Raw genomic sequence first — 121896 nt, 5'->3', positions numbered from 1 at the left:
TGAAATAAGATAAACCGTATTGTTATTCTGTGGGACCGGCTTCTTTTTCGATCACGAATGCCCCTGTGAAGAGAAGTTGAGGAAAGGGTCTCTGTGCTGATCTAGGTTAATTTCCACCATATGTATATATAAAATCTTCAGTGTTATGCTCCTAAAAGTAAAACAGATCCTGGATCAGCAGACAGATCTTTTATGAATACGCAGTGCAGAACTGGCACTATGGCACCTGGAAAACTGGGTTACAGCTCTGGTGTTATGGTGCCATCTTGTGGTAAGAGGCAATATGGCACAACAAATGAACTAAACCACAAAGAACCAAAAAAAAAGATATTGCACAAAATAGAAACCCTTTATTAATTCACAGTTACACAATGAAAGATAAAATAGGCCGTCATTCCGGCCTAATTACAGGCATTGAGCCAAAGAGTGTTTGCACGTATTCCCGTGTAGACGCCACATTTTCTACAAATTTGGCCATCTTCAGGTTGATCGTCTTCCTCTATAAAACAAGACAGACATGCTGTATAAACTCCAGGTAATGCATAGGGTAGTCCTACAGTAGGAAATGCAAATAACTCAACTCTGAAGTGTTAATCTAAGCATTTGGTTTTGGGGCATCTGACTAGTGATGTTCTATGTCAGGTCTTTGTCCCTGAACAACAGTTAACCATCTTTACTCTACATTGTGTAATTCGTTGAGAACATGGTGGTGTCAGATGCGTCGATACATAACGTCCCAGAGGTTCTTAATTGGATTCAGGTCTGGGGCAACGTGAGGGCCAGTCAATGGCATCAATGCCTTCGTCATCCAGGAACTGCCTACACACTCTGGCCACATGAGGCCCGCCATTGTCCTGCACCAGGAGGAACCCAGGGGCCACTGCAGCAGTTTGACGATGGGTCGGAGGATTTCATCACGGTTCCTAACAGCAGTCAGGGTGCCGTTGTCTAGCACGTGGAGGTCTGTGACCCTCAAAGTATGCGCCTCGCCAGACCATCCCTGACCCACCGCCAAACCGGTCATGTTGGATGATGTTGCAGGCAGCATAACATTCAACACAACATTTCAAGAATCATTCACATCGGTCACGTGCTCAGTGTGACCCTGCTCTCATCTGTGAAGAGAACAGGGCACCCATGGCGGAGCTGCCAATTCAGGTGTTCTTTGGCGAATGCCAATCAACCTGCACAGTGCTCGGTTGTGAGCACAGGTCCCACTAGAGCAGTGGTTCCCAACTACGGTCCTCAAGTAACCCCAACAGTACACATTCATTGTAGCCCCAGCCAAGCACAGCTGATTCAACTTGTCAACTAATTATCAGGCTCTCACTGAGTTGAATTGGGTGTGCTTGTCCAGGGCTACAACAAAAATGTGTGCTGTTGGGGGTTCTTGAGGACCGGAGCTGGGAACCACTGCACTAGAGGACATCGGGCCCTCCTCTCTCTCATGGAGTCTGTTTCTGACAATTTGGTCAGCAACATGCACACCAGTAGCCCGCTGGAGGTCATTTTGTAGGGCTCTAGCAGTGCTCCTCCTGTTCTTCCTTGCACAAAGGAGCAGATCTAAATTTGAGACTGTACTGGGAGACAACAAACCATGCGATGGCACATATGATGCGCCCTCCTGGAGGAGCCAGACTGCCTGTGCAAACTGAATGGGCTGCAGGTTCCTGACTGGACAGATTGATATCCCTGAAGTTTAATTGACTTGGTGTTATACTGATGGTGTGTTCCCCTCATTTTTTGAACAGGGAGAAAAATAGGGAATATTCTTGTTAAAGAAGATCAAAGACATTTTCCATAGGCATCAAATACATTTCTTAAATTGGAAACTGTTTTAAATAAACATGCAGAATATGGTTGGTGACTTACAATGTAGATACATAGTCTCTGCTGCTCTAAATGATAGAACTCAGCCACAGTCAGCTCACAAAAATCTTTCTTCATGGCCAGGAAGCCACAGTTAGGAGAGCGTTTGATATGCTCAGACCTGCAAGAAAACAGCACAAAGCCATTGTAGTCATTAAAGGCTCATGTCCTCAAAGACTTTGCTGCTTATTAGAAAAGGAAATGCAAAATCTGCAATTTCTAATGAAAAATGTATCCAATGGGATCTCTCATGATACTATAAACAAATGGTGGCGTAGAGCAGTCATGAAATCAGGTTCATCGGATAACTACCAGCAACAAACTGTACAGGACTACTGGTGGTTTTGTCATGACTCGTGAGTTAGCAGGGTTGAGCAGCTTTCAAATTTCTAGGGAGACATTGTGTCTATAGTCTTGTTAATGAACCGTGCAAAGAGAGTAGTGCTCTACGTAACAGTTCGGGTCCTGGTTCTCTTTGAACATGTATGGACCCCAAACATATTCCAGATCTTACGTTAGTGATTATTCAGTTCAAGACAACTTGTGACTTGGCAATACAGCCATAACCTGAAGCATGAGACCTCTGAGTAGGGAGGAATGCAATCTACCATTCAAGGCCAAACAAGAGGAAAGTCTTTGTCTTTGTTTTTGTTTTTGCTCAAGCACTCACACACCTGATCCAAATTAAAGACTTCGTGAAAGGTTGATTACATCACTCAAGTGTGTAAGTGATAGGGCAACATTTTAATCAGGTGCTTGGGTAAAAATATGCACCCCTTTGGGACCCGAGGACCAGGATTGGGAAACACTGGCCTAGTGGATGGATCAAGCTTACCAGGGGTTGTCCTCTGGCTCCCAGCCCTCCAGCTCTCTGAGGCAGAAGAAACAACAAGCCACATCAGGTTCGTTCTCACTAGGGCAGTGGACAAACCCAGTCTTGGCCATCTGTAGAGAGACCAGAAACATGTTCAACCTACACACTGTCAAGACACTCGCTAGGGGGCAAATGCTGCCTTGCATATGCATTATGATCTATTATTGTGCATTTCAGGCAGGGTAACAGGGCTAAACACCAAAGGGGTTTTTCTTGGTCCAGAAAGACTCTTGACTGAGGAAAAAAAAGGCCTGATGGATCCAAAAGGATGATTTCGTCTGGCTGTAAGAGATGCAAGGTTAATGGCACAGCCAGTAAACCTATAGGAGACCTTAACCAATCAAGTACAACTGGTCATTCTAGTTGTAGTATATCATTCTAGTAGTTTTAGTACTGGTTGCAGTTAAGGATATATTGAGGATGATAAAAAAAAAGGTAGTACTAAGGCCATGAGGCCTTTATGTTGGGCTGTTCTACAAAAGTGGAAAGGTTGTTTTTCAGGCGAGGAACATGGTCAGCCTGCTACGGACGGTGGTATTCAAGCATTTAGTCTGGGTGTTAGTGGGTTAAGTGACATGGAAGGGGTCTACACAGTATGAGTTATGTTGGAGCGTCCAGGGAACTGTCAACACACCATCAATCACTGCTAATGTGGGGAGGGGTCAGGGAAGGGCTGAAGAAAAAAAGATGCACCAGACAAAATGAAACAAAATCTAGCACCTGTTTAGCAGTAAATCACCACACACTGTCACAGAGGACAACATTCATCCATACCCTGGACAGCTGGGAGGAGCTTGGCTCAAAGGCAATGGCAGTGATTATATGTAATGTAACGGTAACAAATTAAATAAACCCCACCAGTAAAATAGTATCATCTCCAACTCCCACGGGGGAGTAGTTCTAGGGCCTATAAGCCGGTTACAGCAAATATGGGAGCTTAACAGGAGCTCTGGAAGGTTACTAGGTCCTGAGCAGTTCTGTGTGTGAGACAGAATTGCAAGAGACAAAGCCTACAATTCAGAGTTATGGTCTTGATTCAACAGGCTCCTCACAATCAAAATGTCAAACCCAGGTTTCTCTGGAGGTCAGGGTGTTATTTGGAGTATTCAGAGAGTAGTCATTATCCTGCCCTAAAACAAACACCATTCTTTTGCTCCTGGTAGATGGAACAGTTTATCCCAGACATTCAGTTCCAACAACCCAGCTCAATTCTATCTGCGAAGAGCTATCTGCGAAGTAGGTCCTCTCCAACCGCTGTTATGACCAACTTGACTTAGCTTTTCATCCTGCTCAATGTTAGAATTAGGTGTGCCCAAGTTGGGTTGGAGGGACAACCTACAACACGGTAGCTCTTCATGGACAGGATCGAGTACTCCGGCACTTACATAACTGACCTTCTCTCCAGGTCAGACTTTAAAAGTACTGGGTCTTGTGAACATAAACACAGTTGTGTCAACGTGATATTGTAATTGGTGGTCTTTTCCACTTACCATTTCAGGGGTACATTGACATTCTTCACGAAAAGGCCAGTCAGCAAAGCTCTGGAGTCGCTTGTCATAGATGTACATGTCACTGTAGGAGTGAAACCGAAGGCTCATTTCATTCGGAACATCCATGAATGCTAACAGGTCTGTTATTTCGTTAGGCTGAAAACAAACACAGAGCAGGCTAATAAAGACATGCTAATTCCGGTTTAAGCTGCTTTTATTTAGGCAAATACATTTAAGGGTGCGTTCAGCAGGGTGGAATGTTTTGGAATGTTCACATAGGTATACGACATATAGATCAAACAAGCTTCACTGGCATGTTCTGTAAGACGTCACGTTATGTCTATTTATAGCATTTCTATCTGCAACCTTTGAGTATGTTTGACAGTTGAACGCATCTAGATATTCTTCTATAGAAGTGGTTACTATGGACATCGCCATTGAAGTCAGACACAATTAAATGTAATCAACTGTGTGGGACTTCAATCATTACTGGCTGATCCTTCCTGATTCCCTGCTTGATCCTTTTGGTCTTTTCCCCACAAATTTGTATTTTGACCAATCACATTAGATATTTCCACATTAACTAATAACAAGCCTATCTCCAACATCTCACTGAGACAAACAGATGTTTATTGCAACCCTGAACTAGCTCACCGGATGAATCTATTCAAGGGGCTTGATGATTAGGGGCAAGTTGAATCAGGTGTGCTAGCTCTGGAATACATCCCATACATGGGGATCACAGAGGTGAGGTTTGAGAACCACTAAGCTGTTTTCGGAGCTGATCTGATTAAATACATCTAATTAGTTGTCTCAGTCAAGCTGTTAAAACATTGGAAAAGTGATGGTAGCTTCAATATATTCTTAAGTTTTAAGGTACTTTCATCTGAGAATATTTACAGTGAACCTAGAATAACATGACCAAAATTGCATGGTATTTAGTAAGAGTACAAGCTGGATGATACACAAGGGAAATCATGCAGGTGGAAGCAAGTGTCTAGTGAAGGGCTATGGCACTGGATGGTTGTGCTAATCGGAAAGCTGTAGGAGTTTTGTTTGGTGTGATTTGGAAAATCCAGGTGAGTGTGAAAGAGAATAGATAGAAGCAAAACCAAAGCGTTTTTGCCCTTTAGGAACTTTATCAAATGTTTTGATTGGCTGTAACGGAGTAGGTTACTCAAATGTTTTGATGGTCCTTTTGCACCACAGCCAAACATGCACCAATGCTGACTGCTCAATATACAAATCCACTCATGATGCATTTCAGATTTTACTGTCAAAACACACCTAGAGTGTACTACCATACACCTTTCACATATTTTCGTCATTTTACCCTGAATGCATTTAGGTATACACCAACTCTTTAGTCAGTTGAAGATATGGCCGTCCCTCAAAAATAGTTTTTGTATGATATTTAACACTGAAGGAAGTAAAGCTAGAAATAAATGCCCCCAAAAAGATCAGGAATACTTGTGTATGATCAATCTTATGAAAAGAACATCAGTATTGATTATGTTCATTCCCCTTTGTCTGATTTACTGGCTGAACCTGACTCCTGGTTTTTAGTGGTGTAAGGTAAAGGGCATCATGATTCATTTCTTTTTTTCTTTTTTACTGTTACACAGGTTTTCCCCCCAGTTTCCAATTTGTGATCAAGGCCTCGCTCCAGCGCATGCAGCTCTCTGCAGATGTCACGATGCGTTCATGTGTCCTCTGAAGCACATCCGATACCGCTCTGCAGAGACCACTCCGGTTCTTATTACGCTCAGCCAGGACGTTTAGACAGGGATTCTTACGCGCCGGAGGGAACACACTCTCCTGGCCTTCTACCTCCACTGAACTCGCAGATATCCAAGCTGCCACAAGGAGTAGCCAGAGAGTGAGGAGGCACGGAAGAAACGTTTGATTACTAGCCCTCTCAACCCGACGGTGCTGGGTGATTACAGGCTCGTCTGCAGGACCCCTGGGCTAATTCTCAAGCAGGCTTCAAACCTGGAAGAGCATTGCTGCTGCAAACTGCAAGGCAGTGACTTTTCTGCTGCACCTGGCTTCACCTGGTTGACCTTAGTGCTGTCTTCAGTACCACTGATCGCCACATTCTTTTGGAAGAGGTCCCTGACTCAAATGTGTCTGTTTTCATCAGATGTGCTGCTTTTTTTAAATGTAATTTCTGTACATTTTCATTGTAATGCCGATGACCATCAACTGTATATTTCAATGAATCATGGCAAAGGCCCTTAACTTCCATGTTTCAGACAAGGGAGTGGATTTTCTTTAGAACTTTTCTTATAAACTTGGGTTAAAGAGAAAATGTATGCTAGGTCTTGGTCACGGCACAAAGAGATCTGCTGACAATGACTTTCAAGGGTTGTCCAGTCTCCATGTCAACCCAAACATTACGGGACCTTTTCTCTAGATCCTGATCTCTCTTGACAAACATATAAACAAATATTTCATTGCATTTTTACACCCAACCGGACATGTTTAATCACAGAAACATGCAAAATAGCTCACCCATATAAAAAAAACCAACATTTTAAATGTTTTGACCAATGAGATCATATTATTCCAGTGCTAACCTCTCTACACTGGCTGCCTCTTAAGGCTTGGGCTGATTTAACAGGTTTAGTGTAAACCTACAAAGCTGAACACGGACTGCCTCCATATTATCTTTCTAAACTGGTCCTGCCGTACGTACCTATATGTACGGCATGGTCCAAAGACAAAGGCCTCATTACTGACTCTGGAACTGTTTAACTGGCAGGGCCCTCTCAGTTAGCAGAGCTACATTTATCTGGAATGATCTGCCAATTCATGTTAGAGGCAGACTCGGTTTGAAGTCGTTAGTGTAGCAGGATTAAGTGTAGTCTGGCCCAGGGGCGTGAATCTGAACACCAAGGCAATGGTTTGGTTTGACAAACCACCTTGCTGTCTCTGCGTGACGGGCTCTCCTTTCTCCACCGGGATACTGTGCTGCTCACCCTCTTGTGTGGGACCGGGTCTCATGTACTCACAGCAAAAAGAGCACCCTACCAGCACGGCTCCTTGCTAGTTTGTTACTTTTCAAGGGTATTTTTGATATAAGCCCTTTTGTGACTGATTAGAAAAGGGCTTTTTCTTAAAAAATAAATAAAAATACACTTGATTGAGTGAAACTTCACTTTTCATAGAGGCGTATTATAAAATACACTTCAGTCAACTTCAGTATTCAAGCCAATGTAACGGTGTAGGTTGCCCTCCTGCTCAGAGCCGCGACACAAGATGTGTACTATCTTCCTAGTCAGTTTAATGGTGTTGGTGATATGTGTCTGGGAAATGGCACGCGACTTTAACACCGTGTGTTGTGGACTTAACCAACCTGTTTATTACCGAGAGCTAGAGAAAGTCGTCGCCCCCGTGTCCCTACGGTAACCCAACCCCCCCCCCCCCCCTCGGCTGGTGAAATGTGCTTACTGCTTTGAACTGTCTCCCCCCTCTGCCCTTCTCATCCAGGACGATATCCTGGGTCCAGGAGTAAAAGACCGGTGATAATGTGCATTCATTTAACTATTCGTTATGGGGCACAGCTAAAAGGGATGTTGATGGCTCTGTAAATCATTGTGAGCAGCGACGGGGCTGTGGTTAAACGTTTAGGGTGAGTAATGGGTGAATAGTTTGACAGAAGTTATGAATTTTTTTTAAATGTTGCGTGTAGCATGACTCTCTGTAGGATATAATAATTTTTTACTCCAGTTATTGTTCGTGAAGAGGTCCAACAGCAATATTAGCTGGTTGATGTAGATTTTATGGCTTTTGATATTTTCATTTTACGGGCTCTCTGCTGGTTGGGTTGGGTGCCATCTTGTGTGACGAAACATTTCCTAAAGCACATCACACTGGCTCCCCTTCTATGGAGTTTCGGACAACCTCACCGCTTTGTTTCCTGGCTATAGTGCTGTTTTCTAGCCCGCACTGTGACAAACACACAGACACAAGTTGACAAGAGAACACAGACTGATCTAGGACCAGGCTATCCTGGCCTTGTCTGGCTCCTTCACAAGGCTGGGTGACACATTGTCAACCCCCAGATTATTCATAGACTATCAACATACCGCAGATTAACATTTCTCTCCGCGAAGCACACGGTTCCTCTCCATTGCTCCTCATGCCTTCACTGACACTTGACTCCCCTCTCCCCCTCTTGCCTCCTTCCCTCCTCCCTTTCTTAACACAGTTGTCCTTACATATTATGGTCCGGGTGCGATTAACTGCGGGAATCTGTCGCACTCGTTTCATTTTGCCACCGGGGTGAGAGAGAGACGAGGGGGGGAGGCGAGGGGCGAGGAGAGGGATGGAGCGAAAAAGGCTGGAGGTGAGGGAAAGAGGAGGAAAAAAGGGTTTTGAAAGAGAAGATATGTTTGTGGTCTCTTCTCCACAAGTCCCACTGCGCCTCTATTCTGTAGGGAGGTAGTACTTGTTTTGCATCCATCTCTCTTCGTTGACTCTTGGAAGTGTGGCGATATTTATTCTACTTGCATACTCTTTTTTTTTTCTTTTTTTTTTATCGTTTAAATCCGGTGGCCAGCGCTGACATATCTTAAACTACTGAACTGTTTCTGTGCCTGAAGGGATTTCACGCAGGAAATAGTTGCATTCTAGTGGCGGCGTCGACCCGTTGAGCTGTGACTGAACTGTGTTGGTGTCACTCAGCAAAAGGGAAAGACTCAGACGTGGTGAAGGAAAGAGAGAGAGCTTCCAATGTGGGCTTCAGGTAAGATTGGGTTAATCTGTTAATTATGTATTGAGGCCAACATGTTGTGGGGCTTTAATCAAAGGTATAATATTAAAGTATACGTTCAGAAAATGGGGGTATTATTCCCATTTGACCAGTGATACATACAGCCCAGGTCTATTCCTGTCAGCAGTCTTCAGAGGTTTTCACATATTTCCCAAATAAAGTTGGTCTGACAACCCGGGGGAGGATCTCAGTTGTATATGTCCTTGTCTGTTTCAAAACCCATTGGAAGACAAGGTCTACAGTTGTGGTCAAAAACATTGGGACCCTTGAAAAAAATGTCTAGATTGTTGTGTGTGTGTGTGTGTTTGTGTATGTGTGTGTGTCTGTGTGTGTGTGTATATGTCTGTGTGTGCGTGTGTGTGCAGGAGTGTGCTGCAACATGGATGTTTATGTAAATACATATGACTTGTAATGTTTACCATGTGACAGCATCAGTGAGAACTTGTCACTGCAGAGGCCTTCAGCTAACCGTTGACCCTTCAAGAGACATATTACCCGCCTGGCTTTCCTTATTTTAACCCCTGGAATGTCTCCACAAGGTTGTGAAATGGAATCCAAAGAGTTCCACCGAAAAAAGTTAATTGCAGAAAATGACAGTTATTTTAAAATGCACTCGTGGGCCTTTCCCTGAGGTATGTGTGTTTGTTTTTAGCATCTGGCAGTGGTCAGAGTACTGTGTTTGGACGGTATTGGGGAGGGCTGGTGGTTGGGTGGTTCCTGTAGTGAGACGTGGTTGAGGGGGACGAGCCAGTTTAGTGGGACGTGTGGGAGGGCAAGGCGCCCAGGGGACACACCCTGTTCCACGGAGACAGAGAATGTTGATGTTGACCGTTATTCTCTCACACGGCCCTGTGACTTTTACACATGGCCTCGAGCACAGAATCACGCACTCACTCGCATTTATTCTGACCTTGTGAAACATTACATAAGCAAAGAATAGGAATTGATTCATTAATAGCACTCCAAATGTTATGCATTATATTAATTGTTACTATGTGTACACACACAGGAGAACTTAACATTGTATCACTGATCTAAATAAGGTTACAAATCAAGTACGTAATAAAAGAAAAAACAAAGCAGTCAAAGCAGCGAGGTCATCAGCTCCCTGGCTTCATGGAGAAGTGCTTTCTGTAGCCATATATATATATAATAAGACACCCCCATCTTTACAATCGATACAATTCACAACCCAATATCATTCACTCATGTCTTATCTGGTATGCAAACCTTAGCACAAAACATGTTCAAGCTTCATGGAGTTATGCTTTGTCTTAGTTCATAGAGTTGTGGTTAGCTGAAACATAAAACATCTACCCAGGCATTGTTAGGCCACCTGGGCAGAGTAAATTACTCTCAGGCTTAAATCAGATGAGCTAGTTTAAAAAGGGGGATGGCTCCCTGTGGAGGGGTAAAAGAATGCAGGTACAGTTTTGTGGTTCTGTTGTGCTGTGGTCCTCATTTATCATGCTGTGGTTCTGTTGTTGTTCCCAGGTACATTGTTGTGGTTCTGTTGTGGTTCTCAAAAAGGGTTGTGGTTCTGTTTTTGTTATCAGGTGCAGTGTTGTGGTCCCCAGTTACAGTGTTGTGGTTCGGTTATGGTTCTGAGGTACAACGATGTGGTTGAATTGTGGTTTTCAAGATCTGGGATGTGGGGGGCGGGGTTAAGGTCCCATCCTCTAGCTGCAATGTTACCAGTGGGGAGATAACCTCCGTCTTTAGTGAGTAGTCTCAACATTTACAAAATTCAACACCACAGTGCCATCAGAAACCTCTGGCATGACAAATGGTCATACGTTCAGATGAAATGCATTAAAAGAAATGCCTTTCTGTTAGAGGGAGCCAACAGTTACTGAAAAGCGTTTGTGTTTTTTCAAAATGTTTATGTTTTGACACGATATTTGAGGGGCAGTATGAAATGAAGTTAGTGATCAGGAGAGAAAGTGATGATTGTTGTTTCCGTTACACCTCTAAATGGGTGGTTTAATATGGCACCGCCACCGATCGGGAACAACGTGCCTCTCTGACATGAAGAGGAATTACAAATATCTATTCCTGGCATTCCCTAAAGTTTCCCTTTGGTCTGGTAAAATATCAGGCGAGACAGATTATCCCAGTGGTTAGAGCCCCTGACCAGTAGCTAGGTTGAATCGCCCCAAGATGGCAAGATGGTGCTGTCCCAGAGCAAGGCAGTTAAACCCAAACTGACCCCAGGTTGGTGCCTCAACCGGGAATGTGTTCTCAATCGTACTCACCCTGAGAAACAAGTTCATGCTGCATTGACTGTGTCCTACCGCTAGGGGGAGCTGATTGCCATAACAACTCGTCTATATTGGCAGGCCACTTGCAGAGACTAAAATAATGGAGGATCTGTCTTCATGTCGATGGGCAGCATCCTAATACATTAATCAGATCATCTTTTAAATCTATGTTAGAGTTGCTGTAGATTAGGGTCCCATCTCTCTGGTTGACTTATACCTTAAGTGTTGCTTTGTAAACCTAGCTGTTTTCTTCTTGGGGTTTAAAGTTTGCGGCTGCTTAAGTTCCCAGTGGCTAGGCCCATTCACCACTACTGCTTTAGCTGCTCTGTCTAGGTCTGTGACTGATATATCGGTTAACTGCCTTGGAGGCACATTGAGGCCCATTGAGGCAGGGACACCACAGGTGGTTAACCCTAACACAGCTGTGGAAGGATGGGACAAGGTCCATGGGCGTCTGTACTGGAGGCTATACTCAGGTATGGGGTCAGAGTTAGTCGGACGTGCCTCTGTGTGTGTCTCTCTCACCATAGATCCCTCCAGCTGGTGACAGAGGCTACAGCGGATTAGAGGGCTCACACAACCCCACGTGACTTTATCACTCCCAGGACATCCGCCTCAGATTACCTAGCTGTCCATAACTGACAATCACATAACCAGACCTAGATCCAGATAGGATTGCTTCACCTTCAAATTCCAATTGCTTGCTTGGAGCGCGTCGGCAAATGGGGTTCGCCCTTTCGGTACTTTTACTTTGGCTTTAGCAGTTGAAAGAATACAAATACTTTTGGACCCAGTCCTGTCGGAGTAATAAACACCCCCAAAATTAGATCAATTTGGGTAATTACTGCAGCCTTCCTTCTGTAAATGCTGGCTGAGGGTGCACGTGATCGTGACTCGCATGTTATTCTTTGCATTTTAAGGCAGTGGACCAAATGTAGAACTCGTTACAAGGAATTGTAGTTTACGGCGATGCGGCGACTCAGCCTAATGTCTGCAGGTTACAAACTGTCAGCTTAAAGGGAGAGTTCCTGATTTTGTCGATAAACCACTTTCGAGTCCTGTGGATGACATTTGTGTTTGAGTTTGAAGAAAATGTAGAGGTTGTTCTTCAAACCAGTGGCGAGTCTCTATGTTGTTATGATAGCTGAAACGGGAAGGAAACACTTTACTGAACTCCACAAGATAACTTTTTTTTATTGTATTAGTACTTCCAATGAACCTTGTGATATCAGTGTTTTTATTTGCTTTTACGTGTATGGATTTTGGTGAGTAATGGTGGGGAAAGGAGGAGGGAAAGGGTTGAGGGGCTGACAGTTGAGCAGTGTTTTGCAGGCAGTAGCCTAAACTGCTAGACCACCCCAGTCCACCCTTTGACTTTTATCGACGTTTAGAGAGGTTTTGATCTGTGTAACAGAGCTCTTAAAGGGATAGATCATGTTTTTTTCCCCCAGAGACAGACTAACTCTTAGATACCATTTGAATGTTGGAAACCATCCAGTATGAACAAAGTTATGAGTCACTTTTGTGAGAAAATGTAAACTTGCTTTGGACAAAGTGTGGAATTACGCAGGAGCTTGCAAACTCTAAATTCCGACTCCCTTTAAAGTTTGACTCAATGAAACTCGATGAAGAGCTTTCCAAATGATCCCTTTGAGAGATTTAAACTTCTTATTCGAGTTCCATGATTATGTGGTTGTTTCAGTTCAGCACAGGAATGAATACTGTATTGTGTTGAATTATGTTTTCCTTAAGGCTATTATCTGCTGAGTTAACCCCAAGAGAGTGTAGAACATCTCCCATTCAAACCAAAGAATAACAAATGACGAGGTGAAACCGGCTGTTTCCTTTCACCGTATTTCATCCACCGGTCCGTTCCTCTTGGAGCTATGAATGGAAGTGCAGACTCTCACCTATCAGGGCTGTGCCCCTCAACCCCCCCCGTCCCCCGCCCCCCCCCACCCCGCCCTCCTCCCCTGGACGCCTCGGTGGGTGAGGGGACACAGGATCCCCATACTCTTATTTCACCCTCTCATCATGACATCCATTAAAGCTGTGCTCTTGGCCCGGCGTACACGCACCCGCCCACACACACACACACACACACACAGTGGCCCCCGTGGCCCCGACAGCACATTAGCGTTCGGACCATTGAGCCCAACAAGACCTGGGGTTGAATTATTGATACCTCAAGTACTAATGAGGAAACGTTATCCCGCCCCTCCTCTGCTGATGGAGCCAGTGTCACCAACAGCACCCTGTTCTCTTCACGGTGCACTTCTCTTAGACCTCGGCCAACTGGGATCTGGTGTGGAGGAGTGCACCGTTTAGGGATCTGGGTAGCCGATGTCCTGGGAACCCCGGTGAGGGACGGTCACACAGAGGGACCTCGTGGTGGTACCAGCTGTTTGCCAGACTGGCGGCTCAGGCCCAACCTGGTCATGCCTAACTCCCCTATTAGGGAGTTTCAGACAACTGCTGATGTAGAAAACGGCTTTATAAATAAAATGTGATTGACTTATTGAGTCTGACCTGGCCCCTTGTCCCCCGGGCCCCTAACATGTCCACCCGTAGTAGCTGGCATGAAATTCCATCTCCAATCCGCCCACGTGTCCCCATGACCCAAATTCAAACTTTTGGGGTATTTTCCCGCGCAGTACTTTCACATAGCCGTTTGACTCAAACAGAGCCCCCTTCTGATGTTTTTGTTGCTACTCCGATAATTGTCTGAGTATGTCCTTACTATTGCATTCTGGATGTTTGCGTTCTGGACTCTTGACCTCACTGCGGTAGGCTGTACATTCTACGTGGTGTTGGCGTTTCCTTGGGATATTTATATACACTATATGTTAGTCATATGTTACAGATGCTGTTGAGGGTGAGTGTTTGCCTTGGGGCAGAGTCTGCGCAGTGCGTGTGTCAAACGTGTGGCTCTTAATCGCCGTGTTTATGTACAAATCCGGGTGTGTTGCTGCTGTGTGTGTTTTTGCTGTGTAGCGCAGCAGTGAGGTATTCAAAGCATCAAGCAGACTCTTTAGTATTCACTCCATCACCCACTGACTCACACGCACGCACACGCGCGCACACACACACAGACACACAGCTCCAGCCTGAGACAAGGAGAGAGGGAGAGGAAATGCGAGGGAGTAGGGAATAGAGCTCCCGCAACACGAAGAGGAAGCGAGCGAGGAGGTGGGGGAAGATGGAGTGGGAGAAGAAAAGAAGGGGTGGAGCAGAGGGGGTGAAGCAGAGGGGTGAAACAGGGAGACATGGAGAGGGTCCCTCAGAAAGCCGTAATACACACGGGCTGCGGTGATCCTCTAGCTAGCCTGGGGCCACGTGTTTCCCTGTGTGCCTGGGTACTTGCCACCGTGTGCTCTGTCCCCAAGGGGATCCGTCCTTGACAGTTTTGTTAAGCCTTTCTTTTAGCCGCCTATATGCTTCTCAGTGGTGTCGGGGAATCTTTGCTCCGCAAATGACCTCGCTCTCTCCCTCGCTGCCCTTGACATGTGGCTCTTTCAGGGCTGCTGTTGAGTAAAGGAGCGATCTCAGCCAGGGCTGCTTCGCCTGACACCCTGTTACGCAGTGACACGGTGGTGGTTTGGTTATGTGCACGGGGAGCATGTTTCTCATCTCTGCTGTTAACTACTGCATCATCATTGACTGCAGGCTGGAGCTCAACTGAACAGTCTGTCTGTCTCTCTCTGTGTCTCTGCTTCTTTCCTCCACATCTTCGCTTCTCCTCTGTCACTCTGTCTCTTCATCCTTCTGTCAGTTTGCATTTAGTCTAATCTCTGCCCCTCCTCCTGCTTCCTCCGCTCTGTCTCTTTCTGTTCCATCTCTTATTCCCGTCCTAACCCTCCCTCCCTCCTTACCTCCATCCAAATCCTGTCCTTTGCGGGGCAATCAAAACGAGGGACAGAACGCGTAACCTTGCTCAGATGGGTCAGAGGGTGAGACAGGTCCGAGGGTGAGAGGAGGATGGGAAAACAGGGGAAAAAAAGAAAACACTTAATCCTATCTCAAGTCCATGGTCACATGGAGTCAAAAAGCAGAGGGACGAGGGGGGGGGGGGGCTTATGAAAGATGACAGAAAGCAGCGGACGCAAGCCGAACAAACACCCTGTCCGTTTGACCGGACCGAGGGGTGAGGAGAGAAGTGTGAGGGCGGGAGAACACAGACATTATTAGTCCAGCGCTGTCTCCTTCATGACTTACACTCTGCATGATGACAAGTGCCTGCCGACACTCCCATTGGTCGAGGTTGCCACCAATCAGAGCTCAGTCAGCACAGACATATAAGGTGCCTTTAGGTTATTCCCAATTCCAAAAACAAGAAGCAGAAAGAGAGGGGGAGCAGGCGATACATCGAGACAGAGAGAGATAGAGACACAGGGGGAGAGAGTGGGAGAGACAGGGGGAGGGAGAAACACAGGAAGAGACAGTGTGCATGATGGTGAAACTGACTCCAGCTTGACAGTGAATCAAAGGCATTTGCATTTTAGAAATCTTCCCGGTGAGCCGAAATTGCTGGTCTGCTGTTCGGTTTGTGTTGGAGACATTACATCCTCTGGAAAAGATCTAAATCCAGCCACGGCAGCTCCTTCTCAGTCTGTGATTGGCCAGTTAGACTTTGGGCTCCCCCTCCCTCTGATACCCCATTGCCCGACCCACAAACCCTCCCCCCCACCTCGCCAGACTGTCCCTAAGCTTACCTGAGACAGGCAGACAGGCAGACAGGCAGACAGGCAGACAGCACAACTGCAGCCGGGTTCCTCCTCCTCCACACGGCCAGTCACCTGGTGAGGGCGGAAGGCAAAGAGAGAGAGAGAGAGGCAGCATGGACAGAAACAGCGACAACAGCAAGCTGCACTCATATGTAGTTCTAACGCTTCTCTGACTTGCCCGCCTCTTTTAGGGGGAGACAGAGAGAGAGAGGGAGAGAGAGAGAGAGAGAGAGAGAGAGAGAGAGAGAGGGAGAGAGTACAGAAGAGCGCTGAGAGAGTAAGAAAAAAAAAGGGGGGGGGGATTTGGAGCCATTGTCCCCTTGGAGAAAAGGAGAGACTGGGTGAAACGAGGAGGCACTTTTAAAGGAGAGGAGCAGTCAGAAGGAGAAGTCAGAGGATGATTTTGGGTGAGTGTTTTATTTCTGTTCATTTTGGTAAGATGCTTTTGATAGATGGTCAGGCAGCCACCAGAACAGGATAATGCTTCGAATCGACTTTGTCTCTAACAATCTTTTAATCTCCTATTGAACTCCTGCAAAAATGCAGCCTCTGGAAAATGACTTACTTGTACTCATCCTAACCATACATTAGCCATGTCAGACGGATGAGAGGGGAGGTCAGAGTGTGTTGCGTTGGCAGCATATCATTAAGATCTGTTTGGTCACATGACGAGACCACGCTTCAGTGCTCTCCCGCCTATCCTGCCGACAGTGGTTGAGGTGAGAGACGCTGCGGACAGCAACCTCCGGCGCGGAATGCGGGTACGCGCTCTGCACCTCGTCCACGCGGACAGTTGTCGGAGAAACACGTGAAGGTTACATGTGAAGGTTGTTGGGTGTAAAACACGTTTTGACAGTCCCCCATGGCGGTGTGGGGTTCGCAAACTGATCAACTCGGCCGTTCTGCCCGGTGCATTTTCTCGACATAATACTAATATGTGTGTAAATGAGGCAGTGCCATGCCATACACGTTTCTGACGCCAGACACACCAGGAGGCATGCCAATGCAACTGTAGCAAACATGCCACCTAGAATAAACCACAGCAGGATCTGGTTTAGTATTCCGGTCTCATAGTCCTCACATGGGTGCAGGGAACAGAGCAGCCTTCCTCCAGTCTCTGTGTGTCTGGCCAGACTACTGCTGCACAGAGACTGCCGCTCCGCTACTGCAACGCTGTAAGTCACCATGCTACAGCCCCCTGCCGGTGTGTGTGTTTGTGTGTGCGTGTTGCGGGGATTTTTTGTGTGGTGTAAAGACTGCACAAGGTGTTTCAGTTTTTAAGTTGTGCTGTGTGTGTGTGCGTGCGTGCGTGTGTGTCTGTGTGTGCGCGCACCCACTCCAGCTCAGGAGAGGCCACATTGTTTAACGCATGCCTGGACTGATTCAAAGATCAGCTAACGCTCCTGTGCTCCCCGCTCCTCCTGTGCTCCCCTCTCTCCTCCTGCGCTCCCGCCAGGCTTGCTTTTTAAGGAGACAGGAAAGATTATGGAGTTATGTTGTCTGAAGTGTGTCCTCACAAGGATAGTAACCCAGGGAAAGTCATGACCAGGAGATTTTGCCAGTCATCACTTTTACAAATGACTTTTTAGGCTTGGGATTAAGGTTAGGTTTAAAGATTCTAAATTATTTGGGGTTAGGGTTAAGGTTAGGCATTAAGGTTTAGGTTTAGGAATTAGGGTTAGGTTTTGATTTTGGAGTGTTAGGGGTTGGAGAAAGTTTGATTTTGGGAGGAAAAACATTAGGGTACCTAGAAAAGTGTGTGTGTGTGTTTCTGTGCGTGTGTTAGAGCTGTTCTGTGGTTAGTGCGCTCTGATTAAAGCAAACAGAGAATAGTGACAGAGACTGATTGACTTCAGAGTATTTAAATGGTCGGACAAGCAGATACACGCTCTCTCTCTCTCACTCTCTCTCTCTCTCTGTGTGTAGGCTTGCTTGCCTGTATATGTGGACCATTTAAGGCCCAGTTGAATGATGTTGAGACAATAGATAATGATGCACGAGGTCTGAGGTCAGAGAAATTGCCCCAAAGTGGAAATTCATCAATATTTATTAATTGTAATAGCCATTCAAGTGTAATATTGACATGGCTGTGGGAAGTTATTTTGATCAGGGGGTGCGGATAATAGTTAAGCAAGTGGTGAAATTGAATGGATGCGCACAGGTGACATATGTTCTTAACAAAGCATGGCCGTCCCCGTAACAACGCGCGCCCATCAGCTTTGAGCATCAAAACAATGCTCGTCTAGAAAACTGCCAGATAGACCACACTCTGTCACTCAGTCGAGTAGTTGCCAACATTTTTGACCATTGGTGCAATAGAATGACAGAATTTGCTCATGGCATATACAGTATCTCACAAAAGTGAGCAACACCCCTCATATTTTTGTAAATATTTGACTATATCTTTTCATGTGACAACACTGAAGAAATGACACTTTGCTACAATGTAAAGTAGTGAGTGTACAGCTTGTATAGCAGTGTACATTTTCTGTCCCCTCAAAATAACTCAACACACAGCCATTAATGGGTTCAAAAACCCCTTAATGATGATAAATAATTTGTGTCCTGTGACGTCGCCCGGCATGGCGCAGCCGGGGCCCCACCCTGGAGCCAGGCCCGGGGTTGGGGCTCGTTCGCGAGCGCCTGGTGGCCGGGCCTTTCACCATGGGGCCCGGCCGGGCCCAGCCCGAACGAGCGACATGGGGCCGCCCTCCCGTGGGCTCACCACCCACAGGAGGGACCATAAGGGGCCGGTGCAGAGAGGATCGGGTGGCAGTCGAAGGCGGGGGCCTAGACAACCCGATCCCCGGACACGGAAACTAGCTCTAGGGACGTGGAATGTCACCTCGCTGGCGGGGAAGGAGCCTGAGATGGTGCGTGAGGTTGAGAGGTTCCGACTAGAGGTAGTCGGGATCACCTCTACGCACGGCTTGGGCTCTGGAACCACACTCCTTGAGAGAGGATGGACTCTTCACCACTCTGGAGTTGCCCATGGTGAGAGGCGGCGGGCTGGTGTGGGTTTGCTTATAGCTCCCCAGCTCTGCCGCCATGTGTTGGAGTTTACCCCGGTGAACGAGAGGGTCGTTTCCCTGCGCCTACGGGTCGGGGATAGGTCTCTCACTGTTGTTTGTGCCTACGGGCCGAACGGCAGTGCAGAGTACCCGACCTTCTTGGAGTCTCTGGGAGGGGTGCTGGAAAGTGCTCTGACTGGGGACTCTATCGTTCTACTGGGGGACTTCAACGCCCACGTGGGCAACGACAGTGACACCTGGAGGGGCGTGATTGGGAGGAACGGCCCCCCTGATCTGAACCCGAGCGGTGTTCAGTTATTGGACTTCTGTGCTAGTCACAGTTTGTCCATAACGAACACCATGTTCAAGCATAAGGGTGTCCATCAGTGCACGTGGCACCAGGACACCCTAGGCCGCAGGTCGATGATCGACTTTGTTGTCGTTTCATCTGACTTGCGGCCACATGTCTTGGACACTCGGGTGAAGAGAGGGGCGGAGCTGTCAACTGATCACCACCTGGTTGTGAGTTGGATCCGATGGCGGGGGAGGAAGCTGGACAGACTCGGCAGGCCCAAGCGTACTGTAAGGGTCTGCTGGGAACGTCTGGCCGAGTCTCCTGTCAGAGAGATCTTTAACTCCCACCTCCGGCAGAGCTTTGACTGGATCCCGAGGGAGGTTGGAGATATTGAGTCCGAGTGGACCATGTTCTCCACCGCCATTGTCGAAGCGGCCGCTCGGAGCTGTGGCCGTAAGGTCTCCGGTGCCTGTCGAGGCGGCAATCCCCGAACCCGGTGGTGGACACCGGAAGTAAGGGATGCTGTCAAGCTGAAGAAGGAGTCCTATCAGGCCTGGTTGGCTTGTGGGACTCCAGAGGCAGCTGACGGGTACCGACAGGCCAAGCGGACTGCAGCCCGGGTGGTTGTGGAGGCAAAAACTCGGGCCTGGGAGGAGTTCGGTGAGGCCATGGAGAAGGACTATCGGCTGGCCTCGAAGAGATTCTGGCAAACCATCCGGCGCCTCAGGAGAGGGAAACAGTGCCCTACCAACGCTGTTTACAGTAGAGGTGGGCAGCTGTTGACCTCAACTGGGGATGTCGTCGGGCGGTGGAAGGAGTACTTCGAGGATCTCCTCAATCCCGCCGTCACGTCTTCCATTGAGGAAGCAGAGGATGAGGGCTCAGAGGTGGACTCGTCCATCACCCGGGCTGAAGTCACCGAGGTGGTTAAGAAACTCCTCGGTGGCAAGGCACCGGGGGTGGATGAGATCCGCCCTGAGTACCTCAAGTCTCTGGATGTTGTGGGGCTGTCTTGGTTGACACGCCTGTGCAACATCGCGTGGCAGTTGGGGACAGTGCCTCTGGGATGGCAGACCGGGGTGGTGGTCCCTCTTTATAAGAAGGGGGACCGGAGGGTGTGTTCCAACTATAGGGGGATCACACTTCTCAGCCTCCCCGGGAAAGTCTATGCCAGGGTTCTGGAGAGGAGAATACGGCCGATAGTAGAACCTCGGATTCAGGAGGAACAGTGTGGTTTTCGTCCAGGCCGTGGAACACTGGACCAACTCTATACCCTCTACGGGGTGATGGAGGGTTCATGGGAGTTTGCCCAACCAGTCCACATGTGTTTTGTGGATTTGGAGAAGGCATTCGACTGTGTCCCTCGCGGCATCCTGTGGAGAGTGCTTCGGGAATATGGGGTCCTGGGTCCTTTGCTAAGGGCTGTCAGGTCCCTGTACTACCGAAGCAGGAGCTTGGTCCGCATTGCCGGCAGTAAGTCAGACTTGTTCCCTGTGCATGTTGGACTCCGGCAGGGCTGCCCTTTGTCACCGGTTCTGTTCGTAATTTTTATGGACAGAATTTCTAGGCGCAGCCAGGGGCCGGAGGGTGTCAGGTTTGGGGACCACACGATTTCGTCTCTGCTCTTTGCGGATGATGTTGTCGTGTTGGCCCCTTCAAGCCAGGACCTTCAGCATGCACTTGGACGGTTTGCAGCCGAGTGTGAAGCGGTGGGGATGAAAATCAGTACCTCCAAATCCGAGGCCATGGTCCTCAGTCGGAAAAGGGTGGCTTGCCCACTTCAGGTTGGTGGAGAGTGCCTACCTCAAGTGGAGGAGTTTAAGTATCTAGGGGTCCTGTTCACGAGTGAGGGAAGGATGGAACGGGAGATTGACAGACGGATCGGTGCAGCTTCTGCAGTAATGCGGTCGATGTATCGGTCTGTCGTGGTGAAGAAAGAGCTGAGCCGCAAGGCGAAGCTCTCGATTTACCGGTCAATCTACGTTCCTACTCTCACCTATGGTCATGAGCTTTGGGTCATGACCGAAAGGACAAGATCCCGGATACAGGCGGCCGAAATGAGCTTTCTCCGCAGGGTGGCTGGGCGATCCCTTAGAGATAGGGTGAGAAGCTCGGTCACCCGGGAGGAGCTCAGAGTAGAGCCGCTGCTCCTCCACATCGAGAGGGGTCAGCTGAGGTGGCTTGGGCATCTGTTTCGGATGCCTCCGCAACGCCTTCCTGGGAAGGTGTTCCGGTCCCGTCCCACCGGGAAGAGACCCCGGGGAAGACCTAGGACACGCTGGAGGGACTATGTCTCCCGGCTGGCCTGGGAACGCCTCGGTGTCCCCCCAGAAGAGCTGGAGGAAGTGTCTGGGGAGAGGGAAGTCTGGGCATCCCTGCTTAGACTGCTGCCCCCGCGACCCGGCCCCGGATAAGCGGAAGATGATGCGATGCGATGCGACAGCCATTAATGTCTAAACCGCTGGCAACAAAAGTGAGTAGACCCCTAAGTGAAAATGTCCAGATTGGGCCCAATTAGCCATTTTCCCTCCCCGGTGTCACTTGATTTGTTAGTCTTACAAGGTCTCAGGTGTGAATGGGGAGCAGGTGTGTTAAATTTGGTGTTATCGCTCTCACACTCCCTCATACTGGTCACTGGAAGTTCAACATGGCACCTCAAAGCAAAGAACTCTCTGAGGATCTGAAAAAAAGAATTGTTGCTCTATATAAAGATGGCCTAGGCTATAAGAAGATTGCCAAGACCCTGAAACTGAGCTGCAGCACAGTGGCCAAGACCATACAGCGGTTTAACAGGACAGGTTGCACTCAGAACAGGCCTCACCATGGTTGACCAAAGAAGTTGAGTGCACATGCTCAGCGTCATATCCAGAGGTTGTCTTTGGGAAATAGACGTATGAGTGCTGCCAGCATTGCTGCAGATGTTGAAGTGGTGGGGGTCAGCCTGTCAGTGCTCAGACCATACGCCGCACACTGCATCAAATAGGCTGTCAGCATATCAGATGTCGGCATATCATTTTCCGGTTTACTTAAGACGATCACCCGCGTCGCCCAGAATTTCAGTTTTTAGTAGGTGTCTCCAAGACCTGCCTAAAATAAGCGTTAGTGATGTCCATTGAATTGTTGATGCCTGGTCCCCTGCTCCAACAAGCAAGCGGAACAAGGGATTCAAACTCTACGTATCGAGTTATCTGCACAACTACGAGGGTAAGTAGTTTACTGTGGTGTGCCGGCCGGCTATCGGCTAAGCTAGTTAGTGACGTGTTCCTTTTTAGTGTAGTATTAGGCAGGACAATAGAACGCATACAAATTCACCCTAGCCTCAAAAACGGCAAAAGAACGCTGGCTGAGCTGGAACACTAGCGCGTTCCCAGAGCAAGTGAATTGAAACAAACCTTCGTTCAGCCTCTTCTAACCTGAATGAAGCTTAAAATTCCATAGCCTCAAAAAAGCACCAAAACAGGTCTCCTCTTTTATTTTACTACTGTAACCTCATTTCACAACAAAACTGAAAAATAACAACTGGCATAGGAAGTAAGCATCTGGTCCTATATGGTATTAATTGTGCTTAAACCTGCGTTATGTGGAAGTATATAAAAAAATCGCCTTTTCTGACTATTTCTAGTCTAGCGTTTGAAGTAATTGAATGGCGCAAGCCATATTTTATTAAAAAGAGGACATTCTCCTGATTAAAATGATGCCCCACTTTGGTTCAGATGATGTCAAGCGTGTGTGGCTGCAACCAGGTGAGGAGTACAAAGACAAGTGTGTCTTGCCTACAGTCAAGCATGGTGGTGGGAGTGTCATGGTCTGGGGCTGCATGAGTGCTGCTGGCACTGAGGAGCTACAGTTCATTGAGGGAACCATGAATGCTAACATGTATTGTGACATACTGAAGCAGAGCACGATCCCCTCCCTTCGGAGACTGGGCCGAAGGGCAGTATTCCAACATGATAACAACCCCGAACTCACCTGCAAGATGACCACTGCCTTGCTAAAGAAGCTGAGGGTAAAGGTGATGGACTGGCCAAGCATGTCTCCAGACCTAAACCCTATTGAGCATCTGTGGGGCATCCTTAAACGGAAGGTGGAGGAGCGCAAGGTCTCTATCATCCACCAGCTCTGTGATGTCGTCATGGGGGAGTGGAAGAGGACTCCAGTGGCAACCTGTGAAGCTCTGGTGAACTCCATGCCCAAGAGAGTTAAGTTGGACATTTTCACTTAGGGGTGTACTCACTTTTGTTGCCAGCGGTTTAGACATTAATGGCTGTGTGTTGTGTTATTTTGAGGGGACAGCAAATGTACACTGTTATACAAGCTGTACACTCATTACTTTATATTGTAGCACAGTGTCATTTCTTCAGTGTTATCACATGAAAACATATACTCAAGTATTTACAAAAATGTGAGGGGTGTACTCACTTTTGTGAGATTCTGTATGTGTGTGTGTATACACTCACCTAAAGGATTATTAGGAACACCTGCTCAATTTCTCATTTATGCAATTATCTAATCAACCAATCACATGGCAGTTGCTTCAATGCATTTAGGGGTGTGGTCCTGGTCAAGACAATCTCCTGAACTCCAAACTGAATGTCAGAATTGGAAAGAAAGGTGATTTAAGCAATTTTGAGCGTGGCATGGTTGTTGGTGCCAGACGGGCCATTCTGAGTATTTCACAATCTCCTCAGTTACTGGGATCTTCACGCACAACCATTTCTAGGGTTTACAAAGGATGGTGTGAAAAGGAAAAAACATCCAGTATGCGGCAGTCCTGTGGGCGAAAATGCCTTGTTGATGCCAGAGGTCAGAGGAGAATGGGCCGACTGATTCAAGCTGATAGAAGAGCAACTTTGACTGAAATAACCACTCGTTACAACCGAGGTATGCAGCAAAGCATTTGTGAAGCCACAACACGCACAACCTTGAGGCGGATGGGCTACAACAGCAGAAGACCCCACCGGGTACCACTCATCTCCACTACAAATAGGAAAAAGAGGCTACAATTTGCATGAGCTCACCAAAATTGGACAGTTGAAGACTGGAAGAATGTTGCCTGGTCTGATGAGTCTCGATTTCTGTTGAGACATTCAGATGGTAGAGTCAGAATTTGGTGTAAACAGAATGAGAACATGGATCCATCATGCCTTGTTACCACTGTGCAGGCTGGTGGTGGTGGTGTAATGGTGTGGTGGATGTTTTCTTGGCACACTTTAGGCCCCTTAGTGCCAATTGGGCATCGTTTAAATGCCACGGCATTTTTTCTGACCATGTCCATCCCTTTATGACCACCATGTACCCATCCTCTGATGGCTACTTCCAGCAGGATAATGCACCATGTCACAAAGCTCAAATCATTTCAAATTGGTTTCTTGAACATGACAATGAGTTCACTGTACTGAAATGGCCCCCACAGTCACCAGATCTCAACCCAATAGAGCATCTTTGGGATGTGGTGGAACGGGAGCTTCGTGCCCTGGATGTGCATCCCACAAATTTCCATCAACTGCAAGATCCTATCCTATCAATATGGGCCAACATTTCTAAAGAATGCTTTTAGCACCTTGTTGAATCATTGCCACGTAAAATTAAGGCAGTTCTGAAGGCGAAAGGGGGTCAAACACAGTATTAGTATGGTGTTCCTAATAATCCTTTAGGTGAGTGTCTATATACTGTTGTACCTAATAATGGTGGACAGTAATCTGTATGGGTGACCTGTGGTTTTGTGTTCATTTCTTTGTTAGCATGATATTATCACAGTAACACAACAACAACAGTGTATAATCAATATGGAATGGTTGTGATTGGCCTGTAATAGCATGCTGCTTGCTGTGCGTGTGTGAGGTTCTGTGAGCAAATCAATCAGTACGGTGTCATGTCACGCGAATGGTCCCGGCTGAATCCCAAATTGCACCCTATTCAGAAGTAGTGTCCGATATTGGAAGTGTTTGGGATACCAGTGAAGGATAAGATGGGTTGAAAATGTACCTTTTGAGGTACTTGACTTGGTGGGTTTGTAACGTGTTTATCCATATCCCCCAAAAAAGGTAAACGAAATCATGTATCACCCAGTCTCCCTAATTTTCCAATTGATTGTGTCCAAATTGGTTTTCTCGTGAATGTTATAATGTTTCTTAAAATTTAGTGTCTGCATTTTATTGTGCTGAGTAAAATTCGCACTTGTGAAAATGATCAGAGGTGATTTGACTTTTGAGCATTTCGACGTTCCTTTTGTTGAGGTTGTGAAAAAGCGAATTTAATTGCTAATGTCATTGCATTGTCATTGTTTTGACTGGGTCCGCTTATCAGGCCTCATTCTGTACAACCCTAATAACATCTATAACACGGGGCGAAACATTTATTATAACACAGCATATTATAGTGGTGTAGATTGGCGCACTCGAACAATTTCTCTTGTTTGTTTCCATATTTGACCTTGAGCTCACCTCCCCCATCAATACGCCCTGCCAGGGCTATGCCTTTTACATTCTGCTACACATACGGTATATCTGTGCCCGCGATGCTCTACTACATATATATCTATGCCCTCGTTGTTCTACATGCTGTATTTCTATCATATGTCTCTTTGTTATATGTCAGGTTTAAAAGCATAGAGCTTGTTGGCCTTTGTGATGTTGATGAAGATGATAATAGCAATGACTCTCGGGACACAACAAAATGGTCGCTGATGCAAAAAGTTTCTGCAAAAGTAGTTGGTTTCTCACACTGATGAAGACATCCACTGATGACCATGTAGTTAGCCCCAAGACTCCTGGACGTAACAAAGGCAGCAAGAATAATATTCGAGACTAGTAACCCAAAAACTTGACCAATAATTTGCCTGCTCTTTTTGACACATTGTTTATGTTTAGCAATCTGTATATGGTCTGTAATTTCAGCGGAGGTGTTTATCAAGTCCATTGTGTGACCGGGTGTTGAAGTCGTGCTCAGGAAGCTGTATCTAAATTTGCACAGGAGGACAAAAAAAGAGATGCGTCCAAAACCACATCCCCAACCACATTGTCAGCATGAGGACAGAAAGCATCGTCCTAACAGCGGTTATAAATAAATCATTAAGTTAGACAAAACAAACATTATGTAACGGTGGGGGGCATTTTTTATTGAACGAGGACAGGCAACCCCACCCGTGAACGCATCCGAAGCCTGACAGCCTAACGTACATGTCACCCCATGCACCAAGCCTTTCCGTTGACTGCTGTGTGCTGTCCCTGCTGTACCGCGCCAGGCTACCAGCGGACCTGGGTAACTGCTGCCGTCCTGCTGTCAGCTGCACAGAGACAATGGGCGGGGAGGGGCATTGCTGCCTCAAATGGGGGGGGTAACATGATCCACATTCCTGGTGCAAAGGAGACACCCGGCCCATTCATTGTTCCCCTAGATCTCAGGCCGTCACCTGACTTCCATCCCCCACCTGTATGCCAGGATGCAGCCTCGTAGGCAGCCTCGTAGGCAGCCTTGTATACAGCCATGAGGTCGTTCCATAGGCGATTTTCCGGTGCTGTAAGAAATGACGCGTGTGCCTAAAACCACAGAGGGTTCTTTCAGGGTTCTCCCGTGAATGAAAAGAATGGACCTATATAACGCAGAACATACAGTCATCCCACTCATACAGCCAAACAACCCTCAATAGCTCTGCGTATCTCCTAGACTGCGGTCCAGTCTGTGACTCAGACAGATGCGTTATGCTGCAGTGCATTCTGGTTGGTTCTTTCGGTGACTCTGGTGGAGTCAGAGCTTGGCTTGGGCTCAAGGCTGTGCGCTGTGCTACATCTCCATGTACTCTGTCTGTCTGTCTCTTTGCGTTTGTCTCAATGTGCATTACAGGCGGGCGTCTGTCTTTAGGGCACGTCAGTCTCATGGACCAACCTGTCTGAATTAGTGTCGGTCACTACCTAGCGTCTGTACACACGCACAGACACAAATGCACACAAACGCGAACCCACAATCACACACACACACACACACAGATGTGGACTGGAGGTCAACTCTAGGAGGGACACATGCACAGTCACAGAGCAGTGTCTCTGTCTTTCTGGTGTCTCGTCACAATGACACAGCAATTATTATCCGTCTCCACTGACAGGGCTAGGACCCGAGCCAAGGGCTTGCTCTGGCTTGGGCACAGTTTGTCGCCTGAGGCATCCCATAGACAACACATAATTCAAGCTATGAGGAAAAAAAAGCAGCCCTGGGGAAATCAGAAAGTCTATATCTGAATGCAACATAGCCCACATAGTGCAAAAATACCCAACAGAATGCAAAAATACCTCACAATGTGGGGTGGCAGGGTGCAATTCATTTCTTAAAGCTTTTGTCAAACTGTGTCAGACTTTACATAATCCATTAGCTCCTTGAAGTGTTGCGTTGTTGAGCCTCTACCTCTGCCAAATGTCTTATCGTGAGTCTGGGCCTAACTGTCAAGTGGTACAAAATTCCAGGAACCTTAAAATAAATTCAGTTTTTCCAGAAATCCTGTATGATAATTATTGGTATTTTGCAGCCCCAGCAGATCCGTAGCTTTTTCAAAATGCATGTTCTATTATGCAAAGACTCTGTAATGTCACTGTTTTCTAAACAGAGCTTTAAGAATATGTTTGCTGGTTGATAGGGCCATGGTCCATTCTTAATGTTGCTCCCTGTGTTCTGGTACTATTTGATTCTTTCTGGCCTTAATTCCATATTTAAGACTAAACATAAGTAAACTATATTTTATAAAATAATCGGTAGATTGTCGGTAAGTCGCCAGAAACCTGGCCGAACTATATGTAACTGTGTATACTTTGATTCATTGTATTGTAATAGTTTACATATCGTATTGTTATCATTTTTACAAAATTTTATTTTATGGTTTTCACAACCGCTGACAACAAGTAAAATTGTTTTTAAATACTGTCTGTGCGTGCGTGTTAGTACCTGTTTTTACTACATCAGGGAATGGGAACAGTGGTGTCATCTCTCTGGCCCGCAAGTAAACCCAATATGTATCAATGCTCTCCTCCAGACAATGGAAGGCCTTTAGGATCAATTCAATACATTGCTCACATCTGACTAATGACAATGTGTCAGAGGTACGTGTGTGTGTGTGTGTTTAACTGCTTCCAGGGATCCCTTTTTATCAGCTTTAGTTCACTTTGTTCGGTCTCACATCACCCTGGTCTGTTTGCTCTTCACTCTCTCCTCTCCTCTGACTCTCCCATCCTCCTTGATGTTGCCTGCTGATGTCACGTACCAGGGAGCGGGGCAGCCGAGTTGAAGGGGACATGGCCCCATGGCTGCTCTCTCTACCACTGAACCCATGCCACCATGTAACTAATGGCTGTCAAAGACCACTGACATGGTTGAAGATGGGCATATGACATGATTGAAGCTTCAACAGGCCGTAATTGAATCTCGGCATATGACATGGTTGAAGCTTCAACAGTCCATAATTGAAGCTTGGCATATGACATGGTTGAAGCTTGGCATATGCCATGGTTGAAGCTTGGCATATGCCATGGTCCTTTGAGTTGCCTTGACGTGAGGCTTGACATCTGTGTGTGTGTGTGTTTGTATCAGTGTGTGTTAGCGGGACTGTTGAAGCGTACAGACATAGCAGCTCTCTAGACAGTAATTCCCAGGTGTCTTTTAGCTCCACATTCCCTGCAGCCATCAGCCTGTTTGTGTGTGCGTATGTGTGTGTTCACCATCGCATTTAGCCTGCCCCAATGGATGCACTAATGTGCGCCACCATCATTAGCGACAGGTGCAGCTGTAAAATGCTCCACAGAACAGCACCGTGAGGCTGGAGATAGACCTCTGTGACACCACCATGAGGCTGGAGACAGAACTCTGTGACACCACCATGAGGCTGGAGGCAGACCTCTGTGACGCCACCAGGAGGCTGGAGGCAGACCTCTGTGACACCACCAGGAGGCTGGAGGCAGACGCCACCATGAGCAGTCCACCGTGACCCCAGCGCTCTAGGGGCTGGAGGCAATCCTCAGTGACGCCACCATGAGGCTGGAGGCAGTCCAGATGTACAGCTGTCGGTCGGCCTGTCTGTCTGTGTTTGTGTACTTCTTGTATAATATTGATCCCATAACAAGTCAGTTCCAGCTTTCTGGGTGATGGCAGCCTGTAGTCCTCATTTTGGCTCTTGTGTCTGTGCTTCTCTTGGTGTTTGTGCTCATTGGCATCAACTTTGACATCCCAGTACAATTGTCATGAAAAGACCAACTTTGGAGGACGCCGTCATGAACACGGCTTTGCTAGTTGAACAGTTTGTGCACATTGGCTATGAAATTGGCATCATCGTTGATACAGTTTGTAACAAGAAATAGAAAAACTCATACTCATATTCTACTGGAAAATGACTCATGTCTTTCCAACAATGCTGGGTACTCAATTAACACTGGTAACTAGGATAAGTGTAGAATAACACCTTAACCAACCTGCATCAACCAAGCATTCTTAAACTGGAATGAAGGAATGTTTCCCTTCAAATACTGGGTGCTTCAAATCCTGAATGCCGATTGGCTATTGTGTATGAGAGGTTATACCACGAGTATGACATCACAGCACCTTTAACCGCGATCATTCCCTTTGTAACCGGCTTATAAATGAAACGAGGCATCTCAGGGGTTTCGGCGTATGACCGACATATCCTGGCTAATTGCTGGTGTCTCACTGCGTCATTGGAATCCACTATGAACCGTAGGAGTGTAAACACTGACCTGCAGTATCCTAAACTGGATGGATGAAACCGTGACCTATAGCAAGTGTGTGTGTGTGTGTGTGTGCACCTTCAGTTTTGTTTCCGATTTCCTCCCATCTCCACAACCCATTTGAAAGTCTCCACATTTCTCAATCCATCATCTCATTACGGCTGTGTGGAAATGTGCTGTAAGGTGAATAATGATGAATACCATCGCTCAGACATCTGCGCTTTATTAAAAGGTTGAGGTTGAGCTAAAAGCAAAGTCCTTCCTCCCTATCGAAGCTGCATTAACCATGACAGCTCCTCTGTTTAATAAAAACATGTGTTCAGAGGTACTGTGAGGGAAAGAAGGGTAGCGACAGATGAAACAGAAGAGAAAACGATCTTTCCCCGAAAGAGAATTACCTCAGAAATGGAAATTCCTCTGAGTGTTGTTCAGATATCGAAAATCGATTCACCCTGAGACACTGGCAAGGTCAGTGCATCTGGGTATGAAGGGGCGGTCGAGGGAGGTGAGGAGGGGGAGTGGGGTTGGAGAAGCGACAGCAGGAGAGACTGAGAGGGGGCCGATGTAGGGAGTGGAGAGAGATTGAGAGGAGAAGGAATGTAAAAGCTCAACCACCCTGAAGAGATATTGGTGATTTAATAAAACAAGGATTTCAATTGTGCTAATCGTTCCTGTCGATTGCCAAATATAAATCTCAGTAACAATATAATATTTTATTTAGGAGGTCCATACATTTTTACGTGTGTCAAGTCTCAACACCAGACAAACACATTTGTTATTTATTGGGCAGACCTCTTCATTCTTTTGTGTTGAACTCAAAAACAACTTGGTCCCTTCTAGGGGGTTGCAATGAAAAATATTAGTGGAACTTGCTTTGAGGGGGCAGGTTTGAATTGCAGTGGTGTAAGGTTAGGGATTGATCTGGGATTGGGACATCACGTAATATTGGTGTAGGGTTAGGGATTGATCTGGGATTGGGACATCATGTGATATTGGTGTAGGGTTAGGGATTGATCTGGGATTGGGACATCACGTAATATTGGTGTAGGGTTAGGGATTGATCTGGGATTGGGACATCACGTAATATTGGTGTAGGGTTAGGGATTGATCTGGGATTGGGACATCATGTGATATTGGTGTAGGGTTAGGGATTGATCTGGGATTGGGACATCACGTAATATTGGTGTAGGGTTAGGGATTGATCTGGGATTGTAACATCAGGTGTCTTCATGTGCAGCTTCATGGATGATGGTGATGTGAACACTTCCACAACGACACGTTTCTGAATTGAGAAGACTGTCATCAGACTCTCTGACAAACACACACACACACACACATGTTCTGACTCATTGCTGTTACGAGCCGTACAGTTTTCTTGCAATCTGACCTTTTCTTAGGGCTGTGGGGGATTTTCTTTAGTGTTGCTCTATCCATCATCCAGCAATCCATCCCCCCTCTCACGCTCTCTGACACACACTCTTTCTCACACACACTTTAACACACTTTAAGTCTCTCACACATACTCTCTCACTCTCACACACACTTTCAGTCTTACTCTCTCACACTCACACTTTCATTCTCTTTCTCTCACAAACACACACACACACACACACACACACACACTCTTACAGTCTCTTACTCTCTTACACACTCTATCACTCACAAACACAAGCCTTATCTGTGACAGTCTCACACACCAACATACACACACTCACTCTGTCTCACACATGCACATTAAACACTAATTCTCTCACTCTCTCACTCATAAACACCGTCACACACTAACACACACACTAACACAAATACCAATGTTTCCCTCTTATTATAATAATAATATATGATGCGCCAACACAGAGAAACAAAATATTTATATGAAAAACACTTTTTTTCCAAAGCTGAGCGCAGTTTACCATCACGCATAGTTTGATGATGCACCAGCATCAGAGCAGAGCAACAATGTCCTGCCCCCGACGTTCAGAGTATCAAACTAGTGTAAGGTCAGAGAAACGTAACTGGCTGGGTTTGTGCACGTGCATGTTTGTGTTGAACTCTCAGTAATTGCCTGTGACATTGATATAAAGAAGCTGTGGTTACATTACAGTAGTCTTTAGCCATTGCTAGTCTCCTTCCCGTTTGTCTCCCGAGACCACACCTCCAATCTCGTCTGGATACGTTGTTAATGTGAAATGAAACTCACTCACCTTGAATTCTTTAAATAAATCTGCATGTCTATCTTTGAGGCGCTACGCTGGAAAAGTTTGAAGGATGTCGAAAGCTCGAAGGCACCGTTGGCATACTGTTGTTAACGAATGTATCACTACCTGATCATCCAATTCGAATGCAAAGTTTGCAACTCTTTCTGTTTTTCTTTTCGACGAGTCAAGACGGAGCTGCATTTGGGCATCGACTTGGTACCGAAGCATTGGTTCTCGTGACATCTATACTCTCTCCTACACACTCACACACACACACACACACACACCGTCACACACTAACACACCATACACTCTCTAACACACTACAGTTACTCTTTCACACACTCTCACTCAGTGGTGGTTTTAGCTTGTATGGCTCCCTGGGTGAACCGCTCGTTCTGCTCCCCCCCATGTAATAATATGAGCAAAAATAAGTCTCATAAATATCAGACACCCTAAATACATTTGTTGCGCAATTAAGAAAACATGTCATTATGCGCAATTTATTGAAACTTAATAAAAACCAAATCAATCTATACAACCTTCATTGGCTAATTCTTGAGGTGTCTTGGCATAAGACGCCCCAAAAGAGTCAATATATCACAAAAGATACAAAATATCAGCATAATATAGACGTCTTCTAAGTAAGCCTACAGCATTGGAAATTCCCCTTACTGAGCACAGGACCCAGTCAATGAAAGTTAACCAAGTCAATAATGTGCTTAGTTAGGCTGTAAACAAACATTAGTGTTATACTAGCCTATTTCATTATATCTTATACTCATAAAGAGATGACATAGCTGCATACCTTTCTTTTACTCACTTCTCCTCTTCTTTCCTCTTTTTCCTAAACTGGGGACCTGATGGCTTAAACTTATTCTTATCCATTTGTGTTAATTTGGCACTCAAGCATCAATACATTATCCATCCCTCAGCACTTACAACCTAGCTTCAAGATTACACCAATTTACCTTGGTGATGTGTAGACTGGTTTTATATGATTCTTAACAATTTTGCACAAATCAAGAAAGAAAATGCAACACAAGGTTTGTGAAATTATGTAGTCGCTGTATTATGAAAGAATTGTGGTTTATTTGGTAGCATTTCATAGTGTGACTGATTTAGCTCATTACGGTAGTACTGTACAAAGTTGTGGGTGCGCTATTTGATAGATTCCCCTGTTCCCCCTACATCAGAACTCCAGCGTGTGGACCTTCTCAGGCAGTTATCTGCCTAGCTCACAAACTAGAATCAGGGCGCCTATTCCGACAAGGTTAACTGACCTACAGTCCCACACAGTGACATATCCTTTACTTGACGTGCAAACGGGCGATAGAAAAACGATACCGCAAATGTCACCTTTACGACTTCTTTGTGAGGGCACCTTGTGCCGTGCCCGCCAAGATGCTGCCCTGGGCTGGTGCCCCATGTCGCCGACAGCTAAAACCGCTGCTGCCCTCACTCTCAGTCGGGCAGGGGGGAGCGAGGGTTGGGAATATACTGTCTCTGTTTAGTTAACAGGACCAGTGAGCAGCATTTGAGTGTTAACCACAGTGCACTGCCTCTCTGCCTCACTGCCTATGCCCAGAATGCTTCATGAAAATGTTAAGACAATTATAGCTTAACATGTCTTTTCTTGATAACCTTTAAAACAAGGAAGTTAGTGTTGGGACTGGGACTAATGGGACTTGGTTTAGGACTGGGACTAGTCCTAAAAGTGTTTGGACTAGCATTGGACCATGACTAGTCTTAAGACTAGTAATTAATCTAGTGTTGGGACTGGGACTAGTTTTGGGACTTGTGCTCAGGCTGAGACTAATGTTGGGTCTTGGTCTAGTGCTGGGACTTGGATTAGGGATGGGAGTAGTGTTGGGACTGGGACTAGTGTTGGGACTGGGACTAGTGTCAGACTGGGACTAGTGTTGGGATTGGGACTAGTGTTGGGACTGGGACTAGTGTTGGGATTGGGACTAGTGTTGGGACTGGGACTGGTGTTGGGATTGGGACTAGTGTTGGGAATGGGACTAGTGTTGGGAATGGGACTAGTGTTGGGACTGGGACTGGTGTTGGGATTGGGACTAGTGTTGGGAATGGGACTAGTGTTGGGAATGGGACTAGTGTTGGGATTGGGACTAGTGTTGGGATTGGGACTAGTGTTGGGAATGGGTTTAGGACTAGTGTCAGCATCTGTACTAGTGTTGGGACAGGTATTAGTGCTGGGACTAGTGTTGGGACTAGGACTAGGCTCAGCTCGGCCCGGTGTGGTGACGTTCCTGGTACGTGAACAGCGTCTGTATCTGTATCTCAACGGCGTCTGGTCTGTCAGTCCCTCTCGACACTCCAGCATCCCTGTCCTTAGCTGTGGGCCTGGAGAGGTGAATGGCTGGCGTCCGGTACAGACCGCTCTGGTCACGTTCTGTAGAGGTTGGTAGGTCGGTAGAACAAGCCTTCTCAGCAGTAGAGGGTTACACAGACGCACGCACACAGACACACACACACACAGATGCACACACACACACACACAGATGCACACACAGACACACATAGCGCTGGCCTATAGTGTTGCTTGGCTGTTCCTGCTGTGACCTTCATTTGTTCGGTCTTGAGTCCTGAGGCCTGCTGATGCTCCCCTCAGGGAACACAATAACACACAGCAGGTGTGTGTGTGCGTACGTGCGTGTTTGTGTTTGTTAGCCACATGTGTCTGGTAAGCAGGTACTATTGCCAGGGTCAAGTTTAAGTAAAGACGACAGGAGGAGACGGGAGGGAGACACACACACACACACACACACACACAAGCAGGTCCACAAATAAAGGAAAAAGAACACAAGCTGTCTCCTCACTAATCGGCTAATGAAGATTTGTGGCGCTGGCCGCGTGGTGATTATTGGCCGTCCACTGCCTCAGACACAATGAGCTCTCGGAACACACCAAGTAAATACCATCTCTCACATTCACATGGCAGGTGGGATCGGGGCTGAGAAAACAGAAAACAGCATGCTGATGTTATCAAAGTGGTTCGGGGACTCTGCCCAGCACTGCGATGCCGTAACGCGTCTCTGTGGTTCTGTCCACTGTGGAATACATACAGAAAGGTGATACCTGAGTAATTCTCCGCTTCTACCTCCGTTGAAACGCACGGTTCTGACTGCTAACTACCCTACAACATCGCAGAACGTTACTGGAATCAGAATAACGGGATTTGTAGTGGAGTGTTTATTATGTTACGTCTGACTCATTGGACTTATTAGCTGATCCAACCTCCATCTCTGCAGCAATGATATGGTAATGATATGGTAATGATATGATAACGGCTGTTCGCTCAACTTTATCCATAACATTAGTGAAAGCTGAGGAACGCAGCTTAAGAAATTGGCCCGAGGCGCTGCTTCACTACTCCCTTCTTACGAAAGTTCTAAAAAATAAAAGTTTAAAAAAAAACTCTGTCTGTGATCAACACAACTGAACAATTAAGTGCCTCTTATATCAAGTGCTCTTCGTTGTTAACAAAGGACGCAGGCCTTTGCACTAAGCACTCTAAAACGGTGAGAAAATCAACAGCGGTAGATCACAATAACACGCTAAAACAAATCTAATGACGGTGATTGTGTGTTTTACTTTTCTCGGGGTGAGCCAGCAGCCATTCTTTCAAACGTTCACTGTTTTCACAATGCAACAGTCATCCTGATGGAGGAAAAACATGACCAAACGGGGAAATGCCTTTACAAGCAGGCTTACCTGAGCTACCACTGCACCCAGGTGCCCCGTGCAGCCTCCTGATCCCCCACGCCTTTCTAAAACACCGCCCCCTCCGCTTTCCTTCCCCCTCGGGCAGAGGCACGGCTTTAGTGCAGGCCCCAGCAGACTCCCCTACCTCCCCCGCCGGCCCACCTGTGGAGACAGGTGTGCATTCCAGACACTAGTATAGAGCCCACTGCAGCCAACAGAAGCAGCTCCGTATTACATTATGGACGTGTTCCAAATCGCATGCCATCCCCCTGCAGCGCACCCTGCGCGCCCTGGTTAAAAGTAGTGCACTACCTAGTGAATAGGGAGCCTGTGGGCCAAACGTCTCCCCTCATAGGGCTTTTACATAGGATAGGGCACCTTTGGGGACACAGGGCTCCACCCTCCATCCGGTCTCAGTCAAAGGGAAAGCTGAGCCTTGTGCCGCCTCGCTGTTGAAACGAATGAAAGGTGTCACTGCCTTTGAGTCCAAGGGGCTAAATGGGCCGTCACCCGAAAGCTCTTTGGGACGACTGTCCTTTGTCAGGTGGTGACCCCAGCACAGGGAAGAAGTTGTCCGGGGTCAGCCTCCACAGAGCGAGCACAGTGGGCCACCTGGGCTTCGTTTCAGATCACCTGGATGTGCCCAGGATGCAGGATATTAACATAACGAAGAAAAGCCCCCCAAAACGGAGCCTTTTTATACACTGTTAGACAATAAACCACATTCGGCATCTTGCTGTGTCCTTTTAATGTCACAGTACACTCTTCCTCCTCCTCCGCCCCCACTCAGTGCTTAACGCAGGTGTCCTCTCTGTCTAGGACTCCTGTCTTCCTGGTCCTGTCTGTTTCTTCCCCAGACAGCCCTTAGGGGTGGTTTCCAATTCTGCTTGTGTGTGCTGTGTGTGTTTCTGTGCATACGTGTGTGTGTGTGTGTGTGTGTTTGTAATCCATCACTACAAGGCTGCAGCAAGATGACCTTCACAGCAAAGAATCTCACTTCCTATTGCTGTGTGTGTGTGTGTGTGTGTGTGTGTGCCTTACAATCCCTACTAATCAAACAAATATGTCCCTCGAATAAAAGCTAAAAGTAGCAATAAAAGCAAAAACAAGAAGCAATAAAAAAAAACAATTCTGGGGAGACAATAATGGGCTGTGCAAGGAAGGTCGCCAGAAGACTTGCTAATTGGGTCGTAATAGATGCCCACCACGAGTGCCCAGTAAACTTACCCTAGAAAATCTAAATAAACCCACCTCATCTATTTAGCATAGGAAGTTAAATAAAAAATGATATCATAAAAACGAACAGTAAGAAACAAAAGGTTCAGATTTCTTGAAAACTTTGCAGAAAGTGAAAGAGAGCATTGGAAGACGTTTCTCTGGTCTCTGAAACAGATAATGAAAGAGGTCTTTGAGTGAACTAGATGAGGAATAATGTCTTCGAGTGAACTAGATGAGGAATAATGTCTTCGAGTGAACTAGATGAGGAAAAATCTCTTCGAGTGAACTAGATGAGGAATAATGTCTTCGAGTGAACTAGATGAGGAATAATGTCTTCGAGTGAACTAGATAAAGAATAATGTCTTTGAGTGAACTAGATAAAGAATAGATGTCTTCAAGTGATCTTGATAAGGAATAATGCTTTTCATGCAATATAGCCTGTAACACTTTGCCCCATAAGATGCCAAATATATGCCATGCATTTTTCTTGACCAAATTGCCCACAGCCAACATATTGTGAAATAATAATAAATTTATAACAGCTATTTATAACAGCTATTTTTGCTGTACACTCAAGGCATATGAAAATACCATTAGAATGTGATTAGAATGTGATTATGAGGCAAAAATACAGATTGTCACCTTTCATTTCTCATTGTTTCAACACGTGTTTACTGTAAATGTGTTTATGGTTTGGGCTAGGCCCCTTAGTTCCAGTGAAGGGTGTTCTTGAATGCTACAGAATATGAAAATATTTTAGACAGTTAGGTGCTTCCAACTTTGTGGCAGAAGTTTGGGGAAGGCCCTTTCCTGTTCCAGCATAACTTTGCCCCTGTGCACAAAGTGGGGTCCATAAAGACGAGGTTTGTCGAGGTTGGTGTGGAAGAACTCGAGTGGCTTTCACAGAGCCTTCACCTAAACTCAGTTGAATTGGAATGGTGATTGCATGCCAAGCCTTTTTTGTCCAACATCAGTGGGTGACCTCACAAATGCTCTTTTGGCTGAATGGGGACAAATTCCCACAGAGAATCTCCAAAATCTTCTGGAAAGCCTTTTCAGAAAATTGGCGGCTGTTATAGGTGAAAGAGGAATGGCCAACTCCTTTTTAATTCAATGGTTTTGGAATTGGATGTCCAACAAGCTCATATAGGTGTGATGGTTGGGTGTCCACATACTTTTGGGCACATAATGTATGTATATATGTATGTATGTATGTCAAAACACCTCCAAAGTTTTCCTAAGTATGTTAATCTATACACTTAATACTTGGTCGGGGGTCATCTTGCACAAATTCTGCATTAATGCGGCGTGGCATGGAGGCAGTCAGCCACTGCTGAGGTGTTATGGAAGCCCAGGTTGCTTTGATAGCGGCCTTCAGCTAGTCTGTGTTGTTGGGTCTGATGTATTTCATTTTCCTCTTGACAATATTCAATAGATTCTCCATGGGGTTCACATCAGGGAAGTTGGCTGGCCAATCAAGCACAGTAATACCACGGGCAGCAAACCAGTTACCAGTCATTTTGAGACTGTGGGCAGGTGCCAAGTCCTGCTGGAAAAGTAAATCAGCATCTCCATAAAGCTTGTCAGCCGATGGAAGCATGAAGTGTTCTAAAATCCCTTGGTGGATGGCTGCATTGACTCTGGACTTGATAAAACACAATGGACCAACACCAGCAGATGACATGGCATCCCAAAACATCACTGTGGAAACTTTAAACTGGACTTCAAGCAACTTGGATTCTGTGCCTCTCCACTCTTCCTCCAGACTCTGGGACCTTGATTTCCAAATGAAATGCAAAATATACTTTCATCTGAAGAGAGGACTTTAGGCCATTGAGCAACGGTCCAGTTCTTTTTCTCCTTCAACCAGGTAAGAAGCTTCTGACCATGTCTCTGGTTCAGGAATGGCTTGACACTAGGAATGTGACAGTTGTAGCCCATTTCCTAGACACATCTGTGCGTGGTGGCACTTGATGCACTGACTCACTACTTGTGAAGCTCCCCCAAGTTCTTGAATCGACTTTGCTTGACAATCTTCTCAAGGCTGAGGTCATCCCTGTTGATTGTGCACCTTTTCCTACCACACTTTTCCCTGCCAGTCAACTTTCCATGAATATGCTTTGATACAGCCCTCTCAACAATGATCTTCTGTGGGTTACCCTCCTCGTGGAGGGTACAACTGTCTTCTGGACAACTGTCAAGTCAGCAGTCTTCCCCATGATTGTGGTTGTGTTTATTGAACCAGACTGAGAGATTGAAGGCTCAGGGAGTTAATTAGCTGATTAGAGTTCTTCTCGACATTTCTGTATTGTATATTTTTCATTCTAATATTTTGAGAAACTTGATTTTTGATTTCCATGAGGTGTAAGCCATGATCATCAAGACTGAAACAAAAAAGGCTTGAAATGTTTCACTTTGTGTGTAATGAATCTGGAATAAATGAAGGTGTCACTTTTTTTTAAAATTTGAATTACGGAAGAAAATGATATTCTAATGTTTTGAGATGCACCTGTATACTTTCAGAAAAAAGGGCTCCTGGAGCACACACATCCTGGGGACCTTGGCCCGCATTTACTCCCCTTTTCCCCCTTTGCTCTCAAAGTCACACAATGACATTTCATGTCAGTCTGTCTGCACCCCTATCTCCCTCTCCCCCTCTCTCCATGTCTATCTCTCTCCCCTACCCCCTCTCCCTCCTTTCCTCTCTCTCCCCTACCCCCTCTCCCTCCTTTCCTCTCTGTCTTCCATTTTCATTGCTGCGTTTACCTGTTCTCTAATCCTCCCTCTTTTTCTCTCCATTTATTTTTGGTCTCAGTGTCTCTCTCTATTTTTGTCAGAAACAATCAGTGGGTTTTTCCGTCTCACTGCCCAGCATTGCCGCAGTCTGAAACATGGCACTGAGGAGGAGGGAGAGTGGAAGAGGGAATGAGGTAGGGAGAGAGAGAAACGGGGAGTAGAGGAGAAAGTGGGAGGGTTTAGGGGAGAGGCAGATAGATAGTGTGTGCGTGGGGAGGTGAAAAGCGGTTAGCGTCATCTTTGTCCTGGAATGAAAGATAGACACACACCCAGAGTCTGCATCTTTCATACACTGCATCGCCGTGCCACCTTCCACAAACACTGGTGTGTGGGATTCTGTCTATATGCCCGTGGATGTGTTGAAACCTGTCAGCTGAACTTACAATCGCAACTCAATGATACGCGCAAGAAATTGGCTACAAGCTGTAAATAGCAACACGCACATTAGTAGAAACACCAGGAAAGTAACAATTAGTAGAAATACAGACACAGTAACATTAGACGAAACGCCAACACAGTAACATCAGTAGAAATAGCAACACAAACATTTGTAGAAACACCAGCACGGTAACATTAGTAGAAATGCCAACAAAGTAACATTAGATGAAACGCCAAAAGAGTAACATTAGTAGAAACCCCAACACATTAACATTAGTAGAAATGCCAACACAGTAACATTAGTAGAAATAACAGCACACATTAGTAGAAACACCAGCACAGTAACATTAGTAGAAATAGCAACACAAACATTAGTAGAAACACCAGCAAAGTAATATTAGTTGAAATAGCAACACACATATTTGTAGAAACACCAGCACAGTAACATTAGTAGAAATACCAACACAGTAACATTAGTAGAAATGCTAACACAGTAACATTAGTAGAAATGCCAGCACAGTAACATTAGTAGAAATACCAACACAGTAACATTAGTAGAAATGCCAACTCAGTAACATTAGTGGAAACACCAACACAGTAACATTAGTAGGAATACCAACACAGTAATATTAGTGGAAACGCCAACACAGTAACATTAGTAGAAATGAATTTGTTAAACGTAAAATGGTTCTCCTTAATTTATTTATTGGTTATGGGTACAGTGAATATGGCTGACCTTTCCACCCATTATCACTCATGACCTTCAATGGGGAATGCCATTCTAGTATGGAATTCTAGTATGGTATAGCACAGTGCAGAAAGATGACTATGCTGGTGGCCAGAGGGTGCAGGACAACATCAATATCCATTGGATTAGAAACTATCCAATTGGTCCCCAGCACCCAGACCGAGACTTCATCCCAGATATTCCCTCTATATAGTGCAATTATTTAGGCCAGAGCTTGTGGGCGATTCCTGTGTTATTTGCACACAAAATCATAACTTTGATGTCTCACAGAATGGACAAATGAAGTATCAGTGGAACTTTTGATGTCTGTGTCTGTAGAAGCCCTTGGGGTGAGTGAATACTCAAAACATGGAGTTCTAAGTGTCGGCATGTTAGAGAAATGAAGCTAATTAGAAGCACTATCAATGTTTCACATAATCTGAGTCTAAAATCAAAAGAATATAATAATTCTGCCTATATTGTATTTTTCCAATATAGTTGACTATTATAGAAAATAAAAAGACTATATTGGTTATTTCATTGAAAGCTCTCTGCTCTTTACATATTAAACAAAATACACATTAACAAAATAGTCTGCACAACAAGGAACATGGTTTCATTTGGAGATGGTAAATGTTATGTTTGAATGCTCATGTTGACCTTTGCGTGGGTCTGCCCATAGGGAAAAGGGATGTTTGGGGGCTCATGTTGCTGTAACTTACTTGCACGGTCATTACTGGTGAGAAACTAGCTCTTCAGATGGCACAATATATTCAGTCAATTAACATGTTGATGGATCTCCGTAAGCCAAGGATGTGTCCCGAATCGCACACTATTGTCCATAACGGGCCTTTATTCCTGATAGGCAGGGAATAGGGTGAGATGGGACTTTTTTAAGGGAAGGATGAAGTGACAGATCTGAACACTTATCGCTAACGCGAGGCCACTTGACTGTCACATGGCGGAGGAACGAGATGACGGTCGGAGACTCATTAGAGTAGAAGCCGATGCTGGTGTAGTCTGAGGAGGGTTCAGAGAAGTCCCAGCACTCACAGAGACGTCCTCTGGAGGAGCTGTGTCTACCCTCATCGATGTCTCTAACTACATGCCTTTGATGTCTCGTCATTAGCATTTCAGTCCTACATACGGACCTGACGAGAAGGACTTGAGGGGACAAGAGGGGAGCGAGAGAGGGGAGGTTGCCCCGACTGGGGGAGGAGACACGAGGGAGGAAGGGAATGTTGCCTGGCCAGGGGGAAGAGAGGAGCGGCTGACCGCAGGTTTTCTGGCTATGGGAGGAGAGGGGAGGGACTGAGGGAAGATGGCCTGGCCAGGGGGAAGGACAAGAGGGAGTGGAAAGCGAGAAACGTGTGGAGAAATGTGTGGAGAATTGATAGGGCTGAGGGTGAGTCAGGAGTCACTGCCGGGAGAGGAGAGATAGACGGCTGATAACAGGGTTGACAGGAAGGGTGAGAGGAGGGCTGAGAGAGTGAGACAGGAGTCACTGCTGGGAGAGGAGAGATAGACGGCTGATAACAGGGTTGACAGGAAGGGTGAGAGGAGGGCTGAGAGAGTGAGACAGGAGTCACTGCTGGGAGAGGAGAGATAGACGGCTAATAACAGGGTTGACAGGAAGGGTGAGAGGAGGGCTGAGAGAGTGAGACAGGAGTCACTGCTGGGAGAGGAGAGATAGACGGCTGATAACAGGGTTGACAGGAAGGGTGAGAGGAGGGCTGAGAGAGTGAGACAGGACATGATGCTCTGATAGTCAGCAGTTTCAGCAGAAACTGGGCCCATTCAAGGACAGGAAAACAAGGGGAAAGAGGAGGATGGACGCGCCTCCTTACTCTCTGTATCATATGTTCATCCTCCTCTGATCCAGGCCAAGTGGGATCTATATGTCGAGTTCCCACTGAATTCTTTATCGAAGTGCAGGGTCCCTACAGTGATGTGAAGAGCCTAAGGACAGAATGCCCAGAAAACGATGTGCTTGTGTTTTCCTCAGTCCCATGTACTGTTGTGTTTTTTGTGTGTTTTTTTTACATTGTCCCTGCTGGTGAACTATACTTTCCAGAGGTCACAACCTCACATGATGTCATATGATTACAAAACTGGGTTGCGAGAGAAACTGGGAAACACGGCGCCTGGCATGCTGAACCAGGGCTACATGAGTGAACTCGGGTTGCTGAGTTTACCTAAGGGAGCAGTTTCTACAAATGTGGCTGTAACCTTTGAACTGTTCAGAATATTATCTTATTTTGTACTCTGGAGATAACACACAATTGACGGATCTTGACTGATGCCTTCCAAACCTCTCTTCCTTATATTGAAATAATAATAACAATAAGTCTATTAACAGTAAACAAGTCAATAAGTCCATAACTATTTTTTGACAGAACTGTCAGAGTTGCTGTATAATTATTTATGTTTTATTAACAGTTGTAAATCCTTTATTTTTTTAATGGTGTCGACAGCAAGAATCCCCCAAAAATCCCCCCTTGTCCGTTCAGTGGATAGCATAGATATACCGAGTGGTGATTTTGGACACATGTCCAACCCATCTGTTGGTCAGTTCTTCTCCTCAGCCCTCACATGCACACTTGGAATGTGTCTTGTTATGCAACATATTGTTCGCATCTATCTGGGACGTCTCATGGAGTCATCGTTCGCTTCTTCTCAGGGTTGTGAACGTGGCCTGTACTCCAGAAACCCACAGCACTGCACCTCTCCAGGGGTTCGCTGTCCCAGTCTGACAAACACACAGCCTCATGCTCTTTCCCCCGATCTCTCACATCTTCTCGCCGCACGTCTTTTTCTTTTTAAATTCATTGGAGAAGGTCAGAGGGAAGTCTTGATTTTAAATTTGGTTTTTGAATGGGATGTAGAGGGACTGGGGGCTCTCCTGTTCCAATGTGCTTTAATAGCCAGACAGTCACTTTACTATGGTGCATCATGTCATAGGAGAGGAGAGAGAGAGGGGAAGGGATGACAGAGGAGTGAGAGAGTGGAAGGGATGACAGAGGAGAGAGAGAGGGGAAGGGATGACAGAGGAGAGAGAGAGTGGAAGGGATGACAGAGGAGAGAGAGAGTGGAAGGGATGACAGAGGAGAGAGAGAGTGGAAGGGATGACAGAGGAGAGAGTAGAGGAGCAGATGGGTAGGGCAAGGTGAGAGGAAGGGAAGACAGAGGGGGACAAGACCAGATGATGGAGAACGTGAGAAGATATGAAAGAAGAGAAGCTTGAGCATGGGAAGACAGTCGAGCAGGTAGGAAGGAACGGCGACAAGACAGGAGAAGATGGGAAGGCGGGGAGAGACGAAGAAGAAGCGGGGAGCGTGGAGGGGAGGGAATGTTTTAGGATGCCTGGCACGTGGAGTCAGGATAACCATCTTCTGTACAGACTTCCTCCTCTGGCACTGGCTCACTCTATCACCATTTACTGCAGAGGGAGAGGGGGTGAGGGGGGAGTGGTTGATGGAGAGAAAGGAGAAGGAAGAATGCGAGGGGGAGGGGAGACGGAAGAGGGAAAGGGAGAGAGGAAGAGCTAGAAGAGCAACCAATGTTAATGGAGGTAGAGTGAGGGCGATGAAGTGAGGGTGAAAGAGCAGGGGAGGGAGGTGTGTTTAGTGACGCATGGAATGAGGATGGGGGAGATTGGAGAGTAAAAGGGAATGCAGGAGGAGAGAGGGTAATCACTGTAGGTACAAAGAAAAGTGGGCAGAGCAGAGGAATATCAAGAGGTGCTGCAATGCTGATGTAGAGGAACATGCACGCATACACACGGGTACACCACCCACACACTGTCACACAATCTCCTAACGTAACTAGTGCCTGCATTCAGAGCATCTTATCGGTTGCAAAAGTCTATTCGTTTAGGACTTCAATAGTCTACTGATTCAGGACTTCACTAGTCTATTGGTTCAGGAATTTATTAGTTTACTGATTCAGGACTTTACTAGTCTACCCCTTCAGGACTTCAATAGTCTACTGATTCAGGACTTCACTAGTCTATTGGTTCAGGAATTTATTAGTTTACTGATTCAGGACTTTACTAGTCTACCCCTTCAGGACTTCAATAGTCTATTGGTTCAGGACGTCACTAGTCAACTGCTTCAGGACTTCACTAATCTACTGGTTCAGGACTTCACTAGTCAACTGCTTCAGGACTTCACTAATCTACTGGTTCAGGACTTCACTGGTCAACTGCTTCAGGACTTCACTAATCTACTGGTTCAGAACCAGTCTACAGCTTCAGGGCATCGCTGGCTGTGATTCACATGAAACGTGTTCACCGTTTCTCTCAGTCTGCTGTAGATATCCCATAATATTCTATCAATTTCTGTGCATGCTGCTTCAAATGCTTGACAGCTGGGAAACCTCAGAGAAGACTACTTCAGTGATCAGCACTGGGACCTTACCGTACTCAAACTGAGTAAAACAAGACTCCGTGTTTTCTCCTTCAACCAGCACCGCCCTCTTACTTCACCCTCTCAGTCTCGTTCTCTCTGTCACCCTCTCTGTCTCCCTATCTCCCGCCCTCTCCCTCTTTCCAATCTGAATCCCTTTCCCTCCTCCTTTCTACCTCCCCATAAAGTGTCTACAGACTGTATGAACGCTTTCTCCCGCTGCAGTTCCTTCTCTGCCTCTCTCTCGCTAAGCCTACCCCGTCCCCAACCCCGCAATCCTCCCGTCTCGCTCCCGTCCTGCCCCCTCTCCCTGGCCGTCACTGGCTTGCAGTATGGAGCAATTACAGAGATGATATCGGCTGTCAGTCAGTGGTTCAGAGATGAAGCCTGGGCTCTTTTACATGCTAATGTGACGCCACATTGAATCAGGCCTTTGTGTTGCGGAGGGGCAGCGCCAGACCACTCATTAAAAACCACTACGGCATCAGGCAGGACCAGGACACAGCACCTCAGTCTGGGTGTCAGGCTGCCGGAACAGAGTTTACAGACACACAGGCATTTTCTCTTCCTCTGCCTTTCTTTCGTCCTCTCACACTTTGCCTCTGAAGGGGGGGGGGGGTCCTCGTTCTTTTAATCTCTGTCTCTTCCCTATCGTGGTATATTGTGACATCAGGGTCCATTTGAAAGTTGTGCTCCCCAAGCAATGAGTTAAGGCTGTATATTCACGCACAGTGTTTGTATATGTGTGTGATCATGTTTTTAATGAGTGCATACATAAGATACACAAGGAGAACTAAACGACAACATTCTTAATTACATGTCCCTGCTCGACAATCCTAGAGAAATCATAACCTAAATAAAAAATAATAAGGGAAGAAACAAATACTCCTATAGCAACTGTAATACTAATAATAGAAACAAATACTCCTATAGCAACTGTAATACTAATAATAGAAACAAATACTCCTATAGCAACTGTAATACTAATAATAGCAGCGGAAAACCTTAGTCAGCACTCACAATTACAGTATTTACATAATCATTAACACGTAATCATTAACACAATCATTAACACATAGTCATTAACACAGAGTTAGTGTGTCTGTCTGTCTGCCTGTCTGTCTTTCTTGGTGAGTGTGCCTGTCTGTCTCTCTTGGTGAGTGTATCTGTCTTTCTGTCTTGGTGAGTGTGTCTTCCTGTCTGTCTGTCTGTCTTGGTGAGTGTGTCTTCCTGTCTGTCTGTCTGTCTGTCTGTCTTGGTGAGTGTGTCTTCCTGTCTGTCTGTCTGTCTGCTTTGTGAGTGTGCCTGTCTGTTTGAATGTGTGTGTAAGGAATCTGTGCCCAGTTGAGTCGATCAACAGTTCGAGTGTTCAGCAGTTTAAGGACTTGTCGATAGTTAGTCTTTACGCGTCTTAACGAGAGACCCAACGCTTCGAATGCGTACACGTCTGCCCGACTGACAGCAGACAAATGAAGGCGGTGCGGCCGTGGCGAAGAGGTTCCTTGATAAGGCTACCGGCTTTGGTCTGGCTTTGTTTCAGGTGTGTGAGTGAGCACTGCGCATTCCTGCGACCAAGCCTACATTTCAAGCCCAAGGTCGACGAATGAGGACCAGGACGAGCAGTGCGTATCTACTTTTACAGATATTTAGTTTTACACAATATAAACAGTACAGCGCTAAAGCTACGTTCACCCCCCCGCCACGGGGTGACACTCTATTTTTGACAGCTGTGGGAAATGCCTTCATTAGTCGTGACTTGCCGGGTACAAAACAAGTCTAAAAGTGTCCCCTGCCCTCATCTCTTGTCGTCTACTTAGACTCTGTGATATAGCAATTCAGAGGGGGTGGGGGGGGGCGGCGGGGGGGGGGGGGCGGTGTTGTCGCAGTAGCTCCCATCATCAGCCAAGCAGAGCAGAGACAACCATTTTGTTCATTGGGAATAAACATCCTCAAAATACTAGGTTGACTGTTGCTGGCGTCGACCGAATAATTATCATCCTCCCAAACGGCACCCTATCCCCTACATGCTTACCGTGGCCCGGGCCAGGAGCAGGGCACTATCCAGGGAGCCGGGGGGGGGGGGGGCAGTTGTGACACGGCCCAAAAAGAAGCACATCCACTGAATAATGCATCAGCTAGCTTCTAGCGCGCAGGGAAAGAGCTGAGTTAGCTCCGGTGTTCTCCCGTCTCTGAAACGATGGTGCGCTCCTGTTTCTCCGCTGTGTCTATGTGTGTTTCCCAAATGGCACCCCCCCCTCCCCCCCTAAGTACAGCACTTTGTTCAGGGCCCTTGGGTGAAAGTAGGGCACTTAATTTGGAATATGGTGCTGTGTGTGGGACTCAGACTTTATGCAGGAAACATAGGGATATGAGAGAAAGACAGACGTAGCATGCTGTGTGTTTTTGACGACTGAGCTCCTGTGGTTCGGAGCGGGTTGACAGTCAGAGATTAGGGAGCATTAGGGGATTTCAGGCTGTGCCGGGAAAGTTAGCCGCTGCGTTGTTACATTTACATAACACCGCAGTAGGTATCCGATGAGTTAGGAACCGTCGACACGGTGTGTTTTGAGCGGTGGAGAACCTGGTTATAAATCTTTTCTCCAAGGGTGTCACTGGGATATTCACTTTCGCACACTTAACATGGGGCAAACCGTGTCAAATCGTATTTTTGATTGTTGCTCGGGTCTGTTCACGCAAACCCACGTCCTACTTTGTTGTGTACAACATATGTAACATGATCGCACAATGTCAATGCCAAAACTGACCTTGAAGCAAATGACCCAAAGGAGGTTGCGTCAATATGTAGAGGTGGGCCGTTAGGAAGGAGTTCAGGAATGAAGTGAATAGCATTGATATGGAGGATTAGAACAATGTGTTTAAAACATGAAGGCACCCCACTTTTACGCTTTCATGGTGTTACTTCTAGTTTGTTGATGGCTACAAGTGTCACTCAAAATAGTAAACAGATGAAATTTAAAACGTTGTATTTCTCGAACATAGGCTATTATAAAAAGTGGTCGGCACGGTTGGTTTGGATAATTTACAGTTTTCTTTTATGGTCTCTGCTCTTTAGCGAAATTTCCTATAACCTCTTCAAATGCAGTGTCCTGTACATGCCATTGTCTATGCTCTGGATGAAAATGAGGACATACTCTCAAAGTGTTTTCCCTGGAAAAATATAGGTAAATAAATAAACATCTAAAAGTACATGCCCTCAGTACAGCCGCCCTTATTCCTTTATGCCAAGACATGATGGACAGTGTTTTAAACAAGGGTGTCATCTGTGGTCACAGCAATGACAAGTGACATTAAAATGGCCACAGGCTCTCTAAGAGATTGGACTGGGACGGGTCGGTTAATATAATGTCTGATGGAGTGGCTGTGTCGTGGCTGTCCAGTGATGGAGGACGCTGTCGCCTGGCAACTGAGTCCATATTCACATAATGTGAATTGTCCACGTATAGTCCAAAAGCTATGGTGCTTCTCAGACTGTATATAGTTCCGAATTAGAACACTAGAATGGACATGAGCGTTCTCACCGATAACAGATCTGACATTTTGACCGGTTTGGATTTCTTCTTGAACAAAATGGATGCCATTTTGTCCCGTTCTGGAACTTTCATTTGTGTAATAGCTTCTCTATGGTTGGGAACACAATCGTTGGTTCACTGCCCTGTAATGCTGAACGGCAGCTGTTGTTGTTGTGTTGTTGTGTCTCTGTCCAGTGTTGTTGTGTGATTGACTGAGATTGACTGTTGTTGTTGTTGTGTTGTTGTATCTCTGTCCGGTGTTGTCGTGTGGTTGAAATACAGTGACTGTTGTTGTTGTTGTGTTGTTGTGTCTCTGTCCAGTGTTGTCGTGTGGCTGACTGACAGTGACTGTTGTTGTTGTTGTTGTTGTGTTGTTGTGTCTCTGTCCAGTGTTGTCGTGTGGTTGACTGACAGTGACTGTTGTTGTTGTTGTGTGGTTGACTGACAGTGGCCGTTGTTGTAGGACTGTGCATTTCTTTTTAAAATACCAGTTTTCCCAGTAGATAATCTTTCCTCTCCCATCTCTCTCTGTAGGTTAGTCTGTGAAGGAATCTGCTGTCTTTGTGTGGGTCTGTAAGCCTCTCCTCTGCAGTGGGTTAATGTGCTATTTAAGCCCAGAGGGTTGAGACATGGTACAAGGTAGCACGGGAAAGAGAAGATGTCTGTTTTGTTGATGGTTGGATCAGTGCAGCTGTGACAACGTGCAAGGACATAAAAGGCTTGTTATTATTGTACCTGGGTGTGTGTTAATTCATTACATTCAACAAGAGGGATATGGGGGGTTGTTCTATATGTATCTCTGTCTGTCTGTCAGTGGGTCCGACAGACGTTTACAGCAGTGTTGTTATCTTCAGCCTCTGTAGTCGAGACCAAACCACGGTTTTCTCACAGCCACCCTGGTTTTCCCTTCGTGTCTATCTGGTCAAATGCTGGCCCTCATGTCCTTCAGAACCATCCATCTCGGCACCGGCTGGTCTTCTTGTCGTTTTCTAGAACCACATCCATATCTGAGTGATCAAGGCACCCCCTGCAGCCTGTAACATGCACACAGTAACACTGAGACTGAACCTGAATGGATTGTCTTACAAGAAAAGAATGGCCTTCAGCCAAACTGGAATAATTTATTACAAAAGCAAAAAAAAAAAAAAAGATGAAAACAGAAGGGAACCTGAGAAGATCTGTGGACAGAGGGAAAGAGGAAGGATGGCAGAAAAATAAAGAGTGGAATCTGCTGCTTTGTCTTGTAATTTGAGGGCAATAATGAGGTATGTGTGTGTGTGTTTCTGCCAGGCTGTCCCTTCCGATTAGAAGTAACAGCTTTTTGTCTGTCATTACTGACCTCAAAACAGCACAAACACTCTTCATCACCACACACATTCTGTGTCCAGACAGTCAGACAGAGAGACATACAGACAGCTAGACAGACAAACAGAAAGACAGGCAAAAATGTTTTCCAGGCATCAGTGTTCATAACCTTGATGCGCATTATATACATGAGGTCTCCGTCTGCCAATTGTAACAGTTTATTTGTTTTGCGAGGAGGGAACTACAAGCTGCAACACGCCTGCTGTCCAGCGCCACATGAATCATCACGCAGACTTCATTGCCCTGCTTTGAGCAGACCAGCGCCAGAACAGCAGCTGGCCACATGAATAATGCTGCGTCGCTAGCCAGGCCACCTTCATGGACAACGTACAGAGCAAACGGCGCTAGGGGAGGGCCTTGAACTCAACCCCCCCCCCCCCCGCGAGACCTCAGAGAGCAGGAACAGGCTAATGCCGCACTGTAGGCTACCTTCCTGTCAGGGAATCTCTGGTGTTACGGCCAGCTCCGAAGACATCCTACCTGGGAGAGGCTGAGGAGAGCGAGAGAGTGTGAGTGTCCCCTGAGGACGCGTTCTCTCTCTCGGTCTCCTTCGATGCTTATTAAAGCCTTGTTCTGCCTAAGACCAGTGTGGTGTGTGCCGTGCTCCCAAGCTAAAGCAACACAAGCCAGTGTAGCTGCACATTTTGTTGTTGTTGTTGGTGTGTGTGTGGGAGCCAAGAGGAGATTTATCTAAGGATTAGGTTGTGCATCTGCTTCCGTGCTTGGAACATGTGCGTAGGGGGGTCGGGTTTGTGGGGGTGGGGGATGGGGAGGGGGGATGGGGGCTTACTAGGGCTCAATGAACTTCCACACTCTTTTAAAAAATGTACCGATCTCTCATACCCCCAATCTCTCTCCCTCTCCCGTTCTTCAGTCGATCAGCCAACAGGCATCTCAATACTACACTATCGGAACACCCAACCTGTCTCCCTCCCACCGCTGACCTCTACCTTACCATGGCCAACCCTTCCCGCTCTTCCCTCTCCCTCCCACCGCTGACCTCTACCTTACCATGGCCAACCCTTCCCGCTCTTCCCTCTCCCTCCCACCGCTGACCTCTACCTTACCATGGCAAACCCTTCCCGCTCTTCCCTTTCCCTCCCACCGCTGACCTCTACCTTACCATGGCAAACCCTTCCCGCTCTTCCCTCTCCCTCCCACCGCTGACCTCTACCTTACCATGGCAAACCCTTCCCGCTCTTCCCTCTCCCTCCCACCGCTGACCTCTACCTTACCATGGCAAACCCTTCCCGCTCTTCCCTCTCCCTCCCACCGCTGGTCTACCTTAGGAGACCTAAGCAGGCAACAGTACATCTTTACCAGAGACACAGGCTGCTAATTAAGCTTCAGAGCCTTCATTCACCTACTTATCACATCAAGGTTTAGTCGGTTCTTTTCGGGGATTTTCTTCTCTGGCTCATTATCTCACTGGGGCGTCATTACGTACTCAGACAGAGACGTGCACACACACACACACACACACACACACAGACATAGACTACAGACAAACTATAGACGCATACACTATTGACACATTATACACACACACTCACACACACACAGACACATACTAAGGATACACTATAGATGCATACACTTTTGACACATTATACACACACACTCACACACTTACTAAAGACACATTATAAACATAAATACATTAAGTTGTTGTGTTGGTTTAAATGGGCTCCATCTAGGTTGTGTGTCTATACTGTTGAACCAGACAGTACATGATAATCACTTGGAGGGGTACATCTCCTGGTGATGGAACCTGATCTGATGTCTTCCATGATCCGGTTCCATCCAGGGGCAACCCTGTTGTTCAGTAGGAAGGATGGCTGGAGTGGTCTGTGGGCACTTCATTTCTGTTGTCTTGTTGAGACAGTAATGAGCAATGAGCCCTGCCCCCCAATGACTATCTGATGGGGAGATACGCATCATTGTCCCCCAGCCATGTCCCCCATCTTCCCACAGCCATGTCCCCAATTGTCCCCCAGCCATGTCCCCAATCTTCCCACAGCCATGTCCCCCATCTTCCCCTAGGCCATGTCCCCCATCTTCCCCAAGGCCATGTCCCCCAACTTCCCCCAGCCATGTCCCCAATTGTCCCCCAGCCATGTCCCCCATCTTCCCACAGCCATGTCCCCCAACATCCCCCAGCCATGTCCCCAATTGTCCCCCAGCCATGTCCCCCATCTTCCCACAGCCATGTCCCCCATCTTCCCCAAGCCATGTCCCCCATCTTCCCCCAGCCTTGTCCCCCAACTTCCCCCAGCCACATCCTCCATCATCCCCCAGCCATGTCCCCCAACATCCCCCAGCCATGTCCCCCATCTTCCCCCAGCCACGTCCCCCATCTTCCCCCAGCCATGGCTTTGGTAATACAGTTCAACTGCCTTAGGTTATAACATGAATGGGAAAAGAAGTTTGGGATTCTTTATGTTGTGAGTCGTCCTGTGGGGAATGCACTTATTGCAGGACTTTTTGCATTTTTGTCCTTTCATGTGATGTTTTCTTGCTCATCCAATGTCTTTTATCTCCATAATGGTTATCAGGAATGTCGTAGTGCTGACCGCAGTTTCACCAATGACTGTTCATGCCGTGCTGACATTTAAGTAATTGTTATGCTGTTGTGCTTATACACAGGCCTATAATTACAGGTGACAGTTTAAAAAGCTCTCTCTCTCATTCACACACACACACACACACAAACACACATACCCCAGCACTACGCCCTTCAGTTAACTCATTACGTGTCTCTGTGAACAGTGACTTCGTGGCTTGCTTGCCCCGGTGAGTGTGTGTGTTCTCAGGTCCTGACTGCAGTGAGTGTTTTGGGATTAGACTGGGACGTGTCTTGACTGAGACACTCAGTTGGGGGGGGGGGGGGGGGGGGGGGACAACTTAGCACCCCACGTCTCTGTCACAGATTCAGATCAGCGCCTGTGCAATGCACACACACACACACACACACACAGTTATGACTAAAAGGCTGCATTTAGCATTCCTTTCCTTTCTGCATAATGGTTCCAATTTGAGCATACAGCACCGTGAATGAAGCAGTGGCTTCAGGCTCCGCATCAAAGAGATCCTGATCGTACTACCTTTAACACATATGAACAGAATTATAACCATCACGCCACGCTTAAAAATCAGCGATTACAATCAAATTTTTGCACCTGCTGTTGGTGAGCAGTCTCTAAAAGAGCAGTCTCTTTTATGCTGTCTGTAAAGAATTTTGAATCAATGTTCTCTGATGTCTCAACAGTATTTTGAATCGATGTTTGCTGCTGTCTAACCAGTATTTTGAATCAATCTTCTCTGTTGTCTTAACAGTATTTTGAGGCAATCTTCTCTGTTGCCTAAACAGTATTTTGAATAAATGTTCACTGCTGCATTTGTGGCGGAATATTTACCTCCTGAAGAGCATCGCCGTGTCTGAAATGCCAGACTACGTCCTATATATGCAGTGTTGCCTGGGGCATTTCATCAGAGAAAGGGGGTTATTCGGTCCCATGTTTCTGAAGATGTGAGGACGCGGCAGTGCCCCCTAGTGGACAGGCTCAGCCACTGCTGCTGTGTTTTGTCTCGTCTGCCCATTGCGTGTGAATTCTGGTTGACCCTGTGTGCACGGAGTTCATCCGCTAAAACCTTCTCACACAGCCACGCCAAGGCGGGTTGTTGCCGACTGCGCCAGCTTGGATCAGCGTCCACTGGGAACAGCCATATGGAAGAGACATCAGAGGGTAGAGTGTAAAAGGGAAGGGGCGTGAGTCTATATCACAGTGATTAAACAAACAAAAAAACATGTCCATCCACGCTGCTTGATGACATTGAACGTAATCCCTTTTAGTATCTGGGAGCTTTGTTGTATACTCAATTAGTCATAGCCCTAAGAGCAAATGGCACTGAAAAGATGTATTTCCAACTGGGGGAAAAACACATAATTTTTTTTTTTGGATGTTCTGTGTCCGCGCTCCCTGGGAAGTTGCCAGCGAGGTGTATAATTAATTCACCCGGATGAGACAGCCATCTAGGGAAGTCTAACATGACTAACATACTTAGAGAGTGTCAGTCACGACAGGAGATGAGCCAGAGCGCGGTGAGATCAAGGAAATGATGTGGCCTCTTGCTAATGCTAATGCTGTGTGATAGCTATAGGGACTGCTTTGGGTCGTGAAGGGGGGGTCACATTAGATCCGATTCAACTTTATTGCCATTGAACTAGTGCAAGCACAGTACAACGAAATGCGGTTAGCATCTAACCCTGAAGTGGGAAGTATTGGTGTGCGAAGAAGGCAAATGCAGGACAGACGGAAATGTGCAATTAAGGTACATAGCGGAGGGCAGGAAATGACATGTAGTACGAATAGTGTATGTTACCAGTGGGATACATAGTTGTGCGGGGTGGCTGTCTCCCAGCCTCACCTCCGGAGCGCTGGTTGGAATCCCGTCCGCTGCCATTCTAGTGCGCCCTCTCCCGTCTTCAACCACTCCTCACTGTCCTGTACAGTGAAAACATACAAAATGTACTGAATGATACAGATCTGCCTGCGCCCTCGAACGCGCTGTCATTGTCCTAATTCAGTGACATTCAGACACAGTTGCCACGCAGTTATGAGAACTTGAGATAAATTTCTTAATAAAAAAGATATCACCCTTGTATCTATCGCTGTCTCTCACACTTTCAATTTCACTTCAATTAGCGTTTAATTTAACTGAAGAATGTGTCTACGTCCATGTTTATAATATTGTTTCTGCTTCACTGGTTGCCCTCTTCTGACCGAGTGTCTCGATTCTTGCTGATGTGATTGCACATTGCAGCATTTAGCCTAAACAATACCGGAGTTTATGAGTGTTTGATTTGATTTCGAATTCAATGTGTCTCTGTATGATTTGAGGGCGATATGCAATCTGCTGGTCATCTGAACATGCACAACATTAATGTGGCCCAAAAAAGGTATGCTGCACTCTTAACCATCCCATGACATATTAGAAGAGGACTGACCTCCCCTCAGTCTGGCTCCTCTCTATGTTTCCTCCTAGGCTCCAACCCTAATAGGGTGTTTTTCTATTTCTTTTTGTTGGTTGGTTCTTCAAGGTTTAAGGCTAGGTGTCCGTATGAACATCTGACAACTACTTATGCAAAAAGTGTTTCATAAACAAAGTTTGATTGATTGATGCCTCTAATGTGGTAATTGATTTTGCTGGAGGTAATGAAGTGCAGCGCCTTTTATAGGCTGTGCGAACATATCGTAGTGTGTCTTCTGCCAGGTCAGTCTAAGCTAGCTTCTCTTGATAGCAAGACCATTCTTCTTGAGTCTGTACATTGACTAGGTGTTTCTATTTTGGGTCTGTCACAAATTACAGTTAAGTTATTCTGCCACTGTGTAGTCCCTGTTTGGGGCAAGGCAGCATTCCAGTTGGATCAGTTTTCATGTTGATTGTTTCCAGTGTGTCAAATAGTTCTCTTCAGGTTTCTGCTGATTTGGTTTGGTCTGTGCTGCTCTCCTGGGGCTCTGTGGGGTCTGATTTAGCTGGTTTAGCCGGATCTCTTGAGGGCTTTGTTAGGCAAGGTCTGAGAAATGCTTTATTTTAAGTAGATGTGAAATTGAACAGCTCTTCTCTGGATTTTGTTAATTAGTCGGCAAAGTCCTACTTTAGCTCTGCATGCATTATTTTGAGTTTTGCATTGTACTCTGGGAATACTTTTGCAAAATTCTTTCTCTTTCTTGTCTCTCTATCTCACTGCTCTGTTTCTTTCACTGCACTGATTGGACATGAGCCGTTTTCCTTTTCTTATACTTGTATAGCTTGTGAACACAATATGGAGACCAGTCCCTCAGTATGTTATGATACATCTCTGTGTCTGCACATTCATAGTGGGTAGACACCTTCAGCACATTGACAGAATGGAAACATCTCCAACACATTGACAGTATGGAAACATCTCCAACACATTGACAGTATGGAAACATCTCCAACACATTGACACTATGGAAACATCTCCAACATATTGACAGTATGGAAACATCTCCAACACATTGACAGTATGGAAACATCTCCAACACATCGCCATCATACAGACTACATATGGAGACATCTTCAGCCCATGAAGGATATGAAGGATGCACGTGTCGGTTAGGTCATTTCATGGCTAAACCGACACGTGTATCCTTTCATCTGTTGACACGTGTACTCCTTTCGAGTGTTGCAGTACATATAGGAGGACAATTTCTGTCCACCTTCCTAAATGTGTACTGTTATATTTTTGTTATCGGCAGTAATTTATTCCAGTAAGCATATAGTCTAGGTAGATTATCTACAGGGAGAGATGGAAATCCAGTTTCACACAAGTGCGCAAACACACACACACACACACACACACACATACACACAATACATACACATTCAGTCACAGTGCTGACCATTAAATGTATTTGTTACACCTCCCAGTTTATACAGCACATTAGCCATTATTCATTGGGTGCTTCGAATCCAGAATGCTGTTTGGCCGACAGGCGGGCCATATAAGACCTTATACGACAGGAATGACAGCATTTTCCACTGCTCAAAATACGTTGGTGACTGGTTTATAATAGCAATAAGGCATCACTCTTAGCCGTGGTATATTGGCAGTACGACATGTTGTTGCTCATGTGTCGATGAACTACCTCAGTTAATCCACCTACCGCTATGTGTTGTTTTGTCCTCCAGGAACCGCACACATGTAGGTAAGAGTTTGGGCTCTGCCGCAGATCCGGCCTGTTGAGAGCGAAGGTTGTTGAGGATTCTGTGTGAAGCGAGGGGCGGGGGGGGGAGTTGATGGAATATTTAACAAACAGATTGGCCAATTAATCAGTGTGCCCGAGAACCCTCCTCTAGCCTTGGATGTTCCCCTGTTCCCCTTCAGGCTATTTTTAACTGGACCTCCTCAACTCTATACCCCTTTACCCTGTTCCTCCTCTCTTCCACTCCCCTCTCCCCCCTCTCCATTCTCCCCTGTCCTCCTCTCCCCTGTCCTCCTCTCCCCCTCGCTCTCCATCCAGCCATTACAATCGGTGTGCTTGATCAGGGTTAGCGGGATGACCTCCGCGACGGTGTCTCTCCAGGAACAGGGGTTGGGCAGACCTCAAAAACTCCAGCATGGCTCCTTCAGCGCCAAGCCCTCCTTCTCCGGGTCACACCGCCCTCGTCCTGTCTGCAGCGCTTCTGTCATGGTTTTAGCAAAGGCTGTACGTGTGGGTGCTCCTTGTGCGGGCTTGTGTTGGCGTGTGTTTTCCAACCAGTGCAGATGGTTTGAAGTGGATGGTGTGCGTGTGTGTGTGTGCGCGCGTGCGCGCTCGGACCATAGTGTAGTGTTACAGGTTGTTGAAGCATGCCCGTTGGCAGTGTGTCAGCTCTTCAGAGGGCTGGTTACAGACGATGCGCGTGGGATGGACGCGTCGCAGAATTTAACAACATCCAAATGGATGCCCCGGCCCTCCCCCTCATACACCCCCTTGGCTACACTCCTGTGTGTACATGATTAACTCAGACACACACACACACACACACACACACACACGGAACAGATTGTAAGCAGCAGAATGGGTCTTTACTGTAATGCCACAGGGGGATAAAACAACCCCAGCGCTACTTGAAAGTGTGTGAACCCTGCAGGAATGGTCATTACTTTATTGTATGAAATATGAAAATAAACTCATTAAATCCTTATCTTAATGTGTATGTGTAATAAATACATAAATACACAATCACTCCCTGGCATCTTTTTCAAAGGGGATTTTATTGTTTTTTTGAAAAATATATGCCCACTTTGAATTTGATGCCAGCACCACGTTTCAAAAAAGTTGTGACAGAGGCAACAAAAGACTGGAAAAGTTGTATAATGCTAAAAAACTAAACCTGGTGGAATATCACATAACTAATCAGGTCAATTGGCAACAGGTCAGTATCTTGATTGGGTATAAAAAGATCATTCCAGAGAGGATGGGTCTGTCAGAAGTGAGGATGGGGAGGGGTTCACCAATCTGTGAAAGACTACATGGGAAAATAGTGCAACCATATAAGAATAACGTTTCTCAACGTAAATTTGCAAAGAGTTTGGGGATCTCATCTACAGTACATACATATCATTAAAAGATTAAGAGAACCCGGAGAAATACCAACTTTGACGGATGCAAATTTGACCTATATCGACAGATAAAATGACACTTAAAATCTAAATGACACAAGATATTCAAAAAAGTCTCTGTACAAGTCTTTCTATGAGGTCTAAGTGTGTGGAATATTGTGAATGCACCTCCTTTGAAGGCTGAGAAAACTACAATGGCACATGGTAAACGTCATTTTGAGAAAATGGCCGATAAAGAAAGGGCCATGAAATTATAATGTACTTTCCAGAAATATGAGTAATTAAGTAATATGAGTAATTTTTCAACACAAAACACAACATCTACAGAGGATATAGACGTGTATGGAATAGCTAATGATATGCTCCAGAAAACAAGCTTTTGAATGATGTATGATTCAACAGGGAAGGTTTTAAAGATAGTGGTGGAATGTCTACTTGAAGCATGTTAACAATAACAACATTTATGCTGGGTCTCTTTGATGGAGTTGGGATAAAATGTTATAAATCAAGTATTTAAATCGATTATTCTTAAAATATTATCGCATTTTATGAAAGTTTGGAAGTTGTAGTTGCAAAATATTCCCAAATCAGAAATTTGACAGACGCCAAATAATTATTTTTAACAGTGGTGCCTGGCCTTAAACCAACATATGGAATTGGTAATTATACATATTTTATGTCAGATAAAAAATGACTGGTTGGAATAAAAAAAATACATACTTTCAAGCAGTGTACATTCTGTGTGTGAGTGTGTGTGCGTGTTTGTGTGTGTGTGTGTGTGGGTGTGTGTGTGTGTGTGTGCGTGTGTGCGTGTGTGCGTGTGTGTGTGTGTGTGTGCGTGCGTGTGTGTGTGTGTGTGTCATCTGCGTCTGTGAGTTCATGTGGGAACCCAAAGTTGCCACAAAGAACAAGAAAAGGTTACAGGAATATGTATCATTGGTGTGTAACAGGAATATGTATCATTGGTGTGTAACAGAAACATTCATCCTGGGGTTGTAAGTGGAATATGTCTTCCTGCCACATGACAAAAATTCTAACAACTTTTGCAGAACTGATGTAGTCTGAGAAGTAGTGTCTAGCTAATATTCTAGTCCTTATTGTTATTTCCAGAGAGACTAGCCTTTTCGCAATCTGTGTTGAATATACAGCTGTATTTAAGAAAGTTGCATATTGGTGCCACCATTTGGAGTCTCCAGTAGAATTCCATTTATTTACTTAATGTTTTTTTTAAATGTTTTATTATCATGTTGGATCCTAACCCAAACTGCAGCAGTGCATACAGTACATATTCATGGGAGGACACGGCGTAGAACACAGCCTAGACTGCTGGAACTCCCTAGCCCGCAGAATGACAAGTCATTCAAAAACTCATGGCAAATTGCATTTCGAAGCTTGAAAATAAGAGCTGTGTGGTTTTGTGGTTGAAACTGCTGTTTGCTTAGAGAAGTTGGATGCAAGCTAGCGAGTTCTATAAATGAACCTGAAACAATTCCGCAAAGACTGACAACCTGGCAGGCGGTTACACACTGTGACGGGAAGGACTTCGGAAACAGAGTTACCGGAGGGTTGGTTGGGTTGAGCAAGGCAGAAGAGGAGCTGGCAGCACCAGTCATGCGCCGACACAGACCACGTCTCCTCTTCTGACCTGATGTACCGCAGAACACAAAATGGATGACCTAGGTCTCGGGCTTGGCGTTCGAGAACATGTGGAGTCACTTCAGAGTCATTAGGGAGAACACACACGTGCAGCTGCCGTGGCGGTGTTCGTTTCTCAAGGACGATAGAGTGGTGCCTGGACGCCGTGTTCAGTTTCCATGTTTCACCGAGAGACTCTGTGAAGCGGTGGATGGTGGGAACGCCAGTGGTGACAACCACCAGCCGGAGGCCGCGATCGGGCCTCCGACATCAACACACAAACACCAACACTGTGTTCAAATGCACCAACAGTCCGCGTCCGAATGCACGGGATTGAGTGATTTTAGGCATGCTTTTAGGCATGCTCCTGTGCGTGCGGGTGTGTTTCATAACGGGAGGTAGGCCTCAGCAGATCAGCTCAGCCCCGGGGCTCACAGATGCAGAAAACATCCGGGCGCATAGGGAGGAGAGGGCGAGCAGCTGGGCTTTGGCTGAGACAGCACACTCACGGTCTCACCAAGTTGCTTTCAACTGAATCCTAACTCCCTCTCAGTTTTAATATCTCTCTCTCCCTCCTGCTCTGCCACTTTTCTCGCCCTCTGTCTCACCCAGTCCTCTTAACTGGGAGACAGCTGCTGTGGAGATGTCGGGTCTTCACGTCTCGTTGAATCACATTCCTCTCAGACAGAAGGACACAACTTTGGGCTGCTCTCTCCGTGCAGTTGAATCTAGATTTTCAGCCCACCGCTTCGTGAGAACAGAGGTGTTTTGGGCTGAAAGCCCTCCAGTAAATGAGCATGAGTTAGAGTTAAAGTGGGTAGATAGGAGGAACTGGGTGAGTGAGTGGCAGGTAGTGAGAAAGAGTGACAGAGAGAGCAGGCTGGGAAAGCTATAAGTCTTGGGGGAATATTAAAGCCGGCATAAATCCGGTTGCAGATATTAAGAAGCTTAATCTGAGAGCTGACTTGCTGAGGTTGAGGTTTGATGCTCATTGCAGAGCGCCCTCGGTATCATCTTCCTTGACAGAGGGTACAGAGGAGGAGGGGGTAAGGACGGCGTAGTGTGACGAGAGAGAAAGAGAGAGAGAGGTGAAATGGAGGTGGTGGATTTAGAGGCACTGTAAGAGAATTGGGACGATGAAGGTGCCGGCAGGAAAACTAGAGCATTTTCTCCCACTTTTTCTACTGGAAAACTGTCAGAGGTAAATAACACCTCAAAATCAATAATATGAAATATGTTAAATGTTCTGCCGATATTCTAGTATACCGATGAACATTGTTAACCACTCCTTTCATTCATTCTGGGACAGTGGTATCACTTTGAAGAGCGTACCTTTGGCTGTTCTCGAGTCAGTGGATGTTTTTGAACCATCTCCCTTTCTCTCTCTCTCTCTCTCTCTCTAGGAGGTATAAACCGTGCGGGGGCGGTGCCTGCATTTCTGCGGACCCCCACTATCATTCAGCCCCACCTGGATATGAAACCCTTCCTCCAGTTCCCCATGGACACAGCTCCACCACAACACAACCTGAGCCTGTTTCACAACTTCAACACTGTGAGTAGTATAAACAACACTGACAACACACATGATTCAAACCTGTGAGTAGTGTGTACAACACTAACAACAAACATGATTCAACACAGTGAGTAGAGTATACAACACTGACCACGCACATGTTTCAACACTGTGAGTAGTATATACAACAATGACAACACACAATTCAACACTGAGTAGTGTATACAACACTGACAACACACCTGATTCAACACTGTGAGTAGTGTATACAACACTGACAACAAACATGATTCAACACTGAGTAGTGTATACAACACTGACAACACACATTATTCAACACTGTGAGTAGTGTATACAACACTGACAACAAACATGATTCAACACTGAGTAGTGTATACAACACTGACAACACACATGATTCAACACAGTGAGTAGTGTATACAACATTGACAACATACATGATTCAACACTTTGAGTAGTGTATACAACATTGACAACACACCTGATTCAACACTGTGAGTAGTGTATACAACACTGACAACACACAATTCAACACTGAGTAGTGTATACAACACTGACAACACACATGATTCAACACTGTGAGTAGTGTATACAACATTGACAACATACATGATTCAACACTTTGAGTAGTGTATACAACATTGACAACACACCTGATTCAACACTGTGAGTAGTGTATACAACACTGACAACACACAATTCAACACTGAGTAGTGTATACAACACTGACAACACACATGATTCAACACTGTGAGTAGTGTATACAACACTGACAACACACATGATTCAACACTGTGAGTAGTGTATACAACATTGACAACATACATGATTCAACACTTTGAGTAGTGTATACAACATTGACAACACACCTGATTCAACACTGTGAGTAGTGTATACAACACTGACAACACACATGATTCAACACTGTGAGTAGTGTATACAACACTGACAACACACATGATTCAACACTGTGAGTAGTGTATACCACACTGACAACACCAACCCACTATCTTCCTTTGGTGTACATATAACACGGATTCACACTTTACAAGTTTGTGCTATGCATACGCCAAAGTCATTTTCTGTGTGCGCTTCAGACGTGATTTCCTCCCAATAATAATTATGGTGAACAAATTTGTTTCGTTGATACGCACCAACTTAAACCTATTTGACGTCACCATCATCGAGGCTCGGATTTCCCGAAGATTGACAATTTGTTTAAAAGCTGAAGATTAACTTTTTTCTTGAAAGAACGTTAACGGGTAAGTGTAAAACTTAAATTTCCAACAGTGTGGATGCATTTTGTTCATTTATATGGAAATATTTTGATACTTGTATATAGATGGAAATTTATCCTGTGGGAATTGTTTAATATCTACACTTGACTACATTAGTTGCAGTATTTTCTTTTTTAGTAAAATAGCATAGCGGTTAGCGAACCCTACTAAGCTAGTTTGCAAGTACATGCTACATTTTCAAAATTCATTGAGATGTGCTTGAAAATGTATTATTAGTAGATTAACCAGTTAATCTACTAATTGTAGCCAATGTTTTTATTTGTAATTAAATGCATTGTTCCCAATGATATCCTGCTTTTACCATTACAGTACTTATTCACATTTATTCACATTTTAACTGCTCACTACAATTCACCAAGATTGCTCATCGGATTAAATCAATATTTTGATCAAGATTTAGTAAAGATAAAGGCTAAAATGCCACAGTAAGAGTATAATCTAGGATGTATAGGCTTTGTACCAGATGTACCAGTTACCAACAATAAAAAGTATTGTGATGTCATATCAGTTGTCATACTATCAGCCAGACAATCAGGATTCAAAGCATTCAGTTTATAATTACAATAAAGATTTGTTTCTCAACTTCACATGCTTTTTTAAAACATCTAAATATCCTTAGCTTTGTCATACCTCCCATGAAATTTTAATAATTGTAATTATTAATAAATGTTAATAATTGTATTTGTTTTTGTTTTTATTTTAGTCACAATGCCAGGTGGTTCCACCCTCCACCAGTTCTAACACTGCCTGGAAACAAATCAACTGTGCCAACCGACATTGCTCCAAGGTGATAGTGTAAAGTAGCCTAATCTGCTGCATAAATGGCTATAGTCTTTTCATGCTTTAAAGCCAGAGTCAGTGGGTTCAGAATTAAAATATATTGTGCCCCAGATTTGCACCACAATCTTATCTATAAAAATTTAATATTATTTCTCTGCCAACGAACGGCTGTATACAACCAGTTTTTATAAATTACATTTAGTTGCAAACACAAACATTGGACTTACAGGGTCTATCTTTAATAAAGACAATACTGTACTCTATTGCAGTGGTTCTATTGCAGGTCCCTCAATTGGTAAGAGCATGGCGTTGCATCGCCAGGGTTGCTGGTTTGATTTTCACGGGTGGGCACATTGAAGTTGTTTAGTGCCTGCTCTTATCTTAGAGTGTCTTAAAGTGTAATAATGTTTATACATGTCTATACATTTTCTTACTGTGGTCAGAACATTTATCTAAGCACTCATAGCCCATTAGGTTCTGTGTACCTGTTAGCTAAATGCATTCACCTTGTGTTCCAGTCACAGGTCCCTGATAAGTGGGCTGGGGTGAAAACCAGCAGTAGTCTGGGTCCTAGGACTGGAGAAGAGAACTACTATTCTATTGCAGCACATGATCATCAAAATTATTTTGTTATTCCCTTGGGGTTCCGGTAGAGTGGTTGGAAATCAGGGCACTTGCATTTTTCAGGGAACTTGGATCTTTTGAACCCAATATTATCGGCCAAATAATTCACGTGTTGTTTCTATTTACCTTAATCTGTGACAACCCATCCTCTTCCATCTGGGAAATTGTATTTATTAATCCCGTTTCTTTCTCTCTCTCAGTGGGGCAAAGCTTCTGGAATTGAAAAAGAGGCAAACGGCAAGAATGAAGAAATGTTGCGCCACTGCTAAACAATGGGCAGAAAATGTTAGGAAGTCCAGAAATCAAGCTAAGGTATTTGATAATTCAGTGGCGTTTGTCATCTTGTTTGTGTTTCATACATGAGTGCAGACCTGTTTTCCATTACCGCCACCAGGCACATGTGTAGGTAAGGCTCACTTTGCTATATAGTGCCCTTTCCTGTTGACACGCACCCATCCATATGCATGTCCTTTCTAAACGCCAGAGGTTTTAGGTTCTTATCCCACTGGGGACCAGGTCGAAAATGTATGCACTGATTGCGCTCCCTAATGAAAGACACTCTGGATAAGGCTGTCAGCTACATGACTGAAATGCAAATTCATCGTCTGTCTGTGTGAGCACTCCATCCACTTTTTCAGTTTCAGTTCATCCCTCAAAAGGCCTGTGCACAGCACTGCCGCCACCAAATGGATTTGGGGTATAGTGAAGCCTAGGACTGGGTACTCAATAATAATGATGACATTTAAGTCTAATTCTTGGACACAAGTTATCAGAAAGGTAATTCACAAACATGATGACTCCAATATACCACATCCCAAAAAATGGATTTAAAATTGCAAATTTAAAATGTCATGTTTTTAATGTACTACTCTGTACTACTCTTCTTGCTATTTCATCTGCCATCAAATTACCTTTTACTTTCACTTATGCAGCCAAGTGAATATGATTGGTTGAAGTTTTAAAATGTTCGGTCCTGCTGTCAGTTATTATTTGACAGAACACGGTTTGTGGGGCTGATCTTGAGTCAGTGCAGATAATGACTGTGACTTTTTTCCTCCACCTATGCCAGAGCTTGGGCGATACTTTCTGAAGTGTAGGATAAGGTAGGGTCAGTAATGTTTCTGAAGTGTAGGATAAGGTAGGGTTAGAAATGTTTCTGAAGTGTAGGATAAGGTAGGGTCAGAAATGTTTCTGAAGTGTAGGATAAGGTAGGGTCACTAATGTTTCTGAAATGTAGGATAAGGTAGGGTCAGTAATGTTTCTGAAGTGTAGGATAAGGTAGGGTCAGTAATGTTTCTGAAGTGTAGGATAAGGTAGGGTTAGTAATGTTTCTGAAGTGTAGGATAAGGTAGGGTTAGAAATGTTTCTGAAGTGTAGGATAAGGTAGGGTCAGAAATGTTTCTGAAGTGTAGGATAAGGTAGGGTCAGTAATGTTTCTGAAATGTAGGATAAGGTAGGGTCAGTAATGTTTCTGAAGTGTAGGATAAGGTAGGATCAGTAATGTTTCTGAAGTGTAGGATAAGGTAGGGTCAGTAATGTTTCTGAAGTGTAGGATAAGGTAGGGTTAGTAATGTTTCTGAAGTGTAGGATAAGGTAGGATCAGTAATGTTTCTGAAATGTACGATAAGGTAGGGTCAGTAATGTTTCTGAAGTGTAGGATAAGGTAGGGTTAGTAATGTTTCTGAAATGTACAATAAGGTAGGGTTAGTAATGTTTCTGAAATGTACGATAAGGTAGGGTCAGTAATGTTTCTGAAGTGTAGGATAAGGTAGGGTCAGTAATGTTTTTGCTCATTTTTGTATTTGTTAGAGCAGCAATTTCATTTGTCCCACTATGCTCCTGTCTGCTTTGTCCTTTAGCAGGTTCAGCAGGGTGTAATCTGCCTCATGGGTTTGGAAGAGGCCATGGTGGTGTTATAGGCATTGGTCAAAAAGGACTGAAGGTGGTTAGGGCCTTTTATATAGAGGTCTCTGGCCCATTAGTCTCCCTTCTATCCAGAAACTGTTGTTTCTTCTTTATATGAATAATAATCCCAGCAGTCCGGTTTTTATGTAATTCAAATTCAATAAGTTATGTTTTAATCTGCAAAGCATTTGGGCATTTTTTCTATTTGTATGGCAGCAACTGATGTTATTATATATTTACTGCTCCAGTAAATATCTTAAACTGTGTTGCTTGAATATTACTCAGTTTGTTTAGCGTATTTTTGTAATTGAGCCATTTGCAGTTTATCCATTGTCCACAGGAAGATTAAGACCTACTGTAGAATCAAGATTTAATGTATATTGTTTTAGCTTCCTAAATTAAAAAATATTGAATGTTTTCTTCTATCATTAAGTCTGTCCGAAAACCTTCTCATGCTTTTAAATATTTTAGGTTGAAAAACTCAACGCGCTTGGTTACTTTCCACTCCTCTTGTGGGGGAAATACGTCCCTCCAGTGTCCCTTTGAGCTGCTGGCAGTGGCACATGGGGTGCTTGAAAAAAAGATCCTCCTTTTTGAACATTTCCCAGAAGGAATGTTATTGTCACATAACAATGTCAATTTATTTTATGACACTATTACAATTCTTATCTTTCAATGTGCAAGTGTTTGAACTAAGAACTGAGAAATGACTGTAGATCAGACCATCTGTTCTGTATGACCAGCATTACCAGCTACACAAGTATCTATCAATCTGATTAATAACCTTTCTATGGTTACTATCATTTTAAAACACATACTACATCTGGTTTTATCTTTCATTCTTTTTATTTACAAAGGATGGACTCCTGAAAGAGAGGAAGTGGAAGTGGAGCAGGGAAAGGAGAGGGCAGGAGAAGAAAGTGAGACAGAGGGGGAAGTAGATAAAGAGGGAGGACAGGAGGAGATAGGAGAAATGGGAGAGGTCAGGGAAAGCGAAGACATGGAGGTGATGCCAGTAGTTGTAGAGGAAGGACACAGTGAGAGAGCACAGATGGAAGAGGTGGAGGCAGCGAAAGATGAAGAAGTAGTAGCAAATAGGTAAGCTCCTAAATAGAATTGAAGATAAAAAATGATAAAGCAGATACTGTCATTGTACAAATAAATAAATAAAGAAAAAAGACATCCAAAAAGTTATGTCATGGATTTCGTATGTTTGTAAGTGTTTTTGGACAGCTCACAGTGCAAAATGTACACAGACTAAAGTGTTTCGCTATGTTATACTACAGTGTGGTTCAAGTTAGGGGTAAGGTTAGAAAAAAACTGTTACGGTTTTTAAGGTTAGGATATGTTTGTTTGTTTTTTGGAGCTTTCACAGATTGGGGTCTGATTTGGTGGCGTTTATGTACAGTCACCAACCTTGACCAGAACTCTGTAACAAGACCTTCTTCATTTAAAGCTACAAGCATGTACTACTGACCCTAGCGCCCATGTATTACAGTATTTATTGTTTGTTTTTGTGTATATTAAGTGTGAGACCGTGTTCAATAAGAAATGTATATCAGAGGTCAGCCGTCACCATTGTGGCAACCAAATGGGGAAAGACAAGAAAGAAAAAAATATTTGGCACTTCAGTTAGCATTGTTTCACATGTTGAGGTGTAAAAGTTTTTGAACACAACAATTTAGTTATTTTTTTACAGAATGCCCATACCATCAGTCTTTGGACATTTTCCCTGTGCAATCTCTGTCCAAAAGTCATGTGAGAAAGGTTTGTAGCTAAGGAGATTTAACAAGAACAGAAATTGACCCATATCAAAGTAAGGACATTTTTGCCACATAATTTGAAAGAAGAATGGTCAAATTGTTTGAAACATTTGCTCTCAGAGCCCTGTGACTGGAAACTCTACAGCTATTACCTTATAGTTTAGCAATGCACAAGAATGGGGACAGATGTGGACAAATTACAGGAAAAACCTGAATGAATGAGAGCCTCTTATGCTGTAGGGGGCATATTCCTGACTTGGTTTGGACCCTCTTTTCACCTAGAGCTAATGGTCACTGAAAATCATTACGAAGTTGTTCTTAGTGGTCACCTTCATCCTGTATTTAGCTTGGTTATGTTATTTTCTGGGAATGGAATTAATCATTCATATAAACAAATGTTTATTCTTTTTTTACCGACTTCCCAAGGGGCGCAATGAGGTGCAGGTGCATTGGCTCCCATGTCCATCCTGGTAAGTATACCAGCCTGGAATTGTATACTTTCCTGAATTTTTATTAATATACTTGCTAATTTTCACCTTTTGTATGTTTCAGCAAGAAGACATGGCCCCCCTCTTGGGAGCCTCAGGAGCACATCACAATAACCCTTAGACAGTAACCTAAAGACATTCAAATAAAAAAAGGTGGAATTTGTACAGTTCTTTTCAAAAGTGCCCAATTAATTCTTTAAATCAAGTTCCTTTGAGTCTGACATATATTAAAGACCAATAGCAATATATTGTAATGTTTAATAATAAATAAAATAAAAGGTTATTAATTCTAGTCTGACCAGGAAGTCTTCTGCCGTTTTTTAAAATATGAATATCTGGGGTAAGGGAAGGAGAATTCAAGTGATATCACAAATCTTTAATTAATTATTAGTGGTTATATGTCTCAGCACAACAAAGTATTTTGAGGACCTGGAAATCATTTAGCTAACCCAACAAATCTAGATCATACAAATTGTATTATTAAAGAGTTTAAATGAGCAGTTGGTAGGGCTTGGACATATTTTGTAAGAGGCCAGTACATACTTTAGTAACATCCCCCAAATTATTCTTTATAAAATGCAAACCTCAGGTGTAGCCAGTTACAGGTCATTCCCAAAGATAGTTGGAAAATCATAGACTGTGTGGCTGTGAGATGAAGAGTGTACACCAGGGCTGCCCAACCCTGTCCAACCCTGTTCTCTTCAACTCTAATTTAGCATACCTGATTCTAATAATTAGCTGGATGAAAAGCAATACTGGGTTAGTCACAAATGGGGTTGAAGAGAAAACCTACAGGACAGTAGATTTCCAGGAACAGGGGGGTTGGGCAGCCCTGGGGTATACAATGGCCACTTCATTAGATGCACAACCACTTTATATGAAACCAGGTGAAACCTGATGGTAGTCGTTGAAATGTGATAGTGTCTTTCACTGGCAAATATATAGGGGCCCCTTGATGCCAATTAATATAACAGGATGACTTAATCATATGCACCACTTTCTAGGCAGAGTTGTATCAATCTGACAATCTGGATTTTTCAGAGGCCTAGTTTGATTAAGTCTAGTTCACAATGTACCTTTATGCAAAGGAGATCATTTTCAGTTCAGCGGACAGTATTTTACATTGCTTCTGTGTTGGACCTGGTCTGCATTCCCCAGATGGAACATGAGAGCATGGGAAATCAGGAGCCAGTATACGTCAGACCCTCAGAGGGGACAAAAACAGGTGCGGTGAGAGGCTGTAGGAAGTGTGTCAATAATTATGATAAATATGACTTTACAGTCTGGGAGGGTGAGCCCCACCAAATGAAACTACTTTTTAAATGAGGCACAATATGAACAGATGACAGGCCTACTTTGGACATGCCTGCTTTTTTTCTAACAGAGCCCAGCTATACCAGTAATGATCAGATGTGTTGGAATTTGGTCACAGCTATTTAAGATTCCTGTCCTGTATGTACCATAGTTGAATATGGTGTTCACTGCTCACCACATAAACTGAACTATGGCCATTTGAATGTATATATGTTTATTTAGTTTAATTGACTTTCTGGTGCCTAAGACCTATGCATAGCACTGTAGTTCCCTACTCGTTTAGATTTTGAGTGAAACCACTACGTTAAATTTCAAATAAATATTTAGTGGTCCTGGTATTTTCAGTAAAATAAGTTCTAATTGTGTTTATGCCACTGCGTAGTTTGGTTGTAATGTCACTTCCTGAAGGAACTACCAGTGTAGTGTTGAATAACTTAATATTACTGCTAGGGGCAAAGGCAGCCATGTTGGTAGTTTTTCAGTCCAATGTTGGATATTAAACTTGTAATCCCTTAATATATATTTAATGAACAAAATGTATATTTTTCTCTCTAACAAATGCATGCAAGGTCAATATTCTAGTATACATGTGAAAATGTTCTCATAACATTTCCACTACAACTGATTTTAGATTTTTTTTCTACAACAGATAGTTATAAACTTTCTTTTTTCTGCAAGTTGATCTTTGTGATAATCCTGAGTTCTGTGTCAATTTCCATCCCCCTAACACACACAGGTGCTCTGGTACGCCCCCTTTTGGGTTGCATTTTTTGTACAACAACCATGCTATTCTTTTTCATTTCTAAATGTGATATGGCCTTGAAAATCGGTATATGGGCTTATGTTGGTGAGCTTTTAAAATAATATTTACATTGCTTCTGTGTTAGACTGTGTGCAGCAACCAATAGGTACATACAAATTAATTTAATCTGCATTTAGGTCATATTTTACATATTGTATAATACCTTGCTATTATTAAAATACCCATCAACATGCTATGAGCAACTAATGACAAATGCTTAAAACAAAACCAATGATAGAAGGGCCAAATTGGGAATTAAGCCAGGATTCTGGGGTAAATACTAATTACAGTTTAGAACATTTAATGATTTGCTTAGGGGCATTATAACTGCTCTTAAGCCCAGTAATCCAACTATGATCCTGATAGACCTGATTTAATACTTACGCTCTTGACAGCCCCCCTAACTTCCTCAACGAAGCTGGACACCTCACTGTCTTTGGCTAAAAACACTCCTTCAAAGAAGGCTGGCTCCTCAGCCCTACAACATATGTTCAGAAAATGTTATGAACTACCATTACAGTTAGAGCATGTACAGATAGTACCCTATACTGAATCAACAACTTCGAATAGCAAAAAGAAAATCACATTATGACAAGTAAGGACACTACTCACTGATTGGTTTTCTGGAACCGATCACGCCTATTGATGCCGTCCACTGAAACAGCCCCCATTTCAGAAGCACAGGCAGGACAGACAAACAGTTCGCTCACTTCCAATTTACAGCATATATACTGTAGAACACTCCTTTGAAAGGCATCCGGGTTGACTTTGCCAATCTGGAACAAACAATTTTGCCATCAATTTTATAATGACTAAGTACATGAATATATGATACACAGATATTTTACTTTTGCAAAAACAAATTCTACATAAAAATAAGTAACATTTATTGTAATTGTAATTATAAACTGAATGTTTTGAATCCTGATTGTTTGGATGATAGTATGATAACTGGTATGACATTACAATACTTTTTATTTTTGGTAACTGGTTTATAAGAGCATTATAGCATCTTGGGGGTTAATGATATACTGCCAATATACAACACAGTGTCCAGGCACTCTGCGATGCATCGTGCCTAAGAAAGGTTCTTAGTGATATATTGCTTAAAAAGCCTTAAAAAGCCTATACATCTTAGGTTATACTCTTACTGTGACATTTTAGCCTTTATCTCTACTAAATCTTAATCAACATATTAATTTAATCTATATTGATGAACACTCTGGCTGAATTGTAGTGAGTAGTTAAAATGTGAATAAATTAGAATGTGAATAAGTACTGTATTGGTCAAAGCAGGTCTTTATTGGGAACAATAAAATCCTCAGAAAATGTATCATAAAAACATTGGGAGATTAAGCACAATATAATTATCAAATCCAGGTCTGGGTAATGTACTAATAATACATTTTCTAGCACATCTCACTGAAATTTGAAAATGTAGCATGTACTTGCAAACTAGCTAGCAGCTTTAGCTAAGTAGAGAACCGCTATGCTATTTTACAAAAAAAGAAAATACTGTAACGATAACTAACATAGTCAAGTGTAGATATTGAACAATTCCCCAGGAGTCAATCTTTGGGAAATCTGAGCCTCAATGATGGTGTTGTCAAATAAGTTTAAGTTGGTGCATGTCAATTAAACAAATGTATTCACCATAATTATTAATGGGAAGAAATCTTGTCTCAACTGCACGCAAAAAAATACTTTGGCGTATGCATAGCACGGAATTGTGAAGTGTGAACCCATGTTATATGTACCCAAAAGAAAGATAGTGGCTTCGGACAACACACCTGATTCCAAACTGTGTGTAGTGTATACAACACTGACAAAAAACATGATTCAACACTGTGAGTAGTGTATACAACACTGACAAAAAACATGATTCAACACTGTGAGTAGTGTATACAACACTGACAACACACATGATTCAACACTGTGAGTAGTGTATACAACACTGACAAAAAACATGATTCAACACTGTGAGTAGTGTATACAACACTGACAACACACATGATTCAACACTGTGAGTAGTGTATACAACACTGACAAAAAACATGATTCAACACTGTGAGTAGTGTATACAACACTGAAAACACACACACACACACACACACACACACACACACACACACACACACACACACACACACACACAATTCAACACTGTGAATAGTGTAAATAACACTGACAACACAAACACACATTATACAACACTGTTAGTAGTGTACACAACAGTAACAACACACATCACTAATTCAAATCTGTGAATAGTGTAAACAATACTAAACTATAGTGTCCCGTATGGTTTAAACCCAGCCATTTCCCTTGGGAGGATATTTAGCATGTCACAACACTCAGCATTTCATTTAACAGGGCTGTGCGGTGCTTTCTCACAACGGCTGATCGGGCATCATAAACAGTCAAGTGTGTCATTCAGGTGGTAAGTTGGATCCAATGAGTAGAACAGCATCGAGTGGCATTGTGAATATGGGTCTGCTTTCCCTAGGTCCTAAAACTGATAAGGCAGAACTGTACTTAGTGGCCACTCAGTGACTGATGTCTTTGGATCCTGTTCCTGTCATGATGCAACAGGACTCTAAAAATAAGAAACAGCACTGATGCAAAAAGGCATGGAAACACAGGGGGAGGGGGGATGTTTTAGGTGAAAGATTGTGAATATTTGTGAATGAATGTGCTGCAACCACCATTCATGCAAGTTCATCAATCTGTTCTGGTGCTTTGGACGAAGCCCGATTTCGCAGGCCTTAGTGTTTTTTTTTTTTTTAAGGCAGCCCAAATCTAATAACACACTATTAAAAGAGTGATATATTTTTTTCTATCAACTAATAAGTAATGTTTGAAAATCTTTTTAAAAGAAAACCGTAAGATTAAACACACAGTGTCATTTTTCACATAAACTAAATCTGCAATTCCTCGGGCCCATTTAGCATTAATAGTGGCAATTATCTAATTAGTCCAGTGAGATTGAGATCTAGTGGATTTTAACTGTAGTTCAGTGGTGCCCAACCTTTTTCAGTTACTGTACCACAAACACAATTATGCTCTGCGCTGAAGTGCCCCTGAAGTACCCACTGTTGTTTATTCAATCTGAATGCCTCTTCCCAAGTACCCCTAGACAACAGGCCAAGTACACTCAGTGGTAGTAGTAGGTAGTTGGTGTTCTGTGTTGTGGGTTTTAAGTCAGAGTTCATTTTACTGCCGATGACCAGCAGATGGGGATGTTACAGAGGCTCAGACATGCCAGCCTGACTCCACCAACTAAATAGGACACAGCAAAAGCAATGCATGAGTGTCTATGTGTCAAAGGACAAACAGTCGCTGGCTGACAGGGCCGTGACAGAGAATTAGTTCATGCAGCATGTAGGATGACTAGAAATTCTAGAACAGACTTGCTCTTAATAGAGAGTGGGTGTTCATGAAGCATAACCCAATCTCTATCAGCGCCTACAGAATCAATGGAAGAAACACAGCAGAGAAAATTAGCCTTTTGTCTACACTAAAACTAATGAGTTATTTGACAATAGCATTCACATTTTCTGTTGTGTTTTGATTAGTAGAATTTTTTTTTTTGCTTGTTGTATATTTTTCTGTAGGACTTGGCAGACAGTTCAGGCATGTAAATTACACAGTCAAAAGGCATGTGTCATGAATGTCTGTGTGGGTGGCGTCATAGCAGGCAAACATTTTATGGATCTTGGCCTTTTTGGGAAGAGGAGAGGAATGTGTAAACAACACAAAAGAAGAAAAATTCCCTGCTTGGGATCATTTGAAGGGCTTCAAATCCCTCTAACAGGATAGTAGAACTTTCAAGTGAAAGCGTGAAATTAGAACGCTTTTATACCTTGATTGTTTCATTTAGATGAACGAGACCTGTTGACAAATTTGCTTCAGAGATTTTATATATAGATTTTTATAGTGTCAATGAGTGAAAATGTTACCTCAGGTAGTGTGGGACAATTCCCTGAAAGACACTTGCTGAGGACACTGAGATCTAAAGACGACGTCTCGCTCAGTGCATATTGGAGTGGGGGTCGAGTGTGTCTGGATCTGTAGGTCCTTCCAGCTCCATGTTTAGGAATAAAATAGCACTGGGATTTGATCAGGGCCGTGGAGTCCTCAACACCCCGACTTCCCATGGCTGTGTTTAGTTACTGGGAATGAACGAAAACAATTCACACTAGCCCAGTTTTACAACGGAGAGAACCATATTAGTTACCAAGTATCCAACTTTGTCGTGGGCCCAAAGGCCTTGCAGTCTAAATAAACTCTTGGTAAGTTCCTTTTAGTGGTCACTTTGATTGTTGACATGGCACATTTCTGCCACATCTTCCCTCGATTTTTAGTTTATACTTGTTAAAGCTGCATTTTTTATGGCATTGAAAAAACACAAGCCTTGAGCAAGCTTTGTGTTGGCCCATATACTTCTTTCGGGTTGAGAAACCAAGTACTATAAAGTTTGAGGAAAAGTAATATTCCTCTTTTAAGCAGGGTCTTAATCTGTCTGAGGCTAAAGGCTAAAAGAAAAAGCACTTTTATGAAACGGCCTACTTGGCTGTCTCAAGCTAAAGCCCTGTAGCTTGAATGTCTCTGTAATGTGATTTGTCCTGTACCTGGCTGGCTGTCTGGTCTACTGTGCCCTGAGACACGGACAGGCTAGGCTGCATTATTTATCAGGCAGCAGCTGCTACTGGTGGTAATTTGAGGCTGAGGTCTGGACTGAGGTACCACAGGTAAGCATGAGGAACATACAGGCACACACACACACACACACACACACACACACACCGACATTTGCGTTAAACATACAGACATGACCAGAAGAATTTCCAATGAAGCTGTCTATCCATGTGAGCCTTGCTCAGACTTGTTGAGTCTCACCTGCTGGAGGTCCCACCTATACTATACCTCCTTTTCTCAGTCTCTTTTCTCACCTTTTTACTTTCTCTCTGCATATCTCTACCAGCCTTAGGCGCACTCTTTCTCTGCCGTCTCTAATCTGTTGACAGTCTGAGTTTGGAGACGTTGCGAAAACAACCCCCTCGAAGGCCCTGGAGGAGTTCAATGGGCCGGCGCCGTGATCGTCGCTCACGTAGATTCCCCTGAAACGCCTCTGGTTTCACTGCCGTGGCCGGAGCGCTGCCTCCTCCGTTCAGACCACAGATGCATCCCCGGTGACCCTCGAGGGGGGCCCCATTGGCCCTGGATGAAAGTAGTGCACGGTCCAGGGAATGTGGGGGCGTTTTGGGACACTCCCTAGATGGTCTCTGATGTGTGCAGTGAGGGTCGTTCGTGTGCTCTGCATCGCTGTGTGTTTCCAGCCAGCTGGGAGTGAGGGGGGGGGGGGGGGGGGGGGGGGTTCTGGGGTAGAGGAAATGGGGAGGGGGGGCTGATTGGGAGGCTGAAAGTTCTACTGGCTTCAGGGTTACATCATTTGATAGACAGGGAGAACAGAGGAGGGGGAGGGACCGAAGGAGAACTGACACAGTACACCCACTGCATCTGCACAGACTCTGTGAGTTTGTTTTGTGTGTGTGAGAGACTTAGAGAGAGAGAGAGAGAGAGGGAGGGGTGGGGGGAGGGAGGGAAGGAGAGATAGGGTGAATGTTGTGTGTGTGGGAGAGAGAGGGAGGAGAAAGGGGAGAGTATGCCGAAGAAAAACGGCTACGGTACTGGGAACCGCGAGAGCAAGGGAGAAACGGGAGACGGAGAGGGGGAAGCTGCTCAGAGGAGACCGACACTTGCTAGCTAGGTGATGCATCTGTGGAGCAAGAACCAAGAAATTTCTCATGGCCAGAGCAAGAACTTCGAAGACTGCCGCTACGTAGAGACAAACTGAAGTAGAAGAAAGAGAAGCAGAAGTGATAGATTGAAAGGACCACCGGTTAGATTAGCTCCTCACTTCACATCGGTAGACTTTCCGGGACACTCTGATGTCTGAATGAGCGAGGAGACAGCTGTCCCCTCCCTCAGCGTCTCCATCTGCAAAGAGACCCAGCTGCACGCAGAGACACAATCACACACAGAGACTCACAACGGCAGAACCATGCAGCTTAAAGATCCGGCCGAATCAGAACAGGGAAAGAGGGTGAGTATGGGGCCAGAACCAGCAGAGGTGTTCCGTACAGGGGGATATAAGTGGGGTGGGATTTCATATTTAGGTCTTCAAACTTTTTTCAAAGTGTGGACAGAGCGCACAGAGACACACACGAGCGTGCACACACGTTGTGGCCACTGAGGATGTTTCATCTTGCATGACAGAGTTGTTGCTGTGGCTGCCAGCGCTGGTCGACAGAGCGAAACAGGGCAATAACAGAATTAGAGTTAGAGAGAGTGTGAGGTTGAGGAACAAGTTAAGGGAGAAGTTTTCTTTTGGCTCTTGCCTGGGGCATGCTGTTGTTTAGTGCTGTGTTGTTGCGAGATTGTGGTAGGTCACTCTCTCACGGACACTATTGTGAGTCTCTTATTTAGATAAATTTTACTTTTACCATGTTTTCTCCACAACATCCCTTACATACAATTGGTGATCGCAGCAACTCCCAATGGATTCAGGACACTCGATGTTGAGATATACTGGGCGTTATGCGACTTCAGAAGCACAGCTGATGTCATTCTGGTTCACGCTGGTCAACCAGGCAGTTAAGACCGGAATCCTAAAATGCCCTCTTTGGTCTTATACCTCGATTAAACTCACAGATGCCCAACGCTCCACGAGGAGTCGCTGGGGGCGTGACAGGTCGAGGCCACCAAATTCGATCAGTAACCCCAACAAGCCAGAACCCCCCCCCACCACTGGATCTCTGAGGTAAACCACAAGCAAGATTCACCCTCTGGACTCGCAATGACGTAGCTAACTGTGAGGCTGTGAGTGTATCACTGCGCCATTCAGGGATGTCTTGAGGGGACATGTGGTTGTTTAGTTGCTGTGGGTGGGAAGACTAGCAGTGTGACGATTGCACCCGGGAATAGCATGTCTCCATCAGGCTCTGTGTGATGTAATAGACACATTGTGACCAGACTACTGCAACGTCAGTAGACTTTGGCAGCTGGAATTAATAATGAGATATTAGTGTTTCAAACAAACATGTAAATGTTTACCATCACGTGGTAATATTTTCATGTCCAGTCCAACCCCAAACCACAGTGTAATTCAAAGAGAGCTATTTTCAGCTTTTTTTTTTTTCTTTCTTCAAATCTGGACTAAATCAACCTATCCAAACTTAGTCTGAGACAGAGGACTTCACGTCTTCAGTACATTCGTAGCTATGGGGTTTTGTGGATCTGTGTGCTGCACTTAAGTTAAGACATAAACAGTAGAATGCCCCAATGTGTCCAGCTCTATCCAGCCAGATTACGTTTGTATGTTGGCCCCTCTCAGGCACTGTGGCGGGTCATCTTTGACTTAAAGCGACTCTAGAATTACTGTGGGAATCGAGTGACATGTGCCCTAGTGATTTTTTTGTCTGTGCTACTTGTGTGTTTGTGTCTGTGTGTTATGTGTGTGTATGTGTGTATTTGTGCACGTTATGTTGCTCTAACAACATGTTTAGTGTGTTTCTTCACCTGCTTCAGTTCCCCTCAGCACAGGCCTAGGGCCTGAGAAATGAACTCAACCTTTATCACAAACCCGGCCTAGCACTGCATCTTTGCCACAGTCTTTCTGCATGTTTCACTGCAGATTGGAGGGCAGTGGAGCAGTGATGGAGAAGGACCAGCTGGCGTAGGCCCTGTTTGTTACATGATAGTCACCCGGGCATAGAGCACCACCCAAAACACAGGCCTGATGTCTGGAGGAATCCAATGACTCAACCTGTCTGTAGTGTTCAGCTCTCATTAAACTGGCTCAACAAGTGTGTCGGACAGACACCTTGTTTTTTTTTAAAGCTCCGGGGATATACACACACAAACACACACACACACACACACAGAGATGATAGCTATTTGTGAGCATTAGTTCTGCATTTGAAACAGTGTTTAGTGGCAGTGGCGTATGTGTCTGCCTGGACTACATGGCTGGGAATCTGGATTGGTGTTGCGGTGTGTGTGTGTGTGTGTGTGTGTCGGTTGTTTTACTCCGTGATTTAGAGTATCGACCAATGAGCAATGGCCAGGCTGCAGGTTGTAGCTATCCAGTAATCTCCCGGAAGTCCATGAACATGTCATCCAGCTTTCCTGGGCTGGATCCATCCTCTTTCCCCCCTGCTTCCTGAGTTCCCATGTGGACGGCAGCACCAGAACACTCTTGGATGGACGACATGAGTTTTGGGAGTTTCAGAGTGGTGGAGGGCCTTAAGAGATAAGAATGTGAAATGTCAGGATGTCCGCTGCTGAGCCAGGGCCCCTCTCCTTCTCCTCCCCTCCCCTCCCCTCTCACCTCCCCTCTACTGTCCTCAGTTTCATCCCCCCCCTCCCCTCCTCTTCTCACCCCTCCTCCCTACAGATGGCGTCTATCCATTATGTCAGCCTCCTCCTCTGTGTTTACATTTTCCTTTCTTAGGTTGCCTGGTTACAATCCCAGTGCAGATTTCCACATTGTTTTTGTTTGACTTAAGAGCATATTCATTTTAGCCTCTCCCCTGAGCCAATCACCAGCCAATTTAAGCTGTTTTGGAACGTGACTCACTTTGGCTATAAAACAGTGAGAAGATTCATCTTATCTTATATAATTATAACAAAATCATTTTGTTTTTGTAGAACTATTTGCACTGTCTGAGTAACTCACAGTTTTAAGACGAATGAAAATGTAATTCAAAACGGAGTAATGAAGTTTTATTTTGGCCAGTGAAGTTGCATGCCAATGCTAGTATATGAAGTGCTAGGCTGTTGGCTCTACCTAGTCAAAATCCACAGCAGTCATTGATCTTCAGCTAATGCTAATCTCAATTAAAACTGAGCTTTAGACTCGGTTAAGGCTTAGAAAAATACAAAAATATAAGGGTTGTGAACTCTCTGTTCAGTTCACAGTCCATAGGACAGTGATGGGCTTTCCTGTCTCTTTGTGTCTGGGACTGTAGTTTAAATAGAGGCTAAGCCTCCTGCACAGCATTGTTCTGCTCACTAAAGCTATCCAGCTATATTTATACCGAATGGCCTTATTGGCCTAATGTGCTCATGATGGACACCCCAGCTGAAATAATGAGTGTGACGTCAGGTACCCAGAAAACACCGGCATTAGCACACCTACCATCTAAACTCTCGCGTCGGCCTTGGTGATGGTGTGTCCCCGGCTACACTCTACCACCGAGTTTATGTTCTCCCAGTCTTCCCATCTGGGTGGCATTCTACCATGGAAATGTCATGCCCATACGCAGACGAGAACCGCAGGCCTTTAAAAGACATTCAGCTGTCTTAGCAGGCTCAGGTTGATAGAGCTCTCTCCAACATTGGTCGCCCAGGGGGACAAGCACCTGTTCGTACGCGTTAAGTCTGTTTACCGCAGGCACCGGAGTGGTGCTCGTCAGATGTTCTCAGCTCTCTCACCTCAGTTCTAGGTTACGGAGGAAAATCATGGTTTTCCAATTGGACATCGATAGCATCTCCTATTGGATGAGATAGCATCTCCCTGGTCTCTCGCAGCAGCACTGGAGGGCATAGGGTGTTCACCGACGCCTCTAAATCACTGTGATCAGCTGGCCTGTCAAGCGAGACGCTGGGCTCCGAGAGGCGGGGTTATGGGAACCTGTGAATAATGATTTTTTTCTCTCTCTCTCTCAGATGGATCCGGTTCAGAAGGCAGTGATCAACCATACCTTTGGTGTTCCATTGGTGAAGACCAAGAGGCCCATCATCTCATGCAACGTCTGCCAGATACGCTTCAACTCTGAGGTACCGTATGACTGATAGACACAGCTAACCGCCCCCCATTGACCGGGGCCAGCAGCTGTAGACCGGGGCCAGTAGCTGTAGACCAGGGCCAGCAGCTGTAGACCGGGGCCAGCAGCTGTAGACCGGGGCCAGCAGCTGTAGACCGGGGCCAGCAGCTGTAGACCGGGGCCAGTAGCTATAGACCAGGGCCAGCAGCTGTAGACCGGGGCCAGCAGCTGTAGCCCGGGGCCAGCAGCTGTAGACCGGGGCCAGCAGCTATAGACCGGGGCCAGCAGCTATAGACTGGGGCCAGCAGCTGTAGACCGGGGCCAGCAGCTATAGACTGGGGCCAGCAGCTGGAGACCGGGGCCAGCAGCTGTAGACCGGGGCCAGCAGCTGTAGACCGGGGCCAGCAGGTGTAGACCGGGGCCAGCAGCTGTAGACTGGGGCCAGCAGCTGTAGACCGGGGCCAGCAGCTTTAGACCAGATCCAGCAGCTATAGACCAGAGCCAGCAGCTGTTGATCTGCCCTCGCAAAAGGAACTTGACCCAATATCTGCTCAAGGGTTAGAGTCAGTGGTCAGTGGCAGTGAAGACACACAAAACCACACATCACCATTTTATGCTTGCCGGTTTCGAACTACATTACACAAGTGAAATGTGACAGGTATTAGCAACCCCTACCATGGCACACCAAACTCACTCCGAGCCCGACAACCTGGTAACATCTGCCAGAGAGCACCAGGGCAGCCGTCTCTGTTAGCTGTCTTCTCCCCCACATGGATGTGTTTATAGTGTTGTGTACATCTGTTGGTGTTTCTACACTTTTTGTTACTTCTGTTGTGGTTGCGGTTTGGCGATGGATGAGTTATACATAGGTATTTGTTTTCTGTATCATAAGATGCACCACAGTGTTTGTGGGCTCACATTCTAGATTTGTAATTTCTAATCATGTGAAAGCGTTTGATCTCGCCTCTGCGACATGCAAAGGGAAGATGTAAACCTCTTGGACTTTTCTATAGGTTCCAATGCAAAAGGACATGCTCAACCAAGTTCAGCTAAACTATTTCAAACAGCCTCTGAACCCATGTATGCAGTTCCAGCCCTAGAGGGTTGCTAAGCAGGGTTAGAGTGTGAAAGAGGATTTCCCTCCACATTTCAAAGAGATTTGCTCACCCCCACATCAACATGGCAAAAGAAACTTGATTAGGAATTGCTTGGGCGAATGGAAATCCATTTCACAGCATACCATGAAGTTGAAAGCTGCCTACTAAATAATTACCCATGGTGCACTGCGTTTAGATATAATGTACGAGGGAATAGGGTGCCATTTGGGATGAATTAGAAAAGATCTCTTCAGACGTTCGACCAACAGCAGTGTTTTAGGGCTTGAATATGTATTCTAATAATGTAATAATCAAATTCTACTAACTTTTGTTACATTTTTTCAGCCATAGGCTCTTTTTTACCTGGGATAGATGTATCGACATATGTAGTTGTATAATGGAATATGAATTAATTATTGTAATGTAGGCATTATGCGTTTTTTGAATAAAAAATTGGGAGTAGATTCAAGATTTCATATTAACAAGATTCTCTGAATGCTTTACACACTGCCAGGATACAAAGCATCCTTTATCTTATCCAGTGGCAAATAACAATATCCCTTTGGTCCGATGGGCTGTAGCGAAGGATTGGCCACTGGCCATCAGGGTTATACTATTCTGTGACATACAGTGTTTTTCCTTTCGGAGCCAGGGTTGACTTCCTCCCTCTGTATCCACAGCCAAACTCAGGCAAGGGGAAAAGGGAGTTCCCTTTAAAACCACGTTCAGTCGCTATAATGTGTTAGTCGAGTTTGACCCGGCATCTGAAATGTCCTGTGGCATTGACAAGTTGAGGTCCACATTTTCCCCACCGCACACCCACCCACGCCCAAGTTACAGGGACCAGGGAGTGTCCAGGGAACACATTTGTTTTCACTGAGCAGGCCTGCAATCACAGACTCATGCATGGTTTCTGTGGTACAGCACTGTACTTTTCCAGGGCTGTGTCGGCGATGAGGAACCGCCCTCCACAGGCCTTCATGGGAAACTAGGGCTGGGGAGGGCATATAAGTTTCTGGAGGTCCAAAACCTCCTCTACATCTTAACAAGGACATACCGAGGCCTGGAACACCAGGTGAGAACAATTACCAGGTGTGTCTCCGCCCTCCGGGACCAAAGATGCCTACATCTGTCCTGCATGCTGATTGGCTCAGCTGGTGAGAGTGTGTCATTGGCAGAGCCACTGGGAGGTGTACTGAAAGAGCAGGCTGTCTCAGTATAGCCATAGCCCTTACAACGCAGGAAACCTTCAGATGACAGAGGCGGGGATGTTTATGTCTGTTGTGTTTCACTTGTTGCTGGTTATTATTAAACTCAAACACCAAGTGTCAGTGGTTGTTATTTATAACAGGGAGGTTTAAAAAGACATGGTAAAAAAGATGAGGATTCAAGCTAGGTTTCCTGTCTTCATGATTTATTTACTTTATTACTTCCACATGGCATGGAGTTAACTGAAGTACACGCAGAAAGTACATTTCCAGCACAATCCTGAGTTTCAGCACTAATGGTGGCAACTCTTACTGTTACCAATAATCGCTTCACTGAGTGTGTTTTGCTAGAGGCCTGTGTGAATGTGAGCTGCTTTGGGTAAGAGCATCTGGTCAATGACTAAAACGTAAATGTCGAATGTGTGCTTTCTACATCAGGGACTACGCTATTCGAGCCACCACGTGACACAACAAAGATGACACCTCTCGCCTTACACGGCGACAAAGGCGCAAGTGTTATCCAGTATCCAATGATTAGCAGGGCCTAAACTCACCCTATATCACACTAGTGTGTGATTCCAATCTGACACACAAACATTGACACCTAATGAAAAATAAAGACCCGACTATCCCCCTGAGCAAAGCCAGCGGCTGCCCCCCGCTAGCTCTAAAACGTATCCACCCCCCCAAATCGTTTGGGTCACAAGGGGGCAAGAAGGCACTTGGTCCTGGTGCCGGGTCTGATGGGGGAACATCTGGGGGTGATGGTTCCTTCCACCGGGTGACTGGCTGGCAGCAGACGGGGGGTTGTCTGGCCCCCTCGCTCGGCTTCACTGTGCCGTCTCGTTCACGACGAGCAAGCAGAGACATGGCACCTCCCGCAGTGTCACTGGCTGTGTGTCGGCGGACTGGACTGCCAAGGAACCGACAGTTCTCAGGGTTGAGTGGGCACGCCAGGGAAACCTTCTGGATGGATCTGACTTAGCACGCCGACACGTCCTGGTCTGTGCACGTGAATCTGTCACGGACGACATGGCTATGCCGTGTTCTGAGTTGGAGGTTCCCGGGGCAGGGTTTGTGTTGCGTGAGGCGCCATGAGACATGACAGCCCGTGGACAGGATGTTGCTGGTGGATGTTACACCCCACCGTAAAATAGGATGTTACACTCTGGAAAATGGAATGTTACACTCTGGAGAGCATTGGAAATCGTAACCAGTGGTGTTTCCCCCTCCCACTGGATTCTGATCAGACTTTTTTTTAACCATCCCCAGGGCCCTGTGTTCTGACTTAGTGCTTTGTCCAGCAAGATGGGGTGGATGAAGCTAATATTATCATTGTATTCCTAATCTTAGATAAAGCCACACGTTTAATGGTAATAAATCTTTATTTGTCATTACTAGATGTAGCACCTAATCAAAAGCTCATCTCATGTTCCTCCTTCCATCTTCCCCATCACCAGATCCCATTCACGTCAGACAAGTCATTTCATGGTTCGTTGCTGCATTCATAGATTCATATTCATCTCTGTCCCTCTCCCTTTCTCCGTCTTTCTCAGTGTCCCTCCATCTATCTCCTTCTTTCCGTCTCTCTCTCTCCCTCTTACTCTCTTTACATCTCTCTCTCTCTATTTTGTCTTCCATCTCTGTCTCTATCTCTTATTATTTCTCTTTCTATTTCTCTATCTCTCTCCATCTTACTTAGTCTGTTTTTCTGTCCCCCCTCCTGTCTTCCTCTCCCCTGCCTCGCATCATGCAGCGTTATTTACAGTGCGGAAAGCCACAAATTGAATGCCACTTCTTATCATAAGACGCATTCGTCAAGAGCCCCGGCTTAAGGCCCTGTTCTCTGACAGCCCCTGGGAGGAAGGTGAGGGAGGTGGGAGAGATGGGGGAGGGAGGAGGTGGGGGGAGGGGTGTTGTGGCTTCGTCCCCCAGTGTCCCTAATAAGGAAGTGTTTGGGGCTTCGGGGCGTAGAGATTCTGTGAAAACGAAAACGATGGACGGCGTGTTGCCAGCTCTTCGTGTGGGACCGGTAACCTTGCAATGACATTGCATTCTGGTGTCCCACTGCACTGGTCAAGCTCTCCTGACCAAGCGGTCCTGACCAAGCGGTCCTGACCAAGCGGTCCTGACTAAGCGGTCCTGACTAAGTGGTCCTGACCAAGCGGTCCTGACCAAGCGGTCCTGACTAAGCGGTCCTGACCAAGCGGTCCTGACCAAACAGTCTCGGTCCTGCGTCTCTCCTCTCCGGGCTCCTATCAAGCAGCAGCTGGATGGTAAATCTTATCTTTTAATAAGATGTGTAGATACTTTCGGTTCGTCCTTCAAGTGTTCCTCATGTCCTTGTCTCGGTATCTCATTTGACAGCCCCTTCTTCATTTACCACATAGCTATTTCTGCCAAACCCTAACCCCCTTATTTCTATTTCTCCCTCCCTTCATTCTCTCTTAACCCCCTCTGTCTTTCCATCCAGAAACTCATGACCATCTGCCTGGTGATCCTACGCTTCGGCCGTAGAGGTTATGAAAGCCTCCACCCGTGTGTGTGTGTGTGTGTTTGTGTGCGCGCGTATGCATACATGTGCCTCCATCACAGTTCTGCTCCAACCACAGAGCCATTAATCTCCCTTCATTCCTACCATCTCGAGGCTTTGTCCGGTTTTAGATGTTCTCCTCAACCCCCCCCCCCCCCTCCCCCAGCAGTGATAAGCAGAGTAGACTGGCACCTCCTTAAGGGCCCAAAGTTGGTCGCCACAGCCAGTGATGCCCAGACCACAGGAGGCTAACACTACCGGACCAGACGAACGCGTTATGTCGTTGGTACGTCATCAGACCTAGCAGGACTCCAGTACTTGATTCCTTTTCCGCCGGCCACTATGCCACCCAATGCCACCTTTGTGCCGCCGGCCACACCGTTGCAACTAACCTCAAGGCATGTTAACTGCGCACGTCTTCAGCCATCGCAGCCACAGAGACAGCCTTTCTGCGATCCATCACGCCGCCATCCCCTCTCTCGTCCAGCTAGCTCCCTCCTCTCTTGTCCTGTGCGACCCTGTCCCAGGCCCCTCGCTGGTGGGTGATGTGATTTGGTGAATGCCTTTCATCTGCTGCAGCTGTCAACGGCTCTCCAGACCTTTCTAAACAGTTACACACCATAAGCCCCCTACTTAATAATCCCCATCATCATCTTGATCCAATAATTATTTGCCGGTCCAATGTATAAATGACACACTCAAACACACGCACGCTCAAACACATGCACACACACACACTCGTCAACATTCCAGGGGCTTTGGTCAGGCTGTTTTCAGCCTGTTAGCTGCCAGATTATCTGTCTGAAGGGCTCACAGATGTACAAAGCGGAGGGGCAATGAGGGGTTTTGCATGTGTGTGTGTGTGTGAGCAAAACCTTGTGGTAAAAATCAGATGATAATGAGAACAGCTTCTCTGGTTGCCTTTCTAGAAACATCCCTGTGATGTCAGTGTCACGTCCCTGTCACTCTGTCCTAACTAAGACAAGATGAAGCAGATGCCGTCTGAGAGCCCAGTAGTCAAACTTTTGCGTTTTTAAAAATACTTTCTAGTAGAAATCCAGTTTTCCACATGAGGAATCATCCTACAACTAAATCATCCTAAAGCTAAGACACCTGGGGAACACTGTCAACTCAGATAATCGTCACAAAAAACGAAATGAATATGTTAACTGCATGATAAAAAAAACAAAAACGTAAATGACATAATTCTGCACGAGCACGATCATTTGGCCCATATGGCGGCATTGTATTTTGTGTCAGAAAGCCGCGTTGACGGCGTGCAGTCATCACCGTGCTGAGCCTATCCGTGGCTAATGTCCCCAGCTGCACTCCTGTTATGGTGACGGATGACGGGTGACGGATGACGGATGACTCCCCTGATGTTTACCACTGAACAGACGTGCTTCAACGGGAGATTGAAACAAAACAGTGCTACGGTAACGGATACTTCGGTTGTGTACCTTTCCCCGCCCTTTATGATGCATCCGATACGCCAGCACATCCAGTATCACACCGAGGGCAGCACATGCCTACCGCTCGGTGGCGTGTATGACCCCCTCAAACTCAAGTCTTACCCTACGACGTCCGCAGCCTGCTGGTTTTCTGCTCGACCTAATCTTTACGTGCGACCACCTGGTCTGCCGGTTCTGAATCGATCCCTGATTAGAGGGTCGCCATGAAAAATAAAAGACTGGAAATGGGTTCATGGTCTTATAGGCTGTTGTCTGGCCAAGTTATGGGTGTTTGTTTATGCCTTCCACTGATAATGTACAGTGTGGAGGGGTTTGTATATTGTGGGAGGGGTTTGTTTACTAAGATATGATTATGTAGATGCTGTGGGAGGGGGTTGGATTTTGTGGGAGGGGTTTGTGTACTGTGGGAAGGGGGTTGTATACTGTGGGAGGGGTTTACAAACTATGGGAGGGTTTGTACACTGTGGGAGGGGTTTGTTTTTTGTGGGAGCGGTTTGTATACTGTGGGAAGGGGGTTGTATATTGTGGGGAGGGGGTGTAAACTATGGGAGGGGTTTGTGCACTGTGGGAGGGGTTTGTATACTGTGGGAGGGGTTTGAAAACTATGGGAGGGTTTGTACACGATGGGAGGGGTTTGTATACTGTGGGAAGTGGGTTGTACACTATGGGAGGGGTTTGTATACTGTTGAAGGAGTTTGTAAACTATGGGAGGGGTTTTTACACTCTGGGAGTTTTTTTTTAAACAATGGGAGGGTTTGTACACTATGGGAGGGGTTTGTATACTGTGGGAAGTGGGTTGTACACTATGGGAGGGGTTTGTATACTGTGGAAGGGGTTTGTATACAGTGTTATAGGTTGAGGTATAGGGTAGGAGGATCTGATGTGTGAGGGGGCCCCTGACCTGTTGAACCTCTTGGGATAATAACATGGCTGGAGTCTTGAAGAGCTGATGGCTTTGGAGCCTGGAATTCTTGTTGCCCTGGAGGATTATTCTGGGTGTTATGTGGAGGCATGATGGATACTGATAACTGCATTAGGTCCAGGATTCTCCTTGATCCAGGAAAAATCCTGTCTCTATAGCCTTGGTCAGTGGTGGTCAACTTACCCTAGGGGATCCAGAGCCGGCTGGTTTTCTGTTCTACCTGATAATTGATGGCACCCACCTGGTGCCCCAGGTCTGAATTAGCCCCTGGTTACAGGGACATAATTATGAGACAACTGTGAAACTGCTTTTGAGGTGGGAGTTTGAAAATGTGGTGCTGTTGTCCAGCTGCCTGACGAGGATCAGTGGTTAGATCACCAGTTACAGTCTGTTCCTCTATCCGGGATCATGACTTAACTGGGGCCTTGGAGGCTGGCAGAGGGAATCCCTGCTGTTATGGAGCCTTCAAGAAGTGACAATTAAGCAAGCCTGTGGCTACAGTACTTGTGTAGACTGGGCTAGTTGAAAATCAACCAAACAAGCCTGCCATCAGTTAAATGTTTTTTTTTTTTAAATGACAATTTAAAGTTTTGGACCTGGGTTGTGAAAAATCTGTTTGCTAGCCTGGCCAACTGGTGCTCAAGCTCCCTGAATTCCATCCCCAGGCTAGAAAGAGAGGAGATGAGATGAGGAAAGAATGGGCACAGGACTGAGACAAGGATTAGGGCGAGAAGGTTTTCCTGGAGCAGGGGATATCACTTGAGGAGTCCAAAGACAGAGAGAGAGAGAGGAGAAACTAGCTGCTGAGTGTCAGTGATCAGAACATCTGTTATAGTATCTCCTACTCCTCCATCCGCAATCTCTCTTCCTAACCCTCAGTCCACAGGGTCCAATTCAGAGGACCCTGCTGGTGTAGAAGTATATGCGACCCATAAGTATGCATAAGTGCAAAGAAATACAGTGAACAGAAGTACATTTTTAATCTGTTCTTTTCACTCTCATCTTGTGACTTGGTTCCTATCTGATAGGTGAAATCCAGAGATCACCAAAAGACCATCCTGTAAGCTTGTATATAGGCTGCTCTGCTATCTCTTCTAGTGTCTAGTAACCCCGGTGCATGTTAATAAATAGCACACAAGACACCAAACTTTATTACTGTGTGTGTGTGTGTGTGTGTGTGAGATCATGGATTTTCACCCTGCCTGTATCCATCCATTCAGGAGAATGTTACTATATTCACCTGTTGTTGTGGTCACAGCTAAATACTCTCAATTTAGTTTCAGTTTCAAGGGGGTTATTGGCATGGAAAACATGTTTACACTGTCAAAGCAAGTGGAAAATACGAAATATTGAATAAAATAGCAAAACTATTTGATTCTCTCTCTCCCTCTCTCCTCAGAGCCAGGCAGAAGCCCACTACAAAGGAAACCGCCACGCTCGAAGAGTCAAAGGCATCGAGACCTCCAAGAGTCGCCCCCAGGAGGGTGAGAAGATGGCCCCATCTGTACCCCCCACCTCCACCCCTGGAACCCCAACAGTTGCCCCTGACATCAGTGACCCCTGCAGTCCAGGTAGTACTATGACAGTGAGAGGACCCCACCCCCAAACATAAAAAAAGAGTGCAAACATTCAGAATTTATCCAAACACCACTGGGTCTCAAAACAGGCTGGGTACTAACCATACCCTACAGAGTTCCATCAGTCCCAGGCTGGGTACTAACCATACCCTACAGAGTTCCATCAGTCCCAGGCTGGGTACTAACCATACCCTACAGAGTTCCATCAGTCCCAGGCTGGGTACTAACCATACCCTACAGAGTTCTATCAGTCCCAGGCTGGGTACTAAACATACCCTACAGAGATCCATCAGTCCCAGGCTGGGTACTAACCATACCCTACAGAGTTCTATCAGTCCCAGGCTGGGTACTAACCATACCCTACAGAGATCCATCAGTCCCAGGCTGGGTACTAACCATACCCTACAGAGATCCATCAGTCCCAGGCTGGGTACTAACCATACCCTACAGAGATCCATCAGTCCCAGGCTGGGTACTAACCATACCCTACAGAGTTCTATCAGTCCCAGGCTGGGTACTAAACATACCCTACAGAGTTCCATCAGTCCCAGGCTGGGTACTAACCATACCCTACAGAGTTCCATCAGTCCCAGGCTGGGTACTAACCATAAACCAAGGTGCTCCATGGTCTGCTATAAATAGCAGCCCATAGAGAAACAAATAGAGCAGTACGGCCTTAGGCGGATGTGAATAGCTCTACTATGAAGGTATAGCACCGTGATTACATGGGCCTTGTCGTCTGTTGTTCTTCTCAGTGCACGGCTCCTCTCTATGTATGTGGTCTGACCTTGGCCGATTCCCACCGGCACAGCAACAGCAAAGAACCACAAAGTCACATCTACTATGTCACTGCTGTCCCCACTGGACCTGAAATGACAAATATGCCGGAAAGAGGTTGGGTCAAAAACACAGAGGCTGTCTCAGCAAGGATTTAGAAAGGGGAGTTATATTTGGCTTTTCGTTCCTGCAGAACCTAGCTCCAAGTTCAAATAGTTTGGAAATACGTACATTCCTTCCTTGGTTGCTCAGAGTAACCGTTGATTTGATACTGGATCGGTTAATACTGTGTTGTGGAAACCCCCCTTTTCACCGACCAAAACATTTCACGGTATGGATAAGTGAACCAAGAAGGACTCATTTTGAGTAATTCAGTATTGGAACAGGACCATCAAACAGAGATGGCAGATTAGCCCATTGCCACGGAGACGCAGGAGGAGCACATGACGGAAAACATCCCCCTCCAGCCAGCAGGTTGATCTGGGGACAGCGGCATGCTTGTCCAAGCTGAAATGATGCTGTGAAGTACTTCTTCAGAGGAATCTCTTGTACTATTAATGCTCTGTCCTGTCACAACAGGAAAATGCTTCTATAACATCGGTCCTGTTGAGAAGCATGCTGGGGTCATTGTCATGTGTGTGGTATGTAAGACAGCACAAACAAGTCCTGGATGAGACTAGCCACAGTATCTCGAACTTATCCTCAGAGAAACAGACAGCGACTTGACAGAATTACAACACAGGGCAGCTTTTCCAGGGCTGTCACACCTTGGGCCTGGTGGCAGTGTTTCTAGTTACGGGTGATGTATTTGGAGTGATCAAAATGATTTGTCACCTTCTGAAAAGGAATAGGGGTGGCAGGGGAGAAAAGAGGTCACGAAGTGACTATGACAGAGGGAAAGAGAGAGGGAGAGAGGGAGGGAGAGAGAGAGAGTGAGGGAGAGAGAAAGAGGGAGAGAGTAAGGGAGGGAATCAGAGACTGATTGAGACGGACAGACAGAAATGGCGTTAACAGAGGAAGAGTAAGATGCGTGAGCTGTTAGACAACACCTAATGATAGAAAGATCATGACTGAGCTTTAATATTTAAAATGCAATATGTAGTCTTTTTCCGGCAGGTTACTGGTGACACAGGTTGGTTGGAACAGATGACTCTTGAGAGGGTTCTTGCGCTCTCCTGCTCTCTATCTTTCTCTGTCACTGGGAGGCCAGTCTCTTGCTTCCTCTCTCCTGGTCTGTCGCTCATTCCCTCACTCTCTTTATTACTTCTTCAGTCTTTGACCTTCTCTGTCTCTCAATCCAGAACTTTCCATTGCCTCACAGTCACCAGTCTCAGTCAGTCCCTCAGTCCCTCCCTGGATCAAACAATTAGGAATGAAAGAGTTAGGGCATATTTTGGAACCTTGTCAGAGGGGCATTTGAAAAGGTTCTCCGGATATCTCAATCAACGTTTTAGTCATTTAACAGATGCTCTAATCCAGAAAAACTACTTTTTCTAGTTTTTCATTCTGGTCCTCAGTGGGAATCATAAAGACAACCCTGGCGTTGCAAGTGCCTTGCTTTTCCCATCTGAGCAACCTCGTAAAAAGCAGAAAACACTTTTTACTAGATAAAATTTCACTACAGGAACACAGAGCTGGTGGCATCAAACCACGCTGAAACCAAAATGTAGACGACAATTACAAAGCTACAGTGTAATAAAACAGTGGGTGAAAAGCTTCACGTTGTGATGTGGCTGGTCTCTTCTTTCCAACAAGTGGGTTTTTACATCTTTCTTGCACCGCCATTTCCACTGACCCCCAGCCCTAATACAATTTCCAAACTACTCGGCCAAACAGAGACCAGACTGACCTGTTTATGCATTCCACCATATTGTTTCTGTTACCATACTTTAAACTTTATGTGAAAAGGAAGTCACACAGCCTCATGGGGTGATATGTCACCTATACTCACACAGCCTCATGGGGTGATATGTCACCTATACTCACACAGCCTCACGGGGTCATATGTCACCTATACTCACACATTCTCACGGGGTGATATGTCACCTATACTCACACCCTCACCAGATGATATGTCACCTATACTCACACAGCCTCACAGGGTGATATGTCACCTATACTCACACAGCCTCACGGGGTGATATGTCACCTATACTCACACAGCCTCACGGGGTGATATGTCACCTATACTCACACAGCCTCACGGGGTGATATGTCACCTATACTCACACAGCCTCACGGGGTGATATGTCACCTATACTCACACAGCCTCACAGGGTGATATGTCACCTATACTCACACAGCCTCACAGGGTGATATGTCACCTATACTCACACAGCCTCACGGGGTGATATGTCACCTATACTCACACAGCCTCACGGGGTGATATGTCACCTATACTCACACAGCCTCACGGGGTGATATGTCACCTATACTCACACCCTCACCAGATGATATGTCACCTATACTCACACAGCCTCACAGGGTGATATGTCACCTATACTCACACAGCCTCATGGGTTGATATGTCACCTATACTCACACAGCCTCACGGGGTGATATGTCACCTATACTCACACCCTCACCAGATGATATGTCACCTATACTCACACAGCCTCACAGGGTGATATGTCACCTATACTCACACAGCCTCACGGGGTGATATGTCACCTATACTCACACAGCCTCACGGGGTGATATGTCACCTATACTCACACCCTCACCAGATGATATGTCACCTATACTCACACAGCCTCATGGGTTGATATGTCACCTATACTCACACAAACTCACAGGGTGCTTTGTAGCCTACAGAAACACGACCTCTAGCCCTCTGCACAGAAATACGATATCAGAACTCTACGCTCAATAAAACGATCAAATCTCTTCTATAAAGCCCTTTTAACATCAGACGTTGTTGTGAAGTGCTTATATGGTTGACCAGCCTAAAAACCCTGAAGAGTTACCAGTATGATGTTGAAGCACAGTGGCTTAAAAAAAGAAAATGGCTTTACAGAGGAGCCAGGCTCTGAGGACTGGGTGTGCTTGGTGGAGATTGGATTTTTCCGGAACATGTTCAAAGGTTCATGATGCTCAGAAGGGGTTTCGGGGGGTTGCAGGCCAGCACCTCCAGAAGCAACACTGGTGAGGCACTTAACATTCAGAGAGTGGCTGTCTTTCTTCGTCCCAAGGACTGTAGGGTGGCAAAACTCAGATGACTTTCCCCGCATTTTTCAGAAATCCTGTCAGGAATATTCCTGGAATACTGAGAGAATAAGCAGGATATTGGGCTCTTCAAAAACAGGATTCCTGGAAAACCTGTAACATTTTATGTTGTTACCCGAATCCTACCACGTTATTTCAGTGTTTTCGTAGCTCTTATGGCATTGACCAGCCACTTGAGCCATCAGACTAGGTCAAAAGGATGGCATGATGGTAAGACGAGACATTTTGAAGTATTGAACAGGCTCCATTCAGCAGTGATTTGGTGTTCTTGTAGCTTTGCCAAGCCACACCAACCTGTGCTGATCCATGTTGATTATGCATCAATGATGATTCGGTAGTGGTTTGGTCAGGTGAATTGGCACGATAGCCAAAAAAAAAGGCTTAACAGGCCAATCCGACCATGTCTGACGATATCATGCTGTCACGCAAGGTCCAGCGCACTCCGGCCTCAATGAATTCTGGCCTTGAGAGACTTCCCCGAGGAAAGCCGAGCAAAAACAATCCAGGCGTGATCTAAATGTGTAAGCAAATACATGTGAAAGAATGTCTCCATCTAAGACGCTTTCTCATGACATTAGACCTTCAGCCGTCTTGTGTGTGTGTGTGTGTGTGTGTGTATCTATGCCTGTGCATGTGTTTAATGCAATCCCATAGTTTGACAACATCAGCTCGGTGTGAGAGGGACATACAGGCCCTGTGAAGCCCAGCAGCTGTGGTCCCGGCTGGTGTATGTTGCAGCTGGATTCTGGGTGGGTCTGTCCAGAGGGTCACGGCCGTTCACATACTGGGGGCCCGAAAACATTACACACACGCACGTCATGCAAACACAAACATGCTACATACATGGATGCCCAAAAGTGCGTAGGCAAAAGCACACGCATAAACATACAAAAAAATACACTTGAGGGAAGTTAATGCGCACACACACACACACACACACACACACACACGCAAACATATTTACACTGTGGTCTGTGGTCAGGGAGGGGGAGAGGAGAGAACAGTAATTCCCACGCTTCAGCGGAACAAGGCTACTGTCATGCTGGTTCTGTGTTAATGTCTACGCATTGCGTCCAAAGACAGTTCTACTCTACGGGGGGCTTTGAGTTGACAGGGCTTGGATTGTGTTCTGTTGAAATGTACAATATTTTATTGTATGTTATGTAATATTAAAATATAAGACACTGCGTAAATACTAACTAAATACTAACTGTGTTAGTGTATGTGTCTATTTGTAAAATGTAATGAAGTCTAATTAATGTGTATTGGCGATTTTAATGGAAAGTTTTCTAACAATAGACACATTCCAGGTGCAATATTCAGTGGATTGGTTCTATGGGATTGTTGTTGTTGTGCTATGCTGAGATCAGAAAGGGGCCCTTGAGGGACTGTGCAGGAAAACCCTGAGGTTGGTTTCTGGTCAATAGTTCTCCAGAGAGTAGGCCTTAAGCCCTCTGGGTTTGGCAGCGGCAGAAGAGGTTTTGGCAGAAGGGTTTGTCTGGACCCATATTATTCATGAACAGGCCAAGGCTAAAATAGCTGTGTGCATGAAGTGTAGCAATTTTCCTATTCCTCCTCTGTGCAAACTACTTTGCCCGTCTTTCGCCTCCCTTGTCCGCCTAGTCTTCCTCTGCATCCTCCTCCTCTTCCTCCTTTGCCTCGCCCTCCCCTCTCTGTTAGTCCCTCCCTCTCTGGGGACCGGCCCCCGTTGAACCCACCCCTCACACGGTTTTGACCATGGTGTGATAGCTTGAACTATACTCCACCCCTCCCACCGCAACCCCCCCCCCCCCCAAGGTTAATCAGACAGATTACCTTCAAGTGAGGGATGAAGTGTCAATGCAGTATGCTTCCCAGGCTGTAGTGTTGGTTCTGGAGGGTCAACAGTGCTGGATTTTTAATAGTCAATCCGTTTGTCTGTGTTTACATTCTTGATGTTCGCTATAAAATGGAAGAGTTTAATGGTGGTCTATAACTTCTACACTTCACTGTGTGTGTGTGTGTGTGTGTCTTAGTCTGAGGTGGGAATGCAGCCAGATAGAGAGAGGACACCGATCCATAATGAATGATGCTGAGTGTTCATAAGGACAGAGTCAGGTTTCCGACTCATTAATCATTTAGGATGGCACAGAGAGGAGAGAGCTAAAGGGGCGCAGGCAGTGTACCCTACCACCATCACCCCAGACAACCAGGGGGGGAGCTGAAGGGGCTCAGTTGGTGTACCCCACCACCATCACCCCAGACAACCAGAGGGCTGAGACGGCTGCAGTCGTCAGGCTCTCCTATAACAGCGACACCTAACCATAGACAGGGATACAGCCCTATAACCTTGACGCGACTGGGGTTAGTGGGCCGGAAGGGCACCTTTCTCCCCTTTAACAAAATTAACCTAACGGCTGGGGGTGCACTCTATCAATCAAATGTATATATAAAGCCTTTTTTACAACAGCACAAAGTGCTTTTACAAAACACCCGGCCTTAAACCCCAAGGACCAAACAACTACAGTGTTGAATTTCAGTGGCTAGGAAAAAGGCAAACATTTAGGAAGAAACATATAGAGGAACCAGGCTCAGAGCGGTGGCCAGTCCTCTTCTGGCTGTGCCAGGTGAGCATTTTAAGAGTACATGTTTTAATGATTAATAAATGCATGTGGGCTGAGTTCAGAGTCTATTTAAACCTAGTCCAGGTCAGAAGCATGACGGACAAGGACAGGGACAACACGGGGTGGGGGGGTCAGTAGAGTGGCAGCTGAAATCATCAGGTATCATCTTGATCTGCAACACAACCAGGAGGACTTTGGACAGGAACAGCAGTGAGTCCTTCAAGCCTGGTACTCTGGAGGTGTGGGCCAAGACCTCATGTCCTCTTAAGTTTAAACAGAGCAGGAGACAATGAATATTTAGAAAATGTATTCCTTAGATCTACAAGGATTTACAGTGGAAAAGAACAGGGCCCAACAGGCAGGAAATCAATCCACCCACATTGCCAAGCATCAGCCAAAGGGACACCAACCAACCGCAACCACCCTGAAATGGAGTATTGCCAGCAGAGTTCAACCTTGGGCGCAACAGTGAGGCAACAACAAGCCAGTGACTACGTCCCTGAATGGCATTGGAGGGAGGGCATCCCAGTGGCGATGAGAGCCCACCTGGCAAGACAGCAAGGGTGGACAGTATCAAGCTATTCTGGTCACTTTCACGCCCCTGGGCCAGACTACACTTAATCATAGACCATGCTGAAGAGATGAGTCTTTAGTAGACACTTGGAAGTTTACACCGAGTTTGCACATCGAACCTTAGGTGGAAGAATATCCAACAGTAGTGGAGCTCTGTGAGAGAAAGCCCTGCTTTCGGCTGTTAGTTTAGAAATTCTAGGTACAGTTAGAAGGCCTGCGTCTTGCGATCTAAGGTTACGTGTAGGTATGTTTGGCTGGATAATTTCAGTGAGGTAGGTAGGAGCAAGTCCATGTAATGCTTTATAGGTTAACAGTAAAACCTTAAAATCGGCCCTAACCCTAACAGGGTCAGTATAAAGAGGCTAGTACTGGAGTAATGTGTTCTAATTTTTTGTTCTAGTTAGGATTCTATCAGCCGTGTTCAGCACTAATTGAAGTGTATTTATTGATTTATCAGGGTAACTGGAAAGAAGAGCATTGCAGTAATCTAATCTAGAAGTAACATAACCATGCAGTTTTTCTGCCTCAGTTTTTGATAAAAAGTTTCAGATTTTTGGCAATGTTCGATATAACCGAGGTGAAAATAAGCAACTCTTGAGACACATTTCATATGTTCATCAAAGGAGAGGTCAGGGTCAAGGGTAATGCCGAGGTTTCTTACAGTTTTTTGGGATACGACCATGCAGCCGTCGAGGTTCACAGTGAGATCTGCCAACAAAACTCTTTGTTTTTCTTGTGTCCTTAAACAAGCATTTCTGTTTTTCTTGAGTTTAAAAGCAAACATTTCTCTGCCATCCACTTCCTAACATCTGAAACACATGCTTCCAAAGTAGCTAGATTTAGAGCTTCTCCAAGCCTCATCGAAATATACAACATTGTGTCATCAGCATAACAGTGAAAAGTGACGTTGTTGGCTCGTCTATCCCACTGGTCTGACCAGCCAACAATCCCAGTAGGGTTTAGTTCACCCAGAACAGATACAGAATACCACAGAAATCATAAATTCATTTAAAAATCAAAGGCCAAGTCAACATCTTTGTGTTAGTCATGTATCTTGGTTACTGTATGGTAGAGAGACATTGCCTCCACTGGAACGGAGCCCTTGGTCTTTTGTCTTAGGAGGTGAAGATGATCAGCAAATATCGGTCTATAGTAGCAGTCATTTCAGACTGGGCTGTTGGAGTAAGAATTCGGGAATGTTTTTTATTGTATTATTATTTATTATTAGCATTTGCTGTTTGTTTTTGTTTTTTTAGAGGATAACAATCTTTTTTGCTATGTTAATGTGGTGAAAAGGGTTTTTCCAACATTGCATTGTGTTATTCGAAAACATTCATCTATATTCATTTGGTATCCCACTCATTTTTTTCTTCATTTGTAATGTCTGTTATATAAGCAGCAGATACATACCTGCTTTTCTTCTGTAACATAAGCCTTTTTTAACCCAGGTTCTGCCTCCCACCTCATCCCTCCTACTTTGCGCGTTCTAGATATCTACAGCTGTTCTATCCACTCTTCCACCACACTACAACCCTGCCGGACTGAATTCATTACACTAGCCTGTACTCGTCTAAAAGAGTGTTCCCAACTTAGAATCCTAAAAGCCCTCCTGATACTTGGTCTAGCCACAGTGAGTACCTTGGAAGACTTGTGAGACCTCAGACATCCTGGTAAAACATTTTATAAGGGGGCTCTACAGCAGTACAGCAGGCTGAGTAAATTTCAGCTTTTTACATCATCAGTTATATTCTGGAGGCAGATTGGCCCCCATGGCAGGAATGATTTGATGGTTTGGCTCGTCAGTGAGGGCATTTTAAAACAAGCTGCATTCTCCAACAGGACATTTTGCGTTGGCACTTGTCACTACCCTAAACTTGAGCCCTAACAGGAACCATAAATCAAATCAAATTATATTTTTCACATGCATAGTTAATAAATACTGGTTCAAAAAATGAAAAGCTTACTTACTGAGCATTAATGTAGGATGAAATAAATTAATATTGCAAAACTACTAGAGATAAAGTATATGCTTAAAGATAAGAAATAAATCAAAGAATATCAATATCAATAATTATTTGAGTGACAGTAATTGTGCTATTCACATGGACTACCAGTAGTGAAATGGTATATTTGGTAAACCTTAGGTGCAACAGAATTCAGTTTCCCTGCATTAATGCCCCTTGCTGCTAGGAGGGCCACCTCTGGGTGTGCCTTTTCTAGTGTCCTAATGTCTCTAAACCTCTGGGTGGGCCTTTTCTATTGTCCTAATGTTTTCTACACATCTAGGTGGGCCTTTTCTAGTGTCTTTATGTCTCTAAACACCTCTGTGAGTGCCTATTCTAGTGTCTATATGTATAGCTCCTGATAGGCCTTCTGTTGGTTTGTGGTTGGGTCTATACAACAGTATTTTTTGTTAAGAACTTGCTCTGTAGATTAACAAACTCAGGCTACCATAAAGGTTAGATTCCCTTAACATAGATGCGCACCAGCTGAATTTTCTTTTTTTCAATTTCCTTGGCTGGTCATGATGATAGCGAGAAACCAGCGTGATATACTGCATGATAATATCCTTGATCAACCCGTAATTCTGAAGAGAAGAGAAAATTACAGCTCTTCAGGTCCTGTTGATTGCTAGTCTTGTGCATAACTCGTGACTCAACAGGTTGGGAAAACATTGATTCAACACCTCCTCTTATCATCGTCAGCCTGCAGAACAGCATTCATTGCGGAATAAATCAACCGGCTTGTTGTCGTCTCTCTGTCCAAACTAAGCCTTCCTGTACCTCTGCATATCCTCACTGGAATTAGCAACATATATGTACTGAGTACTGTAAAGCATCTGGTTATAGTGTGCGTGTGTGTGTGTGTGTGTGTGTGTGTGTGTGTGTGTGTGTGTGTGTGTACATAAATTCACGTGCCTGTGGTTTTTTCCCATTTCCTCTATAAGTGAAGGTAATGCAACACGTTTTTACTTGGCTGCTATTAGAAGAGCCGATCGATTTTGGATCAGATGACTTGTTCTCTTGTGCTCAGAATCAAGTTCAAGTTAATAATAGCTCCATGGTAACCTCAGACACACGTGCACGGATATCCATTTTTGGAATTATAAATGAACAAAATACAGTATTGATTATTGGGGAATATAACCTGGAATTGCTTCAGTATCTAAATTCAAGTTCATTCCCAATTAGAACCCAGAGCATCGGCTTGTTTTACAATATTTGTAACATAATTTGGCTACTGTATGGCCTCCAACTATGACTTTATGGATGGTCAGTCCTTTGATTGATAGTGTTTTGTATTTGAGAGTGTTACTGAGGTTATTTTAACTCTGCCAGAGGTGACCAGTTTCGATTCAGGCCCCTGTTTCAATACAGCTTTAAGGGTAAAGCATAAGTGTAATTCATTACAATATTTACATTTTTGAACATAAAATGTACCCGCATTGCCGACAGCTAAGGCTGAGCAGAACTCAGATGTAAGGGAAAACCAACCGCAGGAGCGACTGTGGTGAATAGGAATGAGGCACTATGGATTGAAAACATAGGTCTGTGCACCAAAGGGACTTAAAGGGCAGTTTGGGACACCCACATGTAATTCATGGCTCACTCAGTTCAGCCCATAAAGCATCAGGAAATCCCCCATTACAAACCCAAACCACATAAGCCAATGCTATCAGTTCAAATACAACGCCCTTCCACAAGACATGTTCAGAGGCCGAGAGTGATCTTACATGGCGCGCGTGTGTGTGTGTGTGTGTGTGCGTGCGTGCACATGCGTGCGTGCATTCATGTGTCAGTTCTGTGCAGGGTGATGGTGGAGAGACCTGACAGACGAGGGGTGGGGTCTGAAAGTGTGTGTGTGTGTTTCTGTAAGAGTTGGTGCACACGTTCTGTGAGTGTCTCCTTTTCAGTAACAGCCTGTGAGGGTTCGCGTTTAGCCTTGTTCCCACACCCTCCCCCTGCTCTGCTGTAGCAGAACAACACAATGTGTATTATGGTCCTAGTGGTGTGACAGTTACCCAGGGTGTATTATGGTCCTAGTGGTGTAACAGTTCCCGGGGTTTATTATTGTCCTAGTGATGTAACAGTTACCCAGGCTGCATTATGGTCCTAGTGGTGTAACAGTTACCCAGGCTGCATTATGGTCCTAGTGGTGTAACAGTTACCCAGGGTGCATTACGGTCCTAGTGGTGTAACAGTTACCCAGGGTGTATTATTGTCCTAGTGATGTAACAGTTACCCAGGGTGTATTATGGTCCTAGTGGTGTGACAGTTACCCAGGGTTATTATGGTCCTAGTGGTGTAATAGTTCCCGGGGTTTATTATTGTCCTAGTGATGTAACAGTTACCCAGGCTGCATTATGGTCCTAGTGGTGTAACAGTTACCCAGGGTGCATTATGGCCCCAGTGATGTAACAGTTACCGTGGGTATATTATGGTCCTAGTGATGTGACAATTACCCAGGGTGCATTATGGTTCTAGTGGTGTAACAGTTACCCAGGGTGTATTATTGTCCTAGTGGTGTAACAGTTACCCAGGCTGCATTACGGTCCTAGTGGTGTAACAGTTACCCAGGGTGTATTATTGTCCTAGTAATGTAACAGTTACCCAGGGTTTGTTATGGTCCTTCACAAAGCTCCCATTGTTTCACTCCCCGGCCCTTTGATGTCGCCACGCTTTCGGAAAGCCATGATGCTGAATGACAAATATGGTTCAAATACACATCTGTTTCACGCCATTGTGCTGCATGCTGGACAGACAGGCAGAGAGAAGGACAGGCAGGCAGACAGAAAGACAGGCCCACACAGAGGCAGGCAGAGAGGCAACATGTCTGTCAATGCAATCCAGCATGGATAGTCTGTCTTAGAAACTGGCAGAATGGAAAGGCATTGAACAACAACTTCATTCATTTGATAATTATGTGGAGGGCTTGAAGCAGTTGTTTGATTTGTCTGCATCAGATTCAGTATATACGTACAGGAGGCAGTAGTTACTGTTAAGTTGTACATTATCAAAGTGAATGAAATAATAAACAGGAAGCTGAGTGAAAGGATTGAGCCCATCGTGTCTGCAACATCATACGCACAAATACAAATAACACAAGCCACAGCCGATTATATATAGTGTCTATCCATCCATCCATCTTCTCCCGCTTATCCGGGGCCGGGTCGCGGGGGCAGCAGTCTAAGCAGGGATGCCCAGACTTCCCTCTCCCCAGACACTTCCTCTAGCTCTTCCGGGGGGACACCGAGGCGTTCCCAGGCCAGCCGGGAGACATAGTCCCTCCAGCGTGTCCTAGGTCTTCCCCGGGGTCTCTTCCCGGTGGGACGGGACCGGAACACCTTCCCAGGAAGGCGTTCCGGAGGCATCCGAAAAAGATGCCCAAGCCACCTCAGCTGACCCCTCTCGATGTGGAGGAGCAGCGGCTCTACTCTGAGCTCCTCCCGGGTGACCGAGCTTCTCACCCTATCTCTAAGGGATCGCCCGGCCACCCTGCGGAGAAAGCTCATTTCGGCCGCCTGTATCCGGGATCTTGTCCTTTCGGTCATGACCCAAAGCTCATGACCATAGGTGAGAGTAGGAACGTAGATTGACTGGTAAATCGAGAGCTTCGCCTTGCGGCTCAGCTCTTTCTTCACCACGACAGACCGATACATCGACTGCATTACTGCAGAAGCTGCACCGATCCGTCTGTCAATCTCCCGTTCCATCCTTCCCTCACTCGTGAACAAGACCCCTAGATACTTAAACTCCTCCACTTGAGGCAGGCACTCTCCACCAACCTGAAGTGGGCAAGCCACCCTTTTCCGACTGAGGACCATGGCCTCAGATTTGGAGGTACTGATTTTCATCCCCACCGCTTCACACTCGGCTGCAAACCGTCCCAGTGCATGCTGAAGGTCCTGGTTAGAAGGGGCCAACACGACAACATCATCTGCAAAGAGCAGAGACGAAATTGTGTGGTCCCCAAACCTGACACCCTCCGGCCCCTGGCTGCGCCTAGAAATTCTGTCCATAAAAATTACGAACAGAACCGGTGACAAAGGGCAGCCCTGCCGGAGTCCAACATGCACTGGGAACAAGTCTGACTTACTGCCGGCAATGCGGACCAAGCTCCTGCTTCGGTTGTACAGGGACCTGACAGCCCTTAGCAAAGCCCTTAGCATATAGTGTCTAATCATTCTTAATCCAATTGTACACAGAGCGTGAATCTATCTTACTTGCACAGACCAGAACATCCCCGATACAAGGCTGATGCCCTTCTTATTTGGCTTTGATTCTTATTCTGCCAAACATCTAATACCAGGAGGCCACCAGCCATCCCATACCACCGAAGGTCAGCCACGTATATCGACTGTACATGGCTATCGCTGATTGTCTCTGTCTATACATTAGCATTTGCATTTCCTGTATATTGTTCATCCAGTCCGCTCATGTCTGACGTCAGAGGAAGTTCCTAATTTGGGCGGTTCAAAATGGATACTGTAAGTAGGTCTCTATGTCCTCCTGTGGTCAGGCTTCACGAAGCAGTTTTGTGGTGTTTGAGACCGGTTATATTTGTACTCACACTTGACTCAGCCTCAGACCGTGAGGAGACGTGAGGTCTTCCAGGGACCAGCCTAGTAATAATCTGCCCATGGCTATGGGGGGGCTGGGGGGTTGGGAATGTAATCCTGAAAAGGAAATTGAGCGGCAAAGTCAATATTTGTGTTCTTCACAGACATCCTCCACTGTAGCCTATTTAAGACCTTGAACCCTCAGAGGCTGTGTGTATATGCGTGTAAGTGTGTCGCTTGCGGTGGGGCTGATGGTGGTGTGGGAGGATGGGTGTGGTGATCCTGACAAGGGGGGACAGGTGGGGGTGATGATCTGCACCCCAACCAGATGTAGGGGGTCTTTACAGAGCTACTCCCTTTGCCTGGTTGGCTGAATTCCAGAGGCCTTGCAGTATGGGAGTGGCTGACCAGAGACGTGTGTGTGTGTGTGTGTGTGTGTGTCTGTGTGTGTGTGTGTGTGTGTGTGTGTGTGTGTGTACGTGTGTGTGTGATATATATTGTGTGTGTGTTTGTGAGTGTGGATGTGGGCAGGCGTGCGAGAACGAGCATGAGTGTGTGTTTTGTTTTTGTGATGTTTTCTGTGGCACACCTATTGAGAACAAACTCGCCGTTTTCCCTGTTCCTCGTTTTATTCTCAGCCAAACATCACAGGTGAAAACACACCCATCCACTGCCTGCTGGCTGAGGAGCATCTGTTTCTAATTTTTCGCTTTTTCCCTTCCTCTCTCACAGGCTCTCCTGCATTACGTCTCCACACGCTTCCCCTCTCTCTTGCTCTCTCCCCCTCTCTCTCCCCCTCTCTCTCTCTCTCTTGCTCTCTCACTCTCTCCCCCTCTCTCTTGCTCTCTCTCTCCCCCCTCTCTCTCTCTCTTGCTCTCTCTCTCTCCCCCTCTCTCTCCAGCCCCTTCCTTGCTCTTTTTTCTTTTTCTTTCTGTCTTTTCAGGGATGGGGTCAAAAGTAATGTATTATAGAGGAATAGTGTGTTTCCTAAGATGCGGACCACATCACAGAGATGAGAGAAGGCCAAAGATGCCTGTTTCAGTTAAATATCTTTGCCAAAATGTCCATTATACTGTTCACCAGGTGTTTGTAATATATCATTATATACATCATTGGCTCTCTGTGACCTGCTTTGTCGAAACGTGCCGTTATTGTGGTAAGAAAAACACCCAAATACTGACCCACGGCAACGTTTGGCTTTCAAAGACCTTTATGGAGTAAAAATTTGTATGCAACGTGCTTTGTGGGGTCTCCATAACAGCAGTGGGTTAAAGTAAAAGCAGCCTTTGGTTTGGATGTGGTTGGGGACACATTGAAAAGGGTTTCGTTACACTTGGCTTCACCGAGTGCATCTTCAGAAAAGTGTGTTTAGATGTTGTTTTGTCAACGCTGCATTTGGACTGACGCAGTCCTTTACCTTTCTGCCTGTCCAGACGAATCCTGCCCTCTGCAACCGCAGTTAAACGGAGGACCCCTGCTGCCCCCACCCGGGCCCCCGACTCCCCTGCCCGCCCTCTCCACCTCTCCCACCTCCGAACCACCCCAAGCCTCCTCCGTGTGTCCCATGCTGACCTCCCTCACCCCTCCTCCACTCCTCACCCCCTCCTCTGACTCCCCCCCGGGTTTCGGCCCCACCAACCCAGACCAGAGTACTGGCTCCGGGGCTCCGGAGACCGAAGAGGACAAGGCCAAGAAGCTGCTCTACTGCTCCCTCTGTAAAGTGGCCGTGAACTCCCTCTCTCAGCTGGAGGCTCATAACAAAGGTAAGTTGAGACCACGACGTGTTTAAGTAAACCAAGCCCTCATTCAGGAACGTCCCGGTTGACATGTGTGGAACAGAACTGGAGTTCGATTTTCGTTGCGTGTCCTGAATTAACGGGAACTGAAATGGATTTGACCCTGGACCCTGCCGGCTGGCCTCCGAGTGGCGGGTAGTGTCGAATGCCGGATTTCCTTGCCAACAACGCAGGGTGGAAATAGGGTTTGTTTTCTTTTAAATACTTTAAGCGGTTGCTATGCAGCCGGCTTGGCGTGCCAGATGGGAGGGACGAAAGAAAACAAAATCCCTTTAAAACTCAGCCATCTCTCCTCTGCCCATCCACCTGACCTGCATCGCGCCTCCTCCCATGCCAGCATTTAGATATCCTCCAGCGCTTTGATGAAATCAGTGTTTCGAGTTCAAACACAGATGAGGACGCCGCACTGAGTTGATGTTGATGACAAGATAAATGAAAGCTAATCATTAGGCACAAGCCATGCGGAACCTCCATGCAGAAATGAGGTGATAACCCTCTCTTCAAACGCGACTGTCCTTCCTGCCCGGCATGACTGCAGCGAGTGCCCCAGGGACGCGCGGCTCACTCTCCTCTCCCATCATGCCTTTACAAGTTCCTGTTCACCCGCACAGCGCACCGCCGTAATAATGACACAGAGATGGGGGGGGGGGGGGTCTCCCACTCAAACCCTCATAATACACCTGTGGGTAGTGCTGGTGGGTGGGGGCTGGGGATGGCTGTGCTCTGTTTCCAACCTGTCGGGTTTCGCTGAGGGGGACGTAATCCCGCCTTTTGGTTCTCCACTACTAGTGGATTGTTGCGAAACCCCGCAGGGCCACGAGGCTGTCATGAGGCCAGACTCGGGTTCCAGTCGTCTGTTCCTTCCAACTGCTTTGGCTGGGCTTCGTTTAGCCTTTCTGGTTTGATGAAATCAATAAAATGTACTGAGCAGTGCAATCCTTGTTGGTCTGCAGCTCCAGGCATTTAACGCCACGTAAGTATTTCCAGAACGAGCACACTTTTGTACATTTCCTCTGTCATCATTTTGGGGGGGGGGCTCTCAAGGTGACTGGTTTCACTCCCAGATTCCCTAAAGGTACCCCTCAAATCCACACTCGGGCGACATGGTAGGCTAGCGGTGAAATCGACACCTGTGGAGCGTTGGGCCAGTAAACAGAAGTTTGCTATTTCTGAGTCCCAATCCCTGTCAGTTTCCCCCCCCCGAGCAAGAGAGTGAACCCTGACTGCTGTAAATAAGAAAGTATTTTAGCATATATTCCATCCAACCCATTCAACCTTCACTCCACACATTATTACAGCAACCCCTGGGAGGGTTTTTTCATTGATGTTTGGAAGCTGTTGGGAAACAGGACACATAGATGAAATCATCTGTCTTCGTACATCACACGGGTGCATGCAAGCACTGCCTATGTCTGTACATGCGTCCCATACAAAGACCAAACACGCTACATAGACAGATATATAAAAGTCTCAGACAATCGGACAAGTGCGACAGCTGTTCACTCTGAGAAGACACACAGTCCTCATACGTCTGGAAGCAATAGCTTTCATTTCCAAAACAGCACTTTGAAACGTTGCAGACCTAGGACAAAAATAATGGCACATGTTGCACAAACCAACGGACAGACAGACCAACCAACCGGAGAGACAGACAGACAGCAATACAGACAGACAGGGAGAGAGACAGACATGTAGAGCGACAGAAATCCAAAAAGACATATATACTGTATATGTGTAGATAGACACACATGGACGGGTGTGTAATCCTACGTTTATACAACAGTTTTCCCTCTGTCTGTTGTTTAGAGACGTCTGTCTGTTTGTGTCAAAGCTTTGTGTTGTGACGGCTGCGCCTGCAGCACAGACCCTGGCAGGGTTCATCCATTTTCCCAAAATAGAGCAAAGATGCCAGCAAACACACTTATGGTCACAAGTGAAATAATTTATTCCAGACCTCGCTCCATCTTCTCCACTATTGGAGGAAGTCCAAATCTGTGCCCCAAACTGCAACGTTGTCTCTGTATAGGGTCCTACTTTTGACCACAGAGAGCCATTTTGGGAGCATCCAAGCTCTTGGTCAGACGGAGTGAAACAAGGCCTCTTTGGCTGTTGGGATTGGGGGAGGATGGGGGGGGGGAATGGGGGGAATGACTGGAATTCTTCTGCTAAGAACAAAACATGAAGGAACTCTTATGGCAGAGGGCCATCCGTGTAATGCAGGAAATCAGGCTCATATCTCATGTGTCACAAGACACAATACATAAAGGTTAGTTCACTAACGCACTAAAAACGAAGTGTTCTGGCACAGCAGCGTGCTCTGTCTAATGCAAACCACCACCAGGCAGTATGACACGCGAGAATGCATAAAACTGACAGCTGTTGAAGTCTTTGAAGATCAGTGGTCGTTGAGATTTATTTCACCGTAGCGTGTTACGTTTTTTTATTTTTTATTGTCGTATTCTGTTGTTGTGACTAACAACCTGAAGATTTGGCACGTTTGAAACAATATTACTGCCATCTAAATGTAAGGAACACCCCATTAAATCCCCTTATTCATGCAGTTGGGTAAACAGTACCTGTTTTGACGGTACACGGTCAGTGTAACGCAAGTGTCATTACCAGGCTATCAAAACCTTCAGGACAATGATAGTCCGAGGTTAGCTAGAGCCCCTTCACTTTTTGTAATTCCCCCTGGGTAACTGTTAGACAAATGTAGGTATAACTGCCCCAGTATAAAAGCCCCCCCCCCCCCCCCACAAGGATTTGGTTCTGCGATACATAACTTTTCTTTATTCACATTTTCGTGTGTCTGCCATCTCTAGAGACAAATGCTGAGACTTGCTTGCTAAGTCCAGTGTAAGGCAAACCATGGGAATGAGAGAATAACACGCATATTTTGTTCCATGGAACTTGGGAGGCTGCTGAACATACTGCTCTTTCATTCTTTAAAATGTGAAAGCAGTTCTATGGACTGTAATCTATACATGGTGTTAACCCCTGTCAGATAACATTAACACTTCATCCACAACAACAAAACGGTCTTTGCCATTCTGTGCCCATCGGTTGGCTTGCTGCTTGTGCAGAGACCCCATGTTGTAGTTCAGTCAAATCCAGGCTACTGTGGAAAACCACAGCACTAACAAACTGCAGCATTACCTTACCACCCTCTAGTGGTGAATCCACCACACTACAACATTACCGTACCACCCTCTAGTGGTGAATCCACCACACTACACCTCCTTCTCCTGTCCCGCTCCCCTCCAGGGTTTCCCCTGGATCTAGCATCGGCCCCAATGTGATTCTGATCCTAATGATTCTGATTCTAACATTTCTGATTCTAATGATTCTGATCCTAATGATTCTGATTCAAACATTTCTGATTCTAATGATTCTGATTTGGGTTTGGTATGTTGTGTACTGGTCCTCACAGGGTGTTGAGTTCACACGATGACAGGGTTCAGCAGCTACCTCAGGATAATTATTACTGGAATGGAGTACAGCTGCCTATGTGATGAGAATGGAACCGTTAAGGATATGTTAGTGTTGGGGCTGAAGTCATCCTGGACTAAAGACTGATGCTTTGCGTGTGTGTGTGTGTGTGTGCGTGTGTGTGTGTGCGTATGTGCTTGAATAACTGAATGAATGCATTTTAATTTAATTTTTTGACACTATTTTCTTTAAGTCAATTAAAGAAAACTTGTGTGTGTAGGTACCAAACATAAAACCATTCTGGAGGCTCGCAGTGGGCTGGGTCCCATCAAAGCGTACCCTAGGTTGGGCCCCAAACCCCCTGGGGAGCAGGGAGTGGGACCTTTGGACCCCAACACTCAGGAACGCACTTTTCACTGTGAGATCTGCAACGTGCGGGTCAACTCTGAACTGCAGCTCAAACAGGTGAGACAGGTGGAGTGTGCAGAGGATGTGTATACACGTGTTTGTGTGTGTGTGTGTTCGTTGTTAGGCAGTGCATGTGGGACCCTCTTAACTATAGGGTGAGAGAGAAAGGGGGAGAGAGAGGGGGAGAGAGAGGGGGAGAAGGAGTATATACTGTATATTTTCCTTTAGTCGCACATTCCCCTAACCCTATTCCCAACTGGAGACAGCTGGTTTTGGTAGCATTCCATTTTTACCACTGTATCTGTGGCAGTTGGTCTCCCATTTTCAGAGCTCAGTCAGCCGACATGTGTTGACCCTGTCCTTGTACAGTATGCTCCAGCATCACCCCGATTAGACCCACTCTGACACCACAGACCTGCCAACACTGATGGGTTAGGGCCAAGGGGAACAGGCTGTCAGAAAACTCAAGAGGTCAGAGTTCAAACCTACTTGTTTCTCTCCTTTTCAATCTGTATTTGTAGCACATATCTAGTCGAAGACACCGGGACGGAGTGGCGGGGAAACCCAACCCTCTACTCAGCCGACACAAGAAGCACCGGGGGGCCGACCTCACGGTAAGCTGTCGCCAACATGACCCAGAGAGTGCCTGTGGTAGATCAGGACAAAGTCTGAGTGTGTGACTAGATAATCTGGAGAAAGACGGTATTCGTTTAAGGTCCAAGGGGATTTATTCTGTGTAGTCCAATCTGCAGTGTTGTCCATCTTAGTACTTCCTGATACTTGGTACTTCCTGATACTTGGTTGAGCTAACAGTGTGATTAGAACGGCGTCGAAAGGTGCTTCGAAAGACATATACATCTGCCCAGAGTCTGCTGGGGCTTGTTGCAATACAGCAGGGCCTTAATTACAAATTGGATATCATTCAATTGGAGAGAAGGCAGAGTAAACATAAAAAAATTGTCTATTGTAAATGACCACACTGACAGAAGGTTTGGCGGACTTCTGAGAGTCCTTGTAGAATCCTTCCCCAAACTGCTGAAGCTGTAACTCGCTGAAAATATATAGTAGACACTGTGTATTATGAGATCAGAGGTCCTAACTAAATGTTATTTGTTTTCCTGTTTTCATGTTCACCTTCTGCCACTAAACCTGTGATCTCTCTCCCTCTTTTTCCCTGTCCATTTCTCTCTATCGTTCTCCCTATATATCACACTATCTCTCTCCCTCTCACATTCGCTCTCATTTTCTCTCTCTCTCTCTCTCTCTCTGTTTCTCTGCCTCTGTCTCTCTACTCCATCCCACTGTACCGTTCTTTTTCTTTCTCTTTTGTATATCCCTCCATTTCTCTCCTACCTTTTTCCTCTCTAGTCCTCTCTGACCTTCTCGAAGGATCTCTCCAAATGTTTGGGAGCAGGCCTCTTGCCCAGTCCGCTGGCAGTTGCCGCGGCGATGGCCGCCGCGGCTTCCTCAAACCACCAGTTGGCTCAGCTTCGCGCAGCGTCTTCGGCCCACCACCACCCACATCACCACCACCACCTATTACAGGGCCCGCCTCTCAGTCACGCCCTCCTAAGACCCGCCCCCGGGCCCATTCGCACCTCCCACGGGCCAATCCTCTTCTCTCCTTACTGACTCCGACCCCTCCACCTCGGCCAGTCAGGAGCAGCCACTCCAAAGCACACTGTGAAGAAATAATGAACATAAAATAAACAACAGCAATTCACGACAAAACAAATCATCGGTGAATCAAAGAAATAGAAGAAAAAAAAAAAACACCCGAAAGCAAAGAAAATGAAGAGAGTGCGTCGTCGGCAGGGAGACAAGGGACGTCCCCTTCTTTCCCTTTGGCTGAAACTCTCCCTCCGTCTCCGAGACAGAGCTACAGGAAGGGCATTAGGGGGAGAGCTGCAACGCCTTGGACAGACTCCCCTCTTCATACTTTGCGTCACTTCTCCCCACCACACTGTAGGATCCATCACTGCATTTAGCTAAAGAACCCGAGAATGGTGGGTCTTACAGAAACACACACACATACACACACACAGACACACACTCACACACACACCGCTCCACCGCAAAGACACACACACAGACACACACCGCTCCACTGCAAAAACACACACACAGACACACACCGCTCCACTGCAGAAACACACACACACATTGTTTCACTGCAGAAACACACACAGACACCGGTCCACTGCAGAAACACACACACAGACACACCACTCCACTGCAGAGACACACACACACACTCACACACCGCTCCACTGCAGAAACATATACACACAAACACACACACCACTCCACTGCAGAAACACACACAAACACACACACCGCTCCACTGTAGAAACACACACAAACACACACACCGCTCCACTGCAGAAACACACACACACCGCTCCACTGCAGCTAACCGGTCCAGTACTGTTTGTGCCGGAGACACTTTTTGAGTACATGGTTTGGTCATCGTTCTGGTCGTGTAAGGGCAGTGGGTTGTCCAGTGGTTAGAGCTTTGAGTCAGTAGCTGTTTTGAAACCCAGAGCTGGAAAAAAGTTTTAACTTCTGTCTGTGCCCTTGAGCCTAATTGTTCCTGTAAGTCCCTCTGGATAAGACAAATCTTCTACGTTACTAAACAAAAACAATAAAAATGAAATTAAAAAACAACACTGTACTCCTCAGCTCCCACCTATGCACCTCCAAACCCAGCGGAAAACTGTTCCTAGAGTCTCCCTCAAAAGTACTTAACAAACATACTAATAATTAACATGTGTAACTATGTATAACTGTGATAATACACCACAGTTCTGTCACAAATACAACCAACAACCTTGTTTCTCATTGATGATGACCCCTAGTCCTTCTCCCATTGGTGGCCAAAGTGCTTTTCCCATTGTTGGCCCTAGTCCTTCTCCTATTGGTGGCCCTGGCCCTAGGCCCTTTTCCCATTGTTGGCCCTAGTCCTTCTCCTGGCCACTCAGTGAGAGGTGAGAGAACTGAGACATTGTTCCCTAACTGTTATTCTTTACTCAGTGAGAGGTGAGAGAACTGAGACATTGTTCCCTAACTGTTATTCTTTACTCAGTGAGAGGTGAGAGAACTGAGACATTGTTCCCTAACTGTTATTCTTTACTCAGTGAGAGGTGAGAGGACTGAGACACTGTTCCCTAGCTTTTATTTCTGAGGCAGTGTTTGGTGAAAGGTTTGTGGAGTGCCAGAGGCCATTAGTGGACATCAAGCCCAGGCACTGCGAAAGAGACCAGCACGCGGCTGTGTTTAAAAATGGACTGAGACGACGAAGACAGACGTAAAATGTTAACCTGCTGGAATCCCAGCTAGTCTCACCACTGGTCTGTGGAGGGCGAGTAGAGAGGAAGTCGGCGTACGGCAGTATGCCATTACATGCAGTCCAACTGGTATTGTGACGCCACCTATTCACAGAGACCTCAAGATGCGTTACAGTCGTGTGTAAAGACAAGGGAGTGTGCTTGTGCGTGTCTCTGTAAGCGTGTTGGGAGACTGATTTGTGTTGGTGCGATAAAGCACCCCCCCCCCCTCTTCTTTCGTCCGTCCTTCTCTCGGTAGGGGTTATGTAAAGTCCACAGCACAACTAACTCACTCAGACACTCTACAGAGAGAGGCGGGAGGGGGAGAGAGTGGACAAGCCCTCCTGGATTCCCAGCACTGTAAGGTCATACATACCATATTTAGGACAGGCCTGGAACCCCCCCCCCCCCCCCCCACCTATCCCCCTCATTCCTCAAATGGAAAGCCATGCAATGCATATTATTCAAATTCTGTGTTGGTTTTTTGGTTGATTGGTTTTCTTTTCATAGTTACAAAATCATACGAGAACAAAGTAAGTCATGTACAAATTATGGAGTAAAACTAACAAAAAGTAATAATATTACGGAGGCCGTAGTTTTCCAGGTGCACTTGGGTGGAAGAGAGAATGATGGATTATTCACGAGTCTGTGAGGCACTTCAGTCGATGCAGTTACTGAAACTGAGACTAAAACTTGGACTGAAACTGAGAAGCTGAGTGGAAAAACAGGAGGAGACGCCTGTCCTGCTGAACAGTACTTTATGTCGTATTGGGTTGTGTTCAAAATGGAGGAAAATTATACAAAATCAGAGCAGCGAGCCGTTACTGCCAGAACCTGTCCAATGGGAAAAGCCTGAGTGTTTGTTGTTGTTGAAAACGTTTTGAAATGTTTTGCACTCCAATGAACACGCCCCCGACGGAGATGTGGGAACTGTGCCCTTCCATTGAGAAGCAACGTGCTTTAATGTCTTACCTTTGTTCGGATATTACAATGTAATGTGGGAGGACAGGTAACTTATTGTTAAGTGTAAACGATCTGTTGTTTCACTGCAGGGTCATGTACAGGTCTAATCAACAGGGTTAGGAGTTTTCCCTGAATGCAAAGGACCTCTCTCTAGGTCCTAGGTGTAAAACTCATCCGGTGAAACTCCGGAGAGTCCCCCTGTGTACTTGGATGCATTTTATTCCTGTCAGGTCAAATTATCAGATTGAACATCCCAGGTCAATCCCAGGTCAATGAAGGGGAAATCGGTGCGGCCATGTTTTTTTCCAGACCGTTCGGTCTGAGGTAAAAACTCTTGGTATTTTAAATAGGAAATGTGCCTGATTACAGGTCTGTGGTGTTCTTTATAGAGGAGAAGGCATTCGGTGGATATGGTTCATTAACAGGCAGACCCAGACATAAGTGGATTCCTCTCCATAATATGCATTTGCAGAGATCTCGACGGATTGGAGACGTAAGTATATTGCAAAGAGGCTATTTAGTCGTTCAGATGTTGCTGTTACCAGATTGCATTTCATCCAATCCTCTAAGATCCCCACAAGTGTGGAGAGGTTGGATTCGGGATCAGATCAAGGATAGGGACAGCGAAGACACTGGGCTTCAAATGAAAGGTCCCTTATTTAGCGGTAACAATGTCTGTTTTTTCCGATTGTGCCCTCGTACTTCTACTACCTTTTTGGACTCAAAAGGAATAGACCGTTGTAAGGAACACTGTGCTTACTGGACCATGTGCACGGCATCTCCAAGACGGAGAGAACAATGTGATGGGTGGATCACACTGGGTCCAGAGTCGGAAGCAGCCATTATCTTGTGAACAGGGTATGTAGACGCCAGGTAGAGAGCTGGGGGTTAAAGTTCGTCCGACAAGAGTTTTAGTTTAGTATTGTGTTTATTTTTTTTTTGAATTGTGTTTCATTTCCATGTGAGAGATACTTCTGAGTATTGAATAAAAAAAACCTTGATATGACCGAACTTATGATTATATATAAATGCCGTTACTTAAGAGCTGACTCGGAGTCAGCTTATCCACCACTGTGCTCTTTTTGGTTGACTTGAACTTGCCCTTAATCCCGATCTTGATCTCAAACTTGATCTTTGAATTTTTCAACTGTAGTGAAGTTAAGAAGCGTACTTGGATCAGTGCTCTCGTTCTTGTTGTTGTGTTTCATTACGTCTGTGTCCCAAACGACACCCTATTCTCTATGAGTCTATAGTGCACTAAACCCAATGGGCACTCTGGTCAAAGGTAGTGCACTAAACCCAATGGGCACTCTGGTCAAAGGTAGTGCACTAAACCCAATGGGCACTCTGGTCAAAGGTAGTGCACTAAACCCAATGGGCACTCTGTTCAAAGGTAGTGCCCTAAACCCAATGGGCACTTTGTTCAAAGGTAGTGCACTAAACCCAATGGGCACTCTGGTCAAAGGTAGTGCCCTAAACCCAATGGGCACTCTGGACAAAGGTAGTGCACTAAACCCAATGGGCACTCTGGTCAAAGGTAGTGCACTAAACCCAATAGGCACTCTGGTCAAAGGTTGTGCACTATATTGTGAATCGGGGGTCATTTGGGATGCACACTTTTCAATATTGTGTGTATTGAGAACTGCGCTCCCCATTCCCGACCAATCACAGACCAGAGAAGCCCTGGCTGGGACAGGAGTGACCTATCATGATAGAGAAGACAAACCTGAACATGCCCACACTGGATGTTCCATGGCATCACTGTTAGATCCACGACACGGGGAACACTCGTGTTCGTGTGGTAGTGACTCCAGGTGGGTGCCCACATCCTCATCACTCAAACCATCGAAAATGTAACGTTAGAATTCTTCATAAGACCTGTCGTCTGAGCTGGTAGCTGTGTGTGGGCTGTGGCCTTAGCCTTATTTCACACTTATAGTATCTCCAGGGGCCAATCAAATGGCATCCTGTTTCCCATGCACTCCCACTTGCCCTGGTGAGAAGTCGTGCTCTGAACAGCGGCAGTGGGGTGCCATTTGGCAGGCTTACGGAGGAATATATAGATGGAGAAAAACTTTGTTCAAAAATTATCTTGCCAATACATTTATTTTTTGAATTTCATCGTCAGAGGGGACAAATCAAGTTTGGATGTCGGATTTTAGCAATACTCAACTCATACTGGCTACTCTTGTTTATTGCAATAATAAAAATCAACAAATATGTATGTGAGTTAAATATTATCAATGTAATTTAAAATGAAAAATAAACTTTATGAAAATGCTGTTGTTGTCTGTCGAGGGGAAGCTAATGGTGGGAAAAAAATAAATGTCAATAAATGAATAAAAATCTAAATTGAAACCTCTGCAGCTTACTTGTGTGAGTCAAAGCGGCACAGAGTAAATATTTAACTTGAACTGTTGGAAATAAACATATTACGCTCACCGCAATACAAATGATCCCTGCTGAATGGGTGGTTTAATTGGCCGCACACAGACATTTTATATTGACTCACGGCGCTGTAATCATTTAGGCCTCTTGTCAGCTACACTGTTTTAAACAGAATAACCGCGTTTCTCCGTATGAATCAATACACGTCTCTGAGCGTTTCAGCGCATTGGCCACATTATCACATGTCCTGGGAGCCCGACTTGTTTGGAATCTGGCCGGATTGACGAAGCACTCTGTCGGGTCTTCAGCTACGCATTCACTCCGCTGGCGAATGCCCCGGTGCTCTCAGGAGAAACGGCCTCGCGGACAGTCCTGGACATCTGAGGACCTTGGAGAGTGCGTCATGAGGACAGAGAGTGCGATCACAGACATGACCAGCGGTGGGGTCTGTCTGTAGAGCCCCCTCCCACCAATAGGAGGCGCCATTAGCATAGGTTATCACCACGTTGGAAGCAGCGGTATTAGAAATGCGTTTCTGTTATTTCTGGCCACTGGTTGTGAAAGTGGAGCCACCTGAGCCTACAAGGGCCCCCTGAAAGTTGTGTGTTGTGTCACGCATGGGCTAATTCGTGCCCGAGTAGGCAAAACCATTCACTTTCAAACTACGTTTCATGGTTAACTGAATAGGATAGGGATTCTACTTGTAGATTATGTACACATAAACAGCATAGAACACATGCTGCCCAAAATAGTAGGTTTTGAATAGCAAAATTCCCAGAACTGTGTCTTTAACTGTTATACCTCCGCTGAATTAAAACGGCCTGTTCTTAAGATCCTGGGTTATTATTTCCCATGACCTACACAGTTCAATCATTGGACGGACCAAATGTTTAATGCAATGAATGCTTATGTGTCCTTGAGGTTAAGCACAGCTGTCCTTGAGGTTAAGCATTTGCCTTTTTAGATCTTATCAAAGGCTGAGATCATTTGGACAGACAGAACTAGATGCTAGAACAGCACTCTTGTCTGAGACAACTTAGAAACAAACAGAAACCAGATGGTCAATGGTCCGTCTGTCTTTATAGCCCTGGTATTTAAAGACACTGTAAAACTTAATGAGTTGTACTAATACAGAGTATACTGTAGAGGCCTATAAAAAAACATCTCTATTGTTAACTGCTTCCATGTATCTATATCTTTTAATTATGTTACATTTGGACTTACAGAAGAAAAAAAAAAGCATTCTTGGATATGCCTATCACAGCTTTGCACACCTGGATTCGGGCAGTTTCTCTTATTCTCCCTTACAGATTCTCTCAAGCTCTGTCAGACTGGATGGGGAGCGTACTGAAGGAGAATCTTCAGATCTCCCAATAGATGTTCAATGGGGTTCAAGTTTGTGTCAGGGTTTTGGACATATCTTTGGCCACTAGAGGCCCCATTGTATCTCTTGTTGGTTTTCAGTCTCTGTCTGTATGTCCTATTGTTGTCACCTGTGCCTTGTTGCATGTTTGTGTATGTAAGTCACCCTTCTCCTGAGTAATTTGCTCAGTGTTTCCAGTGACATGACCAAGTCTAGGTCTATCCCTTGCTGTGCCTCATCTGGAGTCTATAGCTACCTTGTGCAACTGGTATGGTTCTTTTTGTTTTTTTATTGACTTTTGTGCTTTGACATTTTTGAAAATGTTTTGGAGTTTACACGTTGGATATTTCCTATGACAGTTTGGACACTCCTTTTCATCCAATAAAAGATTTGCAGACAATGCACAGAACTGTCATCTGGTTTTCTGCATTTGGGTTCACCGTTTTGATCTGCTCCAGTTCTCACACTTGTTCTAACCCTGTGTTTCGGACAGTTTGGGCTTTGACTGGGCAAATCAAGGACGTTGACCGACTGGCCCTGAAGCAACTCCAGTGTTGTTTTTGTTATGTGCTTTCGGTTGTTGTGCTGAACGATGAATCTAGGCCCCAGTCTGAAGTCCTGTGCGCAGGTCATTAAAAGGACATGGTGTTTGACCCTTTTGTTTCATCAGGCCAGATAATATTATGGTTTCAAAGTCCTTCAGGCAGCATGTCATATACATTTTACTAATGAGTGGCTGCAGAAACGGCTGTCCTGCTGTCAGGTTCTCCCTTTTCTGCAGAGGATATCTGAAGCTCAGTTGCTGTGGCCCTTGGATTCTTTGTCACCACTATGACCAAGGCCTTTCTTGCCCTGTTACTAAATTTGGATGGATGGACAGCTTTTGGAATAGTCTTTGTGGTTCCAAACATCTTCCATTTCACAACATTGGAGTGCACGTGGCTCCTGGGAACTATCATTTTCTTATGACCTTTGCATCAAGTCTCGTTGTTGCACTTTGGGGTTTCAGGCTAGATTTATGTAAAAGCACTTGGTGACATATGCTGATGTAAAATGGGCTTTATAGAATAAGAATTTTTGTATAGCCCATTTTACATCAGCCCATTTTATATTAATTTAAAGTACATTGGGGAGAACAAGTATTTGATACACTGCCGATTTTGCAGGTCTTCCTACTTACAAAGCATGTACAGGTCTGTAATTTTTATCATAGGTACATGCTTTGTGTGAGACAGAATCTAAAACAAAAATCCAGAAAGTCACATTGTATGATTTTTAAATAATAATTTGCATTTTATTGCATGACATAAGTATTTGATCACCTACCAACCAGTAAGAATTCTGGCTCTCACAGACCTGTTAGTTTTTCTGTAAGAAGCCCTCCTTTTTTCCACTCATTACCTGTATTAACTGCACCTGTTTGAACCTGTATAAAAGACACCTGTCCACACACTCAATCAAACAGACTCCAACCTCTCCACAATGGCCAAGACCAAAGAGCTGTGTAAGGACATCAAAGATAAAATTGTAGACCTGCACAAGGCCAGGATGGGCTACAGGACAATAGGCAAGCAGCTTGGTGAGAAGGCAACAACTGTTGGTGCAATTATTAGAAAATGGAAGAAGTCCAAGATGACGGTCTATCTCCCTCGGTCTGGGGCTCTATGCAAGATTTCACTTCATGGGGCATCAATGATCATGAGGGATTGGACCACAGTCTCAAAGAGAACCATTAGTAACAATACGCCGTCATGGATTAAAATCCTGCAGCGCATGCAAGGTCCCCCTGCTCAAGCCAGCGCATGTCCAGGCCCGTCTGAAGTTTGCCAATGACCATCTGGATGATCCAGAGGAGGAATGGGAGAAGGTAATGTGGTCTGATGAGTCTAAACTCCACTTGCCGTGTTTGGAGGAAGAAGAAGGATGAGTACAACCCCAAGAACACCATCCCAACCATGAAGCATAGAGGTGGAAACTTCATTCTTTGGGGATGCTTTTCTGCAAAAGGGACAGGACGACTGCATCGTATTGAGGGGAGGATGGATGGGGCCATGTATTGCGAGATCTTGGCCAACAACCTCCTTCCCTCAGTAAGAACATTGAAGATGGGTTGTGGCTGGGTCTTCCTGCATTACAACGACCCGAAACACACAGCCAGGGCAACTAAGGAGTGGCTCCGTAAGAAGCATCTCAAGGTCTTGGATTGGCCTAGCCAGTCTCCAGACCTGAACCCAAAAAAAATACAAATTACAGTGGGAAAACCTGCAAAACTTGTACTTGAATATTTATTAAATATTTTTATTTTGTGTTACAATAAAATAATTATCAAATGACAAGAGAATACATTTTGGCTCTTTTCATTCATGGATTTGGGGTGAAAATTGGAATTTTTCTATTCAAATTTCTACAAACCTGCTAACTTGTTTTCTGAGAATCTCCCCCAAGTGTTTTGGTCATTAATGTTATATTTAGGGCAGGTCATTAATGTTATATTTAGGGCAGGACATTAATGTTATATTTAGGGCAGGACAGGACAATGTTCATTCCCAGTTAGAGAATAACAGGGGCTACGAGCACAATAACTTATCTAACACACAATACGTAACCAATAACTTATCTAACACACAATACGTAACCAATAACTTATCTAACACACAATACGTAACCAATAACTTGTCTGTACTTTACCATGGAATCAGCAGCAACCCAGGAAAACCATTGATAACAAAGTGATAAAAAGCAGACCCCCAAGTATGCAAAGAATTATAACGGCGACAGCATTCCACATAGGAAATGCAGAGAGAGGAAAAAGTCTCCAAATGGATTCAGAAGAGATAGAAAGAGAGCCGTTTAAGTACAGACTCTTTCTCTCTTCTCTCGCTTTACTCCCTCTATTTATCTCTCTTTCTCTGTGCGTCAGGGATGAAGCTGAGAAAACAGGGCTGTGTGTGAGGAAGTCTCTCCAGCTTGTCAGTTTGAGTCGTGAGAGGGTTAAATATGTATTACATGGAGGCTGTATGCATAAGAACATGGAGACTAAAAGTAGAAAGGAAGAAGAGAGGTGGGTGACCGATGCAGTTCAAAATGTAGTTCTTTGTGGTGTAGGCTTGAGGTGGACATAACTATGGATACCATTTAGCATGGAGAAGTCCAAGCAATGATACCATGTCAGAGATCAAGTCCCTGTGTTTGTGTTATGTATTTGAAAAACAATTTAAATGAATTAACTAATGCAAGGTGACCTAAGAAAACACAATGACATTCAGAGAATATGCTCCTTCCAGCAGCATATTTCTCTTTGAAATTGCAATTTATTATCAAATAATGAAACAATAAGGGAGTGCATTAACTGTAAAATAAAATAAAATAAATATGTATATTTTACATGCCTTTTTCTGTCATTTTTCGGTGTGTCAGTATTTACACAATGCCCCCTGCTTTTAAGGGGAATGTTTAAATACTTGAACATAGATATACAACACTAAACAAAAAAAATTACTGATTAAAATGAACATTTAATAGTCGCTTTGCAGATGATCTGGCAGCGGCAGTGAAATGCTTAAATTCCTTGTGCCAAATGCTGCCGGAGAACATCTGACAAGGCAAACACAAACAACAAACGGCACCAACAGAACAGAGAAAAATGAAGAAACGGCACACGAAGCACAATGGAAACACATGATGTCCATTAAACAACACGATAAACACATTAAACGACCAGCGGTCTACATTGAGCAGCCTTTGTGAGGCAGCAGCCAGTGGATCTGTAAACATGGAGGAGCAGAGGGTTTACTTACCGGGTGTGTGTGTGTTTGTACACAATGATGTCTGTTAACATAGTAGGTGTCTGTGAGAATGGGTGCATGAGTGCGTGCAAAGCATGCATTCAGGTGCTGTGTTCAGGTGCACTTCTGCGTGTTCGCCGGGGGTTGTGAGCAGGAGGCCACGGACAGGGCACCGCCAACGATCGATGTGCTGACCGCACCAACCTCTGAAGGACCATAAGGTCCTGCGTAACAAGGTAATGCAACTTCAGAAAGATGGAGACGTATATAAAAAGAACACTTACTAAGAAGTGGAAAATTCTTAGTAAGTAAAAAGCCTGGTTACAATATGCCCGATAACACCTTGATATGCCTCACAGCTTCTGGCACACTGTAATTTGGAGTGACAAGAACAAAATAGAGCTTTATGGTCACAACCATGAGTGCTATGTTTGGAGAGAGGTCAAAAAGTCCTATAGTGAACAGAATACCATCCCAAATATGAAGCATGGTGGTGACTCACTGATGTTTTGGGGGACAGGCGAGCTCTAAAGGCACAGGGAATCTTGTGAATATTGATGGTCAAGATGAATGCAGCACGTTATCAGAAAATACTGGCAGACAATTTCCCTTCTTCTGAACGAAAGCTGCGCATGGGACGTTCATGCTTTCCTGCAACGACTAGGTACAAGGCCAGGTTGCCCCTCCAGTGGTTACAGCAGTGGCCATCACAGTCTCCTGACCTTAATATCATCGAGCCACTCTGGGGAGATCTCAAATGTGCGTTTCATGCAAGACAACCAAAGACTTTGCATGACCTGGAGGCTTTTTGCCAAGACAAATGGGCAGCTATACCTCCCGCAAGAATTCGGGATAAAGGGAGCAATACACAGTATTAACAACTAAGGATATGCAGACTTTTGAAAAAAAAAATGTGTTGCCATGTTTTGTTTTATGATCATGCTGTTCGGTTATGACCTACAGTTGAATGTGAATCCCATAAGAAACAAAAGACACATGTTTTGCCCACTCACTCATGTTTTCTTTACAAATGGTACATTTATTATCAATTCTCCAAGGGTGTGCAAACCTTTGAGCGGAACTGTACGCTGGTAGCAGCCTGCATTAGAGCTAACGTTTTTTTTTTACAACAACTTTCACCTCCAGGGTTGTGCCCTCTATTACCATGGGGTGATTATCTGACTGTGCAAGTCATCCAAGAAGAGGAAACTATCTGGCTTTAATGGCCTCATTAACCTTAAACAGGCAGAAGAGGCCAGGCCACCCCTCACATTCAGGTTCCTCCCAAGGGCCTGTTTTCCAGCTCTGCGTTACAGGTTAGTTTACAGTTGTGTCATTTGGAGGAAGCTCTCATCCGTGGCGACTTAAGGTTATTGTTTGCTTTTAGGGGTTTTACCCTGGGTAAATATGTTAAGGACT

The 121896-nt window shown here is 45.4% G+C and overlaps 2 protein-coding genes and 2 long non-coding RNA genes across 8 annotated transcripts; 3 read left to right on the top strand and 1 right to left on the bottom strand.

The window, feature by feature from the left end:
* Positions 1-328: 328 nt before the first annotated feature.
* On the bottom strand, positions 329-4436 carry birc5b (baculoviral IAP repeat containing 5b). Its single transcript, XM_010875102.3, has 4 exons — positions 4234-4436; positions 2705-2814; positions 1873-1990; positions 329-499 (listed from the first exon to the last, which is right to left on the bottom strand). Exons 1-4 carry the CDS (start codon positions 4357-4359, stop codon positions 392-394), a joined length of 462 nt encoding a protein of 153 aa, XP_010873404.1. The 5' UTR covers positions 4360-4436; the 3' UTR covers positions 329-391.
* A 550-nt stretch (positions 4437-4986) lies between these two features.
* Positions 4987-6697, top strand: LOC109616404. The gene is made up of 2 exons (XR_002197523.2): positions 4987-5312; positions 5859-6697. It is a non-coding gene; the product is annotated as an uncharacterized LOC109616404 (long non-coding RNA).
* Positions 6698-7728: 1031 nt separating this feature from the next.
* Positions 7729-110439, top strand: znf385a (zinc finger protein 385A). Of its 5 annotated transcripts, XM_020051554.2 has the most exons (9): positions 7729-7867; positions 8841-8983; positions 61539-61687; positions 80376-80486; positions 89105-89276; positions 104453-104782; positions 108525-108709; positions 109174-109266; positions 110021-110439. In XM_020051554.2, exons 2-9 carry the CDS (start codon positions 8971-8973, stop codon positions 110282-110284), a joined length of 1317 nt encoding a protein of 438 aa, XP_019907113.1. In that variant the 5' UTR covers positions 7729-7867; positions 8841-8970; the 3' UTR covers positions 110285-110439. The 5 variants fall into 5 exon arrangements, with proteins under 5 accessions (XP_019907113.1, XP_019907112.1, XP_010873405.1 ...); XM_020051553.3 differs by lacking the exon at positions 7729-7867 and having other exon boundaries at positions 8569-8983; XM_010875103.3 differs by lacking the exons at positions 7729-7867; positions 8841-8983 and adding an exon at positions 15645-16402.
* A 528-nt stretch (positions 110440-110967) lies between these two features.
* Positions 110968-115293, top strand: LOC109616385. The gene is made up of 2 exons (XR_003782709.2): positions 110968-111639; positions 111692-115293. It is a non-coding gene; the product is annotated as an uncharacterized LOC109616385 (long non-coding RNA).
* The last annotated feature ends 6603 nt before the right edge of the window (positions 115294-121896 follow it).

Source organism: Esox lucius, chromosome 12 (assembly GCF_011004845.1).
Source record: "Esox lucius isolate fEsoLuc1 chromosome 12, fEsoLuc1.pri, whole genome shotgun sequence".
Taxonomy (NCBI): domain Eukaryota; kingdom Metazoa; phylum Chordata; class Actinopteri; order Esociformes; family Esocidae; genus Esox; species Esox lucius.
This window is presented reverse-complemented; position numbering and strand designations above follow the sequence as displayed.

Excerpts from the sequence above, each read along its gene's own strand:
- birc5b (XM_010875102.3), bottom strand. The coding sequence starts at position 4,359 with ATGGATGTTCCGAATGAAATGAGCCTTCGGTTTCACTCCTACAGTGAC. Across the intron at positions 2,815-4,233 it reads GTCAATGTACCCCTGAAATG|ATGGCCAAGACTGGGTTTGT; the intron begins GTAAGTGGAAAA and ends GTCTCTCTACAG. Across the intron at positions 1,991-2,704 it reads GAGCCAGAGGACAACCCCTG|GTCTGAGCATATCAAACGCT; the intron begins GTAAGCTTGATC and ends GTTTTCTTGCAG.
- znf385a (XM_020051554.2), top strand. Across the intron at positions 80,487-89,104 it reads AGATACGCTTCAACTCTGAG|AGCCAGGCAGAAGCCCACTA; the intron begins GTACCGTATGAC and ends CTCTCTCCTCAG. Across the intron at positions 108,710-109,173 it reads CTGAACTGCAGCTCAAACAG|CACATATCTAGTCGAAGACA; the intron begins GTGAGACAGGTG and ends CTGTATTTGTAG.